This window comes from Panthera uncia, chromosome B4 (genome assembly GCF_023721935.1).
Source record: "Panthera uncia isolate 11264 chromosome B4, Puncia_PCG_1.0, whole genome shotgun sequence".
Lineage (NCBI taxonomy): Eukaryota > Metazoa > Chordata > Mammalia > Carnivora > Felidae > Panthera > Panthera uncia.
The window spans coordinates 77,694,112-77,838,290 of record NC_064809.1 but is presented as its reverse complement, the minus strand read 5'-3'; the positions used below and the strand labels follow the sequence as shown (position 1 = coordinate 77,838,290).

The following is a 144,179-nucleotide window of genomic DNA, read 5'->3' as shown; positions in this document are numbered from 1 at the left end:
ATGCTAAGTGAAATAAGTCAGTCAGAGAAAGACCAATACCATATGATTTCACTTATATGTGGAATTTAAGAAACAAAACAGATGAACATATGGGAAGGGGGGGAAAAAGAAGAGAGAGAGAAACAATCCACAAAAGATTATTTATGATAGAGAACAAACTGAGGGTTGATGGAGGGAGGCAGGTGGGTGATGGGCTAGATGGGTGATGGATGTTAAAGAAGGCACTTGTTATGATGAGCACTGGGTGTTGTATGTAAGTGATGAATCACTGAAGTCTGCTCCTGAAACCAATGTTGCACTGTATGTTAACTAAAATTTGAATTAAAAAAATTAAAATAGGGGCCCCTGGGTGGCTTAGGTGGTTAAGCATTCAACTTCAGCTCAGGTCATGATCTCACGGCTTGTGAGTTCAAGCCCCCATGAGGCTATCTGCTGTCAGCACAGAGCCCACTTCAGATCCTCTATCCCCCTCTCTCTCTGCCCCTCCCTCATTTGCTCTCTCTCTCTCTTTTAAAAATAAACATTTAAAAAATGTTAAAATAAATAAATAAATAAATAAAGGCAGGCACCTGGGTGGCCCAGTTAGTTAAGAATCTGACTTCTGCTCAGGTCATGATCTCACGGTCTTTGGTTTCAGCCCCGCGTTGGGCTCTGCGTTGACAGCTCAGAGCCGGGAGGCTGCTTCGGATTCTGGGTCTCCCTCTCTCTCTACCCCTCGCCTGCTCACACTCTGTCTCTCTCTTCCTCTCTCAAAAATAAGCATACATACATACATACATACACAAAAAATAAATCTTCCAGCCAGGAAAAGCTTTAGTATATCCATACCAAAATTTGTTAGGTATGACTGACAATAGGCCAGGAGAGAGCACCCAAATCTGCTATTTCAGAATGAGGCAGTATTTATAACTAACTTCCAATTTCTTATCCTGGGCAAGAAGTACAATTGTGTGGATAAGCTCAGAGAAGGATTTATATACTCAACTAGATCAATATTACAGGAGGGAGGTGGAAGCAGAATTCACACAAAATAGTAGTTAATCGAAAACATCAGTTAATACAGGGGCACCTGGGTGGTTCAGTCGGTTGAGTGTCTGACTTCAGCTCAGGTCATGATCTCATGGTTTGTGGGTTTGAGCTCCACATTGGGCTCTGTGCTGACAGCTCAGAGCCTCAAACCTGCTTCAGATTCTGTGTCTCCCTCTGTCTGTCTTCCCCTCCCCCACTTGTGCTCACTCTCTCAAAAGTAAATAAATAAACTTAAGGAAAAAAAAAGAAAACATCAGTTAATCCAAATAATAGAAAAAGAGCAAATAGCTTTTTGCATTTGTCTTTGGGGTATATTGCCCTGCAACTGTAGCATAGTGTCTTAATGCACTTTTTTTTTGCACATTGGAAAAGGTGGTGATGTTAATTTCACATCAACTGCCTGGGACTGCCCAGTAGAAAACTGCTGCTGGTTCAGTTACTCACTCAACAAAATGCTTATTGGCCTCTAGTAACATGTCAACTATTGCTCTGGGCAGATACAAAGACAAAAAAAATTTGATTCTTGTCCTGAATGAGATGTTTATGGAGGGTAGTAGAGAAAGAGAGATTTTTTTCAAAAACTTGAAAACAACACAATAAATGTTAAAATGAAAATATAAGCAAATTGCTATGGGCACACAGAGGACAGAGCATCTAACTCCTTGGAAGGGAATGTATCTGTGCAGTGTTGTTGGAAGTGGTGATAGCTGGGCAGTATTGGAAGACAGGTAAGAATTTTCCATACGAAATAAGCATGTGGCTTCACAGAGCATAGGACAACATGGAAGCTCAATGTGGCAGTAGCCTAGAGTGACCCATGGGGAGCTGGACTGATGGGCAGTTAGAGGCACACCAAGGTGCTTGCCTGTGTCTCATAGAGAGACAAAGCCAAAGTTTGAGCAGAGGAGTGACCCCATCAGATTCATATTCTAGAAAGATAATTCTGGTGGTAGTCGTGGTGTGGAAGTTGGGCTGGAGATGGAAGACACCTAGTAGAAAGAAGTGAATGGTGGATGTTGCAATAGTTCCGGGTATTGGCAATCAGAGTCTGAACCAAAACAGGGCAGAGAAGAGAAATGTCTTTAAGAAATGATTCTGAAATACAATTCCATTGGTCACAAGCCCGGATGATCAACTTGATATAAGTGAGGATAACTGCAAAGGTTTTAGCTTGAAAGGCTGTGGATGGTGTTTCCATAAACCAACATCAGGAATGCAGGAGAAGGAGGCTTTAGAAAGATGATGGAGTGAAGGGTGAGAGGGAATTGAAGAAGTTTCAGGGGAAAGAGATTCAAAGAAAGGTTATTTTGGGTGAGAAAAATGAGAACATGGGTCAAGAATGGGTAAAAAGGAAGATGGAGTGGGAACAAAAGTGGAGAGTTTGTTCTGAAGGTAGAGAGGCCATATAATCCTCTAATTAACATGAGACTTGGAGGCAAAGCCACATGATTATAACATTTTAGAGGTCAAGGGGAGGGAAGTTGTAGGAATTAGCATTAGAAGGTTTTAATGGTGGAGGGGGAGTAGGACGGGAGCTCATGTGTTGAGGGTGCATGCATAGGAGGTGTGAGAAAGCACTATTGCATGGACTTCCCCATCTGAATATATTAACAAGATTGAAATTGTAAGCCTGTAGTTACAACCTACAGTTTAAACGCTTACTGTTCTCATAGATGTCTGGCTTATCAGTCTTCATTTCTCTTAGAACTTCTGTCTTCAAAGTAGACACAGACATTCACAAAGTTAGTTGACACCAGAACAAGTTTAGTTAACATACCAGTGTCATTTCTTCCCAGCTTTATGATTAAGTGTAAAATTGGAACCACTGAGAACTGAGACACTTGCAAAAGCATCTTGATGTGGCTCTTTCAGTTTGGGCAATCCAATGAGTGTTTAGCAAACTGCTTAAACGTTTGAATTCTAATGAATCAGTGGGAATTCCTAAGAAACAACGACCTCTGTTCACCATTTATTGAGAATGTCTGTCCCAGGCACCGCACTAGATGCTAGAGATTAAGGACCAGTAAGAGGTAGCCTTTGTCCTCCCGCAGCTTACAGCCTAATGGAGCAGTTTTGCTGTGGTGTGTAGAAAGCAGTATGTTTTTACATACAATGAGATCTAGTGAAATTGATACTCTGTTTTTACTTTTAATGTAACATTACATCTGTGTGCAGATTATTAATATATAGCTTTTTAAAAATTTTATAAATTTTAGCATAAGTATACATTTGCAAAACCAGCATCACAGTCAAGGTAATAAAACATATCCCCCACCACCATAAGTTTCTTCTTCTTGCTCTTTGCCATCTTCCCCTCCAGCCTTAGCCCCTGCCAAGCAACCACTGATCTGAATTCTGTCACTATGGAATAACTTGCATGTTCTAGAATTTTATATAAATGGAATCACACAGTATGTTCTCTTTATTATTTGGCAACTGTCAGCTTTGACAGACCATATTAATGGAAGGAAATGTGGATACTTTCTTAAAGTAGATATCTGTTGTTTTAAATCATAAGGAAAATATTTAAAAAATAAATTAATACTCAAGATCATGGGAACTGATTAATCAAGTTCTTCTGTAATTTGTGTGGGAAATTTAAATGCATGTAAATGAACCATTGGCAAAAGTGAATTACTTGGAGTGTGAGTATTGTGCAGATTTTGAAGGATTGACTATGAGTAGAAAGTGAACACGTTTGGGAGGCAGAACTACATTCACATTTAGTTTCCCCTAGCTATACAAGAATGACTCTGAATGAATTACTTAGCCACTCTGAGTTTCAGTTGTTTAATCCATAAAATGGGGAAAATAATGACCTCTTTATTGGGTGACTGGGAGGATTCAATTAGACATGGATATGGAAAGTGTCTCACATTCAAATATTAGTTCCTCTTCCCTTAACTGTGATTCTTGTTTCTATGAGGATATTACTTCAGAATCATAAAGAAAGTCATCTAAAAACTACCCAACATAAAAATAGCCACTTACCAAGCTTTATAAGAACATATCTAGGGTGCAGAGCTGTATTAATTTACATAATATTTTTTACAGCGGCAGGTTGACCTTCCTAATTCTGCTCTGTCCTAATGACATGAGAAAGAATTTGGTATTAGTGTTCCCTGACTTCTCCCTGATAAAGGGTGGGAGAAGATAGCCAAGAGCCCAAGGAAAAGATTGGGACTTGACCAAAGAAATGACCATGGATAAACTCAAAAGTGGATAACCCACACAGAAAAGAGAGTGAGGTGATGGTACATTCCAGGCTTTGTGCTGAGGTTGTACCTGAACTGCTGAATTTAACCTTCACAACAAACCTTTGAGTTAATTACCATTACTGGGCCCATTTTATAGATGAGGAAATCAAGGCTTAGAGAAGTAACTTACTCAAGTTCAAATAGATAGATGGACGTGGCAAAGAAGGATTCAAACCTAGGTCTCTGATTTCAGAGCTCAAACACTTAATGACTTCTAGAGAGGCACAGAGCAATCCCAGGCCTAAACCTTGTCCATAATTTGCAAAACACTCAATTCTCTTCTGGTAGGCTCCTCCTTTAGAAAAGGAGAAAAAGAAACTACTACCAAAACTGTCCTGAATTTTAGGAAAGCAGCCATCCATAATGACTTAGTAGAATTCAATCACTTCTTGATGATCTTTTCTGGACTATCTGATCATGTGTTACCTATTCTAGGCCTTCCCCACCCCTACTCAACACCCTCAACATTGATTTCCCTCATTCTTGGAAAATTCCTCCTGTGGCTGAATCTCAGTCTTTCATTGAAGTGGAGGCCTTCCATTTCTGGCTAACACCCACTTCCCTCCAGGGCTATTTGTCGAGGAGGGGGTGAGTAGGGACTTAATGACATGCTTTCCTTAACAATCTTCCAAACCTATCATCTAGGATAGATTCATCAACAACACCCTAACAAAGTAGGTTAGTAGGATGAACCCACTACCTATTTAGGAATCTGGAAGGCTGAGAAATATTTTTCGGGACTCAGGACTCAGGGGTTTTAGCCCCAGCCCCTCCTGTACCACGTGGGCTTCAGTAATTGCTCAGCTGCTCTGCTTGTCCATCTTCTACTTACCTTCCCTCCACCCCCACTGCCATCATCTCTGTGGCAGAATGAAGGCTAAGTTTTGCCTTACTTCCCACAGAACTAATTAAAGTCTACAAAGTACTTTGAGAACATTCAGTGTGGGGTTCTTGCCAAGACAGAATTACAGGTGGGAATGGCAAGGAATGTGAACAAACTAAAACTAGGGTAGTTGACTTGCACTACAGAAGGCTCCAATAAGCCTCTCTCCACTGAATCTTAAGGCTCTTTCTTTCCTGTTTGTTCAGCCATCTCAAAGAAGAGTTCACTTCTTTTCCCTTTTCACAGCCTCAGACACAAGGCAAAGCGGTACCTGAGTTCTGCAGCTCTGTTTGCCCTTTCCCCTTAAAATTACACACAGACCCTTTCAGTCAACACTTATCTTAGGAAAAGGAAATGGTTGGATTATGTCTTAGACTGGAGCAAAGTCCTCAGATGCAGGATGTTGATTGTTTTATTTTCTGGGCTTTCAGCTGTGGTTGGTTAATCACTCCTCTTGAGCTTCTGCTCTAGCATCTCCTTGACATAGGCACCTCTGGGGGGGAGATTAAAAAATTCCTCTGAAGAGTCAGGCCCTACCCAGGAGTTTACCTGTGAAGGCAAAACACACACAATAAAAGCAACCCAAGAACAATTACAAAGCAACACATTACTATAGGCAAATGAAAAAGCACTGGAAGGATTAAGGTTAGACTCCAGAAGAACTTCCTACCCATAACAGGTGTTATGGATTCTTTGTTTGGTAGGTTTAGGAATATCCCTACTTGAAAGCAGGAGCCTTTTGGCTTTTTTGAAATTAAAATTAAAATTTTATTTTAATTCCAGTGTAGTTAATATACATTGTTGTATTTGTTTCAGGTGTATAATAGAGTGATTCAACAATTCTATATATTATTCAGTGCTCATCAAGGTAAGTGTTTTCTTAATCCCCATCACTTATATCACCCATCCCCCCACCCATTTCCCCTCTGGTAACCATCAGTTTGTTCTCTATATAGTTAAGAGTCTGTTTCTTGGTTTGTCTCTTCCCCCCTACCCCCATGTTCATTTGTTTTGTTTCTTAAATTCCACATATGAGTGAAATCATATGGTATTTGCCTTTCTTTGACTGACTTATTTCACTTAGCATAATAACTCTCTGGCTCCATCCACGTCATTGCAAATGGCAAGATTTCATTATTTTTAATGGCTGAATAATATTCCACTGTATATATATATATCACATACTTTTGTTTTTTTATCCATTCATCTATCAGTACACTTGGGCTTCTTCCAAAACTTGGTTATTGTAAATAATGCTACAATAAACACAGGGGTGTATACATCTTATTGAATTAGTGTTTTCATATTCTTTGAGTAAATACCCAGTAGTGTGATTGTTGGAATGTAGAGTAGTTCTGTTTTTTATTTATTTATTTATTTATTTATTTATTTTTTATTTATTTTTTTTTTTAGAGTAGTTCTGTTTTTAACTTTTTGAGGAAACTCCATACTGTTTTCCAGATGGCTGCCCCAGTTTGCATTGCCACCAACAGTGAATAAGGATTCTTTTTTTCTCCACGTTCTCACCAACACTTGTTTCTTGAGTTTTTTATTTTAGCCTTTCTGACAAGTGTGAAGTGGTATATTGTGGTTTTAATTTGTATTTCCCTGATGATTGGTGATGTTGAGCATCTTTTCATATATTTGTTGGCCATCTGGATGTCTTCTTTGGAGAAATGTCTTTTCATATCTTCAGCCCATTTTGAATTGGATTATTTGTTTTTTAGTGTTGAGTTGTATGTAGGAGTTCTTTATATTTTTTTGGATACTCACCCTTTATCAGATATGTCATTTGTAAATATCTTCTTCCATTCAGTAAGTTGCTTTTTAGTTTTGTTGATTGTTTCCTTTGTTGTGCAGAAGCTTTTTATTTTGATGTAGTCCCAATGGTTTATTTTTAAGGATTTTTTTTAATTTTAAGTAATCTCTATGTCCAACATGGGGCTTGGACTCACAATCCTGAGATCAAGAGATGCATACTCTACCAACTGAGCCAGCCAGATGCCCCCCAATAGTTTATTTTTATTTTTGTTTCCTTGCTTCAGGAGACATATCTAGAAAAATGTTATGGGCAGGAGAATTTTGGCTTTAACATATTTTATGTTACAAAAGCCTCAGTTTGGAGGGCCTTATGTCCAGTTTTTAAGTAGGTCAACTGTACTTTGGGTGTTTCTGCCATTTCTTCTCTCACTGTCCTATAAAACATTTTCTGGCTTCATTTACCCCTTTCCCATATCCCAAATAGCAAAAGCCTTCTACTGTCCAAATCAACATACCCTTTTGTGGGACATGTCATGGAACTTGTCAGTATACTACCAGGTGAGCAATATCATTTAATATTCTTTATTACATGTCTCAAATGTACAAATGCTGACATCATGGGGCAGGGAGGATTAAGGCTGGCAGAGATGTCTACACCTCCTAAATTCTCAGGGATTAAGTTCCACATTCTTTAAGCCAAAGGCCTCCAAGGCCTTTCACTATTTTAGGAAGGGTTTTCTGTTGTCTCAATTGTCCACACTTCTGGTGGCAAACTACGACACTGATAGCCAAGATAGGAGATCTCTGATGCAGTGTGGAAAGGGTCTGATCTAGCAAGAAGTGCTTCTCTACTAGTAATGGATATCAGGAGGGATTTGTTTCATTGTGGGCTCACAACATGATAGAGTAAGCAGACGGCCAAGCTCAAAGATACAAAGTATAAGGACAAGCTGGACCAAGACAAGACATTTGCTGTCAATGATTCCAAAAATGGAGAACACACACAGATTCCAAAAATGGAGAACACCCACAGATATGGGAAAAAAGGAACAGGCAAGGAGAAAAGGAAACTCATCAGAAGAAGAAACAAGGAAAAATAGAAGTCTAGTTTGGGGAAGGGAAAGGGATTAAGAAGATGACCCCCAGCGCCAGGATTACCCTGAAGCTGTGTTTTCAGGCCAGAGTTCATGTTTTCAGACTGGCAAAGCTCATGCCTGTAGCCCTGGAAGAGAAGATTCCATTCAGTGTGTGGGCTCAGCCAAGTCTAATGGGCCAGATTTTCTCATCCACCCCTATTTACTGCACAAGTTTTCTATTCTTCCCTACCACCTTCAGTGTACATGTATGTTCCTACCTTCTGTTTTCTTCAAACCACATATAAGATTTTTGGACTCCCCTAGATGCATTTAGGAAAGTGGATCAACTGTATCTTAATACAGAGCAAGATCCTCTGATATAGATCAAAATAACACATTTCATGGATTTAAACTGGCAGGTGGGCCAATAATAATTATTTGGTACCTGGGCAGGAACCCTGCCCTAAAACCTTTTGTGCAATTCAAATATATCAAAGAATAATATCAAAGTATACCAGCTCCTAGAGGAGCTTACAGTCTAAGTGGGAAAACAAAACACAAAGGTACATGAGAACAATCACAAAGCTCATACAAATCTAGGCAAAATTACATAATGCACACTAGAAAAGGAGGGACTGAAGCTAGTTTGGTTTTTTCCTCTTAACTATCATTTTTGAGCATTCACCATCAGCCAGGCACTGTGCTAGGAGGTACCTTATGTCCTTCTTTTCTATTAATCCTCACAAACCTTTGTGGTAGGTATTGTTACCACCACTTCAGAGATAAGATTAAGTGACTTGCCCAGGAATGTGAGTTGGAGCTCTCCTGGATTGAAATCCAGATGTATGTGACTTGAAATTTATGCCTTTAATCACCATGCCGCATTGCCTCCTTCTTCAGAGGAGCTTCCTACCTTAAAAGAAGTTATAAACTCTTTCCTTGAGAAGAGGCTGTACAACTCTGAGGCAATAGTGTAAAAGTAGTGAAATATTTTGTATGAACTTCTATCTTCTAGTTGCCTGATGGGCCCATCCAGCACTAACCCCAGAGCTGAGGGAAGAACAAAAACAGAAACAAAAAACTATAAGCTCAAGAGTTATTAAGGTTGCATGAGCTTCCAGAAGCTTTGGGCTAAAAGGCACTTTGAGAAATCATTCTCCTGCTTTCACATAAAAACCTTTTTAGACTCCATGGTATTCACTTTAGGAAAGTGGATGAACTACATCCTAATACAGAGCAGCTTCCTTTGACAGAGAAGATCACATAGAACATTTCACGAACCACTAGATTGATTAGTCCTCAGTGTAGCTTTCATTGTTCCACTGGACTCAGGAAAATTAACAGAAAGGGATATTCTAGGAATCTGTCCATTGACTTTCTAGCAGGCAGTTTTTCCTTATGTCTAGTCCCAATCCTTGCTGCTGCAAAACAAGCACAAGAGTTTTACTCAATATATACTCCATGAAATATAAAACTATGTAAAATAGTCATTATTGTCCAAGAATGTATGCCCCTATACATGGGTAATTATAATAGAGGCAGGATTCAATATGGGAAGAGTATGAAAACAGCCCTTGGTTCTTAGTACCAACAACCCTTTTAGTCAATGATATTTACCTAGATGCCAGTGGAGCCATAATCTATTTGAGAAAGTTTTGAGTAAGAAAGCAGGACACTTGGGTCCTGTGCTTTAAGCCCACCCTTTCCCAGAATTCATGGAACATTTATTGGGCACTTACGGTGTGCAAGTACAGGGAATACAGATATGACTGTGATGTGACCCTACCAGCAAGGCGCTCCCATTTACAGTGGGGAGCTGTGTCCCATCCAACACATCCACTTTCAGCAAGGAAGTTAATTTGGGAGTGTAAGGGGAACACAGACATTAATGCTAAGAGTGCTGAGTCAACAGTTTCTCCACTCCCACTTCCTCAGTAAGTGGGGGAGTTAGAGGAAACCACATGAGTTTCACTAATCCCCCATCAATAGTACCCACTGCATTACTGGCCTCATTATTTCTTAATGGGACCTTGTTGATTACAGACTGCTTAATTACAGTGACAGCTTCCCTCTTGTTTGGCGGTGGGGGGGGGGGAGCTGGGGCAAGAAAATACGGGTGAGAAGGTATGGGGGAGGGAACTATGAGTACAGGCAACCACCCTACTCCTGCTATCCAGGGCTGGAGCTAAGGTGAGGAAGAAGTTTCTGCCCAGCAATATTGGCCCTCTCACCACTGCCTGCCCCCCAAATAGCAAAACTTCCAGGGATAGGGAAAATTAATCAACTTCTTCTTACAGATGTTTTCCTAATATAGCCTTCTTTATTAAGATTTTTATTTTTTTTTAATTTTTAATGTTTATTTTTGAGAGAGAGAGACAGAGTGTGAGCAGGGGAGGGGCAGAGAGAGAGAGGGAGACACAGAATTCAAAGCAGGCTCCAGGTTCTGAACTGTTAGCACAGAGCCCGATGTGGGGCTCAGACTCATGAACTGTAAGATCATGACCTGAACTGAAGTTGGATGCTTAACTGACTGAGCCACTGAGACGTCCCTTTATTAGGCTTTTTAAATATCTGCTAATTAGGAGAAACAGCAATATTGTGTCACTATCAAACCACGAGTACAATATAATTCTTGGTCCATAGTAAGCACCTAATAGGTATTTGTTGAATAAATGAAAGATTACAGAGAAACAAAATAAAAGAGACAAAAGCATACAAAAAGCAAATTGACAGTGGATCTATGTTGGGCGACTTGAATCAAGCTGCCCTTTCAGGAAAGCACTTTTCCCCTACTAAAATTACCAGTTGCATGACAGAGTTGACAACACTAAAAGGCATTTTTACCTCTTTTAAGATAGGATTAAATTTTTTTTCATGTTTATTTATTTTAAGGAAGAGAGATAATGATTGCAAGTGGGGAGGAGCAGAGAGAGGGAGAGAGAGAGAGAGAGAGAGAGAGAGAGAGAGAATCCCAAGCAGGCTCCACACTGTCAGTGCAGAGGGGCTCAGTCTGAGCCACCCAGGTGCCCTAATCTCAGGCAACTCTTGATCATTCAAAAAAAACGAAGTGGACAACAAAATATTAGAAATTATCAGACTAATTTTTAAATTTGGCTTTGCCCAAGGAGTTTACCAGAGCAATTATGATTTTTACATAAGCATCATTGCAAAGGGTTTGCAATGCCAATTTGGGAATGACCAGAGTAGGGTAGCCAAGATGCATGCTGACAGACAAGGAACAGTCAGGTTAGGATTTTAAATTTTCTAAAGATAATTTATATGCCAATATTTATGAGTTGACTATTTGTACCCACATTCTGAACTATATAATTTATAGAAATTTTTCTAATGTCCTCATCTTTCATTTGTCATATCCATCATCAGAGGCAGATATATCTGAGTGTTCTTTCTGTCTTCTTTTATATAAACTGACTTATTCCTTATGCTGGTAGAGTATTAAACTGTGTATAAAACTCCATAAATTAATCACCCAATAGTTTAAACATAATAAACATGTGAACTGCCTCTGTTAATTGGCCCAAGAAATTGTGTTCAACCCTAGAATCATATTTTTCTCTCTCTCACATTTCCCCTGTCACCCTGAGCTAATGTCATAAGCAAGAAAAATTGTTCTTGACAAATGCTAGATTCATATCCAAAATTAGAGCCAGAACTTAAATAAGAATTTCAGCAATAATTCGCTGACTTGGAGAATCATCAGATGATGTGTGGGCCAGTCACTTCTGAGATGACCACCTTGTGTTCAGGGAGTAGAGGGAAATCCAGCGGTAGGCAAGGATATAGTCCCTTCCACCAGAGTTCAGTCCTAGGTGGAGATGGGACGGCACTCATGACATAGGGACCACAATAAAGGGAGACAAGGAGAGCCCAAGAAGCACCTTACTGAGCTCCAGAGATAAGTGTTGGAAAGCTGTGGAAAAACTAAATTGAGAGAAGCCAAGTCAGGGAGTAAAGGATTAAAATGGAGGCCTATGCACAAGATTTTATGTGTGTGTCTACATGTGTGTTTTGCAAGGAGTGGCAGGAAAAAGCGGTGAAAAAGGAGTGAACTTAGATCTGTAGAGAGAAGCAAGGAAAGGGTCCTATGTCCAGGGAAGAAAGCTAGGAGATACGAGACAGGAGGGCAAGTTGAAAAGGCTGGGGAAAACCAGGCCACCAACATTCTGTCCTCCCTGACTGTCTATTCAAGTCCACACTCACCGCCAGCGGGCAGGCCAGTAGCTTTTCTCAAGGCTATTTGACCCATGTGAAGTATGTCTTCTGGGTCCAGAGAATGAAAAAGAGTGGACCCACTTACATTATGCCTCTTAGCTTCCACTGAGAAACACTTGGAGTTAAGTCCACTCTCATGTGAAATCATGGGGACTGGGGGACAACGGTCTTCAACAGCACAATGGGCTTCAGAACTCTGAAGAATTATTACTCACAGGACCACCAGCGGCTATTCTTCATTCTTTCTGGGGAAATAAAAATCACAAGGAAATAGAAAAAAAGCTGCAGAAACAGGGATTGAGTTAGAGGAAACATTCTCTGAGTGAAACAACCCCCCTCTTTGGTAGCTTATAGGGCAGTCATCACAGCCACCAATCAGGATGACTTAGACACCAATTAGCAGAGCTTATTAGAAAATAGTGTTAAATTCAATGTTTCATCATATGATCCAAACATATGTAAAATGGGTAAAATCTGTAAAATGGGTAAAATAATAACTTTTCACAGAGATGATGTGTGAGAAAATGCATAACTCTACGAGAGGCCCCAGTAAGATGTGTGTGTGTGTGTGTGTGTGTGACAGAGGAAAAAATCATTTCCTCAGCAAGTAGTGATCCTTTTTCTTTGTTTCCCCTCAGTTTTCTTAAATAAAATGGGCATGGACTATATCCTTCAGAGGGCTTGGTATGAAGATCAAAGGGGCTCAATGGATGGGAAACATTTAGAAATTGTAAACCACCGCACACAAAGGCATATGTTGCCCTTAGATCTCTGTGACAGTGTTTTACCAGCTGCCAACATACACAGACCCCTTTTGTTACAGGCCAGTGTCTTTGTTTCATGAATGTGGGCTATATCCATAATGCTTTCCACTGGCTCAGAACAACACCCCTGCACTGCTGAAGAAAAACCAGACCAAAAACTCACACATCCCTGCAGGTGGCTCACTCCTAGCATGGGAAAAGAAAGATCATAAGCTAAGAGTCAGTCAGGTCTGAGTTCAAATCCCAATACCACTTTTTTTAAGATTATTTATTTATTTTTTGAGAGAAAGAGAGGATGACAGATGGAGAGAGAGAGAATCCCAAGCAGGCTCCACGCTGCCAGTGCAGAGCCAATGTGGGGCTCAAACTCACAAACTGTGAGATGAACCTGAGACAAAATCAAGAGTCAGACCCTTAACAGATTGAGCCACCCAAGCAACCCCCACCACGACCGCTATTACTTAATATTTTTTAATCTTGGTTTCTGCATTTACGAAATGGAGATAAGTAATATCTACCATTTGTATAGTTTTGAAGTTTCAATAAAATAAAATATATAAAGGGCCTGGTCTATTGGGAACGGTCTTTAAGTATTTGTTCCCTTTCTCTTTCTCCTTGACCATCTCATTTTAAAAGTTGCTTCACAGCACTCTCAACAATAGCCAAATTATGGAAAGAGCCTAAATGTCCATCAACTGATGAATGGATAAAGAAATTGTGGTTTATATACACAATGGAGTACTATGTGGCAATGAGAAAGAATGAAATATGGCACTTTGTAGCAACGTGGATGGAACTGGAGAGCGTTATGCTAAGTGAAATAAGCCATACAGAGAAAGACAGATACCATATGCTTTCACTCTTAAGTGGATCCTGAGAAACTTAACAGAAACCCATGGGGGAGGGGAAGAAAAAAAAAAGAGGTTAGAGTGGGAGAGAGCCAAAGCATAAGAGACTCAAAAACTGAGAACAAACTGAGGGTTGATGGGGGGTGGGAGGGAGGGGAGGGTGGGTGATGGGTATTGAGGAGGGCACCTTTTGGGATGAGCACTGGGTGTTGTATGGAAACCAATTTGACAATAAATTTCATATATTGAAATAAATAAATAAATAAATAAATAAATAAATAAAATTTTTAAAAGGTTGCTCCAGTGTGAGTACATGATACTTTTCTGAGATTCTGCCCCTGAAAAAATGGACCATGTTTGCATATCCCATTCCATGCTAGAGAAAGGAGGAAGGCGAGGTGGAGGAAAAGCCAAAGTCTGCAGGTGTGTTCCAGGTGCACCCACATGCACACACATTAGAAAATGCATCTGAATGGGGAGAGAAGGTGGCATGATTTGTATCTCATATCTTGTAATTTGTATCTTGGGAGGTTTGATATTTGGGTGAATGGATGATTAGTGAGTGAAAACATTAGGTAACTATTGAAGTGTAGTGTGTGTATATAGATACCACTGTCTACTTAGCATGGCATGGGCATATGTGTCAGTGTTCATTACTGGGAAATATGATGACAGAAAGCCACATGGAGATAGAACTCAATTAACAAATCAAAGTGGAAAGACAAAGATATGTAGAGAGAGAGATGAGAGAGAGAGAGAGATCTGGAATTAAATTTATCAGACAAAAGGCAAAAAAACTCACTTTTCCATTCTCAGTCTGTCTCTCAACCTAATTTCAGACTAAATCACTAGAATAAAAGCATCATGAAAGCAAGGATTTTGATTATCTCGTTAATTGATGTATCCTCAGCACCTAGAACCAAGAGTACCTGGCACATAGTACATGTGAGATAAATATTGAGATAGATATTAGAATAAATATCTTATAAATGAACACATTATTTACTTAAACCACCCGTGGGCCCATTCCAGCCCTGCCAATTAACGGGGATTTGGGATGATGGCAAGGACAGACTACAATCAGATGAACACTGATCCTTGAGGAAGAGAAGGCATGTGAGGAATGAAGCTGGAAGAATCAATCCAGGCAGGCACCTTGGAGGGATGGAGGGATAGAACAGAGAGCTCTCAACATTCTATGCAACAAGTTATCCACTGAGTGTTTATTCTCTAACATTTATGAGTATCTGCTGTGTGGAGGACTCAGTATTTGGTGGTATGGTTATAAAGATGAAAAGGCTGTGGGGTTTTTTTTAAATTTTTTAAATTGTTTTTTTATTTAAAAAAATTTTTTTAATGTTTATTTATTTTTGAGAGAGACAGAGTGCGAGCAGGGGAGGAGCAGAGAGAGAGGGTGAGATATAGAACTTGAAGTGAGCTCCAGGCTCTGTGCTGTCAACACAGAGCCGGATGTGGGGCTTGAACTCACAAACTGTGAGATCATGACCTGAGCTGAAGTTGGACGCTTAACCGACTGGGCCACCCAGATGCCCCTAAATTGTTTTTTAATTTATTTTTGAGAAGCAGAGTACAAGTGGAGGAGGGGCAGAGAGAGAGGGAGACACAGAATCCGAAGCAGGTTCCAGGCTCTGAGCTGTCAGCACAGAGCCTGATTCAGGGCTCGAACTCATGAACCATGAGATCATGACCTGAGCCAAAGTTGGACACTTAGCCTACTGAGTAACCCAGGTACCCTGAAAAAGCTGTGGTCTTGAGGTATGCATTTTGGAAAAGACCAATATGAAAACATACAACCATTTAAAAACGGACATAGACCTTAGCAGAGGTCTGTAAAAAGTGTCATAGGAGCAGATAGGTTGGGAGAGGAGTCAGGCTTTAAACTATTTGAGCTAGGTTTTGAAGCATGAGTTCTCCTTCACTTGGCAAGTATAGAAGGGGAAAGGGTTTTCCAAGCAGAGTAAGGCCAAGTCCAACAGGAAGGGGCTCAGCTTATTGTGCTGGAGGCAATGACACAGAGAATGTACCAGGAACCTAGGTTTTTAGATGCAAAGATTTCCTAGAGATGTTGTCTTGAAGTCAGATTATCTATAAAGCAAAAACCTAACAGCACATGTGCTCTATCCTAGCTGCACATGACACTGCTTTCATACTTGGAGTCAACAGCAGAAAGAAGCAATGTGTGGAGAAAGGTTTTAAGAAGTTACATGGTGATTTTTATGAGACAATATCAAATGAACATAGTTATAAAATGCAAATGAAAGGAACAAGGGAAATGGCTACCATAGAGACCATCTGAAAGAACATAAATCCACTTAAGGGTACATGGGACCGATAGAAAAATGGCTTGAAAACACTTGCAAAGCAACATATAAGTAAGTGCAAATAAATACAGTACACACTGAGTCCCCTAGTGAACATGGAACACACAAGAAACCAAAATTGGGTGAGGAGGACTAGGGACTGCTTCCTGGATGATGGAAATTTAATTATTGCAAATGCTGGAGTATGTGTACACCACATAGAGTTACCTGGGAATGAATCAACCCGCGGTCAAATAATAGAGTGAGAAAATTGTCAGAGACCAGCCAGAATTTGTCCCCCTGACTCACTTCCAACCTGGGTTGATTTTTTGCCTACCACAATGAACATGTTACTCATTGGCCACTTTGAACAGTCTGTTTTCATTTCTTATGCTGCAGACACCTCCTCAGATGCCCCATTCAGTTTCTCACAGACAATTATGGCTCTCAGATTTTCTGTGGCTCCAATGGTTCTAGGGCTCAGGTTGCCCTAGACCACAACGAGGCAATTATCCAGGTAATTTAGGTGTCAAACTACTTTATTTGAATAATCAAGCTCCTCCATCCAATTTTCTGTTTCCCAGAACCCTGGCAGCTAACTATCCTGAGACCAGCAACAAAGCACAAACTCTTGGACAACCTAACAACCTGCAATAAAACATGGCTGTGTGGATGTTGTGTGGGGTATTTTGGGTCCCTCAACCCCCTTTTCTCTCTGTCATTTGTTTTGACATGCACAGAAACCTTCAAGAGCCTATGTCAATGTCCCACAGATGGAAGGGTGCAGACAAGCTCCTGGTTTTGTCTGCTAGGTTTGAAAATCAATGTATGTTACCCACCTAGATGAGGAACATGAGTCCTCACCATGGGGATCTCTAAGCTGGAAGATTTTAGCGCAGACTCCCATCAAAACAGCCTTCCTCTCCTAGAAGTAGATTTGAGAAACAATGAAGAGTTAAAACCGAGAGAGTTTCATCATTTAAATAATGGTGGAAAGAGAGAGAAGGAGTCAAGAATGATGACCAGGTTTCTGGCACAGGCAACTGAATGTGCCCTACTGAAGTAGGGACGTCAAAAGGGAGAACAGGTTTAGAGGAAGCAGAGACGTTGTGCTTTTGGGCACCGTCAAATCTGAGCTACTTGAGGGTGGACAGCAGCTGGATATTTCAGTCTGCACGAGACTTGCTTGCTCTGTGTACATATTCAGGTTCCTTTCATTCACATGGTCTGGCCCTCCTACCATACTTCACAGCCTCAGAGGATAAGTCAGAGGGCTAATATTTCTTTAGTATTCAGCTTCAGAGCTTGCAGTTGGAGCTAATACTTGTTGTTGATGAATAGGCTGGAAAAAAATATTTGAATGACCTTAAAGAGAAGCCTCCTCCCTCACAGCTCCAATCCTTTGTTTGTCTGTCTGTTTGTTTGTTTGTTTGTCTCAGGGGAGAGTGTTTCTTTGGACCCAGCATAGCTCAGTTTAGACAAAAGGCTTTACTGCTTTGGTCTGCTCATTTTCTTTTTTGAGATGGTACTGGTGTATCTAGTCATTGGGTTTTTTAAGTTGTTAAACTAGATATTAAGCTGAAGATAGGGAAGGTGATTTCATAAGTCTGTCATCCTGACTGCATTTCTTTTTATTCAACTTTATGCCACAAAATGGATCGAGAGCCAAACCCAGCTTGTTCAAACCCCATTGCAAATGTACACATATCAAATAGTAATACAAGGATACAGGGAAGGACTCTGATCCAGGAGACCAGAGACTTTTGAACCACCTTTTTTGTGATACAGACAACTTAAGTCACCACACATTAAGGAGCACTAGGGTTGACGCTTATCTCCTCACTGCTATAAAGAATACCTTTACCCACCTCCATCCCCAGGCCCCCAGGTCCACAAACTTGGAGCTAATTTTTAAATTTACCTTAATATTTGCAATATATAATCAAGCTATTACCAAATCCTTCTCATTCCTGCATCGTATTCTCCATTGGACTTCTACTCTTCTGATTTCTTAGCTCTAGAAATCAGAGCCTGGAGCAGAAGTTTATGGGACAATACCTTATTGAGAAATGCAATCCCAGGGAAGCAAGAGTGTAGGAAAAGGAAAACAATGCAGGAAAAAAGAAAGAGCAAATCAAAAGGAATGTGTTACATAGCTGGCCAGAGCTTCTTGAAAAGTGGGTTTCTTCACATGGAAAGGTGTCTTCTTACAGGCCACATGAAACAATGCATCGCCAAACTGTATTTGAGGGAAGTAGGAGAAAGATTTAACTTCTAGCTATTATTCAATTTGTGTTCCTTGAGGTGTTAACTAACTACCCTACACTTCTGTGTGTTGTACACATATGTACTGTGCACAAGCTTCTTACTCATCAGTGGCAACAGGGAAGACCCAGGGTGGGGGACAAAAGATGCATAGCATAGGTGTGAAGTGAGGCCAGTCTGTGCATGCCCACAAATTACCTGAGGGACCTTGTTCAACTGTAATCAAGCTGCCTGACCCTCCAGCAACAGCAGACACCCCAGCCAGAAGGCAGAGCAAGACCTAGATCTGGCCTGGCCTGGCCCATCAACTGAATCTGACATTTGCGTTAGTCCTAAACGTGGTCTAGACCAATCTGGTTATGTCTGGATTATCTTGACAGACTCCTAACCACCTTTCACGCATCCAGTCTTTCTCTTCTTTAAATTAACCAGTCACTGGTAAAAACTCAACAATCCATAAAAGCTGTTTCATGCCAGTCAGAGTGGCCAAAATGAACAAATCAGGAGACTATAGATGCTGGTGAGGATGTGGAGAAACAGGAACCCTCTTGCACTCTTGGTGGGAATGCAAACTGGTGCAGCCACTCTGGAAAACAGTGTGGAGGTTCCTCAAAAAATTAAAAATAGATCTACCCTATGACCCAGCAATAGCATTGCTAGGAATTTACCCAAGGGATACAGGAGTGCTGATGCATAGGGGCACTTGTACCCCAATGTTTATAGCAGCACTTTCAACAATAGCCAAATTATGGAAAGCCTAAATGTCCATCAACTGATGAATGGATAAAGAAATTGTGGTTTATATGCACAATGGAATACTACTTGGCAATGAGAAAGAATGAAATATGGCCTTTTGTAGCAACGTGGATGGAACTGGAGAGTGTTATGCTAAGTGAAATAAGTCATACAGAGAAAGGCAGATACCATATGCTTTCACTCTTAAGTGGATCCTGAGAAACTTAACAGAAGACCATGGGGGAGGGGAAGGAAAAAAAAAGGTTAGGGAGGGAGCCAAAGCATAAGAGACTGTTAAAAACTGAGAACAAACTGAGGGTTGATGGGGGGTGGGTCATGGATATGGAGGAGGGCACCTGTTGGGATGAGCACTGGGTGTTGTATGGAAACCAGTTTGACAATAAATTTCATATTTTTTTTTAAAAAAAGCTGTTTTAATGGGGTCCCCTCATTATGCTGTAGAGTAATGTTCATCATATCACATCAGAGCTCCTCGGTTTGGCTTTAACTCACCTCTTGTACTGCTTCCCCCTTCCCCCCAACTCTAATCCCTCCCTCTAATGAATTTCTTTTTTTTCTTAAGTTTATTTATTTTAAGAAAGACAGAGATAGCACAAGTAGGGGAGGGGCAGAGAGAGAAGGCGAGTGAGAATCCCAAGCAGGCTTGGCACTGTCATCATAGACCCCGACACAGGGCTTGATCTCACAACTGTAAGACCATGACCTGGGCCAAAATCAAGAGTCAGATGCTTAACTGACTCAGCCACCCAGGCGCCCCTGTAGGTTTCTTTTCTTATGTCTTTGTATGGCTTTGATATCAGGGTAATCCTAGCCCCATAAAATGAGTTAGAAAGTATTTCCTCCTCCTCTATTTTCTGAAATTTTTAGCATTGGTGTAACTTCTTCATTCAGTGTTTGATAGAATTCACCAATGAAACTATCCAGGCTTGGTATTTTCTTCAGAGGAAAGTTTTTAATTATAAATTGTTTCTTTTTTCTTTTTTTTTTTTTGTTTAATTTAAATTCAAGTTAGGTAACATACAGTGCAGTCTTGGCTTCAGGAGTAGAACCCAGTGATTCATCTCTTACATATGACATCCAATGCTCATCCCAAAAAGTGCCCTCCTTAATGCCCATTACCCATTTACCCCATCCTCCCCCACCTTCCCTCCAGCAACACTCAGTTTCTTTAATAGAACTAGAGTTATTCACATTTTGTGTTCATTGGTTAGTTTTGGTAACTTGTGTCTTTCAGGAATTTGTCCATTTTATCTAAGTTATCAAATTTATTGATATAAAAGTTATTTGTAATATTCCTTATTAGCCTTCTAAATTCTCTTGACTCTATAATTATATCTCCTGTTTTATTCCTGATATTTATAATCTGTATCTTCCTTCTGTTTCTCTTTCTTTCTTTTTTTTTTTTTAAGTAATCTCTACAAACAATGTGGGACTCAAACTCATGACCCCAAGATCAAGAGTCACATGCCCTACCGAATGAGCCAGTCAGGTGTCCCTTCCCTCTGTTTTTCTTAATCAATCTAGCTAGAAGTGTATCAGTTTTATTAACTTTTTCAAAGGATCTACTTCTAGTATCACTGATTTTTTCTATTGTTTATTTTCTATTTCACTGATCCCCACTCTAATCTATTATTTAATCCTTCTACTTACTTTAGGTTTATTTTGCTCTTCTTTTATAGCTCCTTACAATGGAATCTTAGAATACTGATTTGAGACTTTTCTTCTTTCCTAATATAAACATTTAGTTATACATCTTGCTTTAGGTTCTGCTTTAGCTAGATCCCACAAATTTTAATATATTGTTTTCCTTTTCTTACAGTCAAAGAATTTTCTGTTTTATCTTGTGATGTCTCCTTGTTTCACAGACTATTTTTAGAAATATCACATTTAGTTTTCTAAAATGTGGAGATTTTCAGGGCTCCTGGGTGGCTCAGTCTGTTGAGTAGAGAGCTCTTGGTTTCAGCTCAGGTCATGATCTCACAGTTCATGGGTTCGAGCCCTTAGTCGGGCTCTGTGCTGCCAGTGTGGTGCCTGCTTGGGATTCTCTCTCTCCCTCTCTCTCTGCCCCTCCCTGCTCTTGCTCTCTTTGTCTCTCTCAAAATAAATAAATAAATAAACTTTAAAAATAGATAAATAAATAAATAAATAAAAATAAAATAAGCAGATTTTCCAGATGTACTTTTTGTTAGGTTTTTAATCTAATTTTGTTGTAGTCAGAGAGGATACTCTGTAAGATTTCAATCTTTTTAAATTCAGTAAGACTTGTCTTATGGTCCAGTAAGTGGTTTATCTTTGTGAATGTACCAGTACTTGGAAATAATATATATTCTGCAGTCACTAGGGTAATATCCTATAAATAACTAGGTCAAATTGATTAGTAATATTGTTCAAGCCTTCTATATCCTTACTAATATTCTGACCATTTGTTCTATTGATTCCTGAGACATGAGAGTTAAAATCTTCAATGATAATTGTGTATTTGTCTGTTTCTCCTTATAGTTATGATAGTTTTTGCTTTATGCATTCTGATATTCTGTAATTTGCCAACTATTTTTTTTTAACGTTTATTTATTTTTGAGACAGAGAGAGACAGAGCATGAACGGGGGAGGGGCAGAGAGAGAGGGAGGCACAGAATCAGAAGCAGGCTCCAGGCTCTGAGCCATCAGCCCAGAGCCCGACGCAGGGCTCGAATTCGTGGACCGCGAGATTGTGACCTGAGCTGAAGTCGGACACTTAACCGACTGAGCCACCCAGGCGCCCCGCCAACTATTTATTATTATTATTATTATTATGTGCTTCCAAAGACCTAAATATTTAATTTATAAAATATTTCTTTATTTCTGATACTATTCTATGTTTAGTTTCTCTGAGATTAACATAGTATGTCCAGCTTTCTTGTAATTTGCATTTGCATGTCACATCATTTCCCACCCTTTAACTTTTAACCTGTCTGTGTCCCTATATTTAAAATGTATTTTCTGGGGGCACCTGGGTGGCTCACTTGGTTGAGCATCTGACCCTTGGTTTCAACTCAAGTCATGACCTCGCACCTCGTGGGATGGAGCTCCAGCACAGAGCCTGCTTGGAATTTTCTCTCTCCCCCTCTGTCTACTCCCCCCCTGCTTTCTCTCTCTCTCTCTCTCTCTCTCTGTCTCTCAAAATAAATAAAAATAAGTAAATAAAATGCATTTTCCCTAGACAACATATTGTTTGGTCATGATCTTTTAATTTTTTCTGACAATTCCTATCTTCTAGTTGGAATATTTAGGCCATATATATTTAATGTAATTAGCAATATAATTGAGATGAAGTCTATTGTTCCCAACTGTTTTTTGTTTCCTCTTGCTTCTTTTTGAATTAATTTCATTTAAGATTCCATTTTTATTTTCTCTACTGGCTTAAAAGCTATACTTTTTATGTTATTATTTTATTTGGTTGCTTAAGGGTTTACAATATGCATCTTTAACTATCAAAGTCTATATTCAGGGATGCCTGTCTGACTCAGTTTTTGGAGTGTGTAACTCTTGATCTTGGAGTTGTGAGTTTGAGCCCCACATTGGGTGTAGAGATTACTTAATAAATAAATAAATAAAGAAAGAAACAAACAAACAAATAAAATAAAATTTTTAATTTTTTAAAACATTTATTCATTTTTTAAGAGAGAGGGACAGAGTATGAGCGGGGGAAGGACAGAGAGAGAGAGATACAGAATTGGAGGCAGGCTCCAGGCTCTGAACAATCTGAACCTGACAGAGCTAGATGCAGGGCTCGAACTCATGAACCATGAGATCATGATCTGAGCCAAAGTCAGACGCTCAACCGACTGAGCCACCCAGGCACCCCAATAAATACAAATCTTTTAAAAGTCTATATTCAAATATTATACCATGTCAAATATAATGTAAGAACTTGACAACAGTTTACTTCCATTTCCTTTGTGTTATTCTCATACATTTTATTTCTATGTATAATCCCCATCATGTATTATTATTTTTGCTGCAAACATCCAGTTATCTTGGGGCACCTGGGTGGCTCAGTCGCTTGGGTGTCCTACTTCAGCTTGGGTCATGATCTCATGGTTTGTGAGTTTGGAACCGGCGTCGGGCTCTGTACTGACAGCTTAGAGCCTGGAGCCTGCTTCGAATTCTGTGTTTCCCTCTCTCTCTGCTCCTCTCTTGCTCATGCTTTGTCTCTCTCTCCTTCAAAAATAAATAAAAACATTTAAAAATTAAAAAAAACCATCCAGTTATCTTTTTTTTATTTTTATTTTTTCCAGTTATCTTTTAAAGCAATTAAAAAAATTTTTAATGTGTATTTATTTTTGAGAGAGAGAGAGAGAGACAGAGCATGAGAAGGGGGAGGAGCAGAGAGAAGGAGACACAATCTGAAGCAGGTTCCAGGCTCTGAGCTGTCAGCACAGAGCCCAACACGGGGCTCGAACCCACACACTGTGAGATCATGACCTCAGCCAAAGTCAGACGCTTAACAGGCTAAGCCACCCAGGTGCCCCTTAAAACAATTTTTTAAGAAGAAAAAAGTCTTTGAATATTTACCCACATATTTACCATTTCTAGAACTCTTATAGGTCCCAGTTTCCATCCAGTATCATTTTTCTTCAATCTGAAAAAGTTCTTTTAACACTCAAAATTCAGTCAGCTTCAGTTTGTTTGGAAAAAGAAATTTTTTTTTATTACATCTTCATTTTGAGAAACATTTTCACTAGACATAGAATTCTACGTTGACACATACTTTCAACATTTTCAAAATGTTCTTCCAATGTCTCCTGGCTTTCACTGTTTCTGGGAAAACATCTCTGATGATTCTTATCCCTGTTCCTTTATATTTAATGTCTTTTTCTCTGGCTACTTTCAAATTTCAAGCAATTTGATTATGATGTGCCTTGGTGTAATTTTCTTTTCTTTCTTTCTTTTTTTTTTAAGTAGGCTTGACACTAAGTGTGGAGCCCAATGCAAGGCTTGAACTCAGGACCCTGAGATCAAGACCTGAGCTGAGATCAAGAGTTGGACACTTAGCTGACTGAGCCACCCAGACATCCCTACTTGTCTTTGTATGAGGCCAGCTTGATGTTCAGGCTCTTGAATTTGTAGGTTTACAGTTTTTATCAAATTTGGGGGAAATTGGCCATTGTATCTTCAAATATTTTTTTTGGTCCCATTACATGGATGCTAAACTATTTGATATAGCTTCATGGGTCATTAAGTCTCTTTCTTTTTGTTTTTCAGCATTTTTCCCCCTCTGTGCTACGGTTTGTATGGTTTCCATGTTTTTAACTTACTGATTTTATCTTCTGCAGTGTCTAATCTGCCCATCAAGTAAATTTTCCCTTTCAGATATTATATTTTCAGTTACAGAAACTATATTTAAAAAATCTACTTCTGTCTTCTTTATGTTCATGTCTTCTTTTAAATCCTTGTGTATATTTATAATCACTCTTTTAAGGTCATTGTCTATTAATTCCATCATCTTTGTTATTCCTAGGTCTGTTTCTGTTGACTGATTTTCCTTCTGTTTATGGATCAAAATTTGCCTCCTTTTGTGTGTGTCTAGTAATTTGCATTGAATTCTGACATTGTGAATGTTACATTGCTGAACATTTGGATTTTGCTTCCTCCTTTAAAAAAATGTTGAAGTTTGTTTTGATAAATATTAAATTACTTACAGACAAGCTTTACCTTTTTGAAGATTGTTTTTAAGCTTTGTTAGGGATGAGCCTGGGCTAGTTTGGCCTTAATACTAAGGTATCACCTTTCTGGAGCCTCTACTGATTACTCCAGATGTTTAATGATGTCTCTACTCTGAGTGGATGGAATTGGAATGTTTCCCAGACCCATGTAAACTCTAGGATTTGTTCAACTTACCTGCTGTTCTTTGTTCAGCATCAAGGAGTTTCACCCTACCCATACACAGATTAGTATTCAGCCAAAGACTCCAGGAGACTGTATTCAGACTTCTGAAGCTCCTTCCCTACATAGAGGCCTCCTCTCAAGTATTCTGACCCACCAGTTCTAGCTTCCTTTGCTTCTCTGAACTCCAATTTCTATCTCCTCAACTTAGAATGACCACTCTACTCTGCTTGATGCCTCCTCTCTGCTATTGTTGTTTGAAAATTGCCTCCAGGTTAGAATCCAGAGTAATTATAGAGTTCATCTTGTTTGTTTTCTCTCTCTCAAGGATCACAGTCCTGCACCGCTTCTTATTCCAATGTCTGAAAACAACTTTTCATATAGATTTTTTAGGTGGTTTTTGTTTTGTTTTGTTTTGTTTTGTTTTGTTTTGTTTTTATAGCAGGAAGACAAGTTCCATATCAGTTACCTCTTTGTGGCCAGAATCAGAAGTCTCTTACCTGGCTCTTTCACCATCCCCTCCCACACACACACCTTCATTTGTCATGTTCTGCAATTTCATATGTTAGGTGTGGATATTTTTTTCTTTATCTTATTTAAAGTCCATTGGGCTTCCTAGTAACTTTAACCAGTTTTAGAAAATTCTGTCATCTCCTCAAATATTGCCTCTGCTCTATTCTTTCTCTCCTTTTGTTTTGGAACTTTAATTAACATGTGGTAGGTCTTTTCACTCTGTCCTCCATATCTTTTAACCCTGTTCCATAGTTTCATATTTTTGTCCTCTGTGCTGCATTCTGGTTTTCTTCTAGTTTACTAATTCTCTTTTCAGCTGAATCCAGTCTGCTGTCAGACTCAATCTACTTGGTTCTGTTTCAAATCCACTAGGTCATTTTTCATATTTTCTTGTTCCTTGCAACTATTTTCAAGCTTGTTTTATAATACATGCCTGACAACTTTGATATTGTCCAAAACCTTTGTGAACCTGTTTTTGTTCTCTATTGTTTTTGGTGATTCTCATTCATTTGCCTTTTCTCCCTGTGTGCTTGCTTATTCCTTGCCTTTGAAGATTATTTGTGGGGATTTGAAGTTTAGGATGAAGGTGCATTCATTGAGGGAGGATTCTCATATATGCCTTTGCCAGGTGCTGAGGGGAAATGCTTGACTGGAATCATTTTAAACCAAATTCAAGAGTTGAGGTGTTTCCCCAACTACTTGGGTAATGCAAATTCAGGCTGCAAACCCGTTTGGCTTGGAAAATTTACCCCTGCTCTGCTCTGCTCAACACCTAAGAAACCTTTTTGCAGTCCTTAGGCTGGAAGCAGAGGGGCTAGGTTTACTTCTGTTTCACCCCTACCTTAAAGGTGTAACCCTTTGATTCTACAGTTAAATGTGGGGAACATCTTCTATTAGACTCCCCACTTTGAGATCACACCGAGTTTTAACTCCTGAGACCATCCATTCAAACCAGAGTTCAAGTTTGCCTTGATCAACAAATACTCTCTGGGGAAAAGTGGCCTATTTGTTCTACCTACCAGTTTGAGTTTTCAATTTCCATTAAATTTGGCTTGGCATTTCCTTACTATCTTGTCAGATTTTTGATGCTTTTAAGGTGTTTTAAATATTTTATCCAGCATTTTAGTTGTTTTCAGCAGGAAAGTTGATTCAAATAACATACCTTGTCATGTTCCCAAAAATTAAAGTGGTTTTGGGGTTTTTTGAAAACAGATTCCATCAAATTGCCTCTGTAAGCAATCCAAACTAGCATTGATTCACTTTTTTGTTTTGGAGTTTTTGTTTCTTTGGTTGTTCTTTTTGCCAATTAATGTATCCTTCCGAAAAGAATGTAATTTTTCAAAATCAAGTAATTGAGAACATATTCTATAAAATAATATGAGACTTTGTAAGAATTCAAATACAAAGCAACTTCCTCTTTTCTGAGTAATTATTTGGAGAAGATAAAACTTCACCTTATATTTTTTAAGGAAATACGGTATATGAAGGCTCTTTCACAATACCCAGCATAGAGCAAGTATTTAATAAATATTAGTCTTTCCCACCTCTCTCCAGCTCTTCAGGAACTCCCCTTTATAAAAAATCTAAGTGGTCTAGTTGTTTAAAATAATGTAAGACTGTTCCTGCTTTGGGTAAGTAGCATGGTCAGTATGACATTTCTCTAAGTCTCTTTCAGTCCACATTGGTAATCACATGAATTGTTCATACACGCACACACACATACATATATGTGGCCATATAACTTTATAAGTTACCGAGTTTTACAGGGATTATTAGGAAGCATAACAACCAATATATTATATAAGAAACTTGACTTTCATTTAGAAAATAAAATTTTTAGTTCCAAATAGAAATAGTCTTCTTTTTTCACTTATACAGGACTTGTGAAATTTTAGGAAAGAAATGAATAAGAACTTAATGTAGTGCCTTTCTTCGGTGATTTAGTGAGGGTGGGCCAGACTTTCCACGGTAGAATAGGCATATGTCTAGATACCAGGCCACTGGGCAGAGAATGTAAGGCTTAGGCCATAGCCACTTCACCATCATCTAAAACACATCACAGCAATTTTTGTTAAGATTGCAAGAGGATAAGGAGGCATAGGAGCCTTCCCCCATCCTCACTAAAGATTCATAATTGTTATCACCAGAACAACTTACACATTAAAATGGCTTTTTAAAAAAATCAATTATGTCTTTTTATTTCTGGCTTAAACAAAAATATTTATTACGGTTCTGAAGGCTAGAAGCCCAAGATCAAGTCATTGGCAGTTTTGGTTTCTTCAGAGTCCTGTCTCCTTGGTTTGTACATGGCAATCTTCTCTTTGTGTCTTCACATGGCCCTTCTTCTGTAAGTTCCAATGATGTCTTTTAATTCTTTCTTCTTCTATTCTGTGATTTCCCTGCTTGCAGAGTTCTGTCCATATTGGAGGAGACCAAAAAAAAAAAAAAAAGATTCATAACATATTTAAAGTTTGAAGAATTCTTAGAGATGACTTAATTAAATACTTTCTTGTCCAAATAATTAAACCGAAAGGCCAGAGAGGTTATGAATTTTCCAAGGTTACAGGTCCACACTAGACTCCTGGACTTCTTGACTTCCTTGCTGTTCACTACATATCCTTCTACACTATGCTGCCAGTTCCCTATATGCACCTCAGGGCTTTTCTCATCTGGACTTCATACTTGGAGACAGTAAGGTGAGGGCAGATATTGAGGCCAGCTGAATGAAGTTCTTTACATTTCTAGGGGAATCAGAAGCATTGGGAATATAGAAGGTCTGCAGAGTTAGAAAAAGCAGGCTAGAGAGAGAGAATGGAGCAGGGTTAGGAAGTAATGGAAGGTCAGGACTGATGAGAGAGGGAAAAGCATTCCAGGTGGAGAAAACCAATATTTGGAATCTCAGTCCAAGGCAAGGATGAGATATGTTGGGGGTGGAGTACAATAACAATAGTGATAAAAATATGAAATTCTAATTCAAGTCAACAATGCTCAGCTAACAAGGAAAATTTCAAATAATACTTTTTCTCTTCTGGCATAAGGAAGATATGAGAACAAACTAACATTCAAGAAACATTATAAAAGAACTAAGACACTTTTATCTGGAAAGATATGAGGGACATGGATCTCCTTTCCACAAAGGGAAGTAATGGCTAGAATTGCCATAGGAAATTAACAGGACAACAGGGCAAACAGATGTGCACATTAACCAAAAGACCCTGAAAATTCAGGAAATCTTGAAATAAGGTCTGGAGGAGACACCCTTCAGTCTGGGATGGGTTAAGTTCAGTCCTGCCTGGAGGCAGAGGGAGGGATGAAATGTCCTGTCACAGAGTCTAGAAGTCTGGATCAGGGCCGATTCATGGAAACAAAGCGTCTCATTATGGAGAGAGGTGGAGAACAACAGGAAAAATCCCCAACCTATTTGCCTGGGGCTTCAAAGCAGTGTAGAAGCTCTCCGGCTTGATCAATTTTAGGCTCTGATTTTCACAAAAAAAGATTTCAGTTAAGCCAAAATTAAAGAACTCCTACGGTACTGCAGTGAGACTTGGATCTCTCTTACTAGGAAGTTTAGCAATTGGGAATAACTTGCAAGAACAGTTTAGACACAACTGGGAATGGAAACAGAGAGTGGGATAAAATTATCACTTGGTTTGGGAATTTCGGATTCGGCTCTGAGGCCTTGATAGTTGTCAGAGGAGGTTGGTTAAGGGTCCTCCCAGCCTAGTGGCTATGTAAGAACCTGCTTCTGGGAACCCACAGTGAAGGCAGGGTGTGTCAGAGCGTGTGCTGAATTCCTGGCTTCAATTACAGACTACTAGGCGGCTGAAGAGTCTGTCATTGCCGATGTCATCACATTTACAAGATTCATAGGTCCCCTTTCCAGTAAGACACAAGAATGAGGGCCTCTCTGCACCTGCTGACATGTCCAGCGCTGTGTGCTCGATGAAGATGCACATAATTGAGGGAAGTAGAAGTGAGGGTCTCTCTGGTGTGTCCACTCATTCCCACCAGGAGAATGAGAGGAAATGGGATCTTGGAGAACTTATGCTGAGCCTCCACTGCCCCGATGTAGCCTCCGTGTTATAGGCTAGAAAATCTTCAAGGGAAGAGATTTTTGTTTATCTGGAATGAAGGCAGAAGCATGGATAAGATTATCTCTCAAACTTCAATTGAAACACTCTATGATACTTGGCTGGTCTATGAATTGTCCTTTGCCCATTCAAATCCATTTAAATTCCTCTACTGCCAACATCCTGGGGGATTCAAAAGAGTATGGGTGCTCAGTCTGTCTTCTTCAACTAGTTGTTTCTAGGCTCTGCCCCTGGAGATACCATTAGAGAACTGGCAGGTATGGGGAACTGGCTTCTCCTCGCAAAGTGAAACTCCCAAACAACCAGCCCCACATTCTTCTCTGACTCATGCCACCAAACCCCCACCATGCCCTGCAGGTCAGTGGGCTGGGAACCCTGCCACATCTGGAACAATTGCAGCTGGGATAAGATGCCTATTCTGATAGCCAGGACACACCTCCTCTCATCCCCAGCCTTGGATCACTCTGTGGCCTGTGCCCCAGGTATTATGATAAGATGCAGCCAGAGGTGGGCAGAGGACAGTCAACAAGAGGTCTACCCTAGGGCTGCTGGCCTCATCTGCAGAGATCTGATCAGTCTCTGTGGTTCACCTCTGATTCCTCCACTTGCCATAATACAGAATCCTCCAAGCCCCTGAGAAGTAGGCGATTCTCATTATCCTAGTCAATGGATAAGAGCAGAGGCACACATAATTTTTTTCACTTGTTGATTGCCTACCATGGGTCAAGTCCTGTGTTAAGTGGTGAGTGTACAATGCTGCACAAAATAGATGTAAGCCTTCTGTGTAGCTTACAGTCTAGTGGCAGAGACCACAATTAAACAGATTCATAAATAAATATATAAGCTCAAATATAATTGGTATTTAAAAAAGTGAAGTAAATTCACATTATGTTACCTACACAGAGTCATTCATACACATACATGTGCAAACATTCCATCTGTGTCCATCCCCAGTCCTAACACAATGTTTCTGCCAAACCCAAGGCAGTGAAAGTATGGAGTCTGCAAATCAGGAATGAAGAGTTGACCCAATGTTAGTATGAGAATTCACCTTGGCTATTCATCTAGATATGAAAATCATATCAAAAGTGGTCACAAAATTCTATTTGCACATCTAGGTTGAATACATTTCATCCTCAATTCCTCAAGGTCTTCCATCTCTGAAGCAGAAGGGCAAAAAAATCTTTGAGGAACCAGAGAGTCATGCAGTCTTAGGGAAGAGAGAGGCCTGAAAAGATCAGTGCAAATCACTCTAGCTTCCTCTCCCCATGTCCTATTCAAAATTCATTGAGGTATAGGTCTGAAGGCAGAACTTTGGAGATAGTTTCATCCATTCCATTGCTTCCAAAATCATACAGATAGTTGGTATTTGACTTAATTCTTGTAGCTCCCCAGATAAACTATACAATTTTCTTCCGCCACCTCAATAATCCACTCTACTGGGAAGTTCTTTCTTTGGAAATAGAAAAAAAAAATAGCATTTTTTCTTTCTCTATAAAATTTAATTTCTTTCTTGATATTTTGTCTTTTTTTTTTTAATGTTCATTTGTTTTGAGAGAGAGAAATATCAGGGGGGGGGGGGGGGGGGGGAGAGAATGCCAAGCAGGCTCCACGCTCAGCATGGAACCCGATGTAGGGCTCGATCTCACTACCCAAGTCAACTTCAAGAGTCAGACACTCAAGCAACAGAGCCACCCGGGAACCCTGGTATTTTGTCTTTTAAGCCAAATTTTAAACCTAAATTTATTTATTATCTTTCCCTCCTCATTCATATTTAAACATTATATGAAAAGTAGTCACCCTTTCCTTCTACTTCAGAGGAGAGACCAGAAGACATCCAAGGTGGAAATATTTAAGTCTGGGAAGTTAGAGCCAGGACTCTCCTTCCAAGTGGTTAGTTCACATAACCCATTAGTTAGTTTACATAATCATATTAGGAAGACCTCCCTCTAACAGGCTGGGAAGATCTAGCGGCAGTGTATATTTCCTCCCTTCAAGCATGATCCATCCAGAAAGGTAGAGGTCAATGGACATGGGGTGCCTGGGTGGCTCAGTTGGTTAAGTGTCCGACTCTTCGGTTTCAGATCAGGTCATGATCTCATGGTTTGTGAGATCAAGCCCCGAGTCAGACTCTGTGCTGACAGTGCAGAGCCTGCTTCAAATTTTCTCTCTCTTCCTTTCTCTCTGGCCCTCCCCCACTTGTACTCTCCCTCTCTCTCTCTCAAAATAAATAAACTTAAAAATTTTTTTTAAAAGGCCAATGGACAGATAGCAGGTGTGAACGTTTCTTTGCTTTACCACTAAATCTTGTTTTACAGGAAAAATGGGTAGACTAAAGAATGCAAGAAGCAATGTGACTGGGTAAGTTAACTTCTGCAGAGTCATTCTAGGATTCCAGAATAGAACCAAGCAAAATGAAGTACAGAGTCCATTTGGATAATTACAGCTGATATGTAAGCAATATTTAAAAAAAAACAAGCAAAAAAAAAAAAAAAGAAAAAAGAAAGGAACCCCTAGACCTTAAGAGTAGAGCAGAGACAGGTGTAGGCCCTTATTAATATAACTGGCCTTTATTCTTTACCACATTTAAAGGACCTTAGTAGATAGTAACCAGAGTCTCCCAAACTTCCATCCCTTTTTCTTAAAAGCTAAGGAAAAGAATAAAAATTTTAGTGTTCCAAAATTGAGCCTGGGTTAAGTGGCCAACTATTGATTTTGACTCAGGTCAAGTCTCACAGCTCGTGAGATCTGTGATTTTCAGCCCAGGATTCTCTCTATTCTTTCTCTCCTCTCTCTCTCTCTGCTCCTCCCCTCCACTCTCTCTCTCTGTTCTCTATCTTTCTCTCTCTCCCACAATAAATAAACATAAAAAATTTTTAGTGTTCCTAAAGTTATCTTATTTATTCCCCTGCCTCCAGCTGTGTTGGTCATCTAGTTTCTCTACCATTTCTACCTTAGTCTCTCACTGGACCCATATCTTTTGATTTTTTTCTGCTTAGACCTTTGTGCTTCAACCAAGATAACCCATTGACCAAGCCCCACACCTTGACTCATCCCCACATCCAAGCCTGTGATTGAACATTGTCTCCTATCCCCAAGAATGTTGTCTTCCTGGCCTCTACTTCCCACAGTCTCCCATCAAAATCCAGCTCAAAACTCTTTCTTCGAAAGAGTCTTCTTTATTAACTCCAACTGATCTAAATGACTTCTTTGTCCCTGTTTCATCTCAGTATTTAGTTTCCAAAATATTTAATTGCATAAGTTAGCACATGTGTGTGGTTTTATAGGATAGCTTGAGAAATGACGTTTTCTGTCTCATTTGTTATACTATAAGTTCCTTGATGGTGAGGACCACGGTTCCTTTTTCTTTCTTTTTTTTAAAGTTTATTTATTTATTTATTTTGAGAGAGAGAGAGAGAGAGAGAGATGGCACAAGGGAGCGAGGGGCAGAGAGAGAGGGAGAGAGAGAATCCCATGAGAGGCAGAGAGAGAGAAAGACAGAGAAAGAGAGGAGAGAGAGAAGCGGGGCTTGAACTCACCCAATGCAGGGTTTGGGCTCACCTGATATGGAACTTGAACTAACAAACCATGAGATCATAAACTGAGCCGAAGTCAGATGCTTAACCAACAGAGCCACCCAGCCTCCCTAAGTTTATTTATTTATTTATTTTGAGAGAGAGGAAGAAATAACCAGAAGGGGAGGGGCAGAGAGAGAGAGGAGGACAGAGGACCTGAAGTGGGATCTACACTGACAGCAGAGAGCCTGATGCGGGACTCAAACTCATGAACTGTGAGATCATGACCTGAGCCGAAGTCAGACACTTAGCTGACTGAGGACCCAGGAGCCCCATCTTGTTTAAAAAAAAAAATCTAGTCTCCCCACTCCAATCCTTAGAGTTCTTCAGTAAATGCTAAAATTATGGTTGAGATGGACTAACTGCTCATCACAGAATGAGACACAAAATAACCTTTTTGTATCAAGTTCTGAGAGATGGACATAATGAAAGCAATATCAAGAATGGAGAGAATGGCTAACAAAGAATAGACATCCTAATTCTGTGCTCCATCAGAGACTTCCAAACTTTCAATATTGTTTGGGAACATTAGATTAAGTAATTTCCCAAATCAGGCCAATATCCAAACTCCCACTCAGAAAGAACATGGAGCATAAGCTGTATACAGGAGAAAAGCATGGTAATGTGAGCAGCGTCTAATACATAGTAGACACTCCGCTAGTATTTGTGAAAGGGAGGGATCAAGAAAGCAGATTCTAAATTTCTCTTTATTGTCACCTGTTAATGTTGGTTGACTTTCCAAGCAAGAGAAAGCTGGTCAATGACTTCTCTGACTAGAGAAACTGGAGGCTATGGGGTGGGTACCGAGTTAAAAAAAAAAAAAGTAATATCAATGTGGGGAAATGTGCTGTATGACAGGAAATAAGATACAGATAAACACAGAGAATAAACAGAAACATCACTAAAAGATTTGGGCTGAGGTCTAGTAATCTATGCTATAGAAGATGAGGAAAGGTTAAGGGCATTCCTGGAAAGGAGTCAGAGGATACTTTCTGGAGGAAAAAGAGGAGATAGTAAGCCAGAGTTTGGCAAGAAGGTAGCTACAGAATTGAGCACCAAGGAGTGGTACTGAAGAAGTGACTCTTGTGGGCCATTGGCAACAAGAGAGGCTATCAGCTAATCTTAGATCAGAAAGGCCTTGGGGAATCTGGGTGGTTCAGTTGCTTAAGCGTCATGATCTCACGGTTTTGACTCAGGTCATGATCTCACACTTTGTGGGTTTGAGTCCCACATCGGGCTCTGCACTGACAGGGCGGAGCCTGCTTGGGATTCTCTCTCCTTCTCAATCTCTCTCTCTGCCCCTCCCCAACTCGCTCTCTCACTCTCTCTCAAAATAAATAAATAAACTTAAAAAACAAAAACCAAAACCAGAAAGGCCTTGTTGGAAGTCAGGAGAACTAATGGGGTGGGAGAGTGAGAAGTTGATGGGAGGAACTGGTAAGAGGCCTGGGAAGTTTAGTTTTGTCTTCTCTTAAGTATACGAAACATAAGCAGTCAAAAAGTAGCCCATTCTTCACGTCCTACCAACAAGCAAATGGGAGCAGAGCTGTGATCCCTTCCTTAGACACCTGACAGGAAAAGTGCTCTCAGCGACATTATCATAGCATAAAGAAACAAGCTTGGCACCAAGAACAAAGTGAATACCTCTAAGCAAAGACACAGCCCTTTTTGGCGACATACAAAATCCTTAAACTAATCTCATTCCTAGAAATCAGTTTCTTCCAATATTCAGCTGCTTCTCCCTTGATCCTTGTTTCTCCCTGAGTGTCTCTGCACGACATCCCTTCAAAAGGCCTTTGTCAAGCAGGAAAGCTAATCTCAACCCAGTCCAGAAACCTTCCAAGGATGAATCTGTTTTCAGGGCCTTCTCAAACTTTTCAGCTCTACCTGCAGTCTAACTTAGATTACTTTAGATGCTCTGCTTTTACCATAGACAGAAGTTGAGAATACCCAAAGACTGATTTGGACAGCGCAAGATGGTGACATGTTTGGGGAAAAACTATAAGAGTAAAATAAACATAAAAACACAGCTTTTTCATCCAGTGAACTGATATTTCTTAAGGACCCATTGTGCAAAGCATTATGCTAAACACAGAAAGGAATTTAAAGTTAAAGTATATATAAACTCCACCTTCCAAAAGCTTACCATCTAGTAAAAGAGGCAAAAACATATATACATTACTCCAGTATAAAACAGTGCTACCATAGAGGTTCAAATAATGTGACATCATAGTTGGGGGAGAGACAGAAATAATTTTCACTAGAGAGATCTAGAAGTATTCTTGGAAAATAAGATTTTAAGCTGGGCTTTAAATGAAGGATAGGACCTTGACAGGTTGATAAGGAAAGGAATGGCATTCTAAAGAGAAAGGACAGCATGTGCAAAAGTCTGAGGGCAGAAGAGCATAGAACAAGTTCAGGAACCTCAAATAGACCCATGAGGGATAGTCCAGGTTATATGAAGGGATGGAGACATAAATATAAGTAGTGTCACAACAGAGTTTGGATTTTATTCAGTGAGAATAAATTCATTATTCATTAGAGAATCAATGAATTATGATGATCCATGTTTCTTTGAAATTCCCAGATAACTGATTCAACTTTTGAAGTTTGAGGACAAATAAACTTCAAGTTATCATATGGAAAATGATATTTCACATGGACTCCACCATGGAAGCTACTGTCTTTTACTAAATTCATCTCCACCTATATAATTTCACTGGACATAAAAATGGGGAGGTCAAGGAGGACTATAAAATCTCCCACTTTGAAAGGCCTTTAATAGAAAAGAAATTTTTATTCACCTCAAAGGTGATGGTAATAGTTTTGTTTTCGGTCAGAAGGCTCATTCAGCTGGCCACAAAAAGTCTTTTCATGGATACAGGCAGACAATAGGACAGATACTAACTGCAAATAATACAATGTTGAGGAACTATAGAATAATGGAGTCCTAGAGGCCACCTAAGGCCAATAAGGCAGCTCTCTGGTGGAAGAGACTTTAGGGCCAGTTATACAAAGAGGAAAAGGCCAGGGCTGAACAGAGAGGACAGAGAAACCTCCTAAGTTTGAAGGAGGAGGGAATTGCCTGTATAAACGTTTGGAGACAAGTCCCAGCAAGCACATGTGGTGAGTGTCATGTGTGGGAGACACAGAACAAATGAACTCAGCTGGAATGGACAGTCTGTAACAAGAGCTAACAAGGATTCAGTCTATAGGTAGACCAGTTTCCAGCACAAAAGCAAGAGTCAACACTGAATGCTACTCTTGGCCTCTCTAGAAAGAGAGATAAGGGTTTTAGTCTCCATTTTCCCCTTACACTTTCATGAGATGTGGGTTGCATTCCCAGTTGTTCTGGACACTGACTCATCCTCCTGTAATGAATCTGAGTGTCCTAGGGTATGATGCTGTCTATTGTACTGAGGGATAAAGTGAGGCCAGGGAAAAGAAGACTGTTGGAACCAAATTCAAATTATACTTAAGAACTAAGCTCTGCTTGGGCTAAATTTGCATTATTAGAACCTCACTCCTCACCCTCCTTTTCCTCTGTTTCTGCTAAACATCCCTTAAGGGAATGCTGAATTCTACTCAAGCCAGGTAAGGGAGTGGTTAGATGTCAAAGCAGAGGTTATTACAGAATGACTTCCATGATTTGGGTTAGCTGCATGCCATAGCCCAGACTCCCTAGTCTCATTTCTAATCCCATCTGCATTCACAGATGCAAGTGGCTACCATGGAAATTTCCTGAAAAGTCTGAATGCTGGAGAAGAAACTGCTCATTGACCATTCTGAACAATCAGCGAAGCCATGTTAGCCCTAAACCATGAAGAAAAACTGAGTTCAGTTTTGCTGAGTAGAGCAAAACTATCGTACAGCCCAACTGCAATTAGAAGCTGGGGACTAAGGCGTCCCTGAAACCCAGCTGGGGAATCTTTCCCTCATGTTCTTTCTGAGCTCCACATTCTACCACAGAAGACAGTAAAAAGGAGGCTGCCCCACACCCTTCTGCAGAAAAAAGGTGCATTTTGGGATGGTTTGGAGGCATCAAAATGGTAAGCAATTTTAGGGTACAATTAAGACCTGGCTGCTGAACCCTACAATAAATTACCATCAAAGGCACTCACACGTCAATAGGGGAAAAAAAACACATGTGCTTGCAAGACGATGTGTGTTTGATGCTCATAAAAAAGATAAAAATATAGGTCATCATCATGTAACGAGCTTGTAGGTGTCAGAACGTGTGCTGTTGGGGGAGGTAAGGGAGTGGAAATGGAGAGGGATCAGCAAACCAGAAAGAAGCTGCAAATCAGACTCCTATCTCCAAGTTCTTCCCTTTGGTCGAAGTCCACAGATGCGCCATGGGGGCACAAACAGACCCTTCCCCCATTTTTTTTATTTCAGGGGACATCCCCTTCCTTGCACCCCCCAGCCAGATTTCCAACATATTAATCACCTCTCCCATTTTGAAATCAGCCGGTCAGGGTATTATTCAAGCATTGTTAATGACACCATCGGCCAAGGTATCAATTAGGCAAGTTGGGATAAGAAGAGCAGAGAATAGGGCTGGCCAGAGAGCAGAACAAGTCTGTTTTGGTGTAAGTAACCCACATGTCCACAAGAGCTCCTACCTCCCCTTAAAGGCAACTGCAAATGCACTGAATTCTCCAGTCAAACCAAAACTCTACTTCCTAAGTATCCCCTACCATGCCCACTCAGTCATCCCTTAACTGGACTTTACCTATTCACATCAAATCACTCAGGATATGCAGGCAAAGGGCTATGACTAACCAGCTCTGGGCAGAGCGATTCCTGTGGTTGGGTCCTAACATGGAGGGAATGCTTCCCCAAACCACATTCTGAACTTACCTTAAAATCTAGCTCAATGTTTTCTCATCCAGGAAGCTTTTTTTTTTTTTTCAAATAAGGAAAGTCTTCCTATTTGTTAATTCTTTATTTTAAAATTCAAGATAAGGATGTTATTTTCCTCAGCAGACTGAGAATTTCATGAAGACCAGAGATTTTTTTTTTTTTAGATCTCTCTGCCTCAGACACCTACCTATTCTCCTCTCAGTCAGGATAGGCTCTGTTCAAAGGGGCTGTTCCGAACATGTGGGTGTAACAGCTACTGAAATTTGGATTCTGGAGAAAGGAAAGAAACAAAGACTAGAATCAAAACTACAACATAGTAGGAGTCAATTCAGTCATCAAGATGTCAGATTTCCTTCCCATTATATACTTAGGGAGGTTTTCGGAGTGTTTTGTTCTAGACTCCAATCTTGAGTCATTCCCCAGCTCCTTCTCACCTTTCCACTCTCCAGATGGATATAAGTCCTCCATGGCTTTCTATCCACACCCACCAATTATCCAGATCTTCAGACAGATGTGAGAGACTAGAGTAGGACAGGAGGTCAATGTTTCATATTTTTAGTGGCTTTCGTCCAAAAGAAGGTGGCTGGGCCAAACACCACAACCAAAACTAGAAATCTCAATAAAAAATATTCATGTTAGTGAGTCTTGACGATGCCGTTCCTAACTATTAGACTGACTAGGAAAGTGAATAGGTTTCCCAGACATTTTCCCAAAAGGCTTACCTCCTTGAGTTTCTTTACGCCCTTATTCTCTGCCCTTTTTTCTCCTCTAATGTCTTCCTGCAACTTCACCCTAAACTCCAAAGTACTAAGTTATAGTCGCCCATAGAAAATAAACACATAAACTTTCAAAATGGAGCAGCCGGTGTTTTTAAGATGGAGAATCAACAAAAAAAATTTTTTTCAATTACCTTGTATTTTCCCTAAGGGCAGGCACTATATTATAATTTTCTCTTTTAATAAAAGCTTTATTGAGATATAATTCACATACTATATGATTCACCTATTTAAAGTGTACAATTCGGTGATTTGTAACATAGTCACAGTGTTGTGCAACCACATCACAATCAATTTTAGAATATTTTCATCACCCCAAAGAGGGATCCTGTATCTGTTAGCTTCCCACTGCCCCCAACACTCCTAGCTCTAGGCAACCACTAATATACTGTCTCGTTTTATAGATTCACCTACTTGGAACACTTCATGTAAATGGAATCATATGATATGTGGTCTTTTGTGATTGGCTTCTTTCTGTTAGGATGTTTTCAAGATTCATCCATGTTGTAGCATGTATCAGTAGTTCATTCCTTTTTTATTGCCAAATAATATTCCATTATATGAATAGTCCCCTTTCTTTTTCTTCAGTTGATCGACATTTGGGTTGTTTTCACTTTTCAGCTATTATGAATAACACTGCTATGAACATTCATATACAAGTTTTTACAGGAACATATGTTTCCATTTCTCTTGGGCATATACTTAGGAATGGAGCTGCTGGGGTCTCATGGTAACTCTAGGTGTAACATTTTGAGAAACTGTCAGACTGTTTTGCAAAACAGTTGTATCATTTTATAATCCCACCAGCAATGTGTGAGGGTTACAATTTGTCCAATCCTCACCAACAGTTATTATTATCTTGTTTTTATTATTATTATAGCCATCCTAGTGGTTTTGATTTACATTTCCTTGAGAGCTAATGATGTTGGGCCTATTTTTATATGCTTATTGGCATTTGGAGAAATGCTTATTCAGATACTTTGCTCATTTTTAATTGGGCTATTTGTCTTTTTATTATTGAGTTATAAGAATTCTTGGTATATTGTACATATAAGTCTCTTATCAGATATATGACATGCAGATATTTTCTCCTCCTCTGTGGGTTGTCTTTTCACTTGATAGTGTCCTTTGAAGAAAAGAGTTTTAAATTTTGATGAAGTCCAATGTACCTATTTTTCCTATCTTATTGAGCATTTATCTAAGAAACCATTACCTAACCCAAGGTCATGAAGATTTGCATGTGTTTATCTCTAAAAATCTTATAGTTTCAGCTCTTACATTTAGGTCTTTGATCCATTTTGAGCTAGTTGTTATACATGGTGTGAGGTAGGAGTCAAAATTCTTTTTTTTTTTTTTTTTTTTTTTGCATGTGGCTCGCCAGTTGTCACAGGACTACTTAAAAAGACTATTCTTGGGGCGCCTGGATGGCGCAGTCGGTTAAGCGTCCGACTTCAGCCAGGTCACGATCTCGCGGTCCGTGAGTTCGAGCCCCGCGTCAGGCTCTGGGCTGATGGCTCGGAGCCTGGAGCCTGTTTCCGATTCTGTGTCTCCCTCTCTGTCTGCCCCTCCCCCGTTCATGCTCTGTCTCTCTCTGTCCCCAAAATAAATAAAAAACGTTGAAAAAAAAAATTAAAAAAAAAAAAAAGACTATTCTTCCTCCACTGGTTTGTCTTAGCACTTGTGTTGAAAATCAGTTGGCTGTAAATGTAAGGATTTATTCTTGGACTCTCATTGTATTCCATTGATCTGTAGGTCTATCTTTATGCCAGGACCATACTCTCTTGATTACAAGTATTTTTAAAAATTTTTTAAATGTTTATTTTCTGAGAGAGACACAGCATGAGTGGGGAAGAGGCAGAGAGAAAGAGAGAGACAGAGAGACAGAATTTGAAGTAGGCTCAGGCTCTGAGCTGTCAGCACAGAGCCCGATGTGGGACTCAAACTCATGGACCATGAGATCATGACCTGAGCTGAGCCGAAGTCAGAATTTCAACTGACTCAGCCACCCAGGCCTCCCTCAGAGTATAATTTTTATATGTCTTTTGTTAAATTTATTCCTAAGTGTTTTATTATATCTGATGCTATTGTAAATGGAATTTTTTGTCTTAAGTTCACTTTCAGATGATTGTTTATTGCAAGTATTATAATTTTATTTTAAATAATATAGTGATAAGCGTAATTACTTACAGAGCACCTACCATGTGAAAAGTATGCTGCCAGATTGAATGGGAAATAAACAGTATTAAGACTTAGTTCCTGGGGCGCCTGGGTGGCGCAGTCGGTTAAGCGTCCGGCTTCAGCCAGGTCACGATCTCGCGGTCCGTGAGTTCGAGCCCCGCGTCAGGCTCTGGGCTGATGGCTCGGAGCCTGGAGCCTGTTTCCGATTCTGTGTCTCCCTCTCTCTCTGCCCCTCCCCCGTTCATGCTCTGTCTCTCTCTGTCCCAAAAAAAAAAAAAAAAAAAAGACTTAGTTCCTAAACTCAAGGAATGTACAACCTACCTAACTAGAAATAATGCTTTACACAGGTTTCACCTGTAAAATTTTTTGAAAGTATTTCAAATATTTCATCTTACTTGATTCCCAAAATACCATTCATTCACTTATTCAAAGGTATTTACTGAATGACTAATGCATGGAAGCACTTCGCTAGATGCTGGCAATTAAATGGAGAGGAAAAAACAAACACAGTCCCCATCTTCATGAGTACTACTGTCAAATTAGAAAGACAGATATTAATCAAATACAAATTACAAATTGTGATAAGTATCATAAAAGAAAGTAGGTAAGGAAGTAAGTAGGTTGAACAGTAAGTAGGGTAGGAATTATTACACCTATTTTGCAGAAGAGAAAACTGAGGTAAACAAGAGTATTCTAGACAGAAAGAGTAAGAATTCTATAAGAAGGATTAGACCCTTCAGCTTTAACATTGAGTTGTTTGATTAGACCTACAACATTTAGTTTCTGTCTCCTCCCTTTGGCCTGTGGTAAGGGAAAGAAAGAGGCAATGTGATCAACAGGGATATGAGTCGTCCTGTTGCAACCAGGTCAGGACACTTTGGCCACCAGTCTCCTTCTGTGGTAGACTCAAGCAGAGAGAAACAGTATTCTATGAAGTAGGACACTATGTGGTCTCTGAACCCTGCCTGCGGCTTCTCTGCTCTAAGCACTGCATGGTTTTAAACTGTTTTTCAACACTGGGTGAACTAAGTCAAATGAGTTCTATAATATTTCACTTTCCCCAGGTTCCAGCCTTCTCTGTACTAGTCAATCTGTCCTAACTTTTGCCAAAAAAAAGAAAAATCAGTCTGAAGTTATAAATCCTCTTCCAAATAATTTTAAAATATCTTTAAAAAGATTTACAGAAAATTGGGAAAGGATAAAGGTTATAGGGAGCTAACATTTCATGAATGGATCATAGAATGAAAATCTTGGCTTTATTTCTTATGTATTATTCATACACTGGGTGGAGGGACAGTATATTTTATTTAGCCAGGGAAGTGGAGATGTGGAATTCATCCAGGATCTTCTAATTTCCTCTTGACAAACAGTGATAGGGTCAAGTCACAAACTGCAATTGCAGACCCTGGACCAAAACCTAGACCTACTGACTCCTATTACAGTGCTTTTGCCACTGCAGAGAGACTTAATCCGGGCACCTGGGTGGCTCAGTCGGTTAAGCGTCCTACTTTGGCTCAGGTCATGATCTCACAGCTCGTGAGTTTGAGCCCCGTGTTGGACTTTCTGCTGTCAGCAGGAACCGCTTTGGATCCTCCATTTCCTTCTCACTTTGCCCTTCCCCCACTAGCAGTCTCTCTCACTCTCTCTCAAAAATAAACATTAAAAAAAAGAGACTTAACCAACCCTTGATCAATTCATTCAACGAGCATGGTATCATACGAAGGAGTAGGAGATAACAACGATGAATGAAATAAAGTTCTAACTCTCATCAATTGCTCCCCCTTGAGAATCCACCCTCACCTTGCCCCCACCCCTATTGCTCCTTTGTGCTTTCATAATACCTCATGCATTGTTTCTTTCACTATGCCTTACACATTGTATTATCCCTATTTGTCAACATGCCCATTTCTTCCATGAATACTGTGAGTACCTTGCGGACAGGACCTTGTTCTCTGCTACCCTAGAACTGCACACAGCACCTAGCACATAATGGGAGCTCAATAAATCTTTGCTGAATGAGTAAATGAATAGCTGGTACAGGACTCCTTGCCCCACTTCATTCTGTTGGTACAAAACTATTGGTATGTGACCACATACATCCCAGGTAAAAACTGGAAATCTGATATGTCCACATTCTGATGAATGGCATCACCAGTAGTATGGATGAAATAGAACAGCATCCATGAAAACTAACAGAGCAATTTGACTCTCTCTTCCTACATACCCAAGCCAAAGTGAATTCAAATAAAACAACAAAAGTTGTTTCATGTGGATGTATTTAATAAAGCGGGATGTTTGTGGCCAAACAATTCAGAAAACTCTCTTCTATATTATCTTATCATTTTGGTTTTCCCAACAAGTTAAAAGGAGCAGTTAGGGGAATGAGATGCATATTTAAAGCTAAGTTGTTGCTGAGCCAACCCAGAGAGAGAGGAATCTTATTAAAACTCATCTATGTTATTTTTCATAAAAAATAGTCATAAATGGACCTTTAAAGCAGTGTCTTGGAAGACTCTGTAGTTGGCTCAGCCCAGTCTGTCTGCGGGAGACAGGAAGGTGGTAGTGGATGGCTTCCCTCCTGCTCTCCACCGTGTGACTCTGGAGGCAGTTTGGAGACACACAGTTCCAATATCTGTCCCAGCTTCAGATACAGAATCAAACTGGGAGGTAAGCAGAAATGTCATAGAAATTAGATAATGATTTTGTAGTTGTTTGTAAACAATGTCTTAGGCAAGCCCTTTTGGGACAAAAGCACATCTCTACATATGTAAGCATGTATCTCCTATGTGGATAATGTGTGCTAGTCTGTTCTTGTCTCTGGAGACTGCTTAGGTTTGCTTCCTCCATCGGGCTTCTGTCAGTCCAGCCTGGAAAGACATTAGGTACAGTCTGACAAAAGGGAGTGTGCGTTCACCTGCATGTGTGCGCACCTGTGCTTATGTGTGTGAGGATGGTAAAGAATGAGAGATTCGATTCTGACTTCATCACAAAGCCAAACTGAATTTTTTCTCTTAGCTCTCTCTTGGATAGTTGTCCGCTATTTCTCCCTTCAAGAGTGCAAAAATAATTGAAAGTGGACCCAACAGGTCCTACTAGCTATTGACCACACACCTGCACCCCCAAAAGCAAAATGAAGTTCATTCAACTGGTTCACATTTTTAGGGGGAACCTCTACGTAACACCAAATAAGTAAAGGTTTTAGAACTGGTTTACATAATTTGTAAGCACAGATTAGCTAAGACCCAAAGTAGATTATTTGAGTCTGAATTGCTCACTCTGGCTATCCATAAAGACTTAGTACCCTCTCTCTGAAAAAAGTTTATATGGACAACAAACATCTACCTACAAAATAGAAAATATATACATAATTGATATATCTAAGTACTTGGAAGCATCAAGATATCAGTGAAATTTTCAGTCAAAATATGAAAATAGCTACAATTTCCAAAACCTATGCCTGAGAAATCTGCATAATTACCTCCATGCCCCACAGAGCTAGTGAGGTTATATAAATATATTTATATACCACTCTACTTAAATCTATGCACATGCACATAAACATTAGGTAAGCCACCAATATATATAACCTATATATGTTTATATGCTGAGATATATGGGGATTCATAGGCACATTTATGTTATTTATTTTATTAATTCATTTATTGGATTTCTATTAGACATGTCTGTTTTGGTTTATTATCTAGTGTGAATCTGGCCTCACACAGTCCTGCCTTCTCTCTTCTCATATTCCTGGCTGCCAGGAGGGTTTGTACCCTGAAGCCTGGGGTTTTAGCTACTTTCTTTAAACCCGGGAGAAGGCTGATCATGGCTTAAATGAACCCATAAATGCTGCCCAAGTTCCTGGAATGTTCCTGCAGGGTCTGTCCTCTATACAATAACCTCTCTAAATAATCTTTTTTCTTTATGTAAACTGGAACAGTCCTACAATAGAACGGCCCCCTCTCTTGGAATGACGGAAGAGGGGAGCAACCATGACTTTCCGTCCCACCCAAGTTTAACTGTAACTCAGAGTTTGGATAGAAGTGACAAAACAGAAGAGACTCATAAATATGGAGAACAAACTGAGGGTTACTGGAGGGATTGTGGGAGGGGGAGATGGGCTAAATGGTTAAGGGGCATTAAGGAATCTACTCCTGAAATCATTGTTTCACTATATGCTAACGAATTTGGATGTAAATTTAAAAAAATTAAAAATTAAATTTAAAAAATTAAAAAAAGAAGTGACAGATAAGCACTCTGCCCCTACACTTACATTATTTAAAATAACTATACAATGAGCCAAAAAGTCAAATTAGGCAGCTGAATTTGGGTTTCATGACCGTGTTTGCGTGTCTTTACTAATCACCAAATCCCCACCACTGGGTCCCTAACCCTGCATGTTAGCTGCACACCAGCACCGAGGAGTTTTAAAAAATACCTACGCCCAGGGACTCCCTGGTAGGGTGCAGAGCCGGCTTCAGATCCTCTGACCCTCCCTCTCCGCCCCTTCTCTGCTCGTGCTCTCTCTCTCTTGCTCTCAAAAATAAATATTTAAAAAATGCTGATGCCTAGACCCCACTCCACACCAGCTGAATCCATACATCCTGAAATAGGCATTACGCTGATTAAACGTTCCCTTAGCTGATTCTGATCCACAGTGAGCGTTGAGAGCCACTTATGTACACTGACCTAATTCAGTATAAGGGATTCAGTATAAGAGGTATCCCAGGGATTGGGGGCTGGGAGACGATCAGGGCAATGCTAGCCGAAAACAAACCAACACAAAACAAAGTAAGGTTCCTTTCACAGAAACATTTTTCACCCTATTAATACCCGCTCACAAAGATACGGCTGAAGAAACTGGGCTGGAAGTGGGTCAGGGAGGGGGGAGGGGGATGCTTGTCTTTTAGAAGCCTTACATCCGGGAACCCATTCCCAGAGCAGTTACGAGGAGAACTGGGGCGTGCGCGCACACACGAACACGCGCGTGCACACATACACACCATGTGACTTGCAAGCAACTTAAAACAAAAAAAATTTTTTTAATTGAATTTCGGGGCCTGGGGAAGATCTGAACCTATAATTATTTCTTAGCAAACTTGCTGAACACAGGGTTTCCCTCCTCTGGGACGAGATGAGACGGGTAGCATAATGAACCCTCTTTAATTAAAAAATAAAAATGTTTTAGGATAATCATATTCTTCCAAGTTACATTATTTTTTTTAAAGGAAAAGAAGGATGGTGAAAAAAATGTCTATTTTCAAATGCCTGGTGTTAGGCTACCTCAAACGGTCTTGTTTCTCATTCAACCTTCTAGATTCAAAATTGGGTCCTTACGGGAGAGGTGGAAACCCTCCACTGTTCCGGGTGGGAAACTAACTCTTCATCACCCCAGCTGTAGTCCCTCTTCCCTTAAAAGCAACAGGCAGCTTCAGCGTCGATTGATGCCAGCCAAGCAAAACTGTAGGCAGGGAGCAGAAGTTGAGACCAAAACGGAGCTCTGAGCCCAACAGCCCTCTGACCGACTTTTATGAGATTCTCTAGTAACTGTTCTGTTCATGCACTGTTCATGCCTCATGCTTCATGCACTGTTCATGGTTCCCATTGTAGAGTTCTTCCCTGGCTCCTTAGGAGGTATTTGGGATGTGGATACACAGACAGAAGTGAGCAAATACTCACCTGCATCCTAGGACTATGGAGGGGGCAGGGAGGGGAAAGTAGACAGAGGCACATTCTTTTATTAACTGAAAATGTCTCTCTTCAGACATGGGAACAAAACAGAGATGTCCATGGAATTGGGATGGGAGGGATTTCATCCTGCATTCTACCTCTCAAAGGGATCTACATGTATTGGCGGCCTTGAGGGACAGTCCGTGATCATCCACCAAGGTAAATAGAAGACATCTAATTCAGGACGTTTCTTTTGTTATTTTCATTTTCTTTGAATCCTATTTCCTCTTCTACTTTTTCTGGGTCCAACGGCCCTATCACTGAAATTTATGCATCTAACGAAGATCTTTTTTTTTTTTAATTTTTTTAACATTTATTTTTATTTTTGAGACAGAGAGAGACAAAGCATGAACGGGGGAGGGTCAGAGAGAGGGAGATACAGAATCTGAAACAGGCTCCAGGCTCTGAGCTGTCAGCACAGAGTCCGACGTGGGGCTCGAACCCACGACCGCGAGATCATGACCTGAGCCAAAGTCGGCCACTTAACCGACTGAGCCGCCCAGGCACCCCAAGATCTCTTTTTTTTTTAAGAGAATAAGTAACGTATTGGAAGATCTAAATGAAAATCCTATTTTTCCCAAGCTTTTCCTACCCCATTTCCCTGAAAAGAAAAAGTGAAGATGTAAAGGAGCTAAAACCTATTACTGTCACTGACTTCACACCAAAGATTACATTTTCATAGAATGTGTCTATACTCCCAAGGGCAGGCATAGTGGCTAATAGTGGGCAGCTTCTTTAGCCACTTAAAATACATTGAAGCTCTTTCCCTAGGCAGTGTAGATCTATGTTCTCACAGCTAAATGGGAGACATCTACTCTCCAAGCTACATTTAGACATACACACACACATACACACACACACATCCATGTACATGTTTCCTCCCTACAATCCTGACACTTGAGATGCATTCACTGATCTCAATTGCATTTACATCAGATACCCTGGGATCCATTTATGATTTTTTAAAGTGTATTGATTTTATTTTTGAGGGAGAGAGAGAGCGCACACAAACAGGGCAGGGACAGAGAGAGAAAGGGAAAGAGAGAGAATCCCAAGCAGGCCCTGTGCTGTCAAAGCAGAGCCTGTTGTGGGGATCAATCTCACTAACCTAGAGATTGTGACCTGAGCCAAAATCAAGAGTGGGACACTCAACTGACTGAGACACCCAGGAGCACCCATTTATGATTTTAGAAAGGCAAAAGGAAGGTGGATGAACATTTTCTTCCTTCAAAAAAGTGCAGAAGTGGATAGGTAAAAGTAGTGGGAGTGGGAAACCCATTTTCTGAGACTTTATAAGGCAAAGTAAAGCAAGTGTGTGCGCTTTCTCCCTCCCTCTCTCCCTCCCTCTCTCTCTCTCTCTCTCTCTCTCTCTCTCTCTCTGCCTGCACCAGGAACATTCACCTGCTGTGGCTGAATGAAAAACTGAAGAGCCTGGAAATCTACCAGTGGGGAGGGACCTCATAGTCAACAGCCTAGAGAGCTTTGCCCTGGCCAGGTCTACACCTGCCCAGGGAGAATTTTGGTAATTTTAATAAAACCAAATTAAATCTTAAAGTAAGACCCGTTGGTGATTCAGTAGGGATGGCCCCAGACCATTATGGAGTGACTATAAAATAAAAATTATAGATGGATAAGAATAGGAGCAAAGCAAATAAAATCATTTTAATGGAGGAGAGAGGGAGCATGGCAGAGAAGAGGAAAAACTGCCAACTATGAAGAGGAGGTTGTTTACAGGATTCTCCAGGTAAATGGCTTTCGAGATGGGGGCCTGCTGATGACAGAGAAGATCAGTGCAGATCCTGGGATTTGTGCATCTTTGAGGAAAGGGGGGGATGCTTGAGTGAAAACGCCATTCCACCCAAGCAGAGAAAGGGCAGAGAGGCCTATGGTGCTGGAGAAGGGAGAGGGATATGAAGGAGAGCAAGCCAGTGAGATCCCTGCACACAGAGGAGCTTATCTTTTAATTACCGGAGCAAGTTTGGATATGAGACACTACTGTGCACTTTCTGTACACATTTTAGTCCTTTCTCATGACATCCTGTGAGATGAATTGTCTATTACTCAACTCAGATTTGGAAACTGAAGCTCGAAGGGTCAAGTAAGTTGCCCAAGGTCAAAAAACTCAAATGTGGAGGATCTATGGTTTGAACCATGTCTGGGTCACTCCAAAGCCCAAGCATATTCTTTCTATCACCATGAAAGAGACCGAATATAACACTGATATTTCCCAAAGAGACACAGATCTGAAAAGACACTCTGTGTCAGTTTGTCCGGTTGACAGCTCCATATGCTAAATCCCTGACCTCCTCGCTGGAGCCCCTTCCCTGGCCTGAGCACCACTGTGCGCGGGGCATCTTTGGCTGAGGTTGGCTTCTTTCTACCCCAGAACCACTTCACCAGAAGAAGACATCAAAGATTGCGGCAGAGCCATAAAGAGAGGGAGGGTGTTAGGAGGGAGCCACCCTGGGCTTGTAAACTGGGTGGGGGGGACCCACCCATTTGTCAGGCGACGCTGCACCTCACTTTCCCCAAAACCTGAGACCTCAGCTCTTGCTTCAGGGCAGGCAGTGAAGCAAAGTGCATGTGGCGAGAGCTAGGAGGACACACAGGGTTTGGAGCCATTCTGACATGGAAATGGGGCTACCTCTCTATCTCCACTACCCCCGTGAAGCCAAGACATTCAGGTGGGTTCATATGAGACCTTGGCTGTAGTTTCGGTTCTGCTGCCCTGCAACTGTAAGCAGCTTCTCCCTGTCCCCTCAGCCTCTTTACCTTGTTCTAGAGTAAATCATCACTGCCCTTCCCCTCACCTTGCTAAGTGGCAGACTGGAGACCACCAGTGGAGGCAATCCACATGGCCCAAATTCTCTGTGCTGCAGCCAGGCTACATGTCTTGAAGGACAGCTAGAGACACCAAAGAGTATCTGTAGTCTCTCTTTTACCATCTCTCTCTATCATCATGCAAAACAGAGCGTCCAACCTCTTGTTAGGTGGTGTCTGAACCTGCAACAGTCATGCAAATTCCATAAAAATGCCTGTGTCTGGGGGCTCCATTAGCCTGGGAGCTCCCCAAGAACAGAAACTAAGTCTTGTTCCTAGAGGATTCCTCCACTGAATTGAGAGCTCTGTGCACAGTTGGGGCTCTTGAAATGGATTCAGCAAAGTCCACATGAAACAAGAAGTCTAAGTTCTCCTTAGCAAATTGGATAATCACAATTAAAATTCTCCCTTCCTTATCATGTTCACCAAGAACTGCTTTTTTTCCCTACATCATCATAATCATAAACAAGCATTTATTGAACATTACTAAATAGGGTGGTGTCCGAGCACTTGATATGACAGATATCACTGGTCCTGTCATCAGGAGACATGACAGATACATTTAAAAATATACAGACAGTATCGGGATAGCATGAACTCTGGGTTGCAAAGGTCTGGGTTTAAATCTAAGCTCTCCTCTTTCCAGTCATGAGACACAGCAGGTTCTATAACTACTCTGTGTCTCTGTCTCCTCAACTTTGAACAGAGAAAACAAAAGTGCATACTACATAGGGTTGATGTGGTGATTAAATTAGATGATGCATATGGAGCACTTAGTATAGTGATAGTGCCTGACACATAGTGTGCACTCAACAAGGTAGCTATGGAGCAGAGAAGAAAAGTGGCATGATTAGGACCATGTTTTAGGGAGACAACAACAGAGTTTGGGATGGTTATGAGGGAGAGAATCGAAGGAGGGAAGTCCTGTTGGGAAGTGTTTACAACAAGGAAGCAAAAGCAAGAACAGCCCGAATCAGAGTGGAAGGAAATAATAGCACTTCATATTCTAGGAGACTTGACCTCTCTGAAAGACCTGAAACAACCAGTATTATTCAAAAGCTGGATGTGAGAAGAAAAAGCCAGGGGAGTTGACATTATTTAGGCTGAAGAAGCCTGAAAAGAATGAATTATTTATAAACCCATAAGTGGATATTACACTAGAAGCTTCTAGACAGCTTTCCAAATCTTGATAGAGAGAGATAAACAGACAGGCAGAAATATCCCCCCTACCCCCAATCCCACTAACAGATCTAGTGAGAAGGTAGCAAAAGAGATTTAGATCAGGCTAAGATAAAATTGGCAGGTGGATCAAAAATTGCAGTGGGCTCCTATTCCTCTGATTGTTTAAGAACAGGGCATCCACATGTTGACTGTATGGACTAGAAATGGTGACCTAGAGCCTCTGGAGTTTCCTTCTAAATCACACTCATTAGAACATCCAAATTTTCATCAATAAAATATTATTAGCTTGCATATGATGGCACGTCTTCCCCAGTTTTCTTAATATTGTCTTGACAATGGGGTTAGATTTAGTTTTTTATACCTCATTTCTGGGGGGGGGGGGAGTCACACCAAGACCATCTTATCCTGAACCTATGAATTAGGAACGCATTTATGATTTCATTAGAAACTGTATTCCCCACCCTGGAAATTCTTCAGAAAGGGTTTCCTAACTCTTCTTGTGATAGTTGGACATATGATCTTCGACAGCCTGACAACAGTCACTAGACTTTGATCAAATGCCACCTCTATTGCTTACTAGTTCCATAGCCTTAAGGAAATCATGTAAGTACTCTGTTTCTTTGTCTGTAAAATGAGGGTAAGAATTCCAAGCATACAAGGTTATTGTATGATTATAAATGAAAATACCCTGGAACTGTAAAATACCATTTAAAAAATTTTTATTTTTGGGAGAACACAAGCGGGAAAGGGACAGAGAGAGAGGGACAGAGGATCCAAAGCAGGCTCTGCGCTGACAGGCTGACAGCAGTGAGTCCCATATGGGGCTTGAACTCATAAACTGCAAGATCATGACTTGAGCTGAAGTTGGTCACTCAACCGACTGAGCCCCCAAGGTACCTCTGTAAAATACCATTTAAATGTTAGTTATTATTATTACTATAATATTTCAGCATTATAAGAAAGAAAAAGGAGGCAGCTGGCAGGAACTCTGACCCCAAGCCCCTTTGACTCCCATATTTTGACTTTTTTCTAAATCATATTACATATTTGAAATCCTCAACAAACTGGAATGCTGGTCTTTTCCAAGTGGGTTGCACCTGGGAGTCAGGCTTGGTTAAAGTGAGTTTTGTGTGTCATTCAAAGAATGGAGCTTTTGCAGTCTTTCATAAAGAAATGTATGTTAATACCTACCACTGTCACTTCCTAGTTAGTTTTAGAGGACTTTTAGCCTCCAAACCCTGTGGAGGAGGCTGGGACAAGAGCTAAATCTGCAATGGGAGAGGAGTGTAAATTCTGCTCCAGGCATGAAAATGAGGCCTAGAGGGAATACACCAAAGAACCAGGCACACCAACCCCCTTCCCCCAAGTCCTATCTACAGTGGTTACAGCAGGATTGGCAGTTGTGGGCTAAGGATAGAGGGGGGGAGGAGTGGAGCTTCCATGAGCCCTGAGGATAGCAACTGTCTTGAACTACATGTGTTTAGAGTCAGGCTGATGGTTGTCTGGCTTGCCCAAGGACTAAACAATAATGGTCCTAATCATGCCTTAACATCAGGAGACAGTCATTAGTGTCCTGCTCCTTCTCTCCCTTCCCAAGAGTAAGGGTCAGATAGACAGAAAAGTGACACATCATGACTCAAGTTAGCCGGGGAGAGGTACCAGGTTCAGGAAAAAGCTCCAGGTGTTTCCGGTTGTTATTTCATCCACAGGCACAGGTTTACTCCCATAAAGATCTCTATCCAGCCACCCTGGATGCCTATCTGGATTTGGGCAATAGCTACAGTGGAAGGGAGGTGTGGTAGAGCATAAGCCCTGTCATGAGAGGGCACAGGGCAAAGTGGAGCAACTCTGCGTCCCTGAGGGGGATGACGCTCAGGGAGCTGGACGAGGTCACCTCACATTTGGAAGCTTCTAGACTCTGCATTCTCAGTAATTTAGTCTCTCCATGATCTCTTTGCAACTAATGACAAAGTGCCAAGTCTTTCCTCTTGCTTTGCTTGAGTCTTGCGAAATCTCAAAGAAAAGAGAAAAGAAGGACCCTCAGGACAGAAGACTTCTCTCTTGTCCCCAAACTAGGGAGAGGGGCAGAGGGGAAGCACCTCATTCCAAGCAAGGCTGTTTACCAGGTGCCAGCCCAGACACACCCCCAACAAAATGCCATGGAGAATGATGTCGTGACTCATGGCTTGGCAGGTACCGGGATCATGCCCCAGGCTCCCAGATACCACACTGGCTCCTCTAGGTCGCTCTGGCTGGATCTCCTCCTCCTCCTTCTCCCCAGAGGCATTCCTCATCTTGCCCTCTCCTCCCCAACCCCTCCTCCCCTGAAATCATTCCATGCAGTGAAAGCGGGGGAGGGGAGCAGAATTGGGATTTGAGTTAGGCTTAATTTCAGGATCAGGATTAAGGATTGGGTTTGGGATAGAGCTACTTTGGAATTTGGTTTAGTCAGTGGACTTTTAGTTGGTAGAGACAATAGAACTCTACTATTTTACTTACATGCATTAAGGTCCTAGGGTTAGCCTAGATGTCTTAGTGGTGGGTCCACTTTCTTTGGGCTCAGATTAGAAGAGTTATAATCTGGTTTAGAAAATAGAAAATGTCAACACCTAAGGAAAGATGTAATCAAGAATCACCTCCTAGGAATCTGAGCAGAGATTTTTTTTTTTTTTTTTGGAGTCAACTACATTCCTAAGGATTGTAGATACCATGGAACAATTATGTCCATTCTCTAGGCACTGTGCAGTACTGTGTGACTTTACCTTGACCTCAGACTTAGAAGTTTCTAGTGCACCCAAGAGTCTTTCTTGTATTTCTTCTCCTAAGCCCCTCCTAGTCTTATCAAAGGAACTGTTCCTCTATCCCATCAGCATCAGGAAATGGCTAGGGGAATAGCTGAAGCACTGGGGCCCTGACATCTGGGTACCTCGGGCGCCGTCTTGGCGGAGAGACACTAAGCAAAGCATGCTGGAGCTTCCCAGACTGAGACATCTGTCAGCAAGGCTCAGGAGGCTCCCCTCAGGCAAAGGACAAGACATACTGCAAGTTCTGAGCTCAATTCCTGAGGAGAGGAGGAAAATAAAACTAGGAGAGACTGCGGAGCAGTAGGAGGGCCTGGAGCAGGAGGGCTCTCAGCAAGTCACAGAGGTCTTCCAGGAGAAGTTGCTAGATAAACCGAAGTGATGCCATTGGGTTGAATTCCTAGAAACACACATACATGCACACACACACCAACACCTTCTTACATAAATTGCTCAACCCAGAACAATAAACTAGCTGGCACCCACCCGCTACTGAGCAACCAAAATCTTTTCCATTTAACATGGGCCTCAGTTTCTCTTCCTCCTCTCCCAAGTCTCCTTCTTCCACATCTGGCTCCATAGGTACTTGGAGATCCTCCTGCAGAGGGGCTAGGAGAGTTCGAAGCTGGCATAAAACCCACCTGAGCCCCGCCCTCTCCATGAGCAGCAGCAAGACGGTGATTAGCAGCTCTCCCCAAGGCTCAGAGGTAAGGGATTTTTTCTTCTTTCAAACATGTCACATCTGGCACATCTGCTTTCCTAGCAATGATGCATCCCAAGGGGTATAATCAGCAGTTGGGGCGGGGCCGGGATGCAGGTCTGTACTGACAGAAGCCTGAGCCAGAGACGCCAAGAGCAAAACTTAAGAACACCAACCACCCCCACTCCCACTCTACCCCAGGGGCTGAAGATGAGCCCTATCTATCCCTGTGCATCTTTCTGCCTTAAAGCCAAGCACCCTCCTCACGGGCCAAACCTGTGTTAGGGCACAGAAATGATGCAGTGGTGCATTTTGCTTTAGGAAATTATACAATCCTTTCTCTTGTCCAACTTTAAGTTCTCCTACTGAAATTCGAAGGGAAGTGGAAAAGAAGCAGTTACCTTTCCCTGTCACAAAGCTCAGAAGCAATATTCAGGAAGGCCCTGGTGGTGGCTTCTCTAGTCTTCCATCCCCACTCCTGTTAGTTGCCCTCCCCACTTGCTATATAACCCCTGCTATCTTCAAGCCCAGTCTCCCACCTCAGAACCCCATCACCCCAGATCTGGGCTTTCAAAGGTGCTGACCAAATGCCTCCCGACAACAGTTTGATGAAAGATCAACAGTGCTTTGACCACCCCCCTGCCCACTGGTATAAGCTTCCTCCCAACCCTCCCCTTCCCTGTGACCCCCTCATTCAGACACGTCCTTCCAGCTAGACAAAACTGCCTCCTTCCCTGCAAGGTTCTCTTCTTTTACCTTAAAGGTGGTTCTTTCTCTCCTCCAAGGCACCCACCTTTCCTTTCTCTGGGTGCTAATCCACTTCTTCCAAACATCCCCCCACCAGCCCCTCCTGAAGGAAGTCCTCTGTCGATAAGTCACCCATATTGCTTCCAGTAGTATTTCTCCATCCTCCACCAATGCCCTCATCCCCTCTGTCTGTGTGTTTGCTGTTGTCCCGGGTATCATATCAGTCCCATCTGCCTCCTGAGAATAGGGATGTTGCCTCTCCTTCCAGTGCTCTGTATATTCCAGTTTCTTGATTCAGTAAAAGAAGGTAACTGAGTGGGGGAGAGAGGCAGAGGGCCCAATACCTACTCTGCTCCCACAGAAAGACATAACCAACATATGTACACACACACACACACACACACACACACACACACAAAGTACACATACACACACATCCCAAGTCATCCCAAAGATGACTGAGCTTGTCAGATATAAATCATGTTTGGCTTTCAAATGCAACAGTAATTACACGGTATCTTAACTATCTGTGCAAACTGTCAGAGAAAATATATTGGCGATTGAGAAGAAAGAGGAGGGGGAGGCGGGAGCATCCATTGAACACCACCCTCACCTTCTCTGAAGTCATCCGGAGATAGGACAGCACAGAAGGGCAAAGACATGCCAGGGCCAGTCCCAACACTTTCAGAACCTAATGGTTTTTTGGTGAGATGTGCTGTCACAAGCTCCCAGGGAGGAGGGGACAGTCAAGATGAACTATATTCATCATCAGACTCCTAACGTGTTACAAGCAGCAGCAGGAGGGATTTTGGCTACATTTTCTGAAGATATCCTGACAAGGAAGATTCTGGAAACAGAGGCCCTAGAGAGATTGAGTCCTTCCTTCCTCTGAGAGTTTAGGATTCATCTGGTCTAACCTTTTGCATCTAGGCAGAACTAGATCAGGCGATTCCAGCAGGGGAGTGATGTTTAGAATACCCCATTTAAGACATATCATATTCAAATAAGTCTCTGTATCTGAGATTAGGATTTTTAAATTTCTACTTAGTTATAGTTACAATTTAGCATGCTCTTCCCCCAGTTGCTACTCTATCTTAACATTCTTCCCAACCCCAGACTGATACTTGCCTCAGTTTCCCTTTTAGAAGCACTGCTTACCTGTTTCCAGGCTACTTTTCTTATCCATCTTTCTGCAGTGGTTTTGGAGAAAACAAGATTGATGGGTTTCAGAATGAGGGGCCCAAAGGGATGTCCTATGCAGGGACAGGCCAAGGAAGGAGACATGAACGGTGGGAGCCACAGTAAGGGGAGGGTGAAGAACAGTAAAGGGAGAGCAGGAGTGAGGGCCTGAGGTTGAGAATCTCATCCATGAGGGGCAGAGAGGTGGACGAGGGCAATGGGGGAATGAAAAAGCAGAAGTTGCCCGGGGATCCTCCAGCCCATCCCTCGCTCCCATGTATATTTCACACACACGTACCTGGTTACTCACCAACACCAAGCCAAAGAAATGTGCTGTCCAAGGCTGAGAAAAGAATAGTGTAAAAAAAAAAAAAAGAATAGTGTATTGACCAAGAAATTGCTCATGGACATTTCTAAGGGTGCATGTATAGATACTTTGGTGAGGTGGGCAAGAGGAGAAGGAAAAGCTGCTTCCCACAAAAGGCATACATGGAAGCAGAGGGCAGGGTCTCCTTCACTGGAGATATAGGAAAATCAGATGGAACTCCTCTTTCTAGAATGGTTCTGGATAGTTCATTCTTATATATTCCCAGGCCTTCCGGACCTAAGAAGCTAACAAAACAACAACCACAAACCAAAAACAGCACATGGCAGTCCCAATATAAATTTGCATGAAGAGTAGCCCCAATTCCCTAGTTAACATGTGGATGAACCCTGCTTCCTCAACACCCTAATTGTCCCACTAGGCCCTCTGTTAAAGGAATAAGATTCTCTCCATTTTTTTCATTTGGGGACCTTGAGCTCACAGGTCCCTATTTTAGAATATGCCCTACAGTATCCACATCTCATTCCCCAAAAGTTGATGTTCAGAAGGCTGATAACTACCCTATGAGCGGTCACTCTATCTATGGGCCACAAGTAGTAGGACAGTCACACAGGCAACAGAGATTCAGGACAGCAAAAGAATTGGTATCTCCTTGGCTGTGATTGGCACAGCCTTCCCACTTCCCCAGCAAGGTTAATTCACATGCTATGGGATGGGGAGTTGGAGAAGTGACAGGGGACTTTTTTCTAGTGTTTGGAAGATAGAACTCCAAGTCAGACCCTTCCCAAAATTCCTAGGGTTCCTAAAGATACAGTATTCTTGAACTCCACACACCACGGGCCTGAGATTTTCTGACCTGTCCCCACAGAGCTGTGAAATCCAGTTATAAGGCAAACAAGGCCGTGTTTGTCCCATAAAACCACCATGTGCGAGCTAATTAAATGACATCATAAAACAGGGAGATAAACGCAGGCAGCGGGAAGCCCTTCTAGGGATGGGGATGGGATCAGATGGGTGGCTGAAATAAAGACATGCCAGGAGAAGAATTGGGAGCAAATATCCTCAACCCCAGCCTCAAGATTCTTCAGGAGCTGCCAACTAGCACCTACTGGGGAGGTGAAGGGAAGGAGGGTCTGAAGATAGAGAAAAGCTACACGAGGTGCTAGCAAAGGGAGCAAAGTCGCCTACACAAATGTGGATGTCCCCTCTCTTGACATATTCACTCACAGAGATTCCTCCATACAATAGGTAAATCGATTTGCAAATACACATCCAGTCATGTGTAGAGATGTACCTAAGGAGTCTCACATACACATTCTAAACAGATAACTCTCCTCCAGTTCATCCCATAACTGAGGTAGACATCTTCTACTGACACACAGGGATGCATAAGCCATGACTAGGGAGGTCCTCTAGTCCTAGAAGAGTCTTTGATTTTGTGATCTGTGAGCACACTAAGAATGACATATTTTATTTTATTCTGTTTAATGTTTATTTATTTTTGAGAGAGAGAGACAGACAGAGACAGAGACAGAGCACAAGCCAGGGAGGGGCAGAGAGAGCGAGGGAAACACAGAACCCAAAGCAGGCTCCAGGCTCTGAGCTGTCAGCACAGAGCCCAACGTGGGGCTCAAACCCACCGTGAGATCATTACCTGAGCTTAAGTCAGGTACTTAACTGACTGAGCCACCCAGGCACCCCGAGAATGACATATTTTATTTTATTTTATTTTTAATTTTTAAAGTTTATTTATTCACTCAGAGAGAGAGAGCACAAGTGGGGGAGGGGCAGAGAGAGAGAGGGAGAGAGAATCCAAAGCAGGCTCTGCACTGTCAGTACAGAGCCCTATGTGGGGCTCAAACCCACACACCACGAGATCACGACTCAAGCCAAAGTCAGACATTTAACCCACTGAGCCACCCAGGTGCCTGAGAACGACATATTTTAAAGTGACATATGCTCACTGCTTCCTCTAAACAGCAATCCACTGAGAATGTCAACAAAATGATGAGGACATGGAGAAAACAAAACTCATGTTTTTATCTGGTCACGAGGCCCAGAGCTCTGTTGTTTGCCATGGAATGGATAAAGGCTATAATTGGCAAAGGTGTCTGTCCCAGATGACTACACTGGCAGGTGAGGGGCAGGAACTCACAGAATTCTTGAAATAAGCTTAAAATTTAGTTTCATTTATAGATCTTCTCAGGCAAAGTAAGAGTGAGTCTCAGGAACTCCTTCCACCCCTCTCTCTTCCGTTCCCAGCCTGTGGACCTAAGGCTTCTCTACCCACTGCTCTGTCTAGGCTCATGTGCCACCCAGCGACATTGAGCTGAAGGTTCATTTCCTCATGCCCCTTCCCAAAGATGTTCTTGTTAGAAGGAAAAATTGGGAGTAGGGAGGAGGCCCAGATAATAAGACAAATTCAGGCATCTTGCCACTTGCTTGTTTCTACACTCACTCAGCTTTAATAGTTATCAAGGGCCTTCCATGTACTGGACATAGTCTACCAGGCACATCAATGAGACAGAAGTAAAAACCCTGGCCCTGGTCTTGAAGAATGCATGTCTCCTTGGGCAAGGCTGTCTGGCTCAGTGATCCCAGGATTCTGATGTCCTGTAACACTTGCTTCAATTTTCACCATTCAATCATGAGTCCTTTTTTCTGCTGAATATGCAGAAAACTGGAGCCCTGATTCACTAACAGTGGAGGAGATGGTCTCCCTGGACACCTGAGTTCCTTTCCTGGCTCCACCCTGACTCCCTGGGCAGTTCTGGACAAGTCATGGACTCAGTTTCTCTACCTGGGAAGCGGGGGAGGCTCCCACTGACTTGTTCTCAACTTCACAGAGCAGCATGGTGATTAATGGGTTAATGTCCGTGGGAGGCTTTGAGCTCTTGGGATGAAAGACATCCTAAAGCCCTGACTCTATTGGAAACTCTGCCCAGCCAACATGATACCCTGAAACCAGAAAGGGGGCCTTTGATCATGTATTAAGGGTTCTCTTTGGAAGAATGAACTAGAGGGAATGAGTTGAAACAGCAGCAGGAATTGAAGTAGCATGAAAAAAGGACTTTCTGGCTCCTGGGTGGAGTCCCTCACCCAAGAGTTGTTTACAGATATTTCACCTGCCTTTAGAGAGGGATGGTCTGGATCATCTCTGGAAGCTTCATCTGGACATCCTACAGTCAACTCCATGTCAGATACTCTCTGACAAATATTTCATATTCAAGATTAAATATTTAATCTTAAATGGTTATCCCACCCCAAATCTGAAACAAGCCATTTTTCCCACTACACAAGTTGGTACTAAGCATAAGAGGGATAGTCCATTTCACACATAACAAAAAATGTTTCAATTGTTTAACAAAATTAAATGTGCAGAAAATATTTTCTATGTAATTTATCCAAAATCTATCAAGTATTCATCATCAAGACAAAATATAAACATAGAGATTAAAAGCTGGGTTATGGAGTCAAATTCAAGTTCAAATACTGGCTCTGCCATTTACCGGTTATACAACTTGGAGCAAGTTGCTGAAACACCATGATATTCAGTTTAATCATCTGTAAAATGGGAATAATAATAATTCCAATTTGATATGATATTGTAAAACTTAAATTGGAAAATTCTAGGGCTACTAAGAGTTTGGCAAGAATGCTAGAACAGCAGGAACTCTCAGATACTCTGGTGAGAGGGAAAATTGGTATAACTACCTGGAAAACAATTTGATATTACTAAGTAAACTTGAATGTTCACATACCCTATAACCCAGAAATTCCACCACTAGATATAGACCCTATAAAACATGCTACAGGTGCACTATGATACATGTTTAAGAATGTTCAGAGCAGCACTGTTTTCAGGTGATAAAAACTGAAAGGTGAAGATGTCTATCAACAGTAGAATGGATAAGTCATGGTATATTCATATTATAAAATGTGTACACCAATGAAAATGAACAAATTACAGTGATGAGCAACAACATGGTTGAATCTCACAAATTAAATGCTGAGTAAAAAAATGTAAGACACAAAAGAATGCACACAGTTCAAGTATATTTATATAAGATTCAAAAAAAAGCAAAATGATATTGTTTAAGGATACATACATTGGTACCAAAACCATGATGAAAAACCATAAAATTATTATTACAAAATACAAGATTGTTACCTTTGGAGAAAGGACAGGATTGTGATCAAAAAGGGACATAACACGGACACCTGGGTGGCTCAGTCAGTTAAGCATCTGACTCTTGATTTCACCTCAGGTCACAATCTCATGTTCATGAGTTCAAGCCCCACATCGGGCTCCACACTCACAGTACAGAGCCTGCTTGGGACTCTCTCTCTCCCTCTCTCTGCCCTGCCTTCTCTCTCTCTCTAAAAAAATGGGGGGACAAGCAGGGGGGTTCTGGGGCCCTGGCTACATTCTTTTTTTTTTTTTTAATAAATGGTATTTGCATGGGCATTTCTAAGTGCCACATTAATTCATTAAAATGCACATACATTTTTATACACTCTTGTGAATATGTGTCATTTAACAACTTAAACACAAAAAAATTTAATTAGGCTACATATGTGAAGTGATTAGTAAATGTTAGCTATTATACCCATTCTTTCACATCTCTACTTCAGAAATGATCTTTACTGTTCTTTCCCTACCACAATCACTGGAGATATGTGGATATGTGTTTAGTAAACGTTTACTGACTACCTACTACGTGCTGCATGCTGTACTAGGCAGAGATGAACCACAAATCCCCATCAAAGGTGCTTACTACAGTGACCCGGATGTACCAAGACAGAGCCTGCTTTTCAAACCATCTACTTCACTTTCCACACACCTGGGTTAAATATTAACTCCTCAATAATAAAATTACAAACGGATTTTTGTCCTGAAGGAAACCCCCATCTCAAACCACCCATCTCCATCCCTACCAACCAACCGCATTGCTGCCCCAGACCATAGGTATCAATCTATTCATTCTGCCACAGACACACCACATGCAGCCCACATCATATCCGCCACACCCTCAACATGGCAGAGGAAAAAAGAGCTGTGACAAAAAAAAATCTCCCCAGTGTCTGCACTAGCCCCCTACTCATCCCTTCCCACCCCAACCCAGCTTAAGGGCACGAAATACATTATGACCCTGGGCCTTCGTTTACATGTAACAAACAGAGGTCAATTTATTTCTAAATCACTTTTTTTACGGCTCTATTGAACTATTTGCCACATTATTTATACGTTAATGGGCCAGGCCCCTCTGGGAAGCTCCCCATCTAATAAATAACGTGCCAAATCATTAAGCAAGGTGATAAAATCAAAGCCATTTAAAAATACATCAACCTGCGTTCCCTTCCAGTGAAATAAGCTCCAGGGGACCAGAGAAGGGAAGGGGGAGAAAACACCTTCTATTACTGAGTTTTGTCAGGTGTAGGGTTTTTTTGGTTTTTTTTTTTTTGCGGGTTTTTTTTTTTTTTTTCTGGGCTTGAAATAAAAATCAGAGCTAGGAGATCTAGCTAACCTGACTGCTTACCCATACCCCCAGCAGCTAGGGTGAGAGAGAGTGGGTAGTATTACAATAGCGATGGTTGCAAGTGAGCTTCAGGCAAGAGGAAGCAAGGGCACCAGACTCTACCTCCCACTTGCCACTTGGGGGTATTGAGGGCAGGCAGGGAAGCCCAACTGAGCCCTCTGGCTGAGAGTTTGATAGTTAAAGGGGAAATCCACGGCCTTCACCTTTCTGCCTGTATCCCATCACTATGATTCTTATGAATCTCAGTATTTATAATTGATCTGAATCACAGAGAAGAGCATTAGTAATTACTCTGGCTCCCCTACTCCCCGTCCCTCACCACAGAGGGTTCACCATGCGCTTCTTCCCTATCAACCCACTCAGAAAACCTGTACAGAGCTAGCACAGCAGTAGCAACAGAACGTGGGCTGTAAGACTCACCCTTGAGCTTCCTAGGGACTCTACCTTGAGTTCCTTCCAAGTAGTCCAGAGAAAAAGGACAGACACATGAGAGCCCAGCAATCTATTTTTTTCTTTCTTTCTTTTTTCTTTCTTTTCTCTTTCTTTCTTTCTTTCTTTCCTTCTTTCTTTCTTTCTTTCTTTCTATTTTTACTGTTTATTTTACTTTTGAGGGAGAAAGAGGCAGAGAGACAGAGCATGAGCAGGGGAAGGGCAGAGAGAGAGCAAGACACAGAGTCAGAAGGGGGCTCTAGGCTCTGAGCTGCCAACACAGAGCCTGATGCAGAGCTTGAACCCAGGACCGCGAGATCATGACCTGACCTGAAGTTGGACACCACCCAGGTGCCCCCCCCCCCCGCAGTCTATTCTTATCCTGAAACTCCCTGTGGGTAGATCCCTGCCATGGGTTCTATAAGGAATGGCCCAGATAGATCATCCCCTGATTTATGGGACAAACAAGACCTCCTCCCAGAACTCTGACCCAGGCTGAAAACCTAAGCAGCAATGCAGATGAAGGAGGTACGAGTATTTAAGCTGAGAGGGCACACAGAGCAAAGAATTTACCTGTGGAATTGGGAGGTTTAAATAAATACGTAAGACCTAAGCAAACAAACCAAGCAAATATTGTTTACTTTAATCCTTACAAAAGCCTTGAAAGATAACTTACAGATTCAGAGAAATGAAGAGATTTAATCAAGTTCACACAACATGTGAGTAGAAGGCCAGGGTTTGAATCCAAATCTGTTTGTGTAAACAAGGCTATAGTCTTTTTATTAATTATCATGCCAATCATCATGAGCTTTGAGTTAAGTTCTAAAGGAAGAGACCCATCTGGATAAACTAAGAGAGTAGAGGAAGCAGCATTGCCAAATAAAATAAAGGATGTGCCCATATTGCATGAGATATTGCATGAGACATACACCAAAAATTATTTGTCGTTTATCTGAAATTCAAATTTAATTAGCATCCTGCATTTTTAAAAAATTTTAAACAGTATGGAGGTTCCTTAAAAAACTAAAAATAGAACTACCTTATGACCCAGCAATTGTACTACTAGGCATTTATCCACGGGATACAGGTGTGCTGTTTCAAAGGGACACACGTACCCCCATGTTTACAGCAGCACTACCACCAATTGCCAAAGTATGGAAAGAGCCCAAATGTCCATCGATGGATGAATGGATAGCATCCTGCATTTTTATTTGCTAAATCTGTCAACCCCTAAAACAAGCAATTCTTAAACCTTAAAGCAAAGCAAATGGCCTGGGTGACGACTCAGAAGAGAAGGAAAATAAGGTTTTCAGGGAAGATGAGCAACAGATTTGCTAACTGGTACAGGTAGTCCCATACTGGGAAGTCAGACACTAGGGAGATGAGCTAGCTTTGAGAAAGGCCTTGAAGAAGGGAATGTTTAGAATTGATAACAGGGAATAGAAAGTCTTTGCTTCTAAGCTATAAACTTTGAAAAATAGTTTCATAGAATTCAGAACTAGAGGGTGCCTGGAAGTCTCAGTCAGTTAACCATCAGAGCCTTGGTTTCAGTTCAGGTCATGATCTCAGTTAGTGAGTTCGAGCCTTGCATGAGACTCTGTGCTGACAGCACGGAGCCTGCTTGGGATTCTCTCTCTCTCTGCCCCTCCCCTCCTCACACTCTCTCTTTCAAAATAAATAAATAAACTTAAAATTTTTAAAAAAAGATTTTCTCTCTCTCTCTGTTCTTCTGCCCCTCCCCTGCTCACGTGCGCTTGCTGTCTCAAAAAAAATAAATAAAATTTAGAACTGGAAAGTACTCAGTTTATAATAACACAATGCCTTTTATTTGTAAGTATTTTACAGTTTTCAAAGTGCTTTTACATGCATAATTTATTTGATCCTCACTACCCCTGCATGGTGGACAAAATGGGTGTTCTTCCCACTAGCTGATCTCCATCCTCCCCTCCACTGCCAACATCCTAAAAGGCACTGCCCACCTCCACTCTACCTCTCTCCCGAAACTGTCCTCACAGAGTCTCCGGTGACCTATGCAATGGCTTCTTTTCAGTCTTTGCTCCACTTTACCCCTGTTTGGCATCCAACACTGTCAACAACCCACTCTATTTATGATACTCTTCATCTCTTGCTCTCTACCTACCGCTTGGATCACTTTCTTAGGCTCCTTCACTGCTCTCTCATCCTTTCAGCCCCTCCTAACTAGTAGATACTCCCTAGTTTTCATCCTTGGTCTTCTGCTTGGATGATTTTTAGCCACTCGAGTTTCAATCACTGAATGTGTGCTGATGACTCCCAAATCTATATCCCCCACTAGTTCCAGACCCTAGATTGGGATTTTATTTTATTTTATTTTATTTTATTTTATTTTATTTTTAGATTTTTATTTTTTAAGTAACTTCTTTTTTTTAATGTTTATTTATTATTGAGAGACAGAGAGAGAGACAGCATGAGCATGGGACAGGTAGAGAGAGGGGGAGACACAGAATCGGAAGCAGGGTCCAGGCTCTGAGTTGTCAGCACAGAGCCCAACACAGGGCTCGAACTCACAAACCTCGAGATCATGACCTGAGCCAAAGTTGGATGCTTAACCAACTGAGCCACCCAGGCACCCCAATTTTTAAAATAATTTCTACACCCAATGTGAGGCTCAAACTCACAACCCCAAGATCAAGAGTCGCATGCTTCTACCAACTGAGCCAGCCAGCTGCCCCAAGATTGGGATTTTAAACGCTCTCCTATTCCAATTCATCCTCCTACTGCGACCAAATCCAGCCATCTTATTCAATTAATGAATAGTCCCCCCCTTACTTACATGATGAGCTCCAACTTTTTAGCAGGTTTATACATAGTTAATACAATTAGGGTAAAATTTGGTTGAGATCAGGAGGTTGGCAAGCTTTTTCTATAAAAGGACAAACAATAAATATTTGAGGCTTTGCAAGCTGCATGTGATCTCTGTTGCACATTCTTCTTTGGTGTTTCTTTTTTAATATAACCCTTTAAAAATGTAAAACACAGGGGCATCTGAGTGGGTCAGTCGGTTGAGCATCTGACTCTTGGTTTTGGTTCCGGTCAAGATCTCAGGGTTCATGAGATAGAGCCTTGAGTAAGCTCTGTGCTCACAGTCCTGAGCCTGTTTGGGATTCTCTATCACTCTCTCTCTGCCCCTCCCCTGCTCATGTGTGAGTGTATGCACGTGTTCTCTCTCTCTCTCTCTCTTTCTCTCTCAAAATAAATAAATTTTAAAGTAAATAAATAAAATGTAAACAACAACAACAACAAAACATTCTGAGCTTGAGGGTTGTACAAAAACAGGCCTTGGGTCATAGTTTGCCAACCTCTAATCTGGGGCCAGGCCTCCTGATTCCCAACCTTGTTCTGTTTTCCTTGCTTTGGGAATTTAAAAACTTACATGTATGGGATATTCACAGTTTAAAAAAATGCCTTTTGCACACATTATTTTATTTGCTCTCTCTTCTTCGGACCTCAGGGAATTTTATCTGTGCCTCTCTCATGGTGCACACTCCAGCTCACAATTATTATTCTATTAGGCTATTTTTGAAGCTAATGATTATGTCTCATTCATTTTTTTAAATATTCCTTTGGGCAACTAGCCCAATGTGTTATTCATAGCAGGCACTTTCAAGTGCTTGTTGAATGAATTAATGACCTAGTTTGAAATTTTTACTTAAATAGGAAAAGTGAAGAAGGGTCTGAAAGCAAACCCTCGTTCAGATGGCTGGTGCTGATCTGGACTTCAGGGATGGCCACGGGGATAGGAAGCAATGGAAAGGATCGGAGAAATTCCACAACATTCAGGTCTCTGCTTCTCCCACTGGGAGCTCCATCTCTCCAAGAGTTGAACTACCTAAGATTTACAAAGAGTAAGCCCAAGCTGTCGGGGAGCTATAATTGCCCATGAGGGTTCACCTGAGCACCAAGAGGCCTCCAGGCCTGATTGGAATGAAATCAGAGAATCAGAAGGGACCTTTGAGGTTCAGGTTACAGCCAACTACCAGGGACCTGGCTGAGGCAGCAGAGCTGTGACACAGCTCTCACCAAGTCAGTAGAAAAATAAAATAATTTCTTTTGGACTTCTAATGCAGCATTTTTTAATCTTCCAAAAATGTATCTCTGCCCTTAGAATTGTCTTCGGGATTATGTCTGGCTGGGAAATAAAGGAGAAGGCAGCATTGACTAGGAAAAGATACTAGATGAGAGTTGACACTATTCCTGCAGCTCATCTGAGGCTGGGGTTTAGGGTAAAATCCCTGTATTTTAATATCAGGGCTTCAATAAATATTTGTTAATAAATTGATTGATCTACTCTTTTCATGAAGCTTTGTTCTCCTATACTTCCTGCCTTCTCCTATTAGTTTGTGCATTTGGAAGGGGCTAACAAAGAATTCCAGACATCTGAGCTTAGGGACTTCCAGAGGCACAATCAATAGACTACAGTAGAAGCCTTGAGGCTGGGACACTTTCACCGGAAATACCTAGGTCTAATTCAACTAGTGACCTCAGTGGAATGGAGGCAGAGGTGCCTCCACTGGTGGCCATCAAGTAGGGTGCACTCAGAGCCTGCAGGAGACAGGGCCCACACCCATGAAGTCTGCCCAGTGCTCACAGCTCTTTGCACAAAGATGTGTCAATACAATATCCATCTGCCAACCCCCCTTTTTTTGTGTGGGAGGATGGTAACTCCTATGGTTCATAGAACTGTTTTAAGCAAATGTCCTATCTATTCAGAAAATAACTCTGACAGTTCGTGACAACACGAGTCAGAGAATGGTTGATATGGAGAAGTAATCACGTGTAGAGCCTTAGTACCTAACATGTGGGACATGGGCCAACAGCATGTTCATCACTTGGGAGCTTATTAAAAAGTACAGAATTTTGGACCCCATGACAGCTTCACCAAACAAGAATATACATTTTAACAAGACCCTCTTATTAAGGTTTAAGAAGCACTGGTGTATTGGATATGGCTCTGTTACTTAAAAGCCATGTGACCTTGGACAAGTTATTTGGCTTCTTCATAGCTCAGTTTTCTTATCTGTAAAGTTAGGATCATGATAGTATCTCCTCATACTGGTGTTGTAAGACCTTAGGTAACACATGTAAAATACTTAGGATTGTACCTGGCACCTGGCAGGCATGCAGTAGATGTTAACCATTATCACTATTCCCTTTGTTGCACTCCTCAAATCCTGCTAAGGGGAACTGGCTGAACTTAAGGTAACAGGTGAGGAAAAAGAAGGGGATTATTAGTCTGCATGTATGGTGGGATGGAGAGAAGGGCCCTTGGAACAAGAGGCATAACCTTTTTGATTGTTAGTGAAAAAGTCAATTGTAGGAGCATTAGGCCAAGCTTGGGGTACATAGAGCTCCAGGAAGAGTGAATAGTCCTTCATATGATGGATTTATGAACATATCCTATAGCCAGGCCCTCTGCTGGATACTGGAAATAGAGTGGTGAATGAGACGGACAAGGCCCCAGCCCAGAAATAGAGAAGACCTGAAGTGTCTACTAACACCGAGGGAAGTGAAGGCCTATCGACATTATGTTACTGTGGCCCATTTAAACAACCCAGTTATGGGGCCTTGGAAACTTGGCTTAGCCCTCTCTCTAGATATTGTTAACCTGATAATCTCCTCAACCTGTCTTTCTTCCATGTCCATGTCCAGGCAGCCAGTTAAGGCAGTTCTGTAGCTCACATTGGTCATAGCAGCTGCTGAGCTGAACACATCAAGAGTAAGAACCAGCTGTCTTAGATGCCACTTGTCCACAGAGTCCCAGTTTCTGGAATAATCTTTCTAAAACACAGACCTGATCTCTGTTTAGGAACCTCTAATGGTACACAAGGCCATTCACACTTTAGCCCCAAACTATCTGGCAGCCTCATCACAAATTATTACCTGTCCCTGGTATGCACCTGTTAATTACAAGAGTGGTTAAAAACTGGGGCTCTGTTCAGAACCGGGCTCCAAATCCAAGCTTTCTTGCTTACTGTATGTGTGAAACTGGACAAGTTATTCAACCTAAGCCTCAGGTTTTGCATCTGTTAATGAAACAATAAAAAACAGCCAATACAGGTGCCTGCGTGGCTCAGTCAGTTAACCGTCTGACTCTTGATTTTGGCCCAGGATGATCTCATGGTCATGATATCAAGCCCCACGTCAGGCTCTATGCTGAGTGTGGAACTTGCTTAAGATTCTTTCCTTCTCCTTCTGCTCCTCCCCCCACTTGCACATGTATGTGTGTGCATGCGCGCGCGCACTCTCTCTCTCTCTCTCTGTGTCTCAAAAAATAAAAATAAAACTTTTAAAATAGCCAATACTACTCCATATCAAGCACTGTTCCAAGTGCTTTCCATCTACTAATTCAATTTAACCTTCCTTCACAGCAGCACTACCTCATAGTGTTGCAAAGATTAAGTGAGCCGACACACACGAGTGTCTGGAACAACGCATGACATGAAGTGATATTAGCTATTATTGGTATTGGTATTAATATCACAAAACACACAGGTTTAGCATGCCTTAATGCCTTTAATAGTTCCCTCCCCATGGTATGACAAGCTGCCCTTCTCTGTGCTAAAAATTCCTAGTGTGCCTCCAAAACACCCAGCTTTTTGAGCTTCCATATATAGACTAAATCATGACTTCCACACATGTCCTCACAGCACTTTAAATAGACATTCCTGTGTCTCACCTATCCTACTGCATTGAAAATCATGTTCGGATATCAGTCTCCACCACTAGACCATGGGCTTCTCAGAAGTAAAGGTCCCATCTTATTTACTTTATATCGCTATGACTGACTCTAACATATGGTGCATAGCAGGTACTAAATAAATGTTTGTTGAATGAATAAAGGAAGGTCTCACTGAATGGTTGAATACTTTTCAGGAAAGGGCCTAAAATGAGGAATTTCAGAGAGAAGGAAAGGTAGGGAGAAAACAATCTGCACATCTTCTGCCTTGCATCCCTCACCCCTAGAGCAGCAAAGCCATTCACCAGCACAGGCTCCCTCACTGTCCCTGGATTGATTGCACTTCCCCACTAAGAACACTCCCAGGTACCCTCTTGCTGTAGACACACCACTCGCCTCTGGCAGTGACAGAAATAAAGAGGATTACATCATTTGTTACAACAAAATGGTTATTATAGTAATAAGTATAATTAGCATTAGACAATTACAATAATAACACATTTCCTTGCTGCAGAGGTACTTTTTTAAAAAACAGGTTTATTTAATGCCCCCCCCACACACCCCCAAGAGAAAACAACTCTTTTCATGAAGGGCAGAGGCCTCTTTCATTCTGCTGAGATGCTATCTTAATGAAGGAACCTTATTGACAAACCCCATAAAATGGGAGCAGATTCCCTCGGAGCAAAATCTCCTTTGCTCTCTCTCTCTGGTTTCTCTGGGGAAAAAAAAACCTTGTCCTCTCTTTCGAGGGATTAGAACAGGTTGAGGGATAGAAAAGATGAAACCAGGAAGAGACAAAAGAAGAGAAAAATCTTCTCAAGTAGCTAGACCTTAAGATCTGTGGTTGGCTATCTCCTACCCCTCCTTCCTGGTTGGACAGCCCAGGAAGGGAGATGGGCTATTTATTCATAGTGGTGAAGGGGTGTTTCAGGTAGTTTTCCAAGCTCCATAGGCACAAGGGATGTCTAGGGTGAGATGCCTCCAAGGAGGAGATCGCAAAAGGATAAAGAGCAGGGCATGCATTTCACTCCACATGGACATACCTACATTAGATGCTTGTACTAAATCTAGTTAGGTTCTCCTGCTTTTTCCAAAAACATTTGGGAAAGCTTATGATAAAATGCAAAGCAAGAGACGCCCGGATGGCTCAGTCGGATAAGCCTCTGACTCTCAATTTCAGCTCAGGTCATGATCTCACTGTTCGTGTGCTGGAGCCCTGCATCGAGCTCTGCACTGATGGTGCGGAGCCTGTTTGTGATTCTCTCTCTCTCCCTCTCTCTCTGTTCCTTCAGCACTCTCTCTATCTCTCTTTCAAAATAACGTTATAAAATGCAAAGGTTTTTAAATTAGATGAGAAAATCAGGATACACACAGACAGTTCATAAATGTGTTGACATAAGACAAAAGTGCATGTGCACTTTCCGTACATGTATACAAATGTACCTCTACTCTACTGTATGCTCTCTACAGTTAGTAAATTAATGAACAAACTCACCCCTTAAAGCAAAGAAATACAAAAGTAAGTAACCCAAATAGATACAGCCTAAGATATAGGCCTGTTAATACATATAAACATGGATACAATAGGTATGTGAACAAAGTCCTCATGTATATAAAATTGACCACTATCCATATATATATGGAGTGCACCCACCATTTTATACACACACACATAAAATTAAGCCTCACCCTTTTACAATAGACACAGCCCTAGACATATAAGCACTTTGCAAACCCATATACACATATAAAACGCATTTCCACAGATACGTAGAGGTACACACTCGCATAAACTCACATTCACACACACAGGCGCATAGAGATCAAAACACGTGCGTGTGCACACACAAACAGAATGTAAATCAAATAAGAACAGCCATAAAGATAAGCGTCTCTGCTCATCGCTCTTATCTTCTCTAAATGACAGTGCCCAGAGGCATGAACTTAATCTAGGGCTCTAGCCCATCACACCCAAAGCAAGAGAAGGCAAAAAAGGTTTGGGCCACCCACTAGGGAATCCGTCTGTCTCTAGGGCCATCCATGTATGTGTGTGTCTTGTTCAAACACCCGAGGATTTTGACTTCACCACAGATTGCTGGGAGTGAAATGTGTTGATCTACTTTCCCAGGTGCTCCAGATAAAGCTCCTATTTCCCCTCCTTGACATCCAGTGTCTGGTCTGTCCCATCATACTTCCCAGATGAACCTTCTTCCATTCTCTGAATTTTCAGTCAAGGAGATTGCTCCATAGACCAGAGATACTCCCCCTCTCCTCACCTACCCCATAAGAAGAGAATATCCTCTTTCCTTGCTTGATATCAGTGAAGCTCTCTTCCAAGAAGCTTCTCCAATCTTTCCCTTAAGACATTCAGCAGCACATGGAACAACCATGTTTTCTTTCCACAAATAGTTTTCCTTTCCAGTAATGTCTAAAATGCATTTATTCCAGCTGTCTTTAGTTACATATTGGTTTAATGTGCTATTCCATTATTTGCATGTCCTTTATGAGTATGTCAAGATAACTATCTTAGATTTTAAGTTTCTGATTCTTAGAATATTGAGCCTATCTGTGGATGCCTTTGCACAGTGCTGACACTGTTGTGTATTTTCATTCTATTTCCACTCTATCTTTAGATGGGCCCTGTCTTGGGTGTTTCAGGAAGATATACAGAGAAAAAGAGATATAACATCCATCTTAGGGGTTCTCAGACTGACCATAGGAACAAACATTAAGAAAGAAATGGGATAATAAAGAAAAAAAATTCTATAATATCAGAGCTAGAAGAAGATTGGGAGATGATTTAAGTCAGACTCCTCATTTTCCAAGTAAAGGAATGGAGGTCTAGAGAAGTTGACTTGCCCAGAGTCACCTAGAAAAGTGAGTGGCAGAGAGGGAAGCAATTCCAAGTTCCTGTCTCCTAGTCCAATATTCCTTCCACGACGTCAGCATTTCAAACTGAAATTTCAGGAAATGCAAATGTCCCCAAAATTGATAAGAGGTTTTTCTCTCAAAGGGGTTCTGTGGCCTAATGATATCGCATATCAGTCCCCTCTTGGAGATTCAAAATGAATATTAATATGTTAAAGGTTCTGAGAAGTCCTGCAGTTTAACATTTTGGTTTGTCTAGTCCTATATTTCCCAAACTGAGTTGATCGTGTGATTGTTTTTAAGAAACCCCTATTAACATGAACCTTCTGAGGATTACACAGTTTAGGAAACACAACAACGGGGAAGGTCTGAGTTGAGTTTCTTCTAAAAAAGAGAGGCAATGAGCTGAGCAGAGATGTGAGCATAAGACAGCCTCCTTTTCTGTGGAGGAAAATGTGAGGCAGGTTTCTATGAAAAGCAAGGTGGGAATATCCCAAGAGGTAGAAACAATTCCACCAAAGGCTTAATGAAAGGAGATGGTTAGGGTTCATAAACCAAATTCTCCCAATGGTGGAAAAGGAGAGAAAAGCTGTCACTATTACTGACTACTACTACTGCTATTACAACAAGATGCTAGGAAAGGGGGACTTTCAAATCATTTAGTCAAAAGTAAAAGCATCAGCACTCTCCAAAGTAGGAGCCAGCAAGCCCCCATCACGAGAAGAGAGAGCCTCTCTTTTCATAGTAGGCATTCAACAAATATTTGTTGAATGAATGAATCTATGAAGCAAGTCTCTTTGCCTCAAGCAATGGAGAGAGCCCAAGCCTAACAAATCTGAAGTTACTGATAGTCTTCTGCACCTCTTGGAAGGATTAATTTTCAATGGGAAAGAGGAGTAAGAATATATGACCAGAGACCCATAAGCACGGACTCTCTTATTTCCATAGGGTCTGAGGGATTTTTCCGGGCAAAACCCAGCAATACAACTGAGTGCAGTTGTGGAGGGAATGAGTCAGGTTGAGCTGTTTGTTTGTTCTCCAGGGCAGGGACATGCAAGAGTCAATAAACACACTGGAGCCTCTTTGACTGGGCCTTGGAGCAAGAGATCAGCTTGTTTGTTCTAGAGAATTTGAACTTGGGTCAAAATGGCTCTCAGGGCCTCCCTTCCCTGAGGTAGAGACCTCCAGGCGGCAACTGAGGTCATCCACTGGGCAGCCAGGTGCTCCACCTAACAATGCTTTCCACATGGGACGTCCCTTTCACCAAGCTGTTTTTTCTTCGTAACACATAATGGATGCACCAATCTGCCACCTACTAGTTGCAGGATGTCTTGTTCTTTAACACAGGCCACAGAATTGGTAACAGCATCAGCCTAAGTCTCTGGCATATCCAAGGTGGTGCACAAGGTTACAGAATCCTGGGACTGAAAATAACCTTAAGAAGTCATTTCGAATACCTCCCTGTCTCTAACATACCCACTCACCTCAAAGACAGTCTCATTTCCTTCTTTCCTCTTCCCAAATACAGAAATAATTTAACTTTCTCAGACTGTCCAATCCCAACTGTCAGGTAACAGTACAAGATCCTCCCTGTGCATTCCAGCCCTTGCCATCTGAGTTTGTTGGTAGAACATACATTTCTATAAACTTCTTTCAAAATGCTTACAAAACAACAAAGCAGCAAACACAAACCAACAACTGGGCTGAAAAGAGGAAGAGCCAGGAGGATGGTTAGGGAAGGCTTCCTGGAAGAGGGAGTAGGAAGCTGGGCTAGAGAAGAAAGGGGCAGAAGGGACAGAAAAGTGAAGGCATTCCGGCCTGAGGAGGGGAAGTGTGTGAAGGATGTTTCAGAGGCCAGAAAAGGTGTTTCATGGGCAGGAGGCCAGGAATAGAGGGGGACAGAAAAGATCTGAGTGGAAGGAAGTTGACAGAGGAGTCTTGCCAGTAAACCAGAGTCCGAATGTGACAGGTAGTAGCATGGTGCAGTATTAAAACTCTTGAGGTGTGTGTGACTCAAAAGATGTGGGTTCTAGTCTTGGGTCTACTACCATCTCAGGTGTCATAGGCCTCAGTTTTCCCATCTGTAAAACAAGGCCATTGGATCAGAGGGCCTAGAGAGAGGGTCCCTTGCAGTTTGAAAACTCTCGATGCTGAGATACAAGAGCCAGTAAGGACTGCCATGGTGGTTCCTCCACAAATCCATTTAATATTTTTCCCTTATACAAGACAAGTCTAAGTTCCCTTTATCCCTGCGACTGAATTACAACTTGAGCATATTTACTACGTCAAAGATTAATCCTCTAAACCCGGCAAGCTCGCTGGTTGAGCAGCAAGGAAATATCTCTATAAAAAGAATAGACTCTATAAATTATTGGTCACTTACCTAGGGTTGTTACTAAATTATTTTAAAAGGATATATATTCTGCTCCTACACTCTCACTTCTGTCTCTCTCAGACTAATTGCTTCCTGAACTAGGAAGGGTGTCCAGGCAGAGACCTAGGAAGTTTGATATATTCCGGATCCTTCAACTGCTGGGATTCCAGATGATAAATAAACTGCACAGTGGAATTTGAATCAACCTATTCACAGACTAGAAGGGAGCAAAAGGGCAAGTCATTGAAAGTGCCCTCTTCCCCCCCCCCTTCTAAGCATTCCTACACAGTGCAATGCTTCAATTGGCTTTAATTGAGAAAGTGTCAGCTTCTACCTCAGGCTTTACCATATTGGATTTTAAGTGGTTATTTTTTCTGTCCACCACCCTAGACTGTAAGCTCCCTGCTGGCTTATTTGTCTTCAAATACAACTGAGCATAGTGACTAGCACCTGGTTAGTACTTGCATCTGACTGTTCAATGCAGGAATGCATAGATAAAAAATGGTAATCTAATTGAGAAAGACTTTCTAGTGTCTAGCCTTAGTTTTATGCTACCACAACCACTCATCCCCTCTGCCTCCTGAACCAGTAAATGATAGCCCCTGCACCTGAGTTAGATGTATGCCCTTCATCCCCATACCCCATGCACACCTCCTTTGTAGCTCTGACCATGTTGTATTATAAATGCTGGTTTACTTGTCTATCTTCCCACCAACCTCAAAGCACTCCACTCAAAAGGTAGAGATTTTGTCTTACTCATTTTTGCTTCCCTTATCCAGAGTAGTAGCAATCACAAAGGACATTTCTCAACTGAATCCAAGAAGCATACTAGCTTATCTTTCCAGTGTTATGACAAAAGAAAGAATCCTTCAGGAGGATGTCACAGGTCAATCTCTATGACAAAAGACACACCCATAACATTAAGTCTACTTGACCAAAGAGGCTTGCAGAAGCAATCACATGGATACTCAAATTCTTTAACCATGTTTCAGAAAGACAGTCTTTAAAAAAAAAGAAAAGAAAAAAGAAAAGGAAAACGGTCTACATGGGTTAAATTACCCAGGTAACTATTCACCTCTAGCACCTTGAATTTTTTTTTTTTTTTTGAGAGACAGAGTGCGAGCAGGGGAGGGGCAGAGAAAGAGAAGGAGACAGAATCTGACACAGGTTCTTCTCTGACAGCAGAGAGCACAATGCGGGTCTCCAACTCATGAACCATAAGATCATGACCTGAGCCAAAGTTGGACACTTAACCGACTGAGCCACCCAGGTGCCCCAACACCTTGGATTATTATGAAGTCAGGCTTTCAGTTGCGCCAAGAGGGATGTGGGATGAAGCAAAAAGTGCCAACGCAGGCTCTGTTGTCAGGGACGCCCTGACTGAAACACATCAGTGAGGATGAACAGCAGGAAGCTGAAAACCATTAATGTTGTATAATTAGCCAAAGAAAGTCATCAGACAAGGTACGGCTCTGGGGTACTTGGCTTGGGAAATGAGCAGGAGTGGCCGGTCATTCACATTTTGACAAGCTGCCCTCTCGTTGGCCCAAAAGAGCTTCTGAGGTGTAGTGAGGAAAGCACAGACTGTTAGAAGGATGAGAAAAAGACTGTCTAGTAGTTTGGGGGAAGTCAAACTACCGAAGTACAATATGAAACAATGTTCATATTCTTACATATGTCTTACAGGGGAAGAGTAAAGAGACCAAATCATCAATAAATAAGGTGGGCCAAGAGGAGGAGTGATGAGACAGGAAGCTCTTGGGCCTGATTCATGGAGTGTCATGAAATTGTTATAAAAACATAGGGGATCACTGGGAGAGACTGAATATGACCTGATTAATGGATCAGAAGACTGAAATGACAAGACTCTTGATGATGCATAATGGGATCTATGCTCCCAAGTTGCTTTACATCTCCATCTTACCCACCTCTACACAAGGGCCATTTTCCTCTAAGAATGAACTCTTCCTCTGCACACTTGCCTCCTCCAGGAAGCCTTCCAGAACAAATGACCCCCCCCCCATGCCCTTCCACACATAGCTATTTGGAGGTTGGCCGAGCTATGTACTACTCATTCAATTCCAGACCTTCTGTCACTCACTGTCTACCTCTGGAGATTGCAGTCTGTCTGCTTTCAGTAGAAGGGCACCTGGAATAGAAATCACATTATCCTCCTTTTGAATTTTGCTCCCAGAAGTTGTTCATGGTAGGAAAGCACAGACTGCCGGAAGAAGACAGCCATCAGATGGCTCCATTCCCCGCATCATGGAGTCTGCGAGGGGCTCCTCTCCACACTAAAGTTATGGAGCAGGAGTTATGGCTTTCCCTGTAAAAAGTCATTATAATTATGAAAAATGTCTATGGCTCTTTCCACCATTTAGGCAAAGCCTCTGGCTGTCCCAATGAGCAGAGATTTAAGATCCTGTTCTCCATAAAGATGGCTAGATAGCCTCAGAGATAGATGTGTTAACGCCTAATTGGTCATTGTTGAGTCATCAAATCTGTTTAAGGCAGCGGGACTGGACAGTCCTAACTGATAAGAGAGGGCAGCAAACAGCTCAAGAGGAAGGTAGCAGGGGATCACCATAGTGAGCCCTCTTTCTGCACTGTCTGCCCCCCTTCACTGTTCCTTTGCACAGGGCTCCTAACAGCAGTAGATTCCACAGTCTCTCAGAGGGAAGATCCTCAACATCCCCGCAAAGCAGTGCTTCTCCAAGTCTACTCCTAATCTTTCAGGCTGAAAGTCCAGCTGTTTCTGCTCTGGTCTCAGGGAAGGCCAGCATTCTCTTTTTCTCAAGCTTCAACACTTTAAATCCCCTGGTCAATATTCTCTCTCCTCCCTTCTTCCACTATCTTCCCCTCCTTTCCCGACCTTTCTCTTCTCCATATCAATCACAACTTTCTTTTTTTTTAAATATAATTTATTGTCAAATTGGTTCCCATACAATACCCAGTGCTCATCCCAACAAGTGCCCTCCTCAATGCCCATCATCCAATCACAACTTTCTTATTTATAATCTTTCACCAAAGCCATGTGACTTTTTAAAAAGATGTTTCTAGAATCCTTAATCATTGCAATGAATATCACTTAAATCAGAGTGGGTGAAACATACAATTCAAACAATCATCATTTCTGGCAGCAAACAGTGCAGAGATGTAAGCCAGACCCCAAGGACCTGTGACTGGGAGGGTCTTTCTGGGAGGAATGTGAGTGAAGAAGATGACGTTATTCATAATTTGTGGCTTTGAAAGCAAGGTAAAAGAGGACTATTGTGCGACTTCTAAAATGCTAGAGTGTGTGACATCTCCATTTCAAACTTTTAAACATAAAAGGGTATCTCTCATGTTTGAGTTAGATTTTCTAGGAGGTAAAACTAACTTTCCGAGAAAATAGGACAAAGTAACTTCTCAAGGAAAATCTGTGCTTCTTCTTTCTTCCCAAGGAAAATGATTGGCTTTGTGGAAATGGTAAAGGAATGGTGTCTGCACCCAGAGTAAAGATGCAGGCAAGATGGGAAGCAGCAAGGGCCCTGGGTCCCTGTGCCAGTGACATTCCTACCTGCCCGCCCCATCCAGGTGGCTGCAAGAGCAATGGAGAGGCACCTTCATTTGAGTGACCCCCTCAAAATACTCTGCCAGCTTTCACTATTATTAGGGACTAAACCCCACTCCTCTCAGGCAGAAACGTGGGATGTGATCGTGGCCTGTGGATTTATTCACTTAGGAGCACATACCCCTTAGGGTTATCCCCAGTATCTTTCTGTCTCTGGAAAGCTCTTTCACTTCAACCATCCAAGTCAGAGATAAAAGTTCTCTTTATTTAAACCAGTTCAGGGGCTCCTGGGTGGCTCTGTTGGTTAAGCGACTGGCTCTTGATTTCAGCTCAGGTCATGCCTCATGGTTCGTGAGATCAAGCCCTGCATCAGGCTCCGGGCTGCTTAGGATTCTCCCTATCCCTCTCTCTCTGCCCCTCCCTTGCTCTCTTTTCCTCTCTCTCTCAAAGTAAATAAATAAACTTTAAAAAATAATCTATTAAAAAAAAAAAAACGGTTCAGAGAAGGTGGAACGTCTCCACCACTTCCCTGGTTTGACATGTTTCCTCTCTTTCCTATAAACTTAACCTAAGTCCTGAGCAGCTTTAGTGGGAACCCATTTTCTTTTCTTCTCATGCCTACCCATCTAATTGGTTTTCTCAAGCTCCCATGTACCAACCATTCTCCTCCCCCTTTCAGTCCTAGAGACAGGAGGTCAAATGAGGTGGTCATCCTCCATCCTCAAGTCCCGAATGCTCCTCCAGTCCCTCTTGAGATGCAAGAGCTGGAACAGAGTCTAGCTGCTGTAACTCTACACTCCTCAGACCACTTCACCTCCTAGAGAATGAGCATTTCAGAGTTTCCTGAGCTTCCACGGTGCTACCTGTCAGGCTGCAGAGGGAAGATGGCAGATCATTAAAGAAACCTTGCTAATGCCCTACCAGAATCCAAGGCAGATAGAGCAAGACAATTTGCCGTTCCTCCAAGCCTGGTGCTCCCATGAGGGACAAAGGAAGCTGGATGCCCTGATCATCTAGAGTAATTGCCGCCGCCACCACCTTGACAATAATAACCCCGAACCACTGACAGCCTTTTTCATCTGAACGATCTCAAAGCACTTAGCCGCCAGGTGCTCATTAAGCCCTCTTGGATGAGGTTGGCTCTATGGGTCTGAGCCCTAGCTACAGACGGTCAGGGTCAGGGGGTGACTCAGAGAACCTAGGGAGCCAAATGTTGCAGAGGAGGGGGGCCCATCAGCTTCCTACACGTGGGAAAATTAGCCTCCTTGGCCCAGGTCTGGGAGCCGACTCCAGAGAAATGAAAAGGAGGCTAGCTCCTCCCCCAGCAGTCTACAAGTAGGGTCATGTAGAATTAATCCAACGCAGAGCTCGTCTACCCCAAATACCAGACAGAACTGTTTACACCCCAAGAACTGGTGGGAGGCATGGAGGAGTGAGCATAGGCAAGGGCAATTTTGGAAGAGAGAAGCAGAAATGAGGGAAACATCTCCACTCAAAGGAGATGGAAAATAGCTAAAGAAACACTCCCTAAATCAAGAGGGATCTGAGGAGGATGGTTCTGGGAAACTCAAGTCTTTGGAGTGGCACTGGATGGCCAAGCAGGGAAGGGCTGGTCTTCATTTTCCTGGGTATAAAAAGAGGCAACACCAATTTTTCTATCGAAGTAGCTTATATACAAACCCTGAATGCAAACCCACAGTTTGTACATCAGAATGTGATTTCTGTTTACCAGTGTTCCTATTCTCCTGCCCCACTTTACAGCCTCTGTAACACAATGCCAAAAGCTACATGGATCAAGTAAATGAAAACATCCCAACAAACCTGCCCAGTTCCAGAGAGATCACCACACTGGAATGAAGCCAAAATTATTTTGAATGGCTCTTTCTGATATAGACCACAAAGCTTGCCTTTAGAAAAATGGACCACAAACTAATTCCATGAACCATTTAGCTGGGTCATTAGACAATCTCAGCAAATCATATACTCTCCTCACTTATTTTTGCTACTACACCTACCACAACAAAGATTGAAAGGGCTTTTGCCTGATGGCATATGTGGCTTGTGTAGGGTCAAACCTACATCCAAAGATATACTTTAAAATAATGGCATTTTTGGTGACAATATGGAAATGCATAAATGGACAAGATTGCATACTTGTCTTGCTTTCTTTAGATGACCCAAAGCCAAATCACAACTGATTCACCTGGTGGCACTTGCTGGAATTTCAGGTATAGGTGCCTTCAAGAAAACTACCTTCAGTGTGCTAACTTTAGTACTCCAAAAATGAAGGAAGACAGTAGTCACTTAGTGGCCTTGGAGGCCTAAGGACTTGGAGGAAGATGACTCCCTGAGTATCAAACTCAGAAAACCAATTACTTAGGAAAATATGCCTTGAGGGAAGAGATGGGGTCAAGTGATAACTCACCAGCTTGCCTCTGGAACCAAATCCCAGAAGCCCCCGGAAATCCAAAGAGCCCCAGACCTGTTGTCCCACTCCTGAAGGTTTCCATCTCCAAAACTCTGCAGTCGGAAGAAATATTAGGAGTATACTCTTTTTATTTAGTATACTCCTCAAGGTCATTTATACATTCTTCTGCCCCAAAGAAAGAACCTGACCCCACCCTCCAAACTCAATTCTCCTAGACCTTAAAAAGAAGAAGGCATCCATTTGCCCAGAAATTGGGGGTCCCCACCCCCAACCTCCAAGAAGTGAGGGAGGCAGGGTAAAGACACTCATTAGCAAGTTGCAGGTGGTGTTACCAGGGTATTATTTATTATTTGTTGGCTGCCAAAGCTTCCCTGAGCCTGCAAAGACAGAGCCATTGCCTCGGGGGCTGCAAAGTCTGAGACAGACAAACAACACACAACCCAGGCATGAAATCCATCCCACTGAGGAGCTGGAACTTCAAGGATAGGAGCCATCTTCCTCTCTGGAGAGTCCTCTGGTTCCTGAAAGTCTTGGGGAAGGCAAAATTGCAGGGAAGACTCTAGATCAGAGAGAAGTAGGCTCTCCAAAAGAATGAGAGGGGCTCCCAAGAAAGGAGTGCAAGCACAGGTTGAGGCAAGAGGTCTTAGAATGGTGTGAGAGGTAGGAGGAAATGAGATCAGGGTTACAGGCTGGAACAGCAGGCAGAGGAGGCGGGTTGGGGGGAGAGGTGTTGCTGAATGGATGGGGGAGGCCAAGAGATGTCATCAGCTGTTGCGTGGGGGAACACTGATGCCAGAACACAAGTTGTGGCAAGAACGAACCACCAGAGGTACCGAATGATTAGGAGTTTAACCAGAGGGGAAGAGGGGCTTGGTCATCAGTAACACCCTATGTTGAGATGTTCTTGCTCCATGATAACTCCTCCATTACTAGCATAAAGCAGACTGCAAAGGAAAAGTCTAGCATATAGCATGGTAGGACTCTTTAAGAAAACATGTGGCCATGTATCCCTTTGCTGAGAGAAGCCCAACCATCTCAGAGAGTGATGAAAGTTTAAGTCTTGTCCATGACCTCTTTCCCTAGGAAAGTAACTTGAGGTTCACTATCCCCTAGGACGTCTATCCCCTAGGACGTCTATCCCCTAGAATCTTTGCTCTCAGTCTATATTCTTGGTCTGACCTCATCCTCTGCATGCACCTCACTAAAACAAGAGAGCTTGTTTGGAGGCTTAGCAGAGAAGACTCCTCTCATCTAACCAAAGAAGACACTTCTAACCAAAGACAAGCACTCCCCCCCCCCACTTTTTTTTAAAGTATGCAGCTGCAAGAGGGATGGACATGAAAGGGAGAGTGAAGGAGGGACTCCCATCTGGTCAACCCTGGAAACTGAAGTGGTGAGAGATGCCATAATGACACTTGGGCCTTGCACCAGATGCAGGGCAGCAGAAAATAAGGCCTGGGAGGAAAGCCAGAATGGCCTCTACACCAAATGAGTTGGTCATGTTGTGCTTACTGTCAGCAAGTCCTTTGCTAAGCCAGCTTCAGATTATCTCTTTTCTTCTTATTTGGAGAAGGAGAAAAGGAAGTACCCTTCTCCTTCATTTAGCTACCCCAGAAACCAGTTGTAAAAGCCCCAAGCCATGTCATCAAACCCCTGAACCTGTTCTAAACTCAGCACTCCTGGGTACTCTTTGCTGGGCTTTTCCCAAGAATACCAGGTATACCAAGCAAGGAGCTCTGAAGACAAGAAACCCACGAGAGTTTATTTACACCTCTCCTTCAAAATATGAACCCTAGGGGCGCCTGGGTGGCGCAGTCGGTTAAGCGTCCGACTTCAGCCAGGTCACGATCTCGCGGTCCGTGAGTTCGAGCCCCGAGTCAGGCTCTGGGCTGATGGCTCGGAGCCTGGAGCCTGTTTCCGATTCTGTGTCTCCCTCTCTCTCTGCCCCTCCCCCGTTCATGCTCTGTCTCTCTCTGTCCCCCCAAAAAAAAAAAATAAAAAAAAAAAAACGTTGAAAAAAAGAAAAAAAGAAAAAACAACAACAAAATATGAACCCTTACTCTTTGGAGGGCTCACCCCATAAAAACAACTTTATACAAGCAAATGCTGTGGGACAGCTCGCTCCTGCTCTTCGTGCCTAAGCAAAGAGGCCAGATGCCAGCCTCTTGCTCTGGATTCACTAAAGCTGTCTGCAACAGGTTGGGAACTTTCTAAAGGTCTGGTATAAGATGGTTCTAGGAAACCATAGGGGAAGGGAAGGAAAAATAAATTACAAACAGAGAAGGAGGCAAACCATAAGAGACTCTTAAATACAGAGAACAAACTGAGGATTAATGGGGGTGGTGGGTTGGGGGACAGAGAAAATGAGTGATGGGCATTGAGGAGAGCACTTGTTGGGATGAGCACAGGGTATTGTATGTAAGTAATGAATCACAAGAATCTACTCTTGAAGCCAAGACTACACTGTATACACCATATGTTAGCTAACATGACAATAAATTATTAAGTACATAAATAGCTCTAGGAGGGGCACCTGGGTGGCTCAGTCCATTAAGCATCTGACTCTTAGTTTCATCTCAGGTCATGGTCTCACAGTTCGTGATCTCTGCGCTGGCAGTGCGGAGCTTGCTTGGGATTCTCCCTCTCTCTCCCTCTCTCCCTCCCTCTCTCTCTCTCTCTCTCTCTCTGCCCCTCCCCTGATTGCACTCACTCTCTCTCTCTCCCTCTTTATCTCTCAAAAGAAATAAATAAACTTTAAAAATAAATAAATAAATAAATAAATGGCTCTAGGAGAGATTTAAGCCAGGACGTCTCTCTGTAGGGACACCTACAGGGTCACTGCAGAGAGAAGATATGACCTCCTCCAGTGTATCCCCAAACAGTAATGAACGGAAAAGTCTTCTGTCCCCAGCTCCCTCCTGTCAAACCACCTAAATGGGATAAGAAATAGCCAAGACCATAATGCAGAATAAATCTCTCTGTAAGTTTCCACTTCCACCCCAGATTGTGAATCCTATATACTCTATAAACACTGGAAATGGAGAACATAGGCAATCCAAAAACGTTTGATAAATTTTCTAAAATCCATTTGGCCCTGAAATGTATTATGCAAAATTTTTGTACAAGATTTATCTGTGTTATTTAGACAGACATGAGATTGATTTTCCTTAACACATGCTTGCTTGGAGCTGTGTGGGAGAGGTAAATCTAAGGTTACAAATTCCCTGCAAAGATGTCCTAGAATGGAAACGAAATAATTGACCACATTTAAATGGTCATTTCCTACCAAACTCTCCATCACTCAGCATGGAGAAACCCAGACCTACCATGCATCCACCAGGGGGCCAGGCAGCCACAATGTTCCCCTGCAGCCAACACAGGGGCTGAGGCAAATGAGGTATTATTACTAACTACAGTAGGCTCTGAGAGCACTGAAGAGTCTACTCTCATCTGTTAATGGTGGAATCAAATCTATCCTTCAATTGGTTTTCAATTTGACTAATTTATTGGAAGCAGGGAGGCAATCAGACCCGGCACGGTGGAAAATTTCCTAATAGGAATGCAGCCCTGTTAACCTCTAGGATCCTAGACTGGTTGCTTTAAAAGCATAGAATTTGTTTTCTTTTTCCAGAGAGGTCATAGGAGAGTCTGTCCTGAGGCAGCAGGCCTGGCAAGATGACTCTTCTGCTTGCTCAGAGTCTTGAATCTTCTCTCCTAGGGGAAGCCAGATCCAATATCCAGAAGGTGAGGGCTGCAGTGTTATTTTACAAACAAGCCCTCCCTATATCAACGCCACTTACTGTACTGGAAGCCGGTATTAAGTGAACCGCTAGTGTAGTGCATCAAGGGCTTATTGAATATTGATTCCCATTTACGTGACAGCAAAATGGCCTAAGAAATCTTCTCTGGATGCCTCAGCCCCTTGATAAAGAGGGTGTTAGTTTTGTTTTATGAAGCCGGGATCCAGGCCAGTCACATCTTATAGCTCCACTTACTTTTATTTAATAAAAACAAGGGATGGTATGAGTGAGGAGGGGGGAGTATGTGGTGTCGTGTTGTTTTTCAAGAGGATTTGATCTGTTAGCAAAGCAAGAGGAGCAGGAGTTAGACTTCAGGAAGGATTTTTGCATCAGATCAGGGGCTAAGGAAGGGAATAGAGAAATCCTAAAATGGGCAACCCCAAAAGCAGGTTTAAATCTTTCTTCCAAGAAAAGAACCCCTACCTGGGTGGAATAGGAAAGCGATTTTGCTGGCTAGCAACTGCCATACCAGCAAACAATGGAAGAGACTGCTTTTGGTAGCAAGAGCAGAGTCGTAGAGTCTCTCTTTAGGGCAGCAGGGATCCAAAGGTTGCCGTATCTCTTCCCCGTATGCCAGATCTCCCCCAACCCAGCCCTTAATCTCTATGGGAATTCCTCCTACGCTCTGAGTTTTCCAGAAAAAAAAAAAAAGATATTACACTATGTTTTCCACCCCACCCTCAATCTCTAGCAGAGAAAAATTCCTTATTGTTAAATCTTAGCTCAATTCACCAATTTCTTCAACTGTTCCCCCTGGAAAATAAGCCACAATATTTTTATGGAAATGAACCGACAGCTCCATCCCAGAACAGCATGGCAAGAGTAGGGACCACGGAGAACAGGGGTGAGGCTTGGAAGGTGAATCCTCTCCTGGCTCTTCACCCGCACCCCACTCAGCCTCCGCTCTTCAGGTGAGACAACATGACAAAACTACTCAGTATGGAGGGCCACAGAAGCCTTTTCCCTCTAGCCCAACTAGACTGGGTGCGGAGGCAGAGGGATGCCAAGATTGGAGACAAGACAACAAGGAGGGGGGTGAACAGAGGAGCTGGGAAATGACCACAAATCGGTCAGCCTGCCAAGAGCCACTGACCCCGTTTTAATATCCCAGAGGTTGGAGGCGAGAGTAGAAATCACAGGCTCCAGAAAAAACAATCTTTGAAAGAAAATTGCCTGTCGCAGCTAGAGATATATGAAAGCGCTGTTACAGTCGGGGGGGAGTGACTGTAAAACTACACCTGGTTATTGCACTGACTGGCTGACACCATGATGCTTTTGCACTCCAAACAGTTGTGTTCAAAATGAAAAATCCCTGTGGACTTGAGTAACTATGATGGTGCGGGCCAAGGTGTGTAGACGAACAGGGGGCGAAGCTGCTCAAGCCTCACGGTAGAACCATCTCTGGTGACCTGATTGCAGGGAAGTATAGGAGGAGGACCAGGGACTTAGAACCTGTGTCCCACAATAGCAAGGGGCAAGAAGAAAGCAGGAATGCTTTTGGCCCAGGGATCTTATGCCAGCTTCCACAAATGAATCGTTCATCCCTGTCTTCTGGCAGTCTTATCTGGCTTCCACTCATGTCCTTGCCTTTCCACCTGACTTTATCTCTCCTTTTCTTTCTCTTTCCTTTCCTTGCTCCTCTCTCCGTGTCCATCTGCATATCTATCATGGTCTCTCTGCTTCCTCCTGGTATTCACTATCTGTTCCTCAAACTCTAACTGTGTTTGTGTCCCTGTCTCCCTGGTGTCTGTCCCTCTTGTTGTCCTCCTGGTTTTCTTTTTTTACAGTCATCCTCTTACGTCCATCTACTTGGCCATCACTCTTTCTCTGAATCTCCACTCTATCAAAAAGTGGCCAAGGAGCACAGAGAGGGAGTTCTAAAGAAAATTGTTCACTGGCTTTTACTGAGTACTCAAGCACTCACTTAACAAACAGTCTCTTACTTAATCTGTACAACTAGTCTAAGAAGTAGGTCTTATTATTCGCATTTTACAGATGGGAAAACAAGATCAAAGATTCTAAGTAAGTGGTAGAGCCAGGATTCAAACTTACGCCTGCTGACTTCCAATATCAAAACCTTAACAATTAATGGGCAAGGAAAAAAAGATAAAAACAGGCAGAAAAATAGTAAGAGGGCAAGTATATGGGAAAGATCCTGGAAAACACTATGAAGGCAGGAGTAAGTAAGTGTTCCAGACCAATCAGTAGGAGCAACTAGGTGTCAGTCTTTAACCTGCATTCCTTAAAGCCTGATAGACAAATTACCAGATCTGTCAGGGAGATTATCAGCCCTGCCCTAACTCAAAAGTTGGGTGGAAGGGAAAAGAGAACCACTAGCCCCAAAAGGAGCATCCTCCCCCCTGTCTGGGCCAAGTCTTTTCTAAACCTCCTAAAATCAGTCCTTTTCAACTGAGCCCTCAAATCCTTTGTGGGAAAGATCTGGTTCCTTGTGGCTTGAGATGACACTATCTCCACAGCCAAAGACACTTGTCCATTTGTTATGCATAAATAACACCACCAAAGCTATGTTGGATCACAAAATTCTCAGGCTGGAAGACAGGTCTTTTATCTGTCCCCAATAAATCTCTTTTGTTTTAAAACTACAGTCCCCTCCACGCCCCCTTCTAGTACTTCACACCCTTCCTGTCACAGTTTCCCTTAGCAACCCCTGTCTCTCTCTCCTGCTAGAACTGAGTCTTGCTCATAGCACTCCAGTCATCCAATTGTATAAGGGATGGTGTCTTCTAGCTCCCATGAGTGCCTGGCATGTGCCATGGAGCATGAGATGGGATCTCTGTTATCTCAGCATCATTACAAATGGAATAATTGGTCATAAAAATTATGCAGCCTGTTGGAAAAGAAATAACAACACACACACACACACACACACACACACACACACACAGAGTCATTAAAGATTCTTGAGATACTTCTCCTGGCTAAAATTTCATGACTTCTCCATTTCCCAGTCATCAGCAATATCCCCCCACCTCTGAATATTCAAAACACTGAGTCTGCTCCAGAAAGAAGTCAGAGATAGAATACAGGCTCAAAACTACAGCCTTGTCACAAGTTCTGCCCAACTAAACCAACATGACCTGACTCAGAAGTTGAGGGTTTTTTTAAGAGTGCCAGTAACCTCTCTCATAATGGAACTATGTGTAAACAAGTCAACATCTTAAGTACTTTTTGAAGTAGGAAGGTGGGATTCCCTTAAAGGAAGCGTTCAGTCTGATGGAGAAAATGGACACGTTTAGAACACTGAAATAATGCACTGAATGCTAGAGCAGTGGTTCTAAGTTCCCAGATCTGGTACAAAGTACAAGAGTGAGATATCCTGGTGAAAGATGAAATGACCAACCCCGTGCTGCACCGCTCCCCACCCCCCCAAGAAGAGAGAAGTGAGGAGGTATTATTATTTACTGAAATGCTGGAAACTAACTGTATTCTGAAAGGTCTGGACCACACTCTCCTCCTGGTCCTAGACACCAGGCCCAGGGCCTCACCCTGCCACCCCCAGTTTTGCAATGACACTCAAGGACTAGATTATAGAATGTGGTAAAAGGGCACTGCTTCTGAGGGTAAATGCTTTTGCAGAGATGACAAGAGACACACATGAGTTCTTTGCTCAGGTTGGATGTGATCTGAAGGCCTCTGTTCTAGAAATCACTTCTAGGAGAAGACCAAGAAATACATGTCTCCACTAGTAGAGCAAAATCCAGAGACCTAGAAAAATGGGGGAAAGATTCAGAGTAATCTTTTCCATAACTCTGGGGGAAAAACCTCTCATTACATTATTTTCCTACACAACATACCATGTCTTCCCAATTCCCCTAAGCTGCTTTGCCCTCCAGCTCCTTTATAATCCCTTCATGCCCTAAAGAGTAAGCAGCAGGGCCAATGGATCCTGCCATCCTCTTCTGGAGATAAGCAAGGAGGGCAAGGCACTAGCCTAAAGAATGTCAAACTCCTGCCTCTGGCCTATGCTTCTGTGCCTTACAGCTGTCCTACATCTGGAAGTGGGAGAGCAGGGGGAGATGTTACCTGTTCCCTTTAATTCCAGTAGGGAGAAGGAACAGAAAAAGAGGGAAGCTGAATAAGAGCCAAGCAGACTCAGAGACTGGCTCCTAGTTTTCCGGGCTGTGGACTCCACTTCTTGGAGTGAGAGCAAAGAGTGAGATGAGGCGTTTGCTATGTGAAGAACAGGTTTGACTCCCACACCCTGTCTCTGTTCTTCATGACTCTCCTCACTCCCTCTCCATGGGGTGAGGAAGGAGAGAATTACACCAGCACCTCAGCCATTCTGGGCTATGGTCAAACCTCCCACAAAATATGAATCAGCACCAGCCATGGAGACAGAAACAAGGAAGGCTATCTTGAAGGCTGAAGCTCTGCTTCCCCTAGCGCTCGATGACAAATATCTGCTGGGGAACAAGTGCTTAATTCTAGAGGAACACCACCAGCGAATCTCAAAGTGAATCATGGGAAACTTTGCCCCTGGTCTGCCTAACCGTGAGACAGACACCTAGGGAGGTCCTTCCCCTTGAGGTCCTTAACCTTGAGAACACTGACTCCTGTTCCTTTTCAGCTTTCTAGGCAATTCTGATAGAGACTCATAAATTCAAAAGACACAAAATACCCTCCTTCCTCCTCCTCGAAAATAGCCACACAGTTTGAATCTAGCCTAGAAGCTTTACTTAGGTAGCTTTTACTCACACTCACCTGCAATATAAATTATTTGTTCCCCCCTCCTACAGAGGTGCGTCTCTCACTTAATGTACAGGTCAGTAATCTGGGGATCCTGTTAAAATGCACATTCTGGTTCAGTAGGTCTGGCGGTGGGGGTGGGGGGTGGGGGGTGCTGAGATCCTGCATTTCTAACAGGGTCTTGAGTTAGACTAATGCCCCTAGAGCCCAGAGCACGCTGTGAGTGTTGAGAACCTAGAACAGAGTACCTGAACCCAGAATGGATTTCACCTCCTGCCTTGAGGCGGCCTCCAGTCTGAGAGGGAACAAAGACAGAGATAAAAAGGCAAGAACAGGGTAAGAGCAACCAGGCAGAATACTACAGAGATTAAGAATGGGAGTCATATGGGGTTCCTGGGTGGCTCAGTCGGTTAAGCGTCTGACTTTGGCTCTGGTCATGATTTCACGGTTTGTGGGTTCAAGCTCCATGTCGAGCTCCATGATGACAGTATGGAGCCTGGAGCTTGCTTCAGATTTTTTGTCTCCCTCTCTCTCTGCCATTCTCTCTCTCTCTCTCTCTCTCTGCCCCTCCCTCTCTCTCTGCCTCTCTCTCTCAAAAATAAATAAACATTAAAAAATTTTTTAAAAAGAATAGGAGTCATATAATAGAGGCTGGTACATCTTAGAACATCAGGGAGGATGTATTAAAACAGGAGAATTAAGAACAGAATATGAAGATAAGGGCCAGTGGGACTGAGGGGAAGACTCAGGGGCAACATGTGCAAAGGGTCAGGTAGGAAAGAAGGATATTCACACAAGGGCATGAGCCTAAATTTGCCTCTCAGAGTGAGATTCTCGGCCAAGAAATGATAGGAGCTCATCGGAGTGAGTCCATAGGGGCCAGTGGAGAAGGGTCTTGAAATTCTGTCAGAGGAGCTGAGATTTAATAGAAGATAAAATAGAGCCTCTGTGATGAGAATGGCACCTTAAAAAACTGAGTAAAATCGTAGTAGTGCAGGCATGCCAGGGGCTGGGGGCAACAGGGGAATGGGGAGTTGCTGTTTAATAGGCACAGAGTTTCAATTTGGGAAGATGAAGACATTCTGGAGATGGATGGTAGTGATGGTTGTACAACAATGTGAATGTACTTAGTGCCACTGAACTGCACACCTAAAAATGTTTAAAATGGTCAGTTTTATGTTATGTATGTCATACCAAAATAAAAAATCATAGTGGATGGGGCGCCTGGGTGGCTCAGTCCATTAAGTGTCTGACTCTTGATTTTGGCTCAGGTCATAGTCTCGAGGTTCATGGGTTTGAGCCCCACGTCACACTCTGCGCTGAGAGCACGGAGCCTGCTTGGGATTCTCTCTCCCTCTCTTTCTGCCCCTCTCCCCTTTAAAAATAAATAAACTTTTTTGAAAAATCATAGTGGAGGCAGAGGCCATAAGAAGTTGGTGCTATAATCTAAATATGACTAAGATCCAAGCTCCCTCTAGGCTGAGGAGATACTGAAAAATGGGCCTCCTGAAGTCAAAATAAAATCTGGAACCACCTCTCAGCCCCAAACTCCCACCTCCATTTCACTGTTCCACCATAAGATAGGTCACTTATGTTCTTGAGGATTTGAAGGAAACAACCACATTACAAATGGTTTTCTGTTGTGACTCTGAGCTAGACCTGCTTGGTTTGAGTCACCGGGCACTGCTCTGCAGGTGCCATGTGTGCATCTCCTTGCCCAGCAGCCAGCAGAAGCAGGCTTATGAAGAGGAAAGGTGAGCTCTGCAAATGCCCAAGCTTGGAGTCCCAGGGAACACACAGCTGTTTTCTGGTTTCATAAGGGACTTGGGGAGAAGAGGGATAAGCTGAACTGGTGGAGAATGAAAATAAACTGAAAAGAACCCACCAACCATCAAAATTGGAAACATTCCCAAGAAGAAAATAGTGGTGTCTGCCCTAAGAAGCCAGAGAAGCAAAGAAACCGCTCTGCCTCAAGTCAGAGACATGGGAGACGCAGACCAACAAGAGTGGAAAAAACCCAAAAGTGCCACTTAGGTTAGCGAAGGGACCACACAACAAAATACCAGCACAATGTGCAAACGTTTCTACCAGGCACAGGCTGTGAAGTACGCTGGCCTGAAAATACAGGATGAGCCTCAAGTCAGACAATAGGAAGAAATTCCTGACAGGATTATTGGGGGGTGGGGGACAGAGAAGGGAGTTTGGAAAACCAAAAACATTTTTTGGGGTCAGTCTGGAGGTAGACAGAGGAGAAAGGAAACTCTAGAGAAGTCAGGCAGTTGCCCTGAAGCCAGTTAGGCTGACCCATCCAGTGTGGAAGCATCAGAATGATCCCCCACTGCACCCTATCCATAAGGGTGAGCCCCGTCAGCAAGGGCTCCACCGAGCTGGGAAGAGTCTGGCTTCCCACCCTAGGATTCAGGGAAGTTCTCTGCCCCTAAGCAGCTTCTGTCCCTGCTCTCTGCCTCCACCCTCTGTAGGTAATGGGGTGAATCCAGCAGCTGCTCTTAAGTCATTAATAGGAGCAGAGCTTGATGATATTTTCTGACTCAGGGCAGCCTCGTCAGACCCTTAATTTCTTTTTGGAAATCCATCATCTGGGATCAAGCGTCATACCACTCTCCCATGTAATCCTCGGGCTCCTCCCCAGTCATCATAGCGATCCCCTGTCTCCAACGATAACGCAAAGGAATTGCACTGTGATGGGGAGGATTTCTTCTGTTATTTATGTCCTCATATGTAGATGGTTAAGGACTCCTTTCTGAAGTCTTCCCTCAATCCCTAGTACTACATTGAAAAGCATTTGTTCTCTTCAAGGCAAAAAAATTTTTTTAATTTTATTTTTTGTTTTTTTAAATTTACATCCAAATTAGTTAGCATATAGTGAAACAATGATTTCAGGAGTAGATTCCTTAATGCCCCTTACCCATTTAGCCCATCCCCCCTCCCACAACCCCTCCAACAACCCTCAGTTTGTTCTCCATATTTATGAGTCTCTTGTTTTGTCCCCCTCCCTGTTTTTATATTCTTTTTGTTTCCCTTCCCTTATGTTCATCTGTTTTGTCTTTTAAAGTCTTCATATGAGTGAAGTCATATGATTTTTGTCTTTCTCTGGGACATGGATCTTATTGGCATCAGAGGTCAAAGAATTTCCAGTTGCAAATAATGAGTAAGTAGAAAAGAGACTAAAGGTTGACGCAACTCATAATTATTTAAAATTATCTTTTGAGCTGTACTATTTGTAGGAGGAAAAGACTGTCCTCTATTTCCACTGAGAAGAGGGAATCACAATCTAACATTCACAAAGTTTTTAGAGAACTTTTACACCCATTATTTCAACCAATCTTCACAAACATCCCATATGGGGCTGGGAAAAGTAGGCATCAGTATTATGATGCCCATTTTAATTAAAAAGTATGGGTGAGTAAGGGTGCCTGGGTGGCTCAGTAGGTTGAGTGTCCAACTCTTGATTTTGGCTCAGGTCATGATCCCAGGGTCATGGGATCAAGCCCCACACTGGGCTCCAGTCTGAGCATGACGCCTGCTTAAGACCTCTCTCTCTCTCTCTCTCTCTCTCTCTCTCTCTCTCTCTCCTCTCTTTCTATCCCTAAAAATAAAATAAATCTTTGAAAAAAAAAAGTATAGGTGAGTAAATGGAAGCCCAGGAAATGATCTTACCTGCAGGACAAACTAAGGCCAGACATTGAGAAGAACTTACCATCTGTAGGAATTGTGAAACTTTGGAATGCACTACTAAGGGATGTGAGTCAATCCAACTTGTCACAGCTGAAAGAGGACTCTGGAAAAAGCCCAAGGGGCTTCGCTTGTCACATTATATCAAAATTGAGTGAGTTCTTTGTGCTTTCTCAAATTGCTTAGAGCCTGTGTGCCCTCAGAACCAACAAGGGGACCTGGCACATAATAGGTACTCGGTAAATGTTGGATGAAGGAAGGGGAAAAAGTAAGGGAAAGGGAGCGTAAACAGGGCTAAGGACATTGTAGGGACATGAGCAGAGGTTGACAGGAAACTAGGGGAAGGAGACAAAAGCTAAGGGGACATAGGAAAAGGTGCAGGAACTACCGGTGGAGAAGAAATAGGCACTGGGGGGCATAGAAGCAAGAGACCTAGGGGCCACCATGATACTAGTGGAACCAGAATGTGGCAGGGTCACAGGAAAAAAAGAAGGTGGGGGGAAATATCTGCACAAGGGGCATTCCCTTATAGCCTCACAGTTGGTGCCTACTGTTGGAGGAGGTACCTTCTCAGAGACCCTGTAAGTTAGGTGCCAAAGATATGATGACTAAGAAAAACTGAGCACAGGACAGACAAGCAGGAGACAGATATTTTTTCAGCAAACATCCCCGTAGCAAATCTCTGAGAATGGAAGAGCCAGCTTTGGCAGCTGCCTTACTCTGAAGTCACTAGACAAGTCAGGCAGGTGGAAGGAATTTGGGGAGCACACAGAGTCTACTGTGCCTAAGACATGATCTCATTATGCTGGGGACCTGGGCACCCACTTAAACTCAGAGCTGATTATGAAGGGGTATAACTGGAGCAAAAGTCAGGGTACTCTGGGACAGGAAGTGAGTTTGAATCCTTAGTATGCTGGGTATATCTTTTGGTAAGTCACTCAAGTTCTCTGGTCCTCACAGAGAGGGTGAACAATTCTGTAGCCAGGAGTTTTACAATATCCAGGCCTTACACATGTGACACTTGAGCTGTTGCAGCTACAGCTTCTTCACTGGCCTTTCTTACCCACCCACCATCATCAACCTCTTCTCCCATGATTCAATGCCCAGTGCCTAACAGCAGTCAGACTGTGTTGAGGGTTCTTGAAGAGACTCAGAAAAAGGTTCCTACTGCCACGAAGGCAATTTCAGGAGGGATCATTGGACTATGAGTACCCAAACTTAGTCTCTGGTTTCAGAGGAGAGGTCCAGCTGGCTACACTCAGACCAGATGGCACTACTTGAAGGACTCCCTGAAACCCCAGACCACTCCACTGGCAAGAAGGGTCTCTGGATTCTGCTGCTTCTTTCCATCCACAGACTTTTTAAATATAACTAGAGATATAAGGAGATAACTCAATTAATCTTGGAACTAGAGACTCTACCCCCACCAAAAACCCCTACTCTCACCAACCTCCCCAGCCCTAGATCTTGATTATTTTGGGGAGGTGAAAAGGTAGCATTCTCCCTTATAGCTTTTCCTGACCTACTGCAGAAATCAGGAGAATAGAAATGAAGATTTTTGGCCATCACCATGGAAACAGGCAGTCTCTCTGTCTCCTCCTTACACACACACTCCCCCTAGCACCTCCTTCCCTCCCACCTTTATGTCACATCAGTTCATAAGATTTCTTTGTGGCCAATACACCAATTCATCTGAAACAAAGAACAGAAAAATCACTGGTTTGCAGGGGAAAGGCTGACCTCTGGCTTTCTAACCTCTCACCTGAGCTGAGGTTCCCTCCCGGATCATCATTCCTCTTCTGCTCTCTTACCACACCTCTGAGCCCTCCTCCCTATTCTCACACAGTTGTCCCCATCTAGAACTCCCTGTTCTACTGGTCCCCAAATACAGATCCTTTAGCTTCATAAGCCCCCCAGTGCAGACCCACTCACCCTCAGACTGCCATTCTCTGAAGCCATGTGCCTTCACCCCCATCTAGTCCCTTTTTTCATACCACCCCCATTTTACTACCCCCATTTTCATGTTCCAGAGCCTCCATTCTTAATATCCTCCAATTCAGATTCCTCATCACGTATCCTGCCCCCAGATTCTCAAGCACTCTGTAATAAAGAGTTCTTAGAAAATATCAATATTTCCCATTATCCATTCCCCTTTTGCCTCACGGTCCTATTTCAACCTCCAAACTGGATGTTTGAACAGCGGGGTCCCTTGAGAGAAGAGGGAGAGAAGAGAAATCTCTCAGTGCTCCCTTCTCCTAACCTTGATTCTGCCCTGGTCCAGCCCTGGCCCCCAATGGGGGCTGTGAGACTTAATTAGCCTTCCCAGATTACCCTGAGATTTTTGAGAGAAGATCCAAAGACTATACTGAGCTGGGAGGAATTTTATCGGCGTCTTTTATGGCTTTGTTTGTTCTTCAATTTCTTCAGCTCGGACTCTTTATCCGAGTCTCTTCAGTCATAAAACAACCTCAAAAGGACAAGCTGAAACCAAACTGCATAGAACCACCTTGATGCCTGCCCTCAGCCCCACCCTGTGATTGGGAAGGGGCACCTAGATACCCACTGCTGTCCCCCAACCTTCCTACCCACCCACCATGTACCCATCCCCAAACATAGTATCTCACTGCCCGCCCCCATCTGGGAAAATGGAAGCAGAAGATGACTCAGGGGGTCAGGGAGGATCAAGGCTTGTTTAGAGCTTTGAGATCTCTGGATGAAAAGTAAAAAGGGTGGGGAATTGTGAAAAAGTAAACTGAAGCGTCTGGGGCTCAGGAGCAAATCACTGTCCACCCCACCCACCCACTTCCCAGACTGAGGTTTTTAGTCTTTCATAAATGGGTGCAAGACAGGTTTGCATCGAAGCATGAGCACTTTAAGCTAACCTAAACAGAACTGCCCAAGTATTTACTTCTTCTCTAGGGAGTTGAAAATTGGGAAGACAGACACATTTATTTAGGATAGACTCTGTCTGTTTCAGCCAGATGAGCTAAAAATTTTCCATGAAAATCCAGCCTATTATTGTCCTTGTCAAGATCCAGAATTCAGTGGAGAAGAGAATTCTTACAGAGGGCTGAGCATAGGGTCTTTTATGTTTCCAGAGAGTTATTTAACCTCACTTCTCAAGAACAAGACAAGTAAAGAGCTGGTGACAACACCAGAAGACATTAGAGGTGGTCCTATAATATACTCTCTCCTTTGCGATGACACCTCCAACTTTCTACTTTTCCCTCTAGACACCTATTTTTTTTTTTCAATTATCTCATCCATCTATTTTCACAGCTTCAATGATTATTTCTATGTGGGTGAATTCTGAATCTGTCCTTCCAAACCTGACCCCATTCTCTCTAGCCTTCCACTTCCAATGTATGATGAATTTTCCTGGTGGTGGGGAGGTTCTACCAGTAATTTAATCTAAAACAGAATTCGTATTCCAAAACCAGCCTCTTCTTCTAACTTCTTCTTTTTCTGTTAGAATCACCACTATTCTACTAATCGCCAAAGCTGAGAACCTCCAGCTTCATCTTTGACTCCTCTTTCTTCTTCCCTCTTCTCCCATCTTACACACCCTCCCCACCACTAGCCCATCAAAGTCCCTCAATGACCAGGTCTGTCCATCATGCTTTCACAATGCTGGTACCTCCACCCTTTCATGTCTATTCCCACGCCATTGGCCTAGTTTAGTCTTGTAGTGCCTCTCATCTAGACTTCATTAGCATACTAACTGGTCTCTCTGCCTCTGTCTCTTCTCCAAGCTATCTTCCCACTGCCTCAAGAATAATCTCATTTAAACCACTTTGCATGTCATTTCATCGGCTCCACTATAGCCTACCATTCAATTCATATCTCTTAAAAGATCCTCACATGAATGTTCTATGCTAGATAAATGGGTCATTCATTCCTTCCACAAATATGCATTTAACATCTAGCCACTATATCTTTGGTGTGTTGAGAAAGCAAATGTGAATATATATCATCCTTGACCTTAAGAAGCTCAGAGAAGGCTCTATTTACTATCCCTAGAATATATCTTTGGCTTTCCTGCTTCCATAACTTTGTGCCATTCCATTCATGCAGAAAGTTCTGTCCAGTCTTAAATTTTGTCTTTAAAATCCTACCACTTCCATGCAGCCTTCCCTAGCCATCCCATCATGATTTCCCCTCCTTTTTCAGAATTCTAGTAGCACTTAATTGTCTGTATCACTCACTAGTCATTGTCTTACTGCCTTGATGTATAGTTTGCCAATGCTATACTTAAATATACACTATAAGTTTTATATATTGCTTATATACACTATATATGACATACATATAATCACCCCAAATGACTTCAAGCACCAAAGGGTAGGGACTCTGGCTTTCTCTTTTTTTATTTTTTTTTCAACTTTTTTTTTTTTTTTTTTTTTTTTTTTTTTTTTTTGGGACAGAGAGAGACAGAGCATGAACGGGGGAGGGGCAGAGAGAGAGGGAGACACAGAATCGGAAACAGGCTCCAGGCTCCGAGCCATCAGCCCAGAGCCTGACTCGGGGCTCGAACTCACGGACCGCGAGATCGTGACCTGGCTGAAGTCGGACGCTTAACCGACTGCGCCACCCAGGCGCCCCTGGCTTTCTCTTTTTTTAATGTTTATTTTATTTTTGAGAGAGAGAGAGAGACAGAGCGTGAGCTGGGGAGGGGCAAAGAGAGAGGGAGACACAGGATCCAAAGCAGGCTCCCTCCAGGCTCTGAGCTGTCAGCACAGAGCCTGATGCGGGGCTCGAACCCACGAACCATGAAATCAGGATCTGAGCCAAAGTCAGACACTTAACCTACTGAGCCACCCAGGCACCCCAGGACTCTGCCTTTCTTATTGTCACCCCAAGGCATTTAGTACAGTGCCTTAAGCACATGATTGTGCATATAATATGATTGGAGACACCATACTGGCCAACTGAAGAAACAGACTTCCAGGATGGAAATGCAGTGTAGAGTTATGGAAAAAACAATGGTTCTCAACCCAGAAGAAGTGAGTTTGCTTTCTAGCTCCACCAGCTATTAGAGACCTTAAATTCTGAGCCTACTGTGCCAGGTTTTACGAGGATTTAACTTCATGAGAAAACATATGGAAAGAGTAGATCAGTGCCTACCACCTACAAATAAATGCTCAGTAAATATTTGTTTCCTTTATTTATTTCAGTTTGGTTGTGGTAAGAAAGCAGGTTGGATGGAATAACCTCCCTGGACCTTCCAGCTTCAGCCTGTGCAGGTCTCAGGAAGCTAACAGAGAGAGAAGCACTACCTTATTCAATCACTGCTGGCTTTCTCTCCATCTTTATTGTTAAAATCCTCAGTATTCAGCCTATGTTTTATAATTACATATCCCAACCCCTATTTTCTAGGAAGCTTCCCACTCTACTTTTACCTGGGATTCCCCAAGCTATAAAATTAATCCCAGAACTCCAAGTCTGGAGAATTTATTTTCTCCATCTTACCATTTCCTAGACCTCACATCATCTATTAATCTTTTCTGAAAATGCTTAGGCCTTCTAGGGTATTAGGTCACAGGGTCTTAACTTCCCTTCAAGGAGTCCAATCTCTTCATCAACCTCAACCCCCACCTCTCCCAGAATCTCACAGATACTGTCAAAAATCTTAAGACACTGACCTGAGTAATAAAGTGGCCATAGAAGGCTCAGGAAAGTCTAGCACCTCCCCATGCAACTGAAATAAATCAAGGGTCATCCATCCCAGAAGAAGGGGATATGACTAAAACATTCCTTCCATTTTTCTTTAGATTCAAGTGAGGATCAAAATACAAACAAACAAACAAACAAACAAACAAAACACAAAAGGATAAAACCCAGGGGTCCCGGCCCAGTAGAGGCAGAGGCATCCTCTCCCATCACTGCTACCTTGAGCAGCCATGGCAGGTCTCCACCGGGGCCAGGAGAGCTCCTCTAATGGGGAGAAGGGGAAAGGGAGGGATGAGTCAGCAGGAGCTGGAAACAGAGGGTTTTGTTCAAGAGGAAGATGTCTATGATGCAAGCTCTGGGGAAACAATGTGTTCCCTGTATCTTCACCCCCTCCCGTCCACCTCCTCTCCCCACACCCCAGACAGGTCATTGACCAGGTCTTTGGTCAGAATCAGGACAACAGGAGACGCTTCCTAAGAGCCTCTGGCTTCTGTCTAACCATTCCACACTCATCAACCATGACTTTCACCGTCATCCTGATCTTTCCTTTTCTCAGGGGCTGGAGGTAGCTCATAATCCTCACTCATTTTAAATTATTTCTCAGAGCACCTGGGTGGCTCAGTCGGTTGAGCGTCCGACCTCGGCTCAGGTCGTGATCTCGCGGTCTGTGAGTTCAAGCCCCGCATTGGGCTCTGTGCTGACAGCTCAGAGCCTGGAGCCTGCTTGGGATTCTGTGTCTCCTTCTCTCTCTGTCCCTCCCCCGCTCATGCTCTGTCTCTCTCTCTGTCAAAAATAAATGAACATTTTTTTAAAATTATAAATTATTATTTCTCAGCTTAAGCTTTAGAGCTTAAGCTTCAGGCTGCAATTCCACAATGCCTTCTTTGCTTTAAGCAAAGCAAACCTGTTTCTATTCTTTCTGCCTCCCAACCTTCACACTGACTTCTGCATAGCACATCCTTTTCTCTTTTTTACCTAAATCTATCCCTTCCTTTCTTTCAAGTCCTGCTCAGTGTCCTCCTCCTCCAGGAAGGCTTCCTTAAGTAAGCCAAATGTCCAATTTCAAGCTCTCTTTTACACTATGTACAGTTAGTATCTGGTACTCCATTTGCAATTTCATGTGTATGTATCTGTCAGACTTGAACTTGTATAGCCTGATGCTCCTCCTCCCCCTCAATAATTTTGAGAGTTTTATGTTTGTAATCAAGCATAAAAAGAACCCAAGTTACAGAGTTATAAAAACCAGAATGGGCAACTTGGGGAGGGAGGAGGCAGGCAGTGATGGGTGGAAGATCATGAAGGTGGGAATATGGGATGTAGAATTGATGTAGGAGACAACTCGACATAAGAGCACAATCATTAAGCTTTTCTCCATCATCTGTCTACACTTACTTCTGGGCTGAGTTATACAGAAAGAAATGATATAGATAGGCTTCCTGCACGTTCAAGTTTCGTAGTATAGTCACAATGATATAATAAATAAAGGACAGATGAACCCAAAAAAATCAAAAAGGAAAAATCAGAAGGCTGAAATATGAAATAATAATAATATCCCACAGAAATTAGAAGTAAGTGTAATTGCGAATAGAGACCAAGATGTATACAAAATGAGAGGGAAGGACAGGGTTTGAGAAAGGGAGTGGGGCAGGGATATAACATGAGGTTGGGGTCAGGGGCCCAAGTCCAGCCATTGTGAGCCCAAGGAAGTCGCCAGCTCTCCTCTAATCCAAGAAGACATCCTTGAAATGAAGGAAATTTTGGAATGGTTTGAAGGATAGGAAAGGGATGGTTCGCTAAAGAGCACAGACCCTGTTTGAGAAAAGGTGAAACGTAAACAAGTAGAAGAGGATTATAGCATATAAGCCTGAGTGGGAGGCAAGTTGGGGGCAGTGTTCTGTTCCCATCTCAATCCTACACTGGTCAGCACTATAATCCCAGGTCCCCATAGCTCCCTGGAACAGAGAACTGTTCCCAGCAAGACTGGCCTGCTGTGAATGAGTTCCACACCTTAGTACCCCTTCTCTTCCCTTGTGGAGTGCAAAACTTCAAATCCTGAAATAAATCTGTTCACCAATAGCGTTTACAACTGTGGCATACTTCACAATTTTCAAAGCACTCTCATAAGTCTCTTCTCATTTGAGACCCCCACTCACTACTGAATTTCTATTCTACCCTCTGTGCATAATAGTTAGACCCTGTATCACAAAATAGACACAGTGCTCCTAGTTCCTATTTCATATGTCTGGCACATAGCTGGTGCTCAATAAACACCAAAGAATAAAGGGTCGATAACTGATCAAATGTTTTAATTTCAACAGAACGGGGCGAAATTTGATATCAGAAATGACTTCCTACCTGTGTGGATGGGAAAATAGTAAAAGCCAAAAATATTCATGGGCACAGAATTGTTCCACAGATAATCAGGCCAACACAGACCTCTCAAATGTCTTTTCCTCCATCCCTCACTTCTAAGAAAGAAGGAAGGTGACACTTGGTATCTCCCCAGTATGTGCCAGTAGTAGGCGTGTTTATAAATATAGTATTTCATTTATGCAAGCCATATTCCAACCCAGCCCTTCCAGAAAAGTGCTTATACTTTTTCCTTTAATATCTTGCAGAGAAGGTAACTTCACACATTTTACATGGGGTCTTCCTACTTCCATTATTAAGGTTTTCCTTTTGACTAAAGGCAGTACTTTATGGTGCAATTTAAACTCATTTCCATTCAAAGTTTCACTCTTATAATCCCTACCTTATCCTTCTCCCTCTCTTATCCCCGCATCCCTACATATACCCTGCATATACTTTATTTTCTTCTCTTCTCGGTTCCTTGCTCCCTATTTCCACCCCAAAGGCAAACAACCCTCCCTAAACCAGTAAAAGGCAGATGGAAGGGAAGGAGAGGACACTGGGCTAAGATGGAAGCCTTGAGCCCAGAGAGACTAACGAGGGCGGGAGGAGAGAACCACCCGCCCTCCGTCAAGGTGGCTTTGCCTGCAGTTTTTATTATGCATCGATTTTCTTATCCATCTTCTTTAGAGCCTCTTAGATCTTCAGGCTGCGGCTGTTTCTCCAAATTGTCATTCACTCCAAGCTCTCTAGCTCCTTGCAGCAGCTAAGAGGGGGTGGGGAGAGGGCTGCGGGGGGGGGGGGGTTGGTGAGGGAGAAGGCAACCAAGAGAGGTGAATGAGGGTTGCTAAGTAACCGTTGCCAAGGAGCCAGTACCAAGGAGCATCCCAAGCTGCCTGCTTATTCCAACCTCCCCCCTTCTTCATCCTCCCCTCACTTAAGTTCTCTCAGGTCTATAAAGCAGCTTGATTCTGTCACCTTCACCAGCTGCAGAGCTATTTCCTCAGCTGTTCAGGTGGAGGGCTGCAGATTCCAGTGGCTGAGAATCTCCCATTCCCAGCCCAGGGCTGGTCATCATGGGCACTCATGTGTGGTTCAGAGGACGCAGTTAAAAACAAATTATTAAAATGTTTTAATTTCATTAACAAAAAGAAAAATCCCATCTGCTTAGGCAGGTTATTTGTCATGGTCTGAGTTCAGAGGGTGGACCTGGTGGCCAGGTGTAGAGCCAAACTGTGTCCAGCTCCCTGAGAGGATCCGAACCCCTCAGGGAAGCTCCATCATTTGATCTGAAATTTTGCAAATTTGTAGAACAGAAGATATGTCCTATTCCTACATCAGGATCATTTCCAAACTAAAATGATATTTTAATTATTCAAATTTCAGAAGATTTGCTGATTAGGATTATTCATGACTGTGCACTCAGTTGAGGCAGTTAGACCAGATAGCACTACATAATATTTTATAACAAATTTACCTTATTAATTCCATTTGACTCAAATAAATAGGAGTTTACATCCCTGCAGAGGGAGTAGAAGATGTATACAGCAGAAAAAAACTGAAGGGGTAAACAGGGAGAGTATCACTGAGGAAAGCCAGTCTAGAATTCAAATTCTGCCACAAATAATCCAGAAGGCAGATAATCATTCTTCTGCCAAAACTCACAGGTAACCTCAGAGTCACCATCCCTCTGAGGCTAGTTCAGGGGAACTTGGGCATTACTGTGGGCTCTCATAAGTATCCCCATGGCTAAATCGACTGAAGGCATTCTCTTTACTAGACCCACAGCTCCTATCATATGCCAGATATTGTTCTCAGGATGGCCAAAAGCATCCCCTGTCTTTGGTCAGAAGGGTCTCTCAGTTGTCCTCCTGTCATTACTGAGGAAAACGTATTCCACAGTCTCCTTCAGAATCTGCCAGTTTTCTACTCCCAAGAGTCAATACATCTTAAATTTTCCTGATGCTGCTTTCAGGCCGATCAGCAACACTAAGGATAAGAAGTCTTTTTATCTAAAGATTTCCAGGGGTGCCTGGGTGACTCTGTGGGTTAAGCATCCCACTCTTGATTTTGTCTCGGGTCATGATCTCATGGTTTGTGAGTTCGAGCCCCGTGTCAGGCTCTATGTTGACAGGGCAGAGCCTGCTTGGGATTCTCTCTCTTCCTTTCTGTATGCCCCTCCCCTTTCCCTCTCTCTTTCCTTCAAAATAAATAAATAAAATTTAAAAAAAAAGTTTTAAAGATTTCCAAAATACAGTTGTACAGTATAGCGCCGTGGTGGGTAAAAGCAAGGCTTTAAAGTCAGATCAACATAATTTCTTGAGCAAAGAACTTCACCTCTCTAAGCTTCCATTTCTCATCTATAAAATGAAAATAATATCACCTATTTTGTAGAATTCTTGTGGAATTACAGAAGGTGGGATATTATTTAATATTTGTATATATTGTGAAATGATATGTATAGTGTCTTAACATAAGTGCTCAATAAATAGTTGCTGCCATTATTACCATCATCCCTATTATGATGATTCTGGTCTACTCAAAATTAGGCAATGGATAAATCACCTCATCAAAAAACCCGAAGTTTATGTGGCCACCCAACTTTCAAACCTGAGCTAATTACCAATGAAGTGAAGCCAGAAGGCTGAATATACATATCTAAGGAACCATATGGGCCAAAGAGGGTAGCCTCCATTGAAGCTGGGATCAAGCTGCAATTGAGGCCATAACCTTGGCCCATACTATCTTCTTAAGGATCCCTAATTACCTTATAAGCCCACAAAACAAAAGTCTGAATTAAGAAACTGAGAAGAACGAATGGATAAAGGAATATGTTCTATAGGACCAAAGGGAACCTTTGCTTTGATCCCTTAATCTAACCAACTTTATTTAAGTCTCTGTCACTTGCACCTCAGCCCCATCTACTAGGGAAGATGGGTGAGAAGGCACCTGCCCCAAAGGCCACACAAGTCAGCGCTTATCAGCTTCTTCTTGATGTCTGATCACCATGCCTCTTACTGTGCCTAAAGCCCACTCCCTCACAGATGCAGTCCTGAAAACTTACCTTCCCATCTCTTCAAAGTTGGAATCATATATTAAGAAAGTTGAGAGGGAAAGAGAAGTGGAAAGGAGAGAAAAAGAAGGCACAAATAACTGACTAGTAAATACAGCAGAGTTACCAGGATAGGAGGTGAGGAGGGAGACATTGCAGGGGGAGAATCAAAAGACTGAAGAAGCAAGAGTAGCAGGAATAAAATGTATAGAACATTATCCCCAACTCTACACGGTGGTTATAGAAAGAAACAGGCCTGGTGAGGAGGGAAAGAGGAAGAAGGGAGAGGAATGGAGAGGAAGGCAGACAGCTTTTCTGTAGGAAAACAACATGAGTTTAGGTCTAAGGGGAAATTTCCCAATACACATACTGCTTCGGTGTTGCAGAGCCTTATTCTGGAAAGGACTTGGGACTTAAAGCTGTTTCCTAGAAGAGATGGGTCATAGGAGTATCTGCTGAAGGGAAACTTGACAAGATATACTCACATGATGTGGAACGGAGGACCAAGGAAGTTATTAGCAATCTATTTTCAATCAGTTGGATTGTGGTAGAAAAGGGTTAATGGAGATTGTGATTCCGGCTGAAGCCTCCCCTTCTCTCTCATCCCCTAATCCAATGGACCCAGAAAAGATAATTGGACCCTTTCCTTCCTCTATCTGCCATCCCCTTGTCTTCTATCTTTTGAACAAAGCTCCTTGAGAAAATATGTCCATATTCACCCGCATTAATGTCGGCTCTGGCACCAGAATCTGCCCTGGCCTGCCCTGAGCTACATGCCCTATCCTGTCTGCCTCAGAAGAGAGCCAATAATGCTGCTGCCCACTGAGGGAGAGACTCCAGAAAGGACCTTCAGCTAGAAACTAGAGTATTAGTACAGCTTACAGATTATGAACTCTGCCCCGTATATAAATCTGGGCACCTTGGGTTCAGGAATCAGCTTCCCCATTCCCCTGCCTCCATGTATGTTCTGGCCTCACTCTTCCTTTTCCTCTTCAAGCAATATTCATTCTATCCTACCCCATTTCCCTGCACCCATAGCATGAAGTCCCCTGCCAGATGTAAAATCCACTTCAGCTCATCTCTGGTGCTGGCCTTAGTGCAAACGTTAGAAGATATACCTCCTGCTTCAGGCACAGCAAGCCCAGCTTGGACAAGGACTTGGCTGTTTGACTTCAAGGGCTATGTGGGTACCACAATTCCAAAGTGCCTGTCCATCTCCGATGTTCAGAAGTGTGTCTTATGTATGCCCTGAGCAACTCAAACGAGGTATAATTCTTCCTCTTCCAACAAGTATCTCTTCAAACAAAGCAATGTGAATCGAGTCCTCTAGGCACAATTCTGGACTATGGAGCAGAGAGGTAGGGTTCCTCTTGAAGCAGAAAGAAGTACAGCCTTTACCCTTGTGCAGGATACCACTTGCAGAGAAGCTGGGGTGGGTGAAGGCTGAAGAGAGGTTAGGGCTACAATTTCAATGAGAGAAACTTCTGGTAATCTCAGTAAGACGTTCTCAACAGTCTGAGGTGTCCCTCAGCATGACCAAGGAGGTCAGGATCTTTGTGAGGAGGAAACCATTACTCTTGAGCCAGCAACCAAAATGTGTTATCCCAACAGGAGACAGGGCTCAGGAAAGGTTAGTGGGTATAAAAGCTCCAGGCACCAGTCTCCTATTCTTCTTACCCACTCCCAAGCCTTTCTTAATGTGACCACTCCTCTACAAGAGGCAGAAACTAATGCTACCAACTTGTGCCATGAGAAGGGGAGCAGAAAAGTAGTCAAAGGAGATCCTGGTAATTAAAGAACTACCTGAGCCTGCCGGGAGATTGGCAGACTCTGTGCTCCTCACAGCCTTGGTTGTCTTCAACTTTGGAGCATGGATCCAAGAATGACCAGGGCAGGTCTCAAAAGTCACTCAGGGGATATCTTCCCACTCCCCAAAAGCCGAAAGCCCTGACAAGCTCCCCCATGAAGTACAGAGCCCAGAACCCACTGACACTGAGACGGGAGGTAAAAGGGAGTCTCTGTGACAGCAATTTGCCTCTCTGTGTACTTCTGTCTCCATCTCTTCCCCAGCTTCTCACATCCTGGGGCATTATTTCAGAGGCCTGTACCTTGATCTGTCTCCAAGTCTCTAATAAGATCAAAGCTCCTAACACCTGTTTTGCTTGCCGACTCTTAGGCTAGAGAAGAGGGGGCAGGGTCCATCCCGAGGCAAGGGGAGGGCCTTGACTTCCCCACTTCCCAAGGCAGAGGGGAGGCTGGGAAGTTGGACCAAAGAAACTAAACCTAAGGTTGGGTTGACAAAAACGCCCCCTGGTGGGAAGGCTGCTATTCTTATTCTGTTATTGATTTTATTATTACTTCTCTTCAGGTTACAAATTGAATTAACTCATAATAATAGTAGGATATATATATTACAGCAACCACAAAGGTCTTTCTCCTAACCTCCATGCCTAAAGAAAATTCCCTGTTATTCTTTATCACAAGATCCTGTTTATTTCCTTTGAGTGTTTAACACAATCTGTAATTATTTGAACATTTGTTTTCTTGCTTATTGTCTATTTCCCACTAGGAAAACTATATATTTGAATGAGAGAAAGGATTAATGATGAATAAATCGACTATATGGGAATAAATCTACTGGTGGGATAAAAATTTCCTAATAATATGATCTATATCTGAAAGTATCATGTCCATTTAACAATAATACCCTTAATCAATACTCATAATGCCCCTATTCTACATCTCTACCCATAGCCTCTTTCCCTACAACTGTATGCCATGCACAAAAGTTATTTAACAATTCTTTAGCTCTGTGTTAAGCACTACAGAGAGAATATAAAAATATACAGGGTACAGTCTCCCCATTCTAGTAGCTTACAGTTGAGTAAGGGAGAAAGGGAAGACACACGGTAACTACCACTGAAGACAGTGTGCAGAAAGACTGACACAAAGACTGGAGGAGGTCAAGGGAAATAAATTGCTTCTGATGCAGATTATCCAGGAAGGCTTGGGCAGGAGGTAACATTTAAACTGGACTATGATGGGGGCGCCTGGGTGGCTCAGTCGGTTGAGCGTCTGACTTCGGCTCAGGTCACGGTCTTGCAGTTCATGAGCTCGAGCCCATGTCGGGCTCTGTGCTAACAAACAGCTCAGAGCCTGGAGCCTGCTTCAGATTCTGTATCTCTCTTTCCCTCTCTCTCTCTCTCCCTCCCTCCCTCCCCTGCTCATGCTCTGCCTCTCTCTGTCTCTCAAAAATAAATAAATGTTGGGGCGCCTGGATGGCGCAGTCGGTTAAGCGTCCGACTTCAGCCAGGTCACGATCTCGCGGTCCATGAGTTCGAGCCCCGCGTCAGGCTCTGGGCTGATGGCTCGGAGCCTGGAACCTGTTTCCGATTCTGTGTCTCCCTCTCTCTCTGCCCCTCCCCCATTCATGCTCTGTCTCTCTCTGTCCCAAAAATAAATAAAAAAACGTTGAAAAAAAAAATTAAAAAAAAAAAATAAATAAATGTTAAAAAAATTTTTTTTTAAATAAACCAGACTATGATGGGGGCACCTGGGTGGCGCAGTCGGTTGAGTATATGACTTCGGCTCAGGTCATGATCTCATGGTTCATGGGTTTGCGCCCTGCATCAGGTTCTGTGCTGATGGCTCAAAGTCTGGAGCCTACCTCAGATTCTGTGTCTCTCTCTCTGTCCCACCTCCATTCATGCTCTGCCTTTCTCCAAAAACAAATAAATAAAACATTTTTTAAAAAGTTTAAACTGGACCATGATGATTATGTAGGATTCAGTAGTCAGAGATTGGGAGGATCGAATTCCAAGGAAAAGACACAGCTACTGGGAAGGATTTCTTGACTTTGGGCATCATTTGATATTGAATTCTGTTTATCATTAGAGAGTGAAATGCAAGGACCAGCGAAATTCAAGATAAAACTGCAGAAGCCAGAGGCTTTGAACAGAAAAGATAGGAGCCAGGACCTGGGCCCCACCTTGGGTTCCATTTATCCCCACTTGTCTTGCATCTGATCTTATTTAAGGGGTATATGGTTCAAATGGGACAGGGTACCTATTATGCCTCCATCTATATGTCTCTCATCTCCTCTCTCCCCCCACTGAGTTCTTTATTAACAATGAAATGATTTCTTAATCTCATTACCGAGAAGAGCACAAAGCACAGAAAAGCATATGCTACACAAATTAAGTTAGGTAATTTGCATACCTGGAGAAAGAGAGAAACCCCCTCCTCCTCCTTCTATCTCCATAGTCAATTTTCCTCGATCTTCTGACACTCTACGTCAATAAATATCTATATTTCCTCCTTCTCTGGACAAGAGATGCTGTTAAATGTCAAATGTAAAGTAAAGTTTGTCATAAAAATCCCTCATAAAAAAATCTCCCAACTACCGGCATTGGAAGCTGGAGGAGGGGAGTTCCTGTGCTGTGTTTGCCTTTGAACCATGTGTCCCGCCTCCTGTTTCCAGGAGCTTTGCTTCAAGTTTTCTAAAGAAGTAAACAGAGGGACGCCTGGGTGGCTAGCTGGTTGAGCGTCTGACTTCGGCTCAGGTCATGATCTCACGGTCTGTGGGTTCGAGCCCCGCGTCGGGCTCTGTGCTGACGGCTCAGAGCCTGGAGCCTGCTTCTGATCCTGTGTCTCCCTCTGTCTCTGCCCCTCCCCCACTCTCACTTTGTCTCACTCCGTCTCTCAAAAATAAATAAAAAATTTAAAAAAAAAGAAGTAAACAGAGACGTTCAACTCCTCTTACCATTGCTGCTTCTGTCAAAGCTCATTGCTTCCTATGAAATTAGTTTCACAAATGACCAGTTTCTCACAATCTCAACCCTAGATTCCTTAATTATATAATTTTTAGTTCTATTTTTTCTGGGATGGCTCAAATAGAGAGTCCTACTTGGAAGCAAAGAAGTAAATGAAATGACTCCTCTTAGTACCTTCCATGAGGGGGTTCTAGGAGAGGGGAGGTGGTTACGTGGGTGGTGTACATACAAGGGCGGCTGTGTATTAGGCTAGAAAGTAAAAGACAGGAGGGGATTGCCTTGCGGCTGCTGTTTCTCTTTCTCTACAAACCTCCTCTGATTATAGCAGATTTATAGGGGCCCAAAGCAGCCCAGCATCTTAGCCATAAACTTCCCAGAAAGAAAACTCATTGAGGTTCCCTTGAGAGGTGATGAAAATAAATATCAGGGTTTGGTACAAACACATCAACCAGGGCCAGGGGTGGAAGGCAGCCAGTTCCTTATAGCTGGTTTAACTCCTTCAGGATTTGTACACACACACACCTCATACCCAAAAAGTCTAACAAATATGTTCATGTTTATAGACCTACTGAGATAAATGTACCCCACTCCTTGGTGCATATTTCCACTCAAATTCAAACATTTATGTCCATATAGTAGGCACATACACATGATTTTCAATGAGTTGCTTTATGAACATAATATACGCAGCCTCTCCCCCTTCCCAAGCTCCTAACTGCAGGGTGGGGCACGGTGAAGGTGAATGAGAGAATGTCTGAGTAGAAGCTTGCATGTGTCACTAAGTGTGTCTCTGACTACATGCCACAAAACAAATAGAAATTGTGTTTTCATTATTCACTATTTGGAATTATCCGCTGTCTTTCAATTACCTCTATGCCATCAAGTTTCAATGGCCATCTATCCCTTACTAAGCCGCTATTCCATGCAGACTACAGATTAGGAGTTAGCAGCAAAAGCTTTGCTCAAACTTGGTACAAATCCTAGCTTTACAACTCACTTTGCACAAATGCCTTAACCTCTCTGAGCCTTAGATTCAACTTTTGTAAAATGAGGATAACAATACTCACCTCACTGAACTTCTGTACTAAATAGGTGATGATGGAAAGTGCTTGGAACAAAGTATAGGACAAAGTATTCGCATATGATAGCTATATTTTCATCATCACTCTATGGGCATTGGAGATAGAAAGAAGTATTATGCAAAGCAAAATAAGTCAGAGAAAGACAAATATCACATGATTTCACTCATATGTGGAATTTAAGAAACACAACAGATGAACATAGGGGAAAGGAAGGAGAAATAAAATAAAAACAGAGAGGGAGGCAAATCATAAGAGATTCTTAAATACAGAGAACAAACTGAGGGTTGCGGGAAGGGAGGTTGGGAGGGGTGGGCTAAATGGGAGATGGGCATTAAGGAAGGCACTTGTTGGGATGAGCACTGGGTAGTATATGTAAGTGATGAATCACTGGGTTCTACTCCTGAAACTGATACTACACTGTGTGTTAACTAACTTGAATTTAAATAAATATATTTTTTAATTTTTTTTAACATTTATTTATTATTGAGAGACAGAGAGACACAGAGCATGAGCAGGGGAGGGGTAGACAGGGGGAGACACAGAATCTGAAGCAGGCTCCAGGCTCTGAGCTGTCAGCACAGAGCCCGACGCAGGGCTCGAACCCACAAACTGCGAGAACATGACCTGAGTTGAAGTCGGTCACCCAACCAACTGAGCAACCCAGGTGCCCCAAAATAAGTAATTTTTTTAAAAAAGAAGTTATACATAAAAGAGCTGCTCTTTTTCCTTATGAGTTTTTAAAATCTCATCAATGAAACAAGATAAGTACCTGGAGAATGGAAAGACATAGAAACCTAAAACTCTCATTCAAGCCCTAAAATGCAATTTATTCTCTTAAATCCAAGCCCTGTTTTAAAATTTTTAGCAGATTTCAATGTTCTAATAAGATTGCTTTTTTCTTCTGTCATTCATCATTCCCATGCCTCACTGTCTTACATACTCCACACATCCACCTCAGCTTCTCATTTAAGGCGTTGACTGGAGAATTCTTGGGATAAAAAAGATAATGAGAGTTCATTCTGTGCATTTCCCTCATTCTGGGCAAGAGACCGTCTGAAGCATTCCAAACCCAAGTGAGACAGCCATACACATGGCCAGAGACTGCACCTTCCCATCTCCCCTGGTCACCCTTTAATCTCAGAAAATTCTTCCTTATGTTCAATCTCGATCTGTTTTCTTTCAACATTGGCCTCTCCTTATGACTCATCTGATTGGGGGTGAGGTACACAAACCCTCAAAAGCTTAAGAAAATTCTCCAACATCCACATGATAACATTGTTCTATTGCTTATCACCCTAGGTCTCTGAAATTTTAGGTCCCATGTATTTTGCTATTAACCCATTAAAAATCATCAAAAGATCCCTCTAAAAGCATTAATTTGGTCCCTACCAGGGTGTAACCCCTTATCCAGTCATCCGGTCTCTCCTTAAACTTTTGAAAGATGAAAATAAATATCTTTGAGACATGAAAATATCATGATAATATCTTAACTGCCAGGACAGTTAAGAACTCCTATTTCAGTCCCTCCAACCCCCATAGTCTCTTCAATTAGTATCACCAAATTATCACTCATTTGACTAAGGGACAGTACAACCCTGAGGCGAAGCATGACTAACATGACCTCCCCAGTCCCTTCCAGTCCATCATATGAAGTAGGGGAAACAAAATTGGCAGAAGTCATGACCCACGCAATGCTTGCCCCAGGGGAGCCCCTGAGGACCAGGCAGACTCCAGCGTGGGCATGGCAAGGTATTTTCCCAAAGTGGGCAGAGTGCCAAACCCTGGCATAGTGACTGGCGTGGGAGGCCTGGAGACAGAAGAGGAGCCAGGGCCCACACTTCTCCCTCTTCCCCAAACTCAATTTCCCCAGCCTAGGCCCCTCCTCTTAGACTCCCAATTCCAAAGTTTTCAGGCCTTCTATAGTGCTCATGTGAGGACAGACATGTATTATCGATCATTTAAGGCCAGTGCTTCTCAAGCCAAAAAGAGCATACAAATCACTTGGGAGCTTATTAAAAATGAAGATTCGGATTCATGAGGTCTGGGTTGGATTCATGAGGTCTAAGATTCTGCATTTTTAACAAGCTCTCAGGTGGCACTCATGCTGGTGGTCCATGGACCATACTTTGTTTTTTTGTTTTTTTTTTTTTTGTTTTGTTTTGTTTTTTTTTTATCTTCTGTGTATATGTGTTTTTTTTTTGTTTTTTGTTTTTTGTTTTTTTTAATTTTTTATTTTTTAATATATGAAATTTACTGTCAAATTGGTTTCCATACAACACCCAGTGCTCATCCCAAAAGGTGCCCTCCTCAATACCCATCACCCCCCTGCCCTCCCTCCCACCCTGCCCTCCCTCCCACCCTCCATCAACCCTCAATTTGTTCTCAGTTTTTAACAGTCTCTTATGCTTTGGCTCTCTCCCACTCTAACCTCTTTTTTTTTTTTTTTCCTTCCCCTCCCCCATGGGTTTCTGTTATGTTTCTCAGGATCCACATAAGAGTGAAACCATATGGTATCTGTCTTTCTCTGTATGGCTTATTTCACTTAGCATCACACTCTCCAGTTCCATCCATGTTGCTACAAAAGGCCATATTTCATTTTTTCTCATTGCATGGACCATACTTTGAAGAGCAAGGATCTAGATAGGTGACTGTAGTAGTTTCTACAACTGTCTCCCAGGAAGAGTCTATCTATCTATATCCTGTCTATCCTCCAGATTGCAATAAGAATCATATCTCATCTTCCTGATTCAGAAATCTCACTCCATGGCACAAATACACAATACAAACCTGCCTCATAAATTCCCTTCAAATGTGAAAAAACACATCCCTCACAAGACTTATTCTTTCATGACTCTTAAAGGTCCGTGTAGCCTAGAATTACCATCCCATTTCTTTTCCAGCTCACCTATCCTTCTTTTATTTCCCAAATTTCTCCATAGGCATCCTCCTCCAGGAAGTTTCTCTTGGCCAATACCTCTTTCTCAGTTTCTACTCATACCTTCCCTTCCAAAGTCATGATGTCTCAATCCTTAACCAGTTCCTAATTCCTCTTATTTCAGTCCAATTTTTCTCCCCATGCAGTATAAATTCTCTCTCCCCAAAGAATCTTAGATGATCTCACAAGGTTTTTTCAGCAGTCTCTCAAAAAGCGTCTAAAGGAGTTGGTAAGTATATGGTAATTCTCCCTCCAGCAGGTTTCTCTGGAGTCAACTGCTCCCTGTTGCAAATATGAGAAATTCCACAAGTAAGATAGTAGCTTCCTATCCCCCTCTCTCAGGGCAGGCCCCATACATAAATAGAAAGACACTGGTCCTTCTATGCCAAAACATAGAACTCTGACTGCTTCAAGAAAGATGTCTGTTGTGCCCACGCTGGAGACAGTCTAGACTTCAGGGATTCTGTGGAGTCAGGTAGAATGGGTTGGGTCTTCTATCAATTTCACTACTTCCTGCTCCTCCCCAAATCCCATGGGAATAGATGGAGAGGGACCAGAGGAGGTAGGTTCAGGCATTCTCTTGCCCCAGGGCTGTATTTTCCCTGTTGCTCTTTGAATGAACAACACTGTTCTTTCTGCTAGGTCTAGAGGAAGGAGAGAACCTCCCCTCTTGCCCTGAGCAAGATTCCACTGTGATGGAACAGACAGGATAGGATAGTCACCAGAACTCAGGCAGAGCCAAACAAAGGAAAAAGTAGAAGTGCCTGGGTACAGTTCTAGACGCTGGGTTCTAGATGGAGAGAAATGCCATTTGTCAAGGAGACTGTCCTAGGAGATAGTTTTAAAGGAGTAGCACAGGGGCGCCTGGGTGGCTCAGTCGGTTAAGCGTCCGACGTCAGCTCAGGTCACGATCTCACGGTCCGTGAGTTCGAGCCCCGCATCGGGCTCTGTGCTGACAGCTCAGAGCCTGGAGCCTGTTTCAGATTCTGTGTCTCCCTCTCTCTCTGCCCCTCTCCCATTCATGCTTTGTCTCTCTCTGTCTCAAAAATAAATAAATGTTAAAAAAAATAAAAATAAAAATAAAAAAATAAAGGAGTAGCACAGTGCTAGCATGAGAAGAGGGAGAATTTTCTACACCAAAGACACATGTAAGGCTTAATTCAATTTAACATAAATTGATTAAATGTTCATTATGTGCTTGGCCCCCAGCTGGATGCTCTGGGGGAGTGAACAAGATACACTCCTTACCTATGACCTACAATCTAGTAGAAAAAATAAAGACACACAGATAACCGTAGTATTTTATTTTTTTATTTCAGCTTTAGTGAGGAAGTATAACTGACATATAAAATTGTAAAGCTATGTAAAGTGGACATTGTGGTGATCTGATATACACATACATTATGAAATGATTCACTATGATTTCCCCACTGTGAAAGACTTAGCAATGGTATTTTAATCTAAATGTTTCATTAAATGAAGGTAAATGTTAAAAGGGCACCTTTGTTCCCCTCACTTCATCTTTACATGTGGAAGGGCTTCAGCAGGAGCTTTGGTTTTTAAAGTGTGGTCCCTGGACCAGCAGTGTCAGCATCACCTGGAACCTGTTACAAGCTTGTTTTCACAAGCCCTTCAGGTGAGGTGACAGACACTCACTGAAGTTTGAGAACCACTGAGCAGAGTACTATTCCTGGCCTCTCTCCACATCCCCTCTCTCACTGTACCTGATTAGTGAGTTGAAGAGACAGCACTGAGCATGCCCAGCTCAGCCTCTTCCAGTTATTTGTTGGTTTTCTTTTTTTATCCAGGGCTGACCTGCCCACAGGACACATGCATTCAACCTGCTCATACATGAGAAAAATCTAATAAAAGCAGGCTCTCTACTGTGATGGATGGCCGGGGGTGCTCAGTACTACTCGTGATGAGTAAGTCTGTCTAAAGTTGACGGTTTAACCACCTGTCTCTGTATCTTGATTATCGATTGGTTCTAAACATAGGAGGGGGGACATGGGGTGTTATTTACTGTACCTCTATTGCTCCAACAGTGGGTCATCGTGAAAAGTGGGCAGGATACAGGTTTAGATTTCATGCAGTAGACAGACCTAGTTGAGAGAATAACAGGACAGAAAAAAACAGAGGAAATCCTTGAATTTTTTAACTAAGTGGAACTTTAGAAATGTCCTGTTCTGGGGACCTGGGTGGCTCAGTCGGTTAAGCATCTGACTTGGGCTCAGGTCATGATCTCATGGTCCGTGAGTTGCAACCCCATGTCAGGCTCTGTGCTGACAGCTCAGAGCCTGCAGCCTATTTCGGATTCTGTGTCTCCTTCTCTCTCTGCCCCTCCCCTGCTTGATCTCTGCCTCTCTTTCTCTCTCTCTCTCTCTCAAAAATAAAATAAAAACATTAAAAAAAATTTTTAAAGAAATGATCAGTTGTGACCTCTTGTGTTACAGATAAATAAGCAGAGTGTTGAAGGAACTGAGTGGCTTGCTCGAGGCCACATTGCTAGTTAGTGGTGGAAACAAGACAAAACCCAGGACACCTGGCTCTCAACTACACACTTTCTGAACAAGTGGACCAAAGCAGACAATAGTAGAGAAACTTTAAAATCCAGGGATACAGATATTAGCAAGTAGAAAAAACCAACCCCAGGGATTTTCAGCATGGGCGGTGGATTCAAAGCCAAAGTGCTTTGTGCTCAGAGGAAGGCTCTGGCTCCAATCCACCTGTGCATGGCCTGTTGCCCTCTCACACAGCCAAGCCTCTGCTTCATTTTCCTGTACGTTTCCTGGTGTTACTCTCTCTGCTACAATCTCTCCCTGCTGCCCACTTATGGAAAAATCCTATCTGTCCCTAAAGAGAGCCAACTCAAATGCCATTCCTCAACAAAGTCTTCTCTGATTTCACCGATCAACCCTCACCACTGTGCCAGCCACAAATGATCAACCTCCACTCCAAATTTCCAAGACCCTTTATTTGTATATTACTAATGACAACACTTGAAGCTATGCTTTACCCCTTGTATTAGAATATAAGCTCCTGGGGCACCTGGGTGGCTCAGTCAGTTAAGCATCTGACTCTTGATTTTGGCAGGTCACGATCTCACAGTTCATGAGATCAAGCCCCACATTGGGCTCTGTGCTGATAGTGCAGAACCTACTTGGGATTCTCTCTCTCCCTCTCTCTCTCTGCCCCTCCCCTATGCGCGCTCTCTCTCTCTCTCTCTCTCTCTCTCAAAATAAATAAATAAACATTTTTTAAAAACACAGAAAAACACAGAATATAAGCTCCTTAAGGGAAGGGACCATATTTCAGTTATATATATTTTTTGTCTCTTTCTAGTTTACTTTTTTAGTGAAGTATAATTAACATACAGTTTCAGGAGTACAATATAATGATTCAACAATTCTATACATTTCTCAGTGCTCATCAAGATAAGTACACTCTTAATTCCCTTTATCTCTTTCACCCTTTCTCCCACACACCTCCCCTTTTGTAACCACCAAATTTGTTCCTTGTATTTAAGAATCTAGGGGGATTTTTTGTTTGTCTTTTTGTTTATTCATTTCTTCTATTTCTTAAATTCCACATCTGAGTTAAATCATATGGCATTTGTTTTTCTCTGCCTGACTTATTTTGCATACTCGAGGGGCTCCTGGGTGGTTCAGTCGGTTGAGCATCCGACTTGATTTTGGCTCAGTTTATGATCCCAGGGTCATGGGATTGAGCCCCTGTCAGGCTCCACACTGAGCATGGAGACTGCTTAAGATTCTCTCTCTCTCTTTCCCTCTGCCTCTCCCCCCCCCATGCACTCTAATAATAATAATAATAATAAGCTCTAGCTCCATCCACGTCATTGCAAATGGCAAGATTTCATTCTCTTTTATGGATGAGTAGTATCCCATTGTGTGTGTGTGTGTGTGTGTGTGTGTCACAACTTTATTCTTTCATCTATCAATGGATGGGTTGCTTCCATATCCAGGCTATTGTCAATAGCACTGCAATAAAAATAGGGGTGCATGTATCTTTTCAAATTAGTGAAAGTGAAAAGCTTTTGCATAGCAAAGGAAACCATCAACAAAACAAAAAGGCAACCTATTGAATGGGAGAAGATATTCACAAATGATATATCCAATAAGGGGTTAACATCTAAAATACATAAAGAACTTACACAATTCAACACACACAAAAAACAAATAATCCAATTTAAAAATGGGCAGAGGACCTGAATTGACATTTCTCCAAAGAAGACATACAGATGGCCAACAGACACATGAAAAGATGCTCAGCATCACTAATTATCAGGGAAATGCAATTTAAAACTACAATGAGTTATCACTTTACACCTGTCAGAATGGCTAAAACCAAAAAGACAAAAAAATAACAAGTGTTGGTGAGGATGTGGAGAAAAAGGAACCATCATGTGCTGTTGGTGGCTGTTGGTGCAGCCACTATTGAGCCAGTATGGAGGTTCCTTAAAAAATTAAAAATAGAATTACCATATGATCCAGTAATTCCACCACTGGGTATTTACCCAAAGAAAACAAAAACACTTTTTCTAGTTTCTTTTAATAATAACTTCTTAAAACCAGTAAACAGTTACAGACACAATTGAAAAGCAGATAAGTTAAAAAAAAAAAAAACAACTTTTTTTAAAGACGAGAAAGAGCAAAGACACATCCTTCACAATACATACAGAGCTCTATTAGTGTTTCCCCATCAATATCCCATGGATGTTGTGCTCCAAAGTACCCTCCATTATCGTGCAAGGAAACCAGACAGCATCCAGGTGTGATGATGTAAAATCGAATATGTACAGGCACTGCAGAGTTCAAGGTCCACAATTCAGGTCCTAACTCAAGTGGGGTTAATCCTGCATGCATGGTGGATCCCATAGCCAAAGTAGATAGCAAACCCAATCAGCATCCAGACACCAAAGAGGGCCCAGGTGCCAAGTGTCAGCTGCATCATAAGGTAAACATTCATAAAGACGCTCATTATTGGGAGGAAAGGCAGAGCAGGGACCTTAAAGTAAAGGAGAGTGGGGCTCTGTGGCTGTCTCCAGATGACTCCAGTGATCCCAGTGATGAGAATCAGGAGTAGTACAACCACTATAATCAACAGTGGGTTTTCAAAAAGCAGTAGAACTGGCCACTGGACCAGCACCAAGCAAAGAAGAAGGAGGAGCAGAGCAAGCAGTGAGAAGCAAACATAGACAACCCGGCCAGAGAGTGGAGTGGGGGTGGAGCTGCCTGGACAAAATAGTCTCCACAGAGTCAGCTTCTCTGCTGCAGGCCCATTCTCCTCCTGTGCCTCTGCTTCATTTTCTTCATCATTCAATTCAGGCTGATACCTGACAATGAGAATACAAATAGCCACCAGGGAGTAAGTAAGCAGGGTCCCAAATGACATGAGGTCCACAAGATCAGTGAGTCTAAAGAAGGATGTCATCAACGCTGTGATAATGCCCGAGACCACAGTGGCCACAATGGGGATGCTTGTTTTGGAGTCTATCCTGGCAAGGACACCGAACAGGAGGCCATCATCTGCCATCACGAAGGTCATCCAACGAAGGAGAAACATAGAGTCCAAGATGCTGGTAGAAAGAGCACAGAGGGCTCCAATAGCCACGACATAGCGGGCAGGGGCCCAGCCAATATGGAGAAATGCCTCAGGCAAGGGGCTCCCAGGTTGAAGCTGGTAGTAAGGCACCATAAGTGTAAGTGCTGAAGAGACCCCAAAATACACCAAAAAGCAGATGAACACTGAAATCACAATGCCCATGGGGACAGAACGCTGGAGATTTTGGGCTTCTTCGGCAATGGTAACAACACTGTCGAAACCAGTAAATGCATAGAAACAGGTCGCTGCTCCACGGAGAATCCCCTGGAAACCGAAAGGCACAAATCCTCCATAGCCCAGAGGGCCCAAGGGAGAAGTGTCATTGAGTCTAAACATGGTCATTATGTAGTCCTCTTCTGTAAGCCGCCAGTTGTGCAGTTTCCCCTTAAGAAAGCCAGAGATGATGACAAAACAAAGAACCAAAACATTCACCACTGTGAACACTGTAGTAACTAAGACAAACTCACTAGCCCTGACAGCCAGCAGTCCGGTGAACAACAACATCAGGCCCATGGCAAAGAAGTCTGGATATTCTGCAAAGACATGGGGAATATTCAGTGGGATGCTCTCATGCAAGGTCTGAGAGATCTGGTTCCCAATCAGGTTGTCAAAAGCTAAGCTCCAGGCCCGGGCCACACTGGCTGCACCAGTAACATAGGAGAGGATGAGGTTCCAGCCAGTGATGAAAGCCCAGAGTTCACCTACAGTGACATAGTTGTACAGATATGCAGAAGCAGAATGGGGAACCCGGGCGCTAAACTCTGCATAGCACAGAGCAGCCAACACAGAAGACAGGGCGGCCACCAAAAAGCAGATCACAATGGATGGTCCTGCTTTACCACTGGCTACCTCACCAGCCAGGACATACACACCTGCACCCACTGTGTTGACCACACCCAAGGCCACTATATCCAGAGTGCTCAGCCTTCCGGCAGTGGAAATCTTAGCCACGTATTGCTCCAGCGTATGTCTCCGTACCAGCTTTTGACCAAATCTGCGAAGTGCCTGATACAACATTCTAGCTGGAATTGAAGAGGGTTCTAGGATCAAGCCCAGTGAGCAGAGAGTCTCAGATTGGGTTCAGTGAGGCTGAGTTAAGCCGAGTTGAGTTGAGGCTGCCGAGTTCGGGTGCTCAGGTTTCAAAGTTCCTGCTTCGTATTTCATCTTATATGTGCTATCCCTCCATAATGCCTAAGACATAATAAACAATAGATATTTACTGAACCCATATTCAACCAACTAACCAAAGCTCAGAAGTCACATGTTACCTGTTGCAGCCCCAAATCACAGAAACTGACACCAGAGGACACTCCAGAAAAATCAGCCCTGCTTTCCCCCCAGAAAAAGTGCCAAATACCTCCCAACATTCTGCCTTTTTACGCACCACATGACATAATCCCATTTGGGTTCGTCTAACTCATGTAGCTTCATGTACTAATTAAGCTGTAAGACACAACAGGGCATGAATTTATTGTGCAATAATTCACACGCGGGATGTTTGCGCAGTGCTTGGGCGTGAGTTATGACACATTAATTCACGGCCTAGAGGGCCTCATTGCAATTACAGAACCATTTTTTAAATATCATCTGAGTTTAAAATACAAATATTGGTCCCCCAGTCTTAACACCCTTAGCCCCAAAATCAGCTAGCCAAGGTCAGACATCACTTTGGTTTCCTTTCTCTTCATTCTGCATCACCCATTTAGCTGTACTGATGGAAAAGAAAGTACAGTCCAACCCTTGGCTTTACCTACCTAGGCCCACAGAGGCGCTGTGAGAAGAGAGGAAGTGGGAGAAAGGAGCAGGGCCTTTATAACTACCTGTAAGAATGAGAGGAACAGTCTGTCAGGCGAAGAAACACTGGAGAAATGAGTGTAGCAGCCAACAAGGGTCCATTACTAAGAAGGGAGAAGAACCAGAAAGGCCATTTTATGAATTCTGACATTCAATATACTTCACCCAAAGCAACCAGGCAAAATTCACTACAATTTTTATGTCCACAGTTATGAGAGTGTGATGGGTAAGGAGAAAGAAATAAGTCACCTAGCTCAGTAGCTCACAACCAAAACAATTCTTTCTGTCTCCTCCCTCTCTGGGTTCCGGGAGAGAAGGTGAGCTCACTTCTGCAGACGACTCTCCTCTCTGGCCACCCCGTGCTCTATAAACACATCCGTGATGTCAGCCGCCAGCCACCTGGAGAATCTGCCCTGCTCTGTGAGCTTGTATTAAAACACTCACTTATAACTCCCTATTAATTTTTCACGAGGAGTTATTTTTAACTCGCTCAAACCATTGTCTGAATATGCCAAATATATTTTCTTAATGAACGAACCCGGCGTGTGGTTCCTCCTTCCTCTACTCCCCTGCTGCTATTCAAATGGTCCCCTCCTCATGGGGAGCAAGGCTTTGGATGAACAATTCACAGCAATGCCCCGGAAATGAGTAGTGGAGAACAGAGAAAACAAAGTCACACAGCCCCCATTCTCCTCCCTACTCAGGCTTTGGTTTTGAAAGAATTTTAGGGAGTATTGTCAGGGGGTTTCAAAGACAAAAGGATCAAGTCAAATTTGAAAATTCTTCTCTAAAGATTATCAAAAGGAACCCTTAGATTATTGGGTCAGCCCTTCCATCTACAAATCCATCAAGATTCCTTATTTGCCACCCACCAGTTCCGATGTTCTGATTTACTAACAAGCACACGATATAGACAAGGAGGTCCATTCTTAACTCACGGAACCTTTATACACTATAAATGTGATTGAGGTGTCCCCACCCCACCCCCAGGCTTCAAACCCTTCAGTGATTCCCTACTGCCCTTCCTTCATAACCTGACCTGTTTTTATTCCTCTAGCTTCATCCCCTGCGCAGTTCATGTTCCAGCTGCGAAATTCTACACTCATTCTGTTCCCTTGCTTCTAATGCCCTCTTTGCCCCCTTCATTAGCTAAGCCCTCCTTATCTTTCAATTCCCAGCTCAGAAGTTGCTTCCCTAGGAAGGCTTCCCTGACCCTTATGCTGCCCTTTCTGTGTACTGTCATAGCACCCGGGCTTACCTCATTTGTCATTTATCCTAATATATCAAAATTCCAGTTCAACTACCTGTCTCCTTCTCCTCCTCCTCCTCCTCCTGCTCCTCCTTCTCCTCCTCCTCCTAACTGTGAATTAGGTGCTTAATAAATATTTGTTGAACAAATGTACACACGGAGAAGAGAAACCTGCAAGAGCACATAATCCAGAATATCCTATCTACTTGACTTTGAGATACATACCTTGCAACCAAGCAACCTTATAAACCTGGCTCAGGTAAATATATAAATGGCATTACCCTCCTTGTAGAAGGCAATCAAAATGAAAAGTGTGAAGGGAAAACCAACTGTGATAAAACCTTGACCACAGATCATTCATGGCAGGTATAAGCCATACATAGGTGATAAAACATTGTCTGCCTTTGAGGACACTTGTTTTAAAAATATCAGGCTGCCTTGGGTTACAGGCAATGAACCACCCACACCCAGTTAGAGAAGTCCTCCTTTTTTTTGAAGCATCACGTTCAGAATCTCTAATCCAGGTAGGATGCCTAGGGCAGAGGTTCTCACTTCAGGGACAGAGGGAGACATAATGAAGACAACTGGGGAACATTTTCAAACTTCAGATCCTCTCCCTCTGGATATTCCTGTCCACCTAGCCCCTCACTTCCCATGACTGCTCTAAACCACCCCACTTGACAGGAAGCTGTCCTCAGTTTCAAAGGGAAGAGATTCTTTTTTTTTCCAAGTGTGTAATAGTAATTTATTTAAATAGTCATCCCGCCTTTTATTAGCCTCATAGATTTTTTTAAATTTTTCACTGTTAGTATACATAGCATTTCCCTTTTGTTTTTTTATTTTTTTATTTTTTTAATATGAATTTATTGTCAAGTTGGTTTCCATACAACACCCAGTGCTCATCCCAACAGGTGCCCTCCTCAATGCCCATCACCCACTTTCCCCTCCCTCCCACCCCCCCATCAACCTTCAGTTCATTCTCAGTTTTTAAGAGTTCAAAGGGAAGAGATTCTAAAAGCTTCCTTCACAGGAAGGCAGCACAGTTTAGTAGTTAAGAATAAAGGCTCTGCAGGTAAATTGTTCAGGTTCAAAACTCAACTCAACCTCATAGCTGGGTGACTCTGGACAAATGAGTTCACCCCTCAGTGGGAGTAAAAGTAATCACCTCACAGAGTTGTTGTCAGGAGTAAGTGACATGATGCTTGGAAAGTACTTATCTCGGTGCCTAGCCAACAATATGCATGTAATATAATCTACTTAATATTTAATATTAAAATCTGATCCAAAGTCCCCAAACTTTGAAAATCAATTAATCTTTATAAATGTCTAGCATCAAAATCATGCACTAAAATTCAAACTATTAGCTAGCCTTCATGATAAAATGAAAACAGTCTTAATCCATATATTTCACCTTGAAATTCTAAGGACTCTAATTAGACACCCACATACATGCTAGTGCTAAACACTTTGGGGTCCTAGACTGACTGAGTTAGACCAGGCATTGAAAAATGCAAGTCTTGGGACACCTGGCTGGCTCAATGGGTAGAGTGTATGATTCTTGAACGTGGGGTCATGAGTTCAAGCTCCATGTTGAGTGTGGAGCCTACTTAAATTTTTTTTTTATTTTAATTAGAAAAATAGAGTAGAGTTTAAAAAAAAGAAAGAAAAGAAAAATGCAAAATAATAATAAAAAATTTAAATAATAATAATAATAATAATAACAATAATATCTCTGGAAGGCCCCTGAGTGGCTCAGTCGGTTAAGCTGACTCTTCATTTTGACTCAGGTGCATGATCTCTCAGTTCACGAGTTCGAGCCCCGAATAGAGCACTGGCAACTCAGAGCCTGTTTAGGATTATCTCTCTCCCTCTCTCTCTCTCTGCCCCTCCTCCACTCACATGCTCTCTTGCACTCTCTCAAAATAAATAAATAAACATTTTTTAATTAATAATAATAATAATATCTTTGTCTACAGATGCCTCATCTTATTTCTGAAAGAGTCAGTGCTGGGTACAGTAGTGGTAAGAGCAAAGAACATTATGTCAAAACTTTTGAATTTGAGTCCTGGCTCTTCCGCTTGGCTATGTAACTAGAGTAATTTGCTTAATCTCTCTAAGCCTCAGTTTCCTCCTCCATAAGGAACTTTACTTGACTTCCCTTACTGGATCATCATGAGAATTCTATGAGAAGATACAGACTACCACACACTGCTGGTGGGAGTATAACTGGTGCCACCATCTTGAGGCATAATCTTAGTGGAATTAAGAGTGCACACCCCCTCCAACCCCACAATCCCTCTCCTAGGTACATACCCCAAGGAAACTCTCTGCTGAGTCCATGAGGAGACCCATGTGAGCATGTTCATCACAAAGTCCTACAGTATTTGTCACTCACCCAGCTACCTCTCAGCCTTCTGTCTCTCTCTCTTCCCACTCATTTTTCTCTAGCCACTGACCTTCTAACCATTCTGGTCTCCTAACATACCAGACAAGACCCTACCTCAGGGCCTTTGTACTTGCTGTCCCCTCTAACTGGACCACTTCTACCCCAGATATCCACGCAGTTTCTTCCTTAACTGTGTTTGTTGAAATAGCACCTTTGTTGCAACGCCTTCCTTAATCACCCCATATAAAACTGCAGTCTGGTCCTGATCCCCCTCAACATATCTTATCCCCTTGCCCTGCTTTTTTTTTTTTCCATAGGGCTTATCACTACTTGAGGTACTACATGTTTTACTTATTTATTTGTTCATGATTTGTCTCACTCCAAAAGAATGTAAGCTCCATGAAAACAGGACTTTTTTTATTATTTTGCTCCTGGTTGCATTCCCTGCACCTATGACTGTGCCTGACACAGTTGGCACTGTGTGGTTGTTGAGTGGATGAATGTATCTAAATACACATATAGAGCATAGATTGGAGGAGCATTTGTTAAAGACACTACACAAGTGCCCCCAGTGAGGAGGGGAGATGGGAACAGAGAAAGGAAAGAAGAAAATGAATTGAAAAGGGGCCTTACAGAAAGGGATGGAGCCAACATGCCATGATGGAGGAAGGGATTGATTCCACTCTGTGCACTTCAGGTTCAACAAAGGAAATGCATGACGTACTGCTGTGAGAGGACCTGGTACATAGATTGATAAACAGCAGACACTCAATATATTTAAACTGAAGGGGAACCAGAGTCCTGCCATCATCAGAACATGGAGAAAATAGGGAAGGAATACCTGCTAGAAAAAGGGTGGAGAACAGGGGAGGATGGGGCACTCTTCTTACCAGTTCCCCTGAACCCAAGTCTCTTTTCCCAATTTCTCTTTCTCCCTCAGCTCCTTCAACTGTCTCTGGACGTTCCTGTGGTTGGCCGTAGGGATGCTTGTACCATGTTTCTCTCTCTGGGGAACCATCCTCAGCCACCTACCTCCCAACAAAGACACAACAGTGGTTCTTAACGTTTGTTGAATCACAGACTCCCTTGACGTTGCCCTTCTCAAAAAAATGTCCTACACTCTCCTGAAGTTCAGCCATGGGCCCCGAGCAAGAATCTCAAAGGAGGACCACCTGAATGGCAGGGTCATACATGCTTTTGATCATTTCTGTTTCCCTCCACTTTGTTATGCAGGATGGTCCTTGGGCTCTTCCCACTTTTACTGAAGATGAGTGAAAGTGGGCTACAGACGAAGTACGAAGATACCAGAGAAGCAACCCAAAGAACAAAACACATGGAAGTTAAATAATCATATCTTATGACTCAAACAGAAGCAAGCAGAACAAACAAATGAACAACCAAACTTGTAGAAGAAGAAGCAAACCCATGATTGGGAATCCTAAGCAAGTCTCCTTGCAATCCAGCTTATACCAATACAGAGGAACATCGTCCTCAAACGTCATGTTCAGAAATACCCTTTCTCTTGTAATAATCTGCAATCATTCCAAAAGTTTATATTCAGTCCAGACTCTCTGACCCAGCTGCCAGAGCTCTGCCCTAATTCTCCCCCTACCCTCAAGCCCATCACCTCCTTCCTCACTCAGCTCCTCATATCCTGATTTACCCTTCCTGGGATGAGCCTTTGGCCTGGGTAAGTTACCTGCCCTGCCAGGGATGCCCTCCTCACTCCTTTCTTCCAGTCTTGACCCTCCAGCTCTTTTTAACTCTATTCTACAACTTTTCCCCCCACATCTAGGAAGCCATTCCTAAGCCATTCTGACTAATCCCCCATTTCCAACCTTCCTCCCCTTGTCACCAGCACTTACAGCCGATCCTGATGTTCAGCTGAAACTAATTTCCCCTTTCTGGTGGAGTCCTGGGTGTGTCACTTAAATTCTTTTACAGTCCAAAAGCTTCCAGAGGGCAGGGCCAGGATTCATATACCTCCTCCTTCTGAATTCCACACTCCTATCCCCAGCCATCACTACCCAAAACAAGGATCTGCTCATAATTGTACCAAGAAACCAAAAGAGGCATTTAAGACAGAGGAAATGTACATATAGTGTATTGATTGGTTGCTATATCTTGAGATTCCTAGAAGTAAGGTTTTTTTCATTTTTTTTTTTCTTTTTTGGAAAGAGAGAAAGGGCCAAACAGAGGTGGAAACAGGAGACTAGAACAACTAGAACATGCACACTCATCTATTTCAAGAGCATTTCCTGAGGACATTTCCTAATGAGGGCCCTGGGCCTGTGAATCTCAGTTTAATTAGGAAACAGTCTCTCCCAAAGGAGGTGCTTGGCGCAGGGGAGGTACTTAAAGAAATGCAGAGAGAGGCCAGGGAACATGAAGCCAGCTTGTATGAATTCCATAATGCCCCCCGGCTCCCCGCTTCTCTCCCTCCTCCTCCCTGTGTTTCTCTCAGTCTCTGAGCTCATTCCAAACTCCAAAACAAAAGTTCCATCCCAAGTCGCCAAGAAGAACTCCTGTCAAATCCAACAATCCACCCACTAAATTGCAGGCTGTCTTGCTTTCCCAGCCAGCCCCACCCACTCTCCTCCATCCTGGAGGTCACTGTGTTCACTCCTCTGTCTCTAAGAAGGGTACTGCCCTCACTCTGGACCTTTCCTTTTCAAAACATTTTTCCAAGGCAGTTAAGTTCCACTGCCTATTGTTGGGTGTTACTACCCCTACCAATCAGGAAGCTGGCCCTGTGGCTCCTCCTGTAGAGCTTCAAACACAGTTTGGATAGAAGTTTGATAAAGACTTGGGAGGAAGGCTAATGAGGCTATTAAATAATTATTTTCTGAAAGGTTCTCAAAATTTCAGAGAAGTGGACTTGAAACGCAACATCTCCAGAGATGATATTAATCTCTTTCCATCCAAGCATAGCTTCTTCCTGAACCCAAATTATATAAATTCTCTCCTCCACCTTAAAATTTCAGGAGAATGAAAAGTCCCGAGCCATTCAAACCAGTGGCTCTGAAACAAACAAGTGTAAAGTCTCCTGGATAGCTAAGCTTCCCAGAGTTTCCCAAGTCCTAATTCAAACAGCCCTGCAACTCTGGGAGGTGGGGAGCAGTCAGGAATACAAGAGTAGAGGCTCTGAGTTCAGGGCAACAACCTTAAAGAGTAAGTGTGGTGTATGTGGAACACAAACACTTCCAAAGTGGAAACAGTTCAGAATACATACGAAAAAGTAAACAGAGCAAAAGCCACCATGAACACGGGCAAGTCTCATAGCCAAACGTAGAACTTAGTTAACAAAATGAAATGAAAAATGGGATTTTCCCATTTTCTCTTTCTGTCTGTGCCTTCTCTAGAAGTGTATGTCTAACCATGGTCATTCATTTATTTATTCAACAAATATACTGGTCCCCAGTTATTCAACACTGCTATAAAGCAAAGAAAAACACAAAAATCCCTCCACTCAAGATGCTTACATTTCTGTAGGAGGAAGCAGACAATAAACAAATAAGTAATAAGAATACATATTGTGTTGGATTTGCGATCAGTGCTGCAGAGAAAAGTAAAGCAAGAAAAAGTTCAGATGTGCTCAGGACGTGTGTTGGGATTTTAAAATGGGTGATCCTTGGGGCGCCTGGGTGGCTCAGTCGGTTAGGCCTCCGACTTCGTCTCAGGTCATGATCTTGTGGTCCATGAGTTCCAGCCCCACGTCAGGCTCTGTGCTGACAGCTCAGAGCCTGGAGCCCGTTTCAGATTCTGTGTCTCCCTCTCTCTCTGACCCTCCCTCGTTCATGCTGTCTCTCCCTGTCTCAAAAATAAATAAACGTTAAAAGAAATTTTAAAAAAATAAAATAAAATGGGTGATCCTTAGGGCGCCTGGGTGGCTCAGTCCATTAAGCATCCAACTTTGGCTCAGGTCAGGATCTCATGGTTCATGGGTTCGAGCCCTGCATCAGGGTCTCTGCTAACAGTTCGGAGCCTGGAGCCTGCTTTGGATTCTGTGTCTCCCTCTCTCTTTTCCCCTCCCCCACCCACACTCTGTCTCTCTCTCAAAAATAAACATAAAAAAAATTAATGGGTGGTCCAGGGGCTCCTGGCTGGCTCAGTCAGGGGAGTATCAGAGGAGCACGTGACTCTTGGTCTCAGGGTTGTGAATTGAGCCCCACTCTGGGTGTAGAGATTACTAATAAATAAATAAACTTTTATAAATAAATAAATAAAATGAAAAGGGTGGTCCAAGACAGCCTCACATTTACACTGTTGTGCAACTATCACCACCATCCATCTCCAGAACTTGTTCATCTTCCTAAGCTGAAACTCTGTACCCATTAAACAGTAACTCCCCATCCTTCTCTCCCCCCAGACCCTGGCAACCACCATGCTACTTTCTGTCTCTATGAATTCAACTACTCTAGGTACCTCATAAGTGGAATCATACAATAGTGTCCTTTTGTGACCAGCTTAGTTCACTTAGCATAAGGCCTTCAAGGTTCATCCATGTTGTAGCATGTATCTGATTGTCCTTCCTTTTTAAGGCTGAATAATATTCCGTTGTATGTATATACTACATCTTGTTTATCTGTTCATCCATTGATGAGTATGTGGGTTTCGCCTTTTGGCTATTGTGAACAATGCTGTTAGGAATATGGGAGTACAGATATCTTTTTGAGTCTCTGCTTTCAATTCTTTGGGATATATACCCAGAAGTGGGATTGCTGGATCATACTGTAATTGTATATCTAATTTTTTGAGAAACCATCATGCTGTGTTCCACAGCGGCTGCGCCATTTTACATTCCCACCAACAGTGCACAAACGTCCCAATATCTCCACATCCTCGCCAACACTCATTATTTTCTGTTTCTTTAATAGCAGCCATCCTCATGGGTGTGAAGTGATACTTGGCGATCTGGGGGGAATAACAAGGAGGCCTGTGGGGCCAAGATGGAGTGAGTGAGTGGGAAGAGGTAGGGGATGAGGTCAGAGAGAAAGTAGGAAGCCAGATTCTTCACTTAGGGTCTGAGAGTCACTGTGAGGACTTTGGCTTTTACTCTGGGTGTGATGGAAACCCTAGAAAAAGTGATAGTTTTATATGTTGGCTACTTATTTTCATGTTCTTTGAACTAAGCATTTGGTTCTCAAACTAAGGAAAGGCCTCCTCCAGAGTTCGAAAACAAGACATGGAGACAGGTTCTGCAGAACTCTCAACAGACGTTGTTAGATGTCCAGCGCGTCTAACAACACAGTGAGGGCTGAACAAGCTGCGTTCTTGCATCTGCCTCCCTCTCGAGATGCCAAAGAAGAGATGCCATAGAGTCAACCATGGGAGCGTAACATGATGGATTGCTTTCATTGAAGCTGTTCACTTTATGGATTATCTCTAGGCAGAATCTGATCACTTAAAAATCAAACAGAAGTCATTTTAGTATCATTCACTATTTTAGGTTATTCCCACCATGACTGGATAATCAAGAGCTGACATGGATACAAAGGGCCCTTTTTCTGGAACCTGGTGAAATAAGGGGCTGCAAAGACAGGGGTAGGTAGACTCTCAAAAAGGGAGCAGGAACCATGTGCATCAGGCACTCGGAAGCCTTGCAGAATTAAATAGATGAATCCAGTCCCAAGCCCCAGATGCCTCAGGAAGCACTGTCAGAAATGTCTGAGATGATCAGAGCTGGAGAGAGAAAGGGCCCCAAAGGGAAGCCTGAAAACACATTTCTGAGAGGCAAAGAGTACCTCTCATAACCTCACTTCCCCCAGGCGACAGGGATGAAAGCTTCTATATCAAAATGAGAAGTCCAAGGAGTTATAGATTTTCTCAACAATAAATAATCCGGAGAGAATGGCCGCCCAACCACCGTTTATAAATGTTAGAAAATACACACTTGTGTGGGTGGGGAGGGGGGAGATGGAGGGTAGAGAAGGAGAGAAATATGGGGTTGTCCCCACTGAGAAAGGAGGAGGGACAGAAATCAATTTTCACCAGGCCATTCTTAGGATTCAAATGGGAGTTAGGGGAGGGAAGTATAATAAAATCTGGAACCCTAAATAACTAATTTCTCTCAGCAAGGAAACAGACCATGTACTCTTAGGTTCTGCATGCTGTGTTTCTTTCCATCTGACGGCCACCTTATTCACCGTCCAGTCTCAACATAGTATGATCACCACCCACCCCCAGGGTAAAGAGACTCCACAGCTTGCCTCACATCATAGTCCCCACCTCATTTCCCTTCTCTATGGGCTCATTACAGAGGTCTTAGGTTCCCTTTAAGCCTTCAAACATGTCTAATAAAAATGGGAACAGGATATAGGAGAAGGCTGCTCTTCCTCCTCTCCTCAAGTAGAAAAATAATAGACCTAGGTAGCAGTAAAAGTCTTTGGTCATTCATTCATTCATTCATTCATTCAACAGTAAGCACCTTCTTAGAAGGACACCTTCTAAGTCCTTGTGCTTGATCTTACAAACACAATGGGAAGGAAGAAAACATGCTCCCTGCTTACATGGCACCCCTTGTCTTTAAGAATGTTCTTATATAATATTACTGCCCAAAATGTGTAACCTGAATCTAATGATAAAAATGATCAGTCTAGGGGCACCTGGGTGGCTCAGTCATTTAAGTGGCTGACTTTGGCTCAGGTCATGATCTCATGGTTCATGAGTTCGAGCCCTGCCTCGGGCTCTCTGCTATCAGTGCAGTTCCTGCTTCAGATCCTCTCTCCTCCTCTCTCTCTGCCCCTTCCCTCTCCTCTGCTCATGCACACTCTCTCTCTCAAAAATAAGTAAAAATTTTTAAAAAAATTTTAATGATCAGGCTACAAAACAACCTTCTACAGAAAGTTAACTTTCTATAAAACTGTTCAAAACTGTCAGTGTCAGGAATCACAGCCTGAGGAACTGTCGCAGATTAATGGAGAATAAAGAGACACAGGGGTGCCTGGGTGGCTCAGTGGGTTGAGTGTCCGACTTCAGCTCAGGTCACAATCTCGTGGTTCACAGTTCAAACCCCATGTCAGGCTCTGTACTGACAGCTCAGACTGTGGAGTCCGCTTCGGATTATGTGTCTCCCTTTTTCTCTGCCCCTCTCCTGCTCACACTCTGTCTCTCTCTATCTCAAAAATAAATAAAATATTTTTTAAAAGAGAGAGACACAACAATGAGATGCAATGCAAAACCTTGGATTGGACCTGGATCAGGGAGAAACATTTTACTATTAAAAAAATTGGACAGTTAGTAAACTATGGGCCATATTTCATACACACACACACACACACACACACACACACACAGGAGCACTGGAGAGAGCATGCAAATGTAGAAAAATATTAACAATCAATCCTGGTGAAAGATAAATGGGTGTTAATTACACTATTCCTGCAACTCTCTATAGGTTTGATATTTTTCAAACCAAAAAGTTAGGAAGAAAACAAGAATGTCCCAGTAGTAAAAGTTACGGATTCTTATTCCCTGAATGGCCTTTATAAACAAGCTTGCCATCACTTTTGGTTGCAACAAAATCCCACCCAGAATGATCTAGCCCAAATCAGGAACTTTAGATCAGAGGAGTGGGTGGGAAGATAGAACTCCTTTGTCTTTGATTTACAACCAAAATTGTCAGCAAGCAAAAATGCCTGGAAAGAAACCACAACCTTGGCTCATGTTAGTACGGTTATAAAAACTACATACTGTTATTGTCATTTTGTGGGACTAACACAAATTAATAAATCAGGGCCCTAGGCTTGAACTGTAAGAGGCATGGGGGGAACATGTGCAGAGGCTGGAAGCAGAGAAAAATTATATCAGGCAAATAGGGGGACCAGATATATATGAAAGAATTAGGGATACATGGAGAAAGGGGTGAAGGAGAATCAGAATTTGTTAAGCTGTAATGCACATATGTTCCTTCATTTAACCCCCATAACAACCCAATGAAATAAGTGTTATTATTCCAACTTTAAAGACTGAGAAGTGAGACAACTATCCTAAGCTCATACAGCCAGTAAAAAGAAGAGCTGGAATTTTAACTTGGTTCCTTGTTACTTCAAAGACCATGTTCTTTCTACCGTGGCACCTTGCCTCCATAAGGGGTCAAGACTGCAGCATGGCTTTTAAAGGAGTGTTTGAGCCAGTTCTTATCTTTGTGTCTAGGTCACCCTCTGCCAATGTCTTCCCTTTCATCTCAAATAGATACTGATGGGCCAGAGCTAGAAGTGGAGGAATCATTAAATCTGAAAGCTCCATCTAAACCATGTCCTGCTAAAATCCTAATCCAATCGACTGGGGAAGGGAGCAGGTACCTGGCTGGCTCAGTCAGTACAGCATCCAACTCTTAATCTCAGGGTCTTGAGTTCAAGCCCCACATTGGGTGTAGAGTTTACTTTAAAAAAAAAAAAAAAAAAAAAAAAGGAAAATCCTAACCCAATCTAGCGCCAAAATGTCTCCAGACTATATTTTTAGATGTCAGGAAAGATTCCAAACATCCCCATAGCCATCCCAATAGTTCCCAGATATAATTTTACAGCTAATTATAATTCCTACCCACAACTTTAACCCGCCTCCTTTAGCTTGGCTTTTAGTAGAAATATAGGATAATAGATCTCTAGATGCCAAATATAAGTCACCCTCCTGAGACTTCTTTCATCGTTTTACTCTTTCATTGTCCTATTCCAAATATTTTCTAGTCACTACTTCATTCTTGAGAATAAAAAAAAACATATTCAGTGAGGTTAGGAAATGCTAGAGAAGGTAATGAAACTTTCATTCTCATCGCATAAAGGAAGAAGGGGGTGGGGAGCAGGTATTTTTTTTAATGGGAACCCAATAGCAGGAAGATGGTTGCAATTTCCCTGAAAGCCTAAAAACCTCCAGTTTTGGCCTTCCCAAACCTCAGCCATCACCCAAGCCTTCCAGATGTTGCTGGGGCACACACCGTTAGGAAACATCTGTCACAAAGGACAGCCCCAACTGGGACAAAAGAGAGTAGTAAGGCAGACGGTGCCAATTTAATGAGGATGGTTTAACAAAACATCTTTTCAAGCTTCCTAATTCACTTGGCCATTTGCTCCCCAGACTTGGCCCCCAGTCAGGAGCAGACTGGGAATGGTTGCCAGAAAATGGCAATCTCCTCTTTATCCTTAACCCAGAGGAACCCAGTACCAGAAAAATGTCAGCTCACCAGTCACTTCCAAAATACGATTCCCCCATTGCAGAGCTAAAACTTCACGGTGATGCTGGGGAAAAGGACTTCAGCTGTGTCAGGAATGCCTTCCCCATTGTGACCCATGTCTGTGACCAGCTCTGAGCTCACAGCACCTAGAGCATTGTTAGTATTTATTAATCATCCTTGGAAATAAGCACGAAGACTGATGGACATCAGACATCGATATGGACCTCTTTGTCTATTTTTGTATCTCCTCATTATTTTTTTCAAGTTGTTAAAGAATATGGACTTAAGATAAGGAATATCGGTATTCTGAACATGCTATTAGTATAGGAAGATCAAAAAAGAAGGTAAAGGATTGCCTTTCTATTTTAGTTTCAAAAGGAGGAAAACCCTGAATATGTCCAAAAACAAGACCATTGACAAAGCAGCCTCTAAGGATCCTGACTTTATTGGGGGAAATTGCATAAAAATTTGGATTAAATCTAAGGAATTCCAACTGAAATCATTGGTTTCAGATATTTGGGGATCACCAACCAGCCTTCAATTCAATTCAGCTGACATGAAGTCACTTAGACACTTAGCACACCTTGTCTACACTAGACCTCCATCTACTAGGTTCCTACAGTTCACGAATACTGTATATCCAGGGCCAGCCTCCTGCCATAGTCTCTGGTCCTCCCTCCTGGTCCATAAAATTGGTAACTCTGAACAATCACATCCTCTGGGCTCTCACTCAGATTCACCCAGCAGCCATCAGAGAGTGCTGCCCTTCCTTGAAGCAGGATAAAGCCCTAAATCACATTCTTCCTCACTACTGCATTGCAGCAGATAACTGAAGTGTGAGTGCCCTCTACCCTCCTTCTGGAAAATGACACTTTCTTCAAGTCTTACAAAGATTCTCTCTCTCTCTCTCTCTCTCTCTCTCTCTCTCTCTCTCTGTGTGTGTGTGTGTGTGTGTGTGTCCCCCCCTCCCCTCCCCACCACCACCACAACTAGACCTGCAGTATCCTGCTCTCTGTTAAATCCAAACTTCTAAGATTGTATTTCCAAGGCTTCCTTTTCAGTGTTCTTCTGCCATTTACTCTTACTACTAACCTTCTGTGTCTCTCTGCTTGACCAGGACAAATCTTTCCCCACACATGCACATCTTGCTGGCATTAACATCAGCCCTCACAGACTCTCCCTCTCTGCCTAGAACACGCTCTTTCCAAACCCTGTTCAGCATGACCCTCTTTCCAGAAGCTTCTCTGGCCACACTTATAGATAGATATCTGATCTCTCCAGCATGCTCTTCCTTGCCCCTGCTCTCTCCTCATTACTATCCAGTGGCATAACTCGGTGGCCTAGAACTTCGCACTGGGAGAACACCCCTTTAGGAAAGAGGGTAAGAGTAGTTGTGTGGTGAGGTGGAGCAGAGAAGCACAGCTTCTGCCTGGTGATGCTTTTGGCTTGCCTCTCTTTCCCCAGCTGAAGCCTGAGGTACAAAGAGTTAACTGGCCACAACCAAGGAAGTACCCCAGGGTCTACAGCCCAGCTTGGCAACGTCAGAGATATGAAATAAGAACTGTGGTCCAAATCTCTTTCACCGCAACAAAGTGAAAGTATAAAGGAAGTAACCCACGTCGGCTGAGACCAAGTGCATGCATGATCTGTGACATTTACAATTTGCTCCAGCGTCATCCCCTTGATGTGTGACATCTGAACAGACAGACAACACAGAGTTTTATTACTTCCACTGCTTTACTGAATTTGGAAAATAAGTCATCTAATGCTTTGGCAGTAGGCACCATGACACGATACTCAAACTGCAATAACTACATTTAAGGCTGGACTGCAGAATGGAGGAGTGGGACGATAGTCAAAGGACAGAATCGTGTATACACCAGGACTTGTCTCGGGAGGATGGGGAAGGATCCATGAAATGCCCTTGTACTGTAAGTTCCCAGAGAAAAGAATGTGCTGTATTTGCTAACATTTTCCCTGTACTGTCGAAATCACTACACAGATGGATTCTCTATAGCTTGGGTTGGGTCTAAAGTGAGAAACTGGATGGTCCCGCAAATGGAAACCACACAAAGTTTCTAAGTGAGAAAGACTGGATTCAGTCTATTGAAGATCAGATTTCAACTAAGTGTAAATGAACACAAAGGCAAATTCCAAATTGGAAAATTTAGGCGCCACAGAGACTCTTTGTGCAAAAGAATTTAAGCAAAAGCAACATTTCCCCCATAAATTATTAACACCACCACCACACCCCCAAATCACCACGCATTCATTTACACACAGTGCAAGACAATGGTGGCAAATAGAGAACGCCCCTCTCTGGAAATTCACAATGAAGGGCATGTTGTGCATATTTCCCCACCTGCCAAAATAAGTAAAAAATACATAAACTATGAATCAGTAAGGCTATTCCTAAATCAGAAATGAACTGTCATAGCAAGGGGATGTGAAGATCCCAGATGGCTTCATAGTTGACAGAAAGTTAGAGTAGAAAAGACCTCATTTTCCAGTGTTGGCAAGATTAGGGAGTATCTTCTGTACACCGTCAGTCAGCCTGGGAAAACTGTGCCTTCTTGGCATTTTGTATGATTGTTTCCCAGTTCAAGCTACATCTTCACCTTGGGCCATGGTCCAATTAATAGAGCATCTTTTAGGACTTCCTTCCATGCCCCCAAACACACACACACACACACACACACACACACACACATACACACACACACAAATCCACCACACCTTGAAACAGTAAATCCAGTTTGCTCAATTATACAGATCCAGTTAAATATTTGCTATAGAGATTAATACAGATATAGATACTAAAATGTAATAATAATAATAATAATAATAATAATTCTCAGTCTTGGTCTGTGCAGAAAAGGAAAAGAGAAAGAAACCATTTCAGTAGTAATAAATGTGTTACTTCTCCCCTGGGAAAAGAGAAGTAAAGGTCAGGCAGCTTCCCTGAAAGGTTGGAAAGAAAGCTGAAGTAACCAAATTCAGCTCATACTAAAGAAAATAAATATCCAAACTTATCTCCCAGGAGTCTTCTGAGAACAACCTCACCAAATGGATCACTTACCAGTCATCTTCCCACCTATGATCTTACTTTGTACTATATTCTGTTTGAACGTTACTTAGAAGAATCCTTTCTAGGGGTGCCTGGGTGGCTCAGTCAGTTAAGAGTCTGACCAGCTCAGGTAGTGATCTCATGGTCCGTGAGTTGGGGCCCCATATTGGGCTCTGTGCCGACAGCTCAGAGCCTGGAGCCTGCTTCGGATTCTGTGTCTCCCTCTCTCTCTGGCCCTCCCCCTCTCTCAAAATAAAATAAACGTTAAATTTCTTTTTAAAAGAGAGAGAGAGAAGAATCCTTTGTAAAATAAAAATTCCTTAGGGTAGAACCTGCTTCATGTTCTCTCAATGAGGCTAGAAACCCTTATTCTGCAAGTAAATATTACTAGGGGCAACTAAGACTTGAACTTGAAGGCATGGCAGCCCCAAACTGTCTTCTCACTAGACCAAGAGGAGACACAGCCACCTCCTCCAACTCATCTACCTCCTACCCTACCGCCCCCAGTACTGCACCTCTCCCATCCCATCCTACTCTGGCAGAAGCTGAATTCCGAGTCAGCAAAAACCCATCCTGACATAGACTAACACACTCCAGACCAAATGTATGTAGACAAAATCCACCCACCCAAATGCAGACCAAAATCTATGTAGATGTAGACTAAGACATTTTTGCTTCCTTCCCTCAATATCTATGGACTCCCTGCTACATGCAGACATGATACTAGTAATATTGTGCCATTATTCAGGTAAACAAGCAGACAGCCAGGCTTTCTCTAGAGGCTGTATAGACTCCATATCATCTAGTACCATTCTGAGATGGTTGTGAACAAGGTGTCTTCTGCGAAGACAGAGGTAAAACTGGTGTTCCTCATTCATAATCTGACCTCATTTACAGGTTTCGTTTCTGTCAGAATCCAGTTTTGGAAATTCTTAACACTTCTGTCACACCAAAACAAAATGATCAACTTTGACAAATCAGACAAGCCTGAGCTTCTGCTCCTAGAGGTCTTCAGAAACTACATGGGCCACAGGAAGAATCACAATTAGATTTTCCAGGGGCACCTGGGTGCCCCAGTCGGTTAAGTGACCAACTCTTGATTTTGGCTCACGTCATGATCTCACGGTCATGAACTAATGGTCGTGAGATTGAGCCCCATGGTGGACTCCATGCTGACATGAAGCCTGACCAGGATTCTCTCTCTGCCTCTCTGTCTCTCTCTCAAGAAAATAAATAAATAAACTTAAAAAAAAAAAAACCAGATTTTCCAAACAAGAATCAGAAAGAAAGCTGGGGGAATCCACCAAAGAGGCACAATTAAGGGATTCAAAAGTGATGGGATACATTGATGTTAACAGTGAAAATTAATTTCTTCTCTACTTCTTCCTAAGATTCTCTACTCCCAACCTCTCTCAACCCCAAATCCTGTCAATCCAGAACACCTAATAAAAGTCCTCAGGAAAAAACAGTAGAAGGAAATCCATCTGCCTATCCACCTATTTTCCAAATTACAACTGTAAGGGTGGGATAGCCTTTATCTACAATGAGTACTGAGTCACACTCATTTTTTCCAAGATGCTTTGCTAAACAGCTGGTCCCCCCCCCCCCGCCAAATCCTTCCTTTCCTGGTAAGTACAGAATCTAGAAATCCATCCAGTGGTCCCATCTATCACTATACCCTGTCTCCTCTTTGAGACGAGCAGTTGTGAGTGGTCATAGCGCACGGCTCCTTCTTCCATGCACCTCCTCCCAATATACACCCTCAGCAATACATATACTTCACACAAGGTGGCCTAGGAAAGGCAGACTATCTCTCTGGTTATCTTCCCTCATATCTTTATTTTTTTTTAATTTTTATTGTTTATTTATTTTTGAGAGAGAGAGAGAAAGCACAAGCAGGGAAGGGGCAGAGAGAGAGGGAAATGCAGAATCTGAAGCGGGCTCCAGGCTCCAAGCCATCAGCACAGAGCCTGATGCAGGGCTGAAACTCCCGAGCCATGAGATCATGACCTGAGCCGAAGTCAGATGCTTCACCAACTGAGCCACCCAGGCGCCCCTCCCTTCATATCTTTAAATGTATCCTTCTGTCCTCCCATGTAAGTACTTGACTGTCTCCTTCTCTTTGTCCTCTCTCACCAAACTGTGCTGGATTCCTGTCATAGCCCCACATAGCTGCCCCACACTCTCACCATCTCCCTTGTTCAGTCAATTTGTTTTGTGTTGTTTTGCTGTAGGAAAGATACCAGATTGTCTGCGTCATATGAAAGTTGTACAGTGCTCGCTTCGGCAGCACATATACTAAAGAAAGTTGTACCATGTCTCAAAGTCCTGAGTCCTTATCCAAATATAGATCAATATGACTCCTCCATCAAGACCCATCTCGGGGTGCCTGGCTGGCTCAGTCAGTAGAGCATGAGACTCTTGATTTCAGAGTCATGAGTTTGAGCTCCACATTGGGCATAGAGATTACTTAAAGACGCTTTTTTAAAAATTAAACAAAAAAGGGACACCTGGGTGGCTCAGTCGGTTAAGCGTCCGACTTCAGCTCAGGTCATAATCTCGCAGCTGGTAAGTTCGAGCCCCGTGTTGGGCTCTGTGCTGACAGCTCAGAGCCTGGAGCCTGCTTTGGATTCTGTGTGTGTGTCTCTCTCTCTGTTCCTCCCCCACTTGTGCTCTGTCTCTCTCTCTCTCTCTTCCTCTCTCAAAAATAAATAAAGAGTAAAAAAATTTTTTAATTAAACAAAAAAGACCCACCTGCCTCACCCCAGCTCATGCATCAGAATGTACAACAAAGAGCCTCCGCCACCACTTTTTTAAGGGACGCTCTTTATCCCTATTTCCTTGTTGTTTCTAATCCCCAGTCTGCTTTGTGATTTCTGCAATAACAAAATAAAAAGGGACAAAGATAAACCAAAAGAATATAATCCAAAAATCATTTTTTATCAATTTGGAATATGCTTGGAAAGGAAATTCACTTTTCCACATGATTTTGCTTAAACTAAGGTTAAAATGAGCCTGCTTCTGGAGGCACATAACACATATCAATTGATAATGGAGAAAAGGTGCCCAAAAACTGCTAGAGGGGAAGATAAAGACAAGCTAGAAAGAAACACTTGCCACATATAATCAATAAAACCGGCGTCATGCATAGATAAGTGTTGTCTGGGCTTCTGGCAAAGGGGTACTGCCCACAGGGTACATGACTGGGGTCGGGGGAGCCTGGGTGGAGAACAGTATAAGATTCCAAGAGCCTTAGAAATTAAAGAGGTGCAAATACGTTTTGCAATAACAGCAAAATGTCTCTTGGCGACCCAGGAAGCCAGTCCTATTTCAGGCTTCTCCTCCAAGCCTTTATCAATCAATAAATATGCCTATCATGTACATAAAATTGATAGATTCCAAGAGAGAGAACAGAGCCATCAAGTTGCAAGGTTTATTTAGCACTGGCTCATTTACAATATATTTGGGACCTCAGACAAGACTCCATACAGTGTTTTAAAGACCACTAGGCAGCCACACCCCAGTGGAACTCAGCAATCTTTCCTCCTATAGCCTGACTTGGCTTATAATCAATCCCCACCACAGCTTGTTTACATTAGATAAGAAAGGCAGGGAGATACCTTCAACAGCTGTAAAAATAGATATCTAGCTGCTTGAGCATGGAGGAAGAAGACCCACGGACCCTCTCTCCTTATGGTGGGCCACCTTACCAAACAGGACCTGCTCTTCTGCGAAGCCCACGGCAACACCCCCGCCCCACGAAGATATGACACAGAGGCTTTCAGAATCTCCAGTGAGAAAGCATGACAAAACATGACAGAGGCAGCAGAGCCAGGTGGAAGAACCTTCATTCCCTCAAAGAACACATCTAAGCATACTATGTGCTGGGCCCTGTGGGAAAGACAAAGATGAACAAAACAAGTTCTGGACCAGGTCAGGAAGGAAAGGCCGGGAAGGAGGGCAGGGCAAAGAGGTGGGAAGGGACGCTGAAGGAGAAGCGCCAGGGACTAACCTCCCCTAACTCGTTTTCTTCAGCAGAGCTAAGAACCTTTCTGGTCTAGAGAACAGAGTCTTGGCCTCCCAATCACTCTGACCCCAGCAAAGCCACCTGCCCTTCCCAAACTTGCAAGGCCACTGGTCTGCACCCCCCAATCCAAGTCTAGCTTGGGCACCAGCAAATAACCTCTGCTCACAACCCACAGAGCCTGGACAGCCAGTGGCACTCCAAGCCCAGACTTCTTCCTCTCTGGCTCGGTCCCAGTGTTCTTGCCAACTCCATAAACATGAGAAATCACTTACCCATGGGTTTTTTCTACCTCAGAGGTGAGACATCTGAGAAGAAAGTGCAAGCTAAACCCAGGGAGAGGTAAGAAGCTTGGCCAAGCAGAGTCAGGATATGGAGCTGAGTTTAGGGGTGGGCGGGCCCTGGAGGGGGTATGGGGGCGGGGCTCAGGCAGGCGGGGTGGGGTGGGGTGCTTTGGGAAGAGTGAAAAGTGTGAAGAAGGTGGCTCAGCCCCCTTCTAGGAGGAAAGCTAGAGGTGGGCAAGGGAAGACTAGCGGAGCCCTGTCTGGGCAGCAAGATGTGAATTTAAATTTTTTTTAAGTTTATTTCTTTATTTTGAGAGAGACAGAGACAGTGCGAGTGGGGGAGGGGCAGAGAGAGAGAGGGAAAGAGAATCCCAAGCAGGGTCCCAGCCACCAGCACAGAGCCTGATGTGGGTCTTGAACTTACAAAACTGCAAGATCATGACCTGAGCTGAAACCAAGAGTCAGACGCTTAAACGACTGAGCCACCCAGGCACCCCTAGGTGTGAATTTAGAAGTAAACACTCTTGGGGCGCCTGGGTGGCGCAGTCGGTTAAGCCTCCGACTTCAGCCAGGTCACGATCTCGCGGTCCGTGAGTTCGAGCCCCGCGTCGGGCTCTGGGCTGATGGCTCAGAGCCTGGAGCCTGTTTCCGATTCTGTGTCTCCCTCTCTCTCTGCCCCTCCCCCGTTCATGCTCTGTCTCTCTCTGTCCCAAAAATAAATAAAAAAAAAAATTGAAAAAAAAAAAAAAAAAAGAAGTAAACACTCTTGGGGTGCCTGGGTGGCTCAGTCGGTTAAGCATCTGATACCCACTCGGGTCATGATCTCAGGTTCGTGGGTTGGAGCCCTGCATTGGTCTCACTGCTTTCAGCATCCGGATCCTCTGTCCCCCTCTCTTTCTGCCCCTCCCCAACTTGCCTTCTCTCTCTGCTTCTCAAAAATAAACACTAAAAAAAAGAAGAAGTAAACACTCTTTCCAGGGTCCTGGGCATGGAGGAGGTCCCAGCTGACCGGAGAGTGTGGGGAGCCAGTGGAGCCCAGCCTGTGGTGAGTTGGGATCCCAGATCCAGCTAAGGAACCCACTCAAGAGTCCTTTAAACAAAGATAGAAGCACCCACCAGCCACCTCGCCCGGTTATCCTACTAGGTTCCTCTACTACCACCATCCATCCCTACCCCCTCACCCGCATTTCAAATCGCTCCAGAAATAAAACTAAAAGGGAACTGGCACAAGTTCACCACCAGGGATTTCCTGAGACAGTCATTCAGCGTTCATAGCATATTCTAACAGAATGTGCATTGAGCATTGTGCTGCAAGAAATAAAGAAACAGATACAGTCCCTGCCCGGAGAGCTTCCTGCTCTAGACATTCAAAGCGTAGGGCTTCCAACATGCTGAAAGAGCGACCAGAGGAAGGTGCCTCCTCCTTCCCTGAGCCTTAGTCTTTAAACAGAGGCAAGAATTCTCAGAGATGGAGAAGGTGGGGCCTATTTAGAGACCGAGGGCTAAATGCACAAGTGAGTGGCCCAAGAAGCCATCAGTGTCAGGGAAAGGGGGCACCACTGCCTTTACTTGGTAGTGCTAAGATTCTTCTACATCCTAAATCAGGTGTGGTAAAGACTGGGGTGGAGGTGGAGGGAGGCGAGAGGAGGATAGCGGCAGGACCGTCAAGGGATGGAGTCTATACTAACTATACTAAGACAGAGAATTGAAATTGGAGCAGAAAGGATTGCCCCAGATCCCAGAAAGAACCTCCAACTGAGGAAAACCTTAAAATCACATGGACCCTGCCCAACACATCTCCATTAGGCATGGACCAAAGGTATTAATTGAGCACCTCCTTTGTTCCAGGCACTATGCTGGGTAGTGGATGAGTGGCCCAGCCAGGACTACGGAGCCAAAATTCCTAGGGGCAAAGGAGACAGGCAGGAATTGGAAGGATGGCTGTAATGACAGAACAGTAGGGGAGGGGCATCTGGGTGTTTGATTTATGTCTGTTCCAACAGTCCTAGGCTGTCTTCCCCTGCCTCAAGCTGGGATTTTCCCAGATGTGCATCTGCTTGAGGGAAAGAAGGGCGGGTAAAGGGGGAGGGTCTCCGTGTCCTTGCATCTGGTCCCAAGAGCAATCCCTTCCCCTTTTCTCCCTGTGCTATTCACTGCCTGCTGGGTAGAGGGTGGGAGGCTGGGGGAAATGCCAGGGCCCCCAGATAATCACCAGGTAATGAAAAGAACTGGCCCAGGGCTGGGGGGGGGGGGGGGAATGCAGAGGATGCGAGGTTGGGGCCATAAATCTCTCCCAGAGGAGGGGGTACAGAATGGGGGGACCTGGCAGTTGGAGCCCATCCAGGTGATTTCACACGAAGTATCTGCACCTTGAGGGGCGGGAGGAGGGAAGTGGAGAGGAGGCAGGGATGTGAGCTAGAGGCAGGGAAAGAGACAGAGATAAGAGAAGCAAGGAAGAGAGAAGGAAGGGAGGGCCAGAGAGGGAATGAGGATGGGGGAGGCAGCAAAATTAGAGAGACCGGAGGAGATGTGGATGGAGAAACTGAAAGGCACACACGGTGAACCTCATAAAGATGTGATGGGAAGAGAGACCCTCAGAGACTGAGGGAGGGAAGCAGGGAGGGAGACAGGGAGAAGGAAAAGCTGAGGGCAGGCGCAGTCCTGGAAAATCGCCGACCAAAATATATTTGGAGTCAGACAGACAGAGAGACGGTTAGACAGACAGATCTGCCTGCATGACGGAGATAAAGGTGAAGGAGGCAAAGTAGGAACAAAGAAAACAGGGAGGCAGTGAGGAGGGGGGAGGGAGCAAGACAAAGAGAGAGAAGGAGGCAAGTGTGGAGCAGGAGGAGGGAGCGAGGCCGGGGAGGGGGATATATATTTTCTTTATGATTCTCTTCAATCTAACTCGGCTCGCTGCTGAGCCGGTTCTCCTCTCAGGTGCTGCTGGGTGGCGGATGTGCCCAGAAAGCTGATAGGGTGAAGCTGCTGCCATCACTGCCCCAGGCTCCCTCCCAGTGCCAACCTGGGGATCCCAGAGACCGCTACTCGGATATAAAAACTGCCTCCCTTACCCTCCTCCCCAAAATGCTGCAATCAAAGGAGGCCTGAAGCTCGGCCCTAAATTTTTGAGAGTGAATGCAGCCTAGCACGACCAGCGACCAGCGCGCAGGGGGAGTGGGGGCCAAGGAGAAAGTGAAACAGAGGCAGGCAGACAAGGGAGGCAGACAAGGTCTGGAGAAAGTGTTGGGGACAGACTGGGGTTAGGGATCACTTGGAGAAGAGTGAGGAGAGGGTGAGGACGGGGACAGTGTCTGCATTGAGACCTACATAAGCACCATGCAACGTAGAAGCAAAGTAAGATGCTGGTGACTGTCCGTTAATTTGGAATCAACAATGTAGACACATTCTGAGCAGTCACGATCAATGCCTTTAAGCAGCTCTTCACTAAAGGCCCCCACGAATATACATATGAAATCCACAAAAGGAGAAACTGAGACAGAGAGCAGAAACCTTGAGGCCAGTGTACATGAGTGAATCTAGGTGTTAAGGGACCAGTGAGAAAGCAACCAGCCAAATTTCTGAAGACCTAACACAGCATGGCAAGTGGGACCCTGCCTTTTGCCCCCAAGCTTCCTCGGGGCTCTGCAAAGCCCAGCTCCCCTAGCTCCCCTGAGGGGCAAGGGAGACCCTAAGAACATTAACTCAAGCGATCTAAAGAGGAATTGTTCTACTCACCCCCTTCCCTGCCAGCCACATTTTCAGGTCCCAGAGGCCAGATGTCTGGTTATAGGTAGAGCCTAAGGAGTCTCTTTAGCAGCAGGAAGAACCTATCACAGCTGGTTTGGGCCTCCCAGAGCTAAGCTCAGAGGCTTCAGGACAAGAACTGAGGTCACTTTCCTCTTCCTACACCCGTTCCAAAGCGGTATGGGTAGATAGCCAGATGGCCACCAGGGAACAGAGTCAGAAGGACTCCACAAACCAGGGAAAAAAGAGGACTCGATTCCCAGAGTCCCTGGCAACAGCTCGGTAGGCCAGTATATCTGGAATAGGGACCAAAGCTGGGCAGCCCA

The 144,179-nt window shown here is 42.8% G+C and overlaps 1 protein-coding gene and 1 long non-coding RNA gene across 4 annotated transcripts; both read right to left on the bottom strand.

Annotated features, from left to right (window-relative positions):
* Positions 1-27,467: 27,467 nt before the first annotated feature.
* On the bottom strand, positions 27,468-140,202 carry LOC125919136 (uncharacterized). 3 transcript variants are annotated; one of them, XR_007456676.1, is made up of 4 exons: positions 140,098-140,202; positions 38,538-38,718; positions 38,291-38,373; positions 27,468-27,984 (listed from the first exon to the last, which is right to left on the bottom strand). It is a non-coding gene; the product is annotated as an uncharacterized LOC125919136 (long non-coding RNA). The 3 variants fall into 3 exon arrangements; XR_007456677.1 differs by having other exon boundaries at positions 38,538-38,624; XR_007456678.1 differs by lacking the exon at positions 140,098-140,202 and adding an exon at positions 43,547-43,748 and having other exon boundaries at positions 38,538-38,624.
* Positions 117,147-120,070, bottom strand: LOC125919135 (cationic amino acid transporter 3-like). The gene is made up of 2 exons (XM_049625630.1): positions 119,885-120,070; positions 117,147-119,321 (listed from the first exon to the last, which is right to left on the bottom strand). The coding sequence occupies exon 2, from the start codon at positions 119,145-119,147 to the stop codon at positions 117,366-117,368; it is 1,782 nt and encodes a 593-aa protein (XP_049481587.1). The 5' UTR covers positions 119,148-119,321; positions 119,885-120,070; the 3' UTR covers positions 117,147-117,365.
* Positions 140,203-144,179: the final 3,977 nt, after the last annotated feature.

Excerpts from the sequence above, each read along its gene's own strand:
- LOC125919135 (XM_049625630.1), bottom strand. The coding sequence starts at position 119,147 with ATGTTGTATCAGGCACTTCGCAGATTTGGTCAAAAGCTGGTACGGAGA.